At 37.4% G+C, this 143,550-nt stretch overlaps 14 protein-coding genes and 1 pseudogene across 19 annotated transcripts in view; 4 read left to right on the forward strand and 11 right to left on the reverse strand.

Moving 5' to 3' along the window:
* Window positions 1-1,773, reverse strand: part of LOC116209342 (PAP-specific phosphatase HAL2-like) — a 3,262-nt gene extending 1,489 nt beyond the window's left edge. Inside the window, exon 1 of the mRNA XM_031542952.1 lies at window positions 1,202-1,773. Within this exon, the coding sequence (XP_031398812.1) occupies window positions 1,202-1,607 (406 nt within the window). The 5' untranslated portion in view covers window positions 1,608-1,773. The remainder of the gene's footprint in view (window positions 1-1,201) is intronic.
* Window positions 1,774-37,686: 35,913 nt separating this feature from the next.
* On the forward strand, window positions 37,687-41,100 carry LOC116207264. The gene is made up of 11 exons (XM_031540168.1): window positions 37,687-37,997; window positions 38,096-38,151; window positions 38,229-38,315; window positions 38,642-38,775; window positions 38,867-38,925; window positions 39,005-39,059; window positions 39,164-39,214; window positions 39,566-39,676; window positions 40,255-40,302; window positions 40,577-40,715; window positions 40,823-41,100. Exons 1-10 carry the CDS (start codon window positions 37,894-37,896, stop codon window positions 40,649-40,651), a joined length of 780 nt encoding a protein of 259 aa, XP_031396028.1. The 5' UTR covers window positions 37,687-37,893; the 3' UTR covers window positions 40,652-40,715; window positions 40,823-41,100.
* Window positions 41,101-41,305: 205 nt separating this feature from the next.
* LOC116207123 (signal recognition particle 54 kDa protein 2-like) lies at window positions 41,306-46,227 on the reverse strand. Its single transcript, XM_031539984.1, has 9 exons — window positions 45,469-46,227; window positions 43,673-43,772; window positions 43,374-43,527; window positions 43,108-43,258; window positions 42,864-43,012; window positions 42,664-42,764; window positions 42,372-42,529; window positions 42,170-42,284; window positions 41,306-41,959 (listed from the first exon to the last, which is right to left on the reverse strand). The coding sequence occupies exons 1-9, from the start codon at window positions 45,697-45,699 to the stop codon at window positions 41,622-41,624; spliced, it is 1,497 nt and encodes a 498-aa protein (XP_031395844.1). The 5' UTR covers window positions 45,700-46,227; the 3' UTR covers window positions 41,306-41,621.
* A 1,404-nt stretch (window positions 46,228-47,631) lies between these two features.
* Window positions 47,632-51,617, reverse strand: LOC116208547 (endonuclease 1). Of its 2 annotated transcripts, none has more exons than XM_031542040.1 (9): window positions 51,192-51,617; window positions 49,950-50,130; window positions 49,726-49,833; window positions 49,353-49,408; window positions 49,047-49,130; window positions 48,441-48,536; window positions 48,239-48,303; window positions 48,051-48,124; window positions 47,632-47,941 (listed from the first exon to the last, which is right to left on the reverse strand). In XM_031542040.1, exons 1-9 carry the CDS (start codon window positions 51,591-51,593, stop codon window positions 47,817-47,819), a joined length of 1,191 nt encoding a protein of 396 aa, XP_031397900.1. In that variant the 5' UTR covers window positions 51,594-51,617; the 3' UTR covers window positions 47,632-47,816. The 2 variants fall into 2 exon arrangements, with proteins under 2 accessions (XP_031397900.1, XP_031397899.1); XM_031542039.1 differs by having other exon boundaries at window positions 47,735-47,941; window positions 50,544-51,210.
* On the reverse strand, window positions 51,382-54,711 carry LOC116208548 (endonuclease 4-like). The gene is made up of 9 exons (XM_031542041.1): window positions 54,366-54,711; window positions 53,846-54,026; window positions 53,583-53,693; window positions 53,420-53,475; window positions 52,947-53,030; window positions 52,740-52,832; window positions 52,468-52,535; window positions 52,217-52,290; window positions 51,382-51,858 (listed from the first exon to the last, which is right to left on the reverse strand). The coding sequence occupies exons 1-9, from the start codon at window positions 54,486-54,488 to the stop codon at window positions 51,740-51,742; spliced, it is 909 nt and encodes a 302-aa protein (XP_031397901.1). The 5' UTR covers window positions 54,489-54,711; the 3' UTR covers window positions 51,382-51,739.
* Window positions 54,712-59,079: 4,368 nt separating this feature from the next.
* On the reverse strand, window positions 59,080-64,918 carry LOC116208095 (TMV resistance protein N-like). 3 transcript variants are annotated; one of them, XM_031541329.1, is made up of 5 exons: window positions 64,634-64,918; window positions 63,964-64,493; window positions 62,587-63,712; window positions 62,100-62,378; window positions 59,080-62,014 (listed from the first exon to the last, which is right to left on the reverse strand). In XM_031541329.1, exons 1-5 carry the CDS (start codon window positions 64,802-64,804, stop codon window positions 59,342-59,344), a joined length of 4,779 nt encoding a protein of 1,592 aa, XP_031397189.1. In that variant the 5' UTR covers window positions 64,805-64,918; the 3' UTR covers window positions 59,080-59,341. The 3 variants fall into 3 exon arrangements, with proteins under 3 accessions (XP_031397189.1, XP_031397190.1, XP_031397188.1); XM_031541330.1 differs by having other exon boundaries at window positions 62,587-63,688; window positions 63,964-64,496; XM_031541328.1 differs by having other exon boundaries at window positions 63,964-64,496.
* A 605-nt stretch (window positions 64,919-65,523) lies between these two features.
* On the forward strand, window positions 65,524-70,114 carry LOC116207957 (quinone oxidoreductase PIG3). Of its 3 annotated transcripts, none has more exons than XM_031541103.1 (7): window positions 65,524-65,858; window positions 66,627-66,806; window positions 67,392-67,473; window positions 67,557-67,664; window positions 68,241-68,399; window positions 68,648-68,852; window positions 69,897-70,114. In XM_031541103.1, the coding sequence occupies exons 1-6, from the start codon at window positions 65,607-65,609 to the stop codon at window positions 68,842-68,844; spliced, it is 978 nt and encodes a 325-aa protein (XP_031396963.1). In that variant the 5' UTR covers window positions 65,524-65,606; the 3' UTR covers window positions 68,845-68,852; window positions 69,897-70,114. The 3 variants fall into 3 exon arrangements, with proteins under 3 accessions (XP_031396963.1, XP_031396964.1, XP_031396962.1); XM_031541104.1 differs by lacking the exon at window positions 69,897-70,114 and adding an exon at window positions 69,062-69,234; XM_031541102.1 differs by lacking the exon at window positions 69,897-70,114 and having other exon boundaries at window positions 68,648-68,993.
* Window positions 70,115-70,411: 297 nt separating this feature from the next.
* On the reverse strand, window positions 70,412-70,933 carry LOC116209117 (agamous-like MADS-box protein AGL61). Its single transcript, XM_031542674.1, has one exon. It carries the CDS (start codon window positions 70,931-70,933, stop codon window positions 70,412-70,414), a length of 522 nt encoding a protein of 173 aa, XP_031398534.1.
* A 3,861-nt stretch (window positions 70,934-74,794) lies between these two features.
* On the reverse strand, window positions 74,795-75,448 carry LOC116209118 (agamous-like MADS-box protein AGL61). The gene has a single exon (XM_031542676.1). It carries the CDS (start codon window positions 75,446-75,448, stop codon window positions 74,795-74,797), a length of 654 nt encoding a protein of 217 aa, XP_031398536.1.
* A 964-nt stretch (window positions 75,449-76,412) lies between these two features.
* Window positions 76,413-90,719, reverse strand: LOC116209119 (annotated as a pseudogene).
* Window positions 90,720-93,118: 2,399 nt separating this feature from the next.
* On the reverse strand, window positions 93,119-93,958 carry LOC116209120 (agamous-like MADS-box protein AGL61). Its single transcript, XM_031542677.1, has one exon. The coding sequence runs from the start codon at window positions 93,764-93,766 to the stop codon at window positions 93,119-93,121; it is 648 nt and encodes a 215-aa protein (XP_031398537.1). The 5' UTR covers window positions 93,767-93,958.
* A 1,610-nt stretch (window positions 93,959-95,568) lies between these two features.
* LOC116209644 (beta-galactosidase 8-like) lies at window positions 95,569-100,720 on the reverse strand. The gene is made up of 19 exons (XM_031543354.1): window positions 100,453-100,720; window positions 100,267-100,362; window positions 100,059-100,171; window positions 99,822-99,888; window positions 99,592-99,684; window positions 99,354-99,497; window positions 99,184-99,272; window positions 98,987-99,092; window positions 98,823-98,910; window positions 98,603-98,721; window positions 98,115-98,279; window positions 97,826-98,025; window positions 97,625-97,719; window positions 97,333-97,442; window positions 97,113-97,220; window positions 96,898-97,008; window positions 96,542-96,753; window positions 95,943-96,270; window positions 95,569-95,850 (listed from the first exon to the last, which is right to left on the reverse strand). The coding sequence occupies exons 1-19, from the start codon at window positions 100,639-100,641 to the stop codon at window positions 95,740-95,742; spliced, it is 2,544 nt and encodes an 847-aa protein (XP_031399214.1). The 5' UTR covers window positions 100,642-100,720; the 3' UTR covers window positions 95,569-95,739.
* Window positions 100,721-116,046: 15,326 nt separating this feature from the next.
* On the forward strand, window positions 116,047-117,660 carry LOC116206949. The gene is made up of 2 exons (XM_031539787.1): window positions 116,047-116,714; window positions 116,919-117,660. The coding sequence occupies exons 1-2, from the start codon at window positions 116,135-116,137 to the stop codon at window positions 117,338-117,340; spliced, it is 1,002 nt and encodes a 333-aa protein (XP_031395647.1). The 5' UTR covers window positions 116,047-116,134; the 3' UTR covers window positions 117,341-117,660.
* A 17,248-nt stretch (window positions 117,661-134,908) lies between these two features.
* LOC116207380 (syntaxin-124) lies at window positions 134,909-136,363 on the reverse strand. Its single transcript, XM_031540294.1, has one exon. It carries the CDS (start codon window positions 136,171-136,173, stop codon window positions 135,268-135,270), a length of 906 nt encoding a protein of 301 aa, XP_031396154.1. The 5' UTR covers window positions 136,174-136,363; the 3' UTR covers window positions 134,909-135,267.
* Window positions 136,364-137,590: 1,227 nt separating this feature from the next.
* Window positions 137,591-140,411, forward strand: LOC116206765 (ribosomal RNA-processing protein 17). Its single transcript, XM_031539569.1, has 4 exons — window positions 137,591-137,795; window positions 137,919-138,024; window positions 139,148-139,277; window positions 139,953-140,411. Exons 1-4 carry the CDS (start codon window positions 137,674-137,676, stop codon window positions 140,210-140,212), a joined length of 618 nt encoding a protein of 205 aa, XP_031395429.1. The 5' UTR covers window positions 137,591-137,673; the 3' UTR covers window positions 140,213-140,411.
* The last annotated feature ends 3,139 nt before the right edge of the window (window positions 140,412-143,550 follow it).

Raw genomic sequence — 143,550 nt, forward strand, 5'->3', positions numbered from 1 at the left:
AAGAAGAAAATGAAGACAATTCTACTCAAGTCCCCTACAGCATGTTGTAAGTCACCCTTCAAAGAATTATGCAGTTTCTCAAACATCTAACTTAACAAGCATATGAATGAAGGAATCATTAGTTCTCCAGTTCCAGAAAGGGAAAGTGGAATCGATACCATAAAGATTCAACTGCCATAAAAGTGTAGCTCATGGTACTTTTATTTTAATCAGATGCATCCTTCTTATAGTAGAGCTTTTAATGTTATCTACCTTACTATGCACCCCAAGGACGCATCCGAAAAATCATTTTATTGAGCTTTCGATATATTCTCTTTGCAATGATAGAACCATACGCACAGATATGTTTTTAAGCCCTGAAACCACCCCGAGACAGCTTATCACCTTCCTAAGTATAGAAATGGCCAGTCATAACCCCATCTTAAGACGCTTACAACCCAAAATGGATGTCATCTCAATTAAATGGCCACTAATAACCCAAAATGACAGAGACATAAGACGTTCCACACTGAGCATCGAAGATTCCCATAAAATCAACAGCATGCAATGGTACATGTATATAATTAAGTTCTCCTTTTTCCCAGTCACAACATAGCAATGTAGTCAACAACAAAAAATTCAAAATATAAACAATTATTAACTATTCTTGAATGCAACATGTAAAATTTAGCCTTTTGACCGACGATACGCCAGCGCGACAGGGCAAGTAACATATCAACCTCCCTCCAGTCAATTCATGAAATTTCAGAAACGATCAAGCAAACAAAGAATTCCACTGCGAACTCCGAAATGCCCTGAACTGAGATGCTTCAACCATTGATTGACCATAGATATATTTAGGCTTTGTTTGGGAGTGCAGTGGAGGTCGGAGATAAGTGTTTCTTTTAGTGATTTTCGGGAAGTTATTTCAGAATCATGTTAATTTTAGCTGTTGAAGTGCTTACAAAAACCGCTTTTGGTTATTCTCTCAAACATTTTTAACTTTTCCCTTTTCAGGGATTATATTTTAGCACTATTACATCAGCAACAACGGCTCCCGGACCAAGCCTTATTATCGTATTTGAGAGGATTGGACACAAATAGTAAACTATGAATCGACTATGTATGCATTTCTGAATAGGCAATAAAGGCAAGAACTTGACCGAAGGAACCGAAATTAGAAGTAAACCCTCAAACGGGCAATCGAATATTCGCCACTCACCAGCGACGGTGACGGGCGAATTGTCGTCCTTGGACTGAACATTAACGCTTTCCCCATCGTGGGTCTTTGAAATCAGGGACTCCTGCACTCTCTGGCACAGGGAGCAAGCCAGCTGGACGACCCTGACCGCGACCTCCAGCTCCTTGGAGTACTCCTCCGCTCTCGGAGCCGAAAGGTCGAGGCTTTCGTGGCGGCTCTCCATCAGAGGCTGAGTGGAAGAGGCCCTGAGGGTCTGAGGCTGCTCGGCGGAGCTCTGGCGATGGGGAGAGGAGGAAGAGGAAGAAGAGGAGGAGGAGGAGGAGGAGGAGAATCTGTCTACATGGGGTGGAGGGAATTGGAGGAATCGGGTCCTGTGGGGTTGGAATTGTGGGATTTTGGTGCCAATGCTCGCGCAATTTAAAGGCATGGCTTTGCTTGTCGTCAGTGAAGTGCTCAGAAGAAGGGAGGGACTCTTCCTTCTTTCTCTGATGTCTGCGAGGGAATGTGCAGACAGACAGTGGCTTTTCACGGTTGATTGTGGATTTGATTACGTGACGATGGACGCAGAGAGGAGACAGAGAGTGAGAGGGGAGAGGAGGGAGCTGCGAAGAGAAATATTTTAACATTTTCACTTTCGTCCTAAACCGTCATTTATTTCAATCTCATCATTATCGTTACACGATTTATTCAATTCAATCTTATTATCCACTAGATACATGCTCGCGTGTTGCGCAGATTTAAACTATGCAGGAGCATGTCGATCCTTAAAGAAATCGGTCGAGATAATGTGTAAGGAGAAACAAGAGTAGAAAGAAAAGTGGAGAGAATGAATTTTTCCTTGCTCTATATATAGGATATGCAGTATATTGAATTTAGACCAGCATTCCACGTTTCAAGAAAAACTTTTAGGTTATCGACAACATTTTAAATTTTTCAAACGGGATCTTTAATTATATCCCTAAATGCAGGGATAATGTAGACGCCTATCTAAAATTCGTTGAACCAATATGTATAGTATCAGGCAAAATTCATTTAACTCAAATTGATAGACTCAAGCATTTTTTTTTGAATTAATTAGGTTTATCACTTGAAAAGTCATTCAACGATGAGCTAAGAATTCTATATTTTGGGTTGTGTGGTGCAACTATGTCTCGTGGTCTAAGCTTTTATACATTATAATCGATTTTCCATTTTAAAAATAATTTTCATTTGAAAATCTATATATAGTAAAATTATCTCGAGAGATAATAAATGCATCCTAGTTAATGCAACAACAAAAGCACTTGATAATTAATCAAAATACAAAATAATAATTTTGTACAGTAATTAATTTTTTCAGTGTACAATAATAATATTTTTTATTTTTACACGGATGAGTCATGTGAGGTGCATTTTTAATTTCCTAATTTTTATCTGTATAAAATATTATAAAATTGAAAAAGTAATTGATATTTTGTAAATAAAATAACAAAAAGAAAAACCTAATAAATAGTAGAAATAAGAAAAAAATTATAATCATCTACGTGTATATATATATATATATATATCTATTACATATATAAAAGTGTGAAACTCAATATTGTGTTTCTCGATTTTTCATAATTCCCATTTTACTTTTCAATGTATGTAGACAATTATTATAATTTATATTTCGTCCATTTGATGTATTTGAACATCCCGGAAACTCTATCATTTCTTCTAATGTATTTAGACATATTTTCTATTAATATTTATGATAAAACAGGACTCTTTGTAATAGTATCTCTTAGGAAAAAAGTTATATCTTGGAATAATTAAAAATATGATGAATATATGTCTTTTTATTGTGTTGTGATTTGCCAATATACTTTATACATCATCAACCAAAATTAATCTATTATTATGATACCATAATAAAAGTTTAAAGCTAAATAAAGTATTTCTCAATTTTTCTTAATTTTAGTTTTACCCTTTCAATGAATCTAGACATATTTAATTTATGTTATATATATTCGATGAATCTAGCCACTTTTTACACATTTAATGTATCTAGACAAAATTTAATTCATTTATGTATCTTGCCACATAGAGTCACGCTTCTTCCAATCTATAGTGACTAAATATGTTGTTTCATACATCAATACACGCCCCTTCGCATATTGACTAAAGGATGTATACATGCCTCTTCCCTTCATCTAATTTATTAATCTTCGGTATGATATAATTATCTTCTTATGACGCATTTTCACTCATTCAATTAAAGAACTTTGAATGTTTTCTCATTCTTATTTGGGTTAAGTGCGTCAACAATCGTGAACCTTACTTGGTTTTTCAAATCTAGCATGATTTTTTACAGAAATATACAAATAATCATTTGAATTTTAAATCTAACATTCGTAAATTTTTATATGACATTGCAATCAGCTAGTAATATGGCACCAGAAAATATTAAAAGTAAAATAATAGATTGCATAAAAATAAAAAGGGAAAAACTCATAAAATTCAAAAAAATAAAATAAAATATAGAGAATTATAAAATTAAATTAAAAGTAAAAATTAGTATAATTCTAAATAAGTTTTAAAAGAGTTATGAAATTCAAAAATAAAGTTTGAATATAAAAGAAATTTAAAATCTACAAAAAGAAAAAATTCAAAATTTACACCCATAATAAAAAATGCGAAATAACTTGAAGTGTTTTTGTACTTGGAGATGTCAATTGTGCCCTTTCATAAATTCCTATTTTTTATCCTTAAATTGTATATGTTTCTCTTTAATACCTCTTCAAGGCTTCCACTACCAATTCCCTACTATTTTTCCATTCCCGTTATGGTCGGCAATGGTGATTGCTTTCTATCTATGTATACATCATTTCCCACAGTCATATCACCTAGCTCTATATTTCCCCCTTCCTTCTCTTGCACCCTCTTCTTATTTCTCTCTACTTTTCATCCCAAACTAGATAAAAACTTCTTGGTTTGCACAAATTACTCCCATAAATGGGCATTACTACGACTCCAGATTGTGGTGAATTAGTATATGATTAATCAACAAATTACAAAAAATAGGAGACTTTTCTTTTCTAGATCAACAAGCCATAAAACAAAAAAATCGAGGAAGAACTAGATAATTATCTGATTGATTTTATAAATGCAATTAATTTTCATTAACAAAATATTTATAATATAAGTAAATAAATATATGCTATGGAAATATATATACGTATATATGTATTGGAAATATATATACATATACTAAATATAAAGATATATGTTCACATTAACTAATTAAGAAAAATAAGAGGCTTTATATCCTATGCCCATCATTGATTAACCATAAATACGGTGTCTTTCGTTAATTCACAAAAGCTACTATTTCATTGCCCATAAATACCCCTTTCTTATTCTTTATCTATTTAATTCTCTCTTGCTAAATATATTACATTTCTACTACAAATAGAATAACACTAATTTTAATAGAAAAGGTAATCTTAGCATCATCTGATATACTTATAGAATTGAAGCTATTTTGCCGCAATTTTCTTTTGTAATTTGTTCATCCATATTAAAGGAATTCAATATATTATAAATGTTTTCAATTTTAAATTGAATTTTAATTAAATTTAAAAGAGAAAAAAAATCAGAATCGAAGAAGAAGGGAGGGGCAACCTCACCGGGAGCGATGGTGATCAGTGTCGTGCCCCCGCCGCCCCTTCCTTCTTTAACATGCCTCAGCCGAAAAAAAATTGTTCAATGGCATAATTTAAAAATTTGATAGAAAGTGAGGGGCATTTCCATCTTTTCAAAATAAACATATCCCCAATCCACCCTTAACACACCCACTCCTTGGGACTAGGTGCTTAATACTTTTGTCTAGGTATATCATAATCCCGATCTTAATCTGGTCGGCACCAAATGTAGGATTAGGATTTTAGAAATCCCATCTAGCCTCTAATTAACCTATCAAACTTTAGCGTTGTTGTTTCGTGTTTTAGGATTTATAATTTGGATGAGGAATTTAGGGTTTAAAATTTACGATTTTTGACTTTTTATGATTTTACTTTTATTTTTTTTCAGTGTGTACCCCGGTATTTGGAAGCCCAACGGCCCCGACTAATCCAATTTGAACCGAGTCTCTCCACTAAAGGGGTAAAACTTTCCCGACATAAATTTTATTAATTGACTTTTTTTATCTGTAGTATCTCTTTGATAACTTATTTTTAGGAAGAGGAAGTAAATTGGTTGGAGATTGTTTTCAAGAATGAAACAAAGGGGTACTTTTGGTCATTGAAAAATATGTGTTAGGGAATTAATGGTAATAAGGTTTTTCCTGATAATCAATGATTATATATCCCTTGCAGGATAGACAAACCCAAAGAATAAATAGACATGTTGTGGAAATATATGTGTATATATATATATTGTAGTATGATCATATACTTTAGATAGCATGATGCAGTATAATCATGTTGCTTTTACTTTCTCTAATTTTTCTCAGGATTTCTAATTTTTTGTAGTTATCCACTAAAAATATTTAAACTTTTAATTAAACTAGCATGGTCATAATTAAATTATTCACTTCCCGTAATTTACAGTTTTAATTTTATTTAACTTACAATTTCATTAATTAATATAACTAAGTCTCATAATAATAATCAGTCTCATACTAATTTCTAAAGCAATCAGTAGCAAATTTTAAAGTGTATCTACTTCTAAACTTTTACAAAACAAAAGATAGATTAAGTGAAACATATTTGATGAAATTTACCATCCGGTAGATGGTAAAAGTTAATTTAAGAAATAATATTTTATATAATGACTTTCTGCAAATATAAAACCGACTCATCAAATTAATTTTGAAATTTGATTGATAAACTTCATCATTGGTTTTATGACATTCATCCAAATTTAAACTTATGTTTACAAATTTAGCGTAGCGGCTGAAATGCATGTGTATAATTAATAATTGTTTAATTCGTACATTTACAACAAATATTTATTTCTTTTGGATCTGTAATTTGTGCAATATACTTTATTTGAAATTGAAAACTATTGTATTTGTTAAGGCTAAAAATCAAATCTTACTTTAGTATTTTAATAAATTTTCAGATAATAATTATCCATGCAACACACGGGTAAAGAAAACTAGCAAAATAAAAACCAATTGTCAACGTTGCCCATCTATATATATATATATATATATATAAAGTTATATCTCCCATAATAAATAGGGTTAGAAATATAATTTTACATTTAGTATAAGGTCGTAAAGGTAAACATCTAAATAAACAATTATAAATGTATATACAATTATGATTAAATTAGTAAATGCATATAAATATCATTGAATACTTAATAATTTTATTATACAAGTACATTGTTGATTTAATAAAATGTAGTCTCAAAATAAAATACAAAAATAACATCTATATAGATAAAGTTCTATCCCCCATAATAAAAAGGGTTAGAAAGCTAATTTTACATTTAATATAAAGTTATAAAGGTAAAATCTAAATAGACAATTGTAAAAAAAATTAGGATTAAATTAGTAACTGTATATACTTATAAATTTTACTATACCAGCACATTCTTGAATTTAAAAAATATAATCTAAAAATTCATTTACGAAAAAACGAAAATAACATATTTATAAAAAGTTTCTAACGTAATTAGTAACTAAAAGAAAAATATACTGAGATGCAATCAACATGTTTTAATATTGAATACTTTGAAAAAGTAAAAGATAAATCTATTTAAAATTTTTAGAAGTAAGAATTTGCAAGAAAAAAATTATGACAATAGATGATTTGCATTTCTCTTTTTACAAATACATGGAAGCCATCTATTACAATTTTAAAAATTTTGATATTTAAGAAAATGTAACACTGTTTCTATGTAATATCATTTTCTTCATCCATATTTGATATTATAATTCATTTTCAATTATCCTTAATTTGTTATTATGTTGTATGCCCTAATAATTGAATGGTTTTAATTTAAGAATATATATAACTTAATGAATAATTCAATTTTGAAGTCATTTTTAAAAATCCATCTAAAAATAACCGCTTTGATCAATAACACGTGCATCGCATGGGCAAAACAACTAGTATAATAAAAAGCCCATTACTATTCCCAATCCACTTCATGAAAATTTATTTTTGTGAGGAGATTTTTGTGAAAAAATTCCCCGTCAATTTGTCAAGCTTTGGGTTATTGTTATTTATACGAAATATGAACTTTCTTTGGCTTGTATTAGGATGCTATGATACAATGTGATGTTTGAATTTTAGGCTTCTCAGTATATTTTGTTATATTTTTATAGATTTTCATTTGATTTAATTGTAGTATTGTGCAGTGTGGATAACCACGGTTTTTATGCGATGTGGATATGTTTCACAATTTTCAACATCGCCATGGATGAGTTGCGAATATGGTGCGTGGTTCTAGACCACAACTCATGTGGTTCTCATAGAATTCACACTGTATCCGCACTAATGTCATTCCTAGTTATTAGTAATCGCTAAGGGCTTGCCAGCGACCAACTTCCCTTCTTGGCCAAATTATTATTATTATTATTATTATTATTATTATTATTATTATTATTATTATTATTATAAAATTTAGAAATAATTATACATGTAAGCGGAATATTTCACGTAATATTCTAATGGTGTTAGTGAATTATAATCAAATGGGGAAGTGTCAAATTTTCTTTAAAATGGGGTTAAGTGTCATTTGAGAAAACATCAAAAGAGGGGAGTGCCAATTTTTCCTAATAATGGAGTTAAGTGTTATTGGAGAAAATCACAAGGGAGGGGAGTGTAATTTACCCTTAATTAAAAAAAAAGTCGTTTATATATGTGTGTTACCTTATTGTTTTATCTCTTTTTGTTGCTCTTAAACAACTAGCTTGCCCAAGATTTTCTTTTTGGCACTCGGACGTAATGAGGATTTTATCATTACTTCAAAAATGAGTATAAGATAAAATACTCAAGAGAAAAATTATAAAATCAAAAATATTAGAGGGATTCTCTAGGCTAACTACGATAGAAAATCCATATGAAAATCACAGTAAGGCACAATACAATTACAGTTGGCTTGCCAATACCGAAATCCTAATCACAACCCACTATCGGTCTACATGAACCCCAGTGAAAATTGGGAAGGAGAGTCCTCCAGTCATAATTCATGAAGATCTCAGTCTTCTTACAAGGTAATTTGCTTTAAAGCAAAAGCACTATTGAAGGAGGTCTTGAGTCGGTCCAGGGCAGATGCTTCCACAAGTCCCAAAAAGAGCACCTTAACACGTCTATGCAAGGGCGGCTGATCAGAGCCCAAAAAAATATTAGATGAGGCTCCTATATTGAGATGTTATATGCAAATTCCAATCAAATATCAAGGATAACAAAAAAAAAAAAAGGTGATGTGGATACCACACGATAATGTGCTAGGCTTTAAGAGAAGAATTGCATACCACACTTTGTGTGTTTGTTTCACCTTATCCTTCTCTATTCTCATGTGGCAAGTATTTAATGAGCTAAGTACCAACCTTGTCACCTGTTTCTTTCCGTGCTTAGTTATTGGAGTTGGGGATTTATACCTGGGGCAGATGGTCTGGACATGAAGACGGAACCAAATTCAGATTCAGAGAAGATGAACTTTGGAGACGGTTGAAAAAGAAGATGTCGATCTCAAACTCAAAGTCAAAAGGACGACAAACACGATATTCGATATTGAATAATTGCTTCGAGGCATGGGCTAACGTTTTCAGAAAAGAGTTATTTACCCTCACACATTGCCATTGGGTTGCTGGCGAGTCTCTTCGAGGATACAATGAACCTTTTGTGAGTTCTACGATTAGCAAACTTGTAGAACACCTTACTCTCACACAATATTCTGGAACTATTCATTACAAATAATCTTGAATAATGAGTTTTGGCACTAGAGCCTCTATTTATATATTTTCAATGGGCACAAATGAATAGAAAAAACGTGTCTCTTATTAGGGTCGTATCCTATGAAAAAACAATTTTAATTAATTAATTAATTTCTTGTAACTTTTCGGTCATTGAACCAATGTACCATTGCATGGAATGACCGTTGAAATAACCGCCCCAATGATGCCTATTCACTTGGTCAAAGGATCGTTCACCTCTATGTGTAAATATATATATATTGATTTCAAACCGAAATTTCAATTTTGTCCACTTAGTACGAGAATTACGCTAAGTAATTTACTGAAAATATTAGCCCATTGAATTTGCAATATAATTTTTCAACAATCCTCCACTAGATAGCTAATTACAGAAAATAAAAGATTATGATCATGCATAAAGATTGGTATTGTTAGATTTAAACCCTCTCTTAGTGTAAACCCTCAAGGCACCAACAAAGTGATTGATAACTAGTCGCTTAAAACATCATTCTTAAAGTCGACACCGGAAAAGTCATATACACTACTATTAAACAATTTGAGTAAGAGTTTCTTTGCTTTAGCGCCATTATGGCCATGTGCTCATCCCGTTTTTATGAACATGTACAAGAGAGAAAACTTTGAGAAAAACTCTTGTTCGAAACGGCACCACTTCATGTCTATATAGGTGGATTACTCGATAACTAATACTGAGTACTGATCCATTAAGAGTTACAACTCATCCTACTATATTCGGGCACTAAATCCTCGTTCTTAGTGCACATTTGTTATTCAATAATTTGTTATTACCTTTTAAACCTCGAAACAAGTTTTTAGCTAGAATGAGGTGGGGTTCACATTATTAATGACGCGATTAATGGTTTTAGTTTATTTTAGCAACGGTACCTATACCCAATCCCACGATTAATCTTTCATCGATGAGAGCGCTAAATTCGCACATATCTTAACATTTCAAACTCATGTCGCAAATCAGTGTTTCTAGATCCTCAAAATACACTCAGTAATATACTTGAGACATGGTCATCACCCTTGTCACAATATACGGAGATAATAACTTACATTGTGGTCATAATTTTTACCTAACAAGAGATCCCTTTTACCATTCCGTGACATGATGACTTATGCAAGTTTCATGCATTTTTTGTTCATGGAAACACAAAAATTCCAATAAAAGATTTTTACATTTAATTGAGAAACTTAATAGTTTGCACACAGCAAACACAATATTTAGTTAGAACAACCTCATGTACATGACAAGAACTTGAATGCATTAGTATGCTTTAATGGCACTCATGCCTTATCATAGCCTTCACTTATCCTAACACATGGAACGTTCTAATCCTTGGTATTCAAGTGATTGAACTTTTCAAAACTTTTCCCAATTTGCTGGGCTCATGTATCGCCATACACCTTTTGTGCCTTTGCATATTTATTTATATCTAATAAATATCAATATCATTTTAATCTCAGTTCATCTTGAATCTTGATTCACCTTGAATCATGAGATTACATACCCTTTGATTTATTGAACACCTACTAATTTCTTCATTAAGATTTACAAGTCGTTCACTCAGGATTGACAGTACTTCCCAAGTATCGAATCCCTAGAAGCCATAACTTCACCCTGGTGTTGTGGATTACCTCCCGCATTCAGTTTACTTCATGGGAACTTTCCTTTACGCGGAATTCATATTTCTCTTAACAACGCATGCTTGGGGATTGGCATTTCCCTGATTTCGTAAAGAATTCGTCACTAAGATGTTTGCCGGTTCGATCACCAATGATCACCTCTTCAAATTCACTTCATCCTATTCCAACGAGTTGTTCGAGAACTTGTTTCCTATAAAAAAAAAATTTCTTGTCTCAACTATCATACTAGACACCAAGTCCAAGTAATTCGTGATTATTCTTTAATCGTAAACTCAATAATAGGCTGAGGACCCCTCACATTTGACGCAAGACATTTTCTCATATTGTTCTATACGCATTCGGAGATAAATAATCACTACCTTTATCATTACTTTATTCAATATGAAACACTTTGATTTCGTATCACAAAATTGAAAGAAGCTTAGAAAATGCAATAGTCTCTTGTGAGTAAAGTCAATTATCACCAATCAATTCAAAATATGCAAAATTTAAGGAAATAGGTGAGATCATATTTAACATTTTTCTAACAACCATAATCCTCCCACTAGACATATCAAAAGATAATAAAAAAAAATAACTTTCCATATAGACGGAAACTCATTCTCTGTCAATTTTGCTTACAAACACTCGAACTAAGTGTAAAAATATCGGACGAACGTGGCTGCAAATAAAATGGTTATAACACACACAAACACACACACATATATGTGTGTGTATATATATATATATATATATATAAAATAATCGCCAAGTCAAGGAACATCGTATCACAGAGTGGCGTCCATTGCACAGGCCCTCGAGGCCATGCGCCCCTCACCGATCTCAACCTCCATTATATTCCTTTAAATCTCGTTGCCACTCACATTGCTATTTTATCTTGCGTTCCCTACCCGTGCGGCCCTAGAATCGCTATTCTAGGCAGCCTTTCCCTTCACAGAACTTCTAGAGAGAGAAACTAGAGAGAGAAGCTCTGGAGAATGATACTTGTATTGCTTTTTCAAGTGTATCTACAATTGAGAAGGTGATGTCCTTATATAGGCACTCGGTATTTAATGTACATCCAACTACTTTTACCATCTACTAAATGCAATTATCCCAACTACTGACATTAATTACAGAAGGATAGAGAAACTTCTAGAAGGTTCGGGGACCGAGGCTCTCTAGAAGACTCCATCGCACGCATTCCCTAGCAAACCTCAACAACTTCGGGCTCTCTCGATCATCTTCGATGTTAGGAAGGTCCGTTCGTAACATTCTCCCCCACCTATTCTGGCGACGCCCTCGTCGCATCCTTTACATAAAAAGCCTCAATCTGCTTTGTGAACTGCCACAAGTCTTCGGTAGGTTCCCAACTTGCCTCACTCTCGGGTAACCCCTTCCATTTGATGAGGTACTCACGCTTCGGCTTGCACCAACGTTTCCTCACGACCCGATCAGCCAAGATTTGCTCGACATCCTGGTCGTATGCCGCCTTAGCCCCAATTGGTGCACACGATGACTCGACCCTGCTCGGATCTTCCTTGTCCTCTTGGAACGGCTTCAGCATACTCACGTGGAATACCGAGGGGAGTTTTAGCTTCTTAGGGAGTTCCACCTTGTACGCCACGTTACCTACGCGTTGGAGGACTTGGAATGGGCCCTTGTATCTCCGTGTAAGGCCCTTGTGCACGGCCTTGTGTCGGAGAATATTGTGTAGCTTCACCAACACAAGGTCGCCCACACTATACTCGACGAGGCGACGCTTCTTATCGGCCCACTTCTTCATTTGCTTCGTCACCCTATTGAGGCAAGACCGTGCCAAGTCCACCTCTTCTTGCCAACTCTCGGCGAGCTTATACGCCGCTGGGCTATTCCCCTTGTAGCCCGATGCCACTGTACTCGGGGTTGATGGCTACTGGCCCGTCACAATCTCGAAGGGACTTTTGCCGGTGGACTCGCTCCATTGTAGGTTATAGGAGAATTGGGCTGCATCGATCATCGTCCCCCAATCCTTTTGCGTTGTGCTCACGTAGTGTTGTAGGTACAACTCTAAGAGTGCATTCACCCTCTCCGTTTGGCCGTCGGTTTGAGGATGGAGACTTGTAAAGAAGTTCAAGCTCGTGCCCAAAAGTTTGAAGAGCTCAGTCCAGAATCGCCCCGTGAATCGAGGATCACAATCACTCACTATCGTGGTCGGCACGCCCCAGTACTTGATCACATGCTTCATGAAGAGTCGGGCTGCCTCTTCCGCTGGGCAGTCCTTCTTGGTCGGGATGAACGTCGCATACTTCGAGAATCGATCAACCATGACTATCAACGTTTGACATCCCTCCGACTTCGGAAGGTTGACTATGAAATCCATCGAAACATTCTCCCAAGGACGCTCTGGAATGGGGAGAGGCTCAAGGAGTCCTGCGGGCGACTTCTGCTCTGTCTTGTCCTGTTGGCACACAAGACAAGTCTTCACGAAAGTCTCCACATCATCCCCGCAGTTAGGGCCAATAGTACCGCTCTTCGACGAGTGCCAAAGTGCGGTGAATCCCTGGGTGACCAGCCCACTTCGAGTCATGACACTCCCGTAGAATCTCCCGCCTGAGGTTGTCATAGAGCGGCACGTAGACTCGACGACCCTTGGTGTAAACAAGGTCGTCCTCGCACCAAAATTGTCGTGACTTCCCTTCGCGAGTGAGCTTCAAGAGAATGCGGGCTTTAGCGTCATGTTGCAGCCCTTCCTTGATCCGACCCAACAATGGATTCTCAAGTTGGCTGATCGCGGCGAGTTCCACCCGTCGACTCAGTGCATCAGCCACGACATTGGTCCTCCCTGGCTTATACTCCATCACGAAATCGAACTCGGCCAGGAAATCTTGCCAACGAGCTTGCTTCGGGGATAACTTCTTTTGCGTCTGGAAGTAACTCGTGGCAATATTGTCCGTCCTCACAACAAACTTTGAGCCCAAGAGATAGTGCCTCCAAGTCCGGAGACAATGCACCACTGCCGTCATTTTTTTCTCTTGGACCGTATACCGCCGCTCAACGTCACTAAGCTTCCGGGACTCAAACGCGATGGGGTGGCCATCTTGCATCAGCACCCCGCCGATAGCGAAATCCGAGGCATCCGTCTCCACCTTGAACGGCTTCCTATAACAAGGCAACGCGAAAACGGGCTCATCAGTGACAACTTGCTTCAAGCGATCAAAAGCCGCTTGACATTCGTCTGTCTACTCCCAGGCTCGGGCCTTCTTCAAGAGGTCCGTGAGTGGCACGGTGATGCTTGAGTAGCCCTTGATGAACCGTCGATAATAATTGGCGAGACCAAGGAACGAACGCAACTCTGTCACCTTGGTTGGCGATTCCCACTCCATGATCGAGGCCACCTTCGATGGATCCATTCGGACCCGACCTTCACTAATGATGTGGCCGAGGAAAGGGACTTCCCTCTTAGTGAATGCACACTTCTCCCTCTCCATGTACAAGGAGTTCTCCCGAAGCACCTCGAACACCTTATTTATGAGGGTGCAAAAAGTGGCTGGTGCATTAGTCAGCCCAAAGGGCATGACAAGGAACTCGTAGGAACCGTATCGCGTTACGCATGCGGTCTTAGGCTTGTCCCCTTTCGCGATCCGCACTTGGTAGTACCCCGACCGCAGGTCCAACTTAGAGAACCACTGAGCTTCCCCAAGCTGGTCAAAGAGATTTGCAATCAACGATATAGGGTACTTGTTCTTGACCGTCAGCTTGTTCAGTGCCCGGTAGTCTATACACATCCGCAGCGATCCGTCGTGCTTCTTTTGGAATAGCACCGAGGCACCGAACGGGGCCTTCGAAGGGCGGACATAGCCAACATCAAACAACTCCTTGAGCTGCCTCCTCAACTCCGCCAACTCTGGCGGCGCCATCCGGTAAGGAGCCATGACGGGTGGCTTAGCATCGGGCACCAACTCGATCCGGTGATCCACCTCCCTCTTAGGTGGAAGCTTCTTTGGAAGTTCCGTCAGCATCACATCCTTGAAGGAATCGAGGACTTGGGCGACCTCCGCTGGTACGCCGTCTCCCGAGCCCGCATCCTCATCTACCTTCAAGGTCGCAAGGTACGTGACTTCTCCTTTCTGGATCCCTTACTTCAGTTGTATGGCCGACAAGGTCTTTTGCCCATTTCCCATCGACCGCTTGACCGGCACCACGCATTGGCACTTCGCATCCAACACACAGATGTAATCTGTGAATGGGACGAGTAGTGCATCGATCCTGTCGAGGAAATCCATCCCAATAACAAAGTCGTAGTCATCAAGAGGGATTACCTCAATAGTTTCCTTTCCGCTCCACTGCCCGATCCGGATATCCATGTCCTTAGCAACACCGCATGTCGGGACTTCTTTGGAATTCACCGTCTTGAGCCGCCCCCTTGTCCTTTCAATGCGAAGTCCCAGCTTCTTCGCGCCTTCTTCGGATATGAAGAGGTTAGAGAATCCTATGTCAACGAGAGCACTAAATTCCTTCCCAGCAATTTCAACATCCGCGAACATGACCCCCTTTGACCGATTGGCCTTCCTGGTCGTAATGGAGCTAAGGATACGTAGCGAGCCCAACCGCGTCTCCTCTTCTTTATCCTCATCGGCTTTCACCAACGCCGCGAGCTTGGCTTTGGTAGGGCATTCTCAGACCATGTGCGGACCGTCGCATAAGAAACACTTGAGCATCCGCTCATCCTTCCCCTTTGGCTTTCTCGACCCCGTCTTGTCCTTGAAAGTTGACTTGGCCGTCTTGCCGCCATTGAATCGATGGGACTTCTCTTGATCTCCCCCACCTTTGGGCTTGCCTTTCTCTTTCGAGTCGGACTTGCTTGATGAGCGAAATTCCACCAGCGACTCCGCCGTCGACATAGCCTTGTGCAGATCCTATACGCCGCAGCGTTGCAGCTCCTGCTTAGCCCACTGTTTCAGCCTATCCATGAACTGGAAGAAGGTTTCTTTGTCAGTCAGCGACGAAATCTGAGGCATGAGTTCCGTGAACTGCTGCACATACTCCTGAAGTTCACCCTTGTGGCGTTGAAGCTTGGCGCGAGCTTCATCCTCCGCATACTCAGGGTAGAACTGTTGGCGGAATTCAGCCTTGAACTCCTCCCAAGTGTTGACCGTGTTGCCACTTCGGTCGTCGCACCTCCGGCACCACCATAGCAAAGCAACATCCACAAGGTACATGGAGACCATCCCCACACGGACAGCATCATCCTTTACTCCCATCGCGCGGAAGTAAGTCTCCATACTCCATATGAAGTTGTCCACGTCCTTGGCCACCCTAGTTCCCTTGAACTCCTTGGGCCTGAGGACATTTGGACGTGCGCTAAGCTAACCCATGCCACCCCCGTCGACTTGAGTCCTCCGCACTTGCACGAGCTCGGCCCTGAGCTCATCAATCTTAGCACGCATGGCCGAGACAAGGGCTTCCAGCGTCTCGTCCTCGCTTGGCCAGCTCGTCCACTGCAATATTCAAGGCGCCCTGCATACCCTCTTAAAGCTCCTACAAGTCCGAGCGGAGCTCCTCCATGCCCTTGGACGCATCCTCGGTCTTGCCTTGGATGTCCACCATGACAATCTCCATCTTTGTCATGTGGCCCTCAAACGAACTTAGTGGATCCCTCGAGCTTTCCCGCTGCTTCTTGGACTTTGCCCTCGTCTCATCGATCACCACTTCCGATTGGTTAGTGGTTGCCATCGCTTAGACCTTCGCTCTGATACTACTTGTCACGGGCTTGCTATTTTATCTAGCGTTCCCTACCCGTGCGGCCCTAGAATCGCTATTCTAGGCAGCCTTTCCCTTCACAGAACTTCTAGAGAGAGAAACTAGAGAGAGAAGCTCTAGAGAATGATACTTGTATTGCTTTTTCAAGTGTATCTACAATTGAGAAGGTGATGCCCTTATATAGGCACTCGGTATTTAATGTACATCCAACTACTTCTACCATCTACTGGTATAAATGCAATCATCCCAATTACCGACATTAATTACAGAAGGATCGGGAAACTTCTAGAAGGTTCGGGGACCAAGGCTCTCTAGAAGACTCTATCGCACGCATTCCCTAGCAAACCTCAACAACTTCGGGCTTTCTCGATCATCTTCGATGTTAGGAAGGTCCGTTCGTAACGCATGCATGTAAATTACATCAGGTGATCAAACTAAATAGTCTAAATGAAAAGGATGGTATATACATTGGCGCACGCCTTCACCTGTTAACCTAGAGATCGCAGGTTCGATACCTAGTGTGACTACCCGTGCTCCTTTATTAGTTATTTATGATATATCTTTCATTGTGCAAGGACTTAAGCCTCTTTGTAACAAAAAAAAAACCCAAATGAAATTTGTAATCAACCAATCTCTAATTGATTATAACCACCAAAGTACAACTTTTTTCAATTAAATAGAAATTTCACAACTATCCCACAAATCACTATCATTTAGATTGATGTATCATTCATTTGCATGTATCGAAGAGATATAGATTTCAATGGGCAAATATTGCACTTCTCACAGGAACACCAATCAATGATATAAGCAAAGCACGAGATTTAACAGTTTTGTTATTTACCTTGAACTCAAAATTAACCTCTATAACCATCAACAATTACTCTTTTCGATTATTGGGGATTTATACTAGGGGCGGATGGCTCGGAGACGACGACGGAACTGAATTCGGATTCGGAGAAGATGAATTCAGAGACGGTCGAAGAAGAAGATGTTGATCTCGAACTAGAAGTTGAAAAGATGACAAACATGATCTTCGATGTTGGATAATTACTTCGAGGCACGGTGTCAGCATCCCGTTTTGGTCTACTGACGCTCGGGGACCATTAAGGAGAACCCGACCATATTCGTAATACATGGAGGAAGTCATGTCTGATTATTATTCGATACACTCACTTATTTTGAAATGGGGACATTTGTTTAATTTAACTCTAATTTTACATTTTCTAGAAAAAAAACTCCACAGGGCATTCTCGAGTTTTACGTGCATCAATTTCTATCTTTCAAAATTCAGAACAATATTCGGGACCAAAAAATATTTTTCTGCATAATATTAAAGCTCAAATTTTTTTGAGAATCATTTTTTGGATATTTGATTGAAAAGCTAAGAATTTGAGGCCCACGTGCTTTAATTTCGATTTTCAAATTCGGTACGACACTTGTGACCGAAAAGATCGACGGCGAACTTTAGGCAGCCCTTTGCTGCCCTCTGTTTTCCTTTAGCACTTGACCAGCTCTATGATCACCTGCTGATCACCATCTTTTGCTGATCACCATCACCATCAACATCATCCTATCTTTTGCTGCTTCCTATCCCCTGCAGTTTCTTGGTTGCAGCAACACGTCATAGATCATCATCTTCTGCGTTCATTTGATCTCTCTCTCTCTCTCTCTAGTTCAGGCAAGAAAAACAAACAACAGACAACGGACAGACATACTGGCCTATGCTTCTTCGATCCTCCTGACACGGCCATTGCCACTAGCCATCATCATTTGTAGCTCTCCTCTTCCTATAGTGATGCTTTTGGACACAACTCTGAGTTGACTCTCTGTTCTGCAGCGCAAACCAGAGGTTACATCCATTCCATCACCTTTCCTTCTCATGTCCCTCCTAAAATCATGACAGCCATCTCCACTTCATCACTGCTTCTATCTATTTCTCAGTCTCTCTCTGAACCACGTCACAGTTGGCCTTCACCATCCATCACCAACACACAGCACCCGGCTCTCTTCTCCATTTGGACACTAGCTCTCGCTCCCTCATCAATAACACACCCGCGGCACAGACACAACTAGTCGTTCCTCTCTCTCTCTCGCACCCTTTGACTTCTTCTCTCCATTCTTCATCTCTCGGCTAGCTTCCTCATTCCCCACCTTTTTCCCCTTGTCTTTAGCTGCTCCTAGATCCCTTTCAAAGCCCCCTTCATGATCTTTCAGTTGATTGTAGCATCATTCATCATCTCCAGCTTGTCATTACCCCATTTTGGTCCACAAGTTTAACAATGTCCATCAATAGCAAACAATGTCACGACTTGAGCGTTATCACAGAATAAGGCTCCATATAGCGAGAAATCACTATTCATTCTCAAGTCAGCAAAATCAAGTAGATGACATATACACACGACATAAGGACTCCAGAGGTCACCAAAGAGCAACATAGTGACTAGAGAGCTCAACAACGTCCAAAACCGGCATTTCCAGCATACCACGTGGACATCCTATTTTCCGATAGTTCGCTCGTCCATCGAAAGATAGCCAATATTGGACTTCAAAAATCCACATCAATGCCAAACGGATGAAAAGTGTCTTCAAACGCATTTCGCAAATCATCTGCTCTATACAGAACAACTTTCTGTGTACAGACAACTTTTCAGTGGAAGTCCAAAAATGCCGGTTTCTCGGAGAAAAGTTAATTCCAAATATCAGATGCGGCCATGCCCCACAATCATACAGAGCATGAGCGATACTTCAGATTATCTTCCGAAAGTCACACAGACTCCTCAAATGACTTCTGAACGACAGATCAAGCATACCTTTCAAAGGAAAACTATATCCGAAAACTGATCTGACGGAATATCGGCAAACGAAGTTAGCCATGCATTGCCCCGAAAACTACAGCGGACGTACGCAATTGGGCAAATCAGACTGCAGAAGCTCATTTGGTTTCCCGAGTGACCTCCGAAGAGCAGAAAAGATCATTTTTAACGGAAATTCATAACCGAAGGTCCTTTTTACGGAAACTTGACGCCAGATGGTTGGCAATTCTAGTGCCGCTTATCTCAACGCTCAATGTGAAATCCTCAGACTGAATCGCACAATCCATTTAAACCCTTAGAATAGCATTCCAAAGTTTCAGATGCAGTTTTTCAATCCTCCGAGCCCTATTCTCAACGAACAGAGGTTACAGCGATCTCCGGCTCGGCCAAGCAACTCATGAAGCATTATGAGAAATCCGGCTTCGGACTCTTAGGACGTCTCCGGCTTCACATTGATAATAACGGCTTAAGGGTCAATTATTCAGTCTGATCGACAATGCATGTCAAAACGACCGATTCGGAATGTAGACAAAAGATGTGCATTCCGAAATGGTTAACTTTGCTCTGAACGCATGAAATGAGCAAAAATTGGCTTCCGAGCCCAAAAATCACACGAGCAGTCCCTTGGGCAAAATGGATGATTTCGGGCTCATTTGAACCGTTTTCTCGCGCACATTGACAATTCGATGTTCGTTTTAGCAACGAGCCTCAAACTCGCGATCAATTGAGACCCGAACTTTGTCCCGAACTTCCTCTCAAACCCGTGGGGCCCACGGTCAGTCATGACCAGCCCTATCCCTTGCCATTGCCGCCCATTTCCTTGGCATCTTCTCCGTGCAACTTGCCTTATCCTTCTTCAAAATATCAAGCCTACCATTTCACTTCAACACTCCACCTTTTGGCTCTTCTTCATTAATGCATTTCAAGAAGTCTTCATCCCTATCTTCATTAAAAATTCGGATCTCCTAATCCATGCCCCTTAATTGCACTTTTCTTCACTAATCTTGCATTTAAGCTTTCCTATATATTGTCCAAATGTCATTAACTTAATGACTTACCTTCAAGCACTCTCTCTCTAGCATTTCTCACTCAAAAAAATGCTCTCAACCTCATAAGAACTTCAGCAAAATCGCAGCAAGCAAGAACCACCCAAAAACCAAGCAAAACACTCAAGACTTAAGTCGGAATCCATCCCAACTTAAATCCAAACTTCACCAAACTTCATATCCTACATGTTTTCGACCCCCTGTATCCATTTCCGAGCTTAGATTTCAAGTTTGAAGCCTCTAAGTTAGAGAATCAGCTCAGTACACAATCGAGCACAGTTTTGGCCCAGCCGGGTCAAAACTTCCAACCCTGTTTTCTCACCTTTTCGAGTCGGTCTGAACTTTCAAAACCATCAAACACCTCCGGGGGTTCGTTAGGAGTCGTTAGCCACCGACCTTGCTCAAATATTCCATCGGAATCCACCGTTATGAATTCCGACCCGAAAACTGCCCAGTCGGGCCGGCTTTTCTGACTATCTGTTCGGTTGTCTTGTAGATCGGGTCGATCCGTGACCCTTTTCGACAAACGACCACTTCTATCACCTCCAGGGGTCAGTTAGGAGTCAGGAGCCGTTGGCCTTGCTCAAAATTTCCATCGGAATCCACCGTTATGAATTCCGACCCGAAAACTGCCCAGTCGGGCCAGTTTCCAGACGTGCTCTGTTTTCGGTGATTTTTGCAGTACTGTACGGGTCGAACCGACACATCTGGAAACAAACGACCACCACGGTCACCTAGAGGGGTCCCTTGGCTACCCAGGGCCGCTGACCTTGCGTCAAACTTCCATCGGGAGCCTCCGTGACGACGTCCGACCCAACTTGTGCCAGACGGGTCCGTCCTCCCTTCCAGTCGGGTCTGTTGCTACCATTCGGGTCTGTTCAAGCCAAAACAGTCCAACCTGACTCTTGACGGTCCCATCCCGCCTCTCGGGTCTAGGTATGACCATTCCCGACTTAGAGGAGCTATGACTTTTATATAATTGTTGTGTTTATGGAGTTTTAAGGGGTTTTAAGCATAATTTTAATTCCGAACTTTAATTTTATGCAATTTCCTCATTACACCATGCATGTTTATCATCGTTTAACGTGCTAGTATGTCGGGAAATATTTAAATTGAAGTCGAGGAAACCATCCCGACCCGGAAAAGCCGAGATCGTTCGGGTTAACCTCTCCATGAGATAACCGAGAGCATTCTTGACCTTTTTGGGTCAAGACCGGATTCCTTTGCCCTAATTTAAATTGTTTCCCAAGTTTTATTGTTTTTCTCACATCCATGAAGTCGGTATTGTTTTATCGATTCCTTATTTAATATGTTTGTGCATGTTTGCATGTTTGAATGTGTTATTTAAATCATGATAATACCGACTTTCGTTTAATCGTGTTATTTAACATGTTTGATGTTTGAGTATGCGAGAAACGATTCAAAATAAGATGGGGAAAACTCGTGAAACCAAATACAAGCCATGAGACCTCTCGGCTTTCTCCAAGGAGAATAAGCCAAGAGTCTAATGGAGTTATTCGAGTTCCATGAGGCTTCCTCTTTCCGTTTTAAATCCGTTATCAGATTTCGTGTAATTTGAAAGTTCAATTACATCGAGAATCTCACATGAAATGTCTTTCCAAACCAAAATATGCATGGATTCGCAATTCGGAGACCCTTTAGGGCCTATTAGGACCAAAGGGTGTTTCGGTCTATCTTGACCGAATCATCCTCGATCTTTTTTGACCCGTCTTGGTCACCGAGTCACGAATCGTTTTTGTAATTAATGCATTTGGCACAACCCTTAAGCATTAATTTCACGAACGGGTTAATCGGGACGCTCACATGATTAAACCCACTTCACACTGATAAAGTTTACACGAATTTGCCATTAACTAATAACTCGCGTCGATGAGTTGCCAAATGACGTTGGTGCCCTTTTCAAACTTATCAATTTCAAAACCCGAAACGCGCTGTCCAATGTAGCGTGAACGTTTGAAAAGGGCTTCTGTGTCTAAACTTGAGTTTTTACCTAATTCCAGGTAACTCAGGTCAAGATACAGAAGATCTTTCTAGATCACTTTCGAGCAGATCAACCGGTTCTTTGGCTTTTTTGGGGTTCTTGCACAACCCTGGACGATACAAGGAATTGGTCGACACCGGCTACAGGCCGAGGTGGCCCGCACTACGATGTTTCCCCTTTTCTGAAAACAATTTTCAAATAAAGGGCAAAATCATCTTTTCACAATTCAGCGACACCCCTAGAGTTAGCATGACAGAAACACTACAGTACGAGATAAGAACGGGCTACCTTTTCAGGTGCAGGTTCATCTGCAAAGCCTTTTCTTATCTAACTGATGAGTTTATGTCATCCTAACATAGACTCGGGTTAACTAGAACGGTTATCTCTGTCAGAAAACGTGCAAAATGCTGATTAACCTTTCACTCCACCTAACCAAACACTAGATAAGGGTTATGAGGAATTCTAGATTCCAAATCTAGAGTCAAAACACGAGTTTGGTTAATTCAGTGGAAATTCAGTGTCACAATACAGACTAACTGTAAAAGCAATCCACACACAGGAAACTTGACTACGGACATCTGATATGTCAGGTTCTCAAACCAAAGCCGAATGCTAAAATATTAGCACGCGTTTGTTTGTCTAGGGTAGGATTTGCATGCCAAAGTACCCCAGATTAACAATTTGCTAAAACACGTACATTTGACAGTAACAAACACTTTGTCTGTTATTAACATGTTATGTGTTACATTTTTGCACCTGTTTGCCATGTGGGTCAAGCCTGATCCCTAGGCCGAATAATATTAGGGTTCAACACCCTGATCATCAATCACAGGGTCCAATACCCTAATCATCACTCACAAGGTCCAATGCCCTATTCAGTGAGAGCGTGCATCGAGTTCCATTTATTCGGTTTTTCCCTAAACTCACGGTGAGTTAGAGCGGAATAATAACTGAACGCGAATCGATTGGAATTCGATCATTTGTAATTTATATTTTATTGTATTTTTGAGAGCATTGTAAGGATTTTATTTTGTACATTCATTCTGTAAGAATTCCAGTCGGTGAGCGAACGGTCCAAGAGTCGAATTAATCGAATCGGTCTAATGCTTGCCTAGACACAGGTAAATCCAAGATCTCAAGGTTCTGGTTCACGCAGGGATTCAACCTCTATGGTTTGATGAACTGTAACGCGAGATTGTGAACCAATTCCCTAACACACAGATTTACTTCTCTCTCGGCTTCTCAACCGATATTGTTTGATTCATCGAACTTACGGTGTCAAAACGTGCGAACCGAGCGCAACTTAATCCATGCGGTAAATAACAAAACATGCAAGCATAGTAAACCAGAGTACTAAAATGGCGTACGGGATATAGGCCCGCACGTAATATGAACTTCCGAACCCGGACTTTCCGGTTCCGCACAGACCAATGCCTTAATAACAACTAGGTGTTCCGTAACCCTAGACCCAGGTAACTTATCTGCCCTCGACCTTCGGGTTGTAAAATGATAAGTGGCGACTCCTTCTCACGCGTGTCCGTCACGCGTCCCCACGGGAAGGTGGACACTCTCAAGCTGCGCGATCCAAAAGCGCGCAATGCGGGCACCGACGAGAGTCCACATTCGGGTTCGTACACAGCCCATCATTTCCTTATCCACAATCATCATCTTCTCCTTCCCGCTATCTTCTCAGCTCAAACCCTCAACACCTTCTGTTTCTCTCCCTCTTTTCCTCCTTCTCTGCCTTCAACTTCACCATCACCATTTCAGTTTTATCATCACCTTCTTGGCCTTTCCATCAGCTCATATCCTCGGATTCTCTTAGGTCCTATACACCACCATCAGCTCAACACACACAAAGGGCTCTCTCGCAGCCTTTCTCTCCTAGCATCTCTCTATCTCCCTCACGCCCTCCTCCTCCCAACTATAGCTCATGGTCTTAGCGCTGGACCTACTACTGGAGGAGCTCCTTGGTCCTGTCCATGCAGTTCCTCGATCCTTGCCTGGAGTCTGCCCATGGTCGTGCTTGCTAGGTGCTCCACGCCAATGCTAGCAGTTACTGCTTATTCCTCCTGTGTCATTGTTGTTACTCTCCCATGCTTTCTGTTCCACTTATTTCTCTTTTTCGATTTTCTTTCACAGGTTGTGGCCACTCTCATTATGCTATTCAGCTTGTTGTGACTCCTGCTCGAGGCTCCCTCGAGCTCTTTGAGCTGCTACTTCGTTTGTTTGGCTCCTCAAGCACGTTCGTGGCGCCTACAACACTGCTAGGCCTTGGTTCAATAGCTTTCCTCTCATGACCAGCTCAAGCAAGTTGCTGCTACCATCCAAGGTCTCACGAGCTGTTGTCCTGCCCATTTCCTGCTCGATCGTGCTATTGTTGCCCCTTTGTCGTGCCCCGTCATGTAGCTCCCTCCGACACTTGCTTGGGAAAGGTATGAAATCCCGACTTAGTGGCATGTTAGGGCTCTTTTATTGGTTGATTTGATGATCTTGTCAATGGTAGGTTGAAATATTGTTTTGGTCGATAGTAACACGAACCGGTGCAATGATTTAAGTAGATCTTTAAAATCGGATTGTGCAAGAAAAATCAATATGAGTATGAATTTGAATGTTTAGAGTATCAGTCTTAAAATCGGTTGAATGAAACGGAAATGAATCCACACGAAATGGAATTCATGTGCATTCGGCCTTAATGGAATAAATCGATTAAAAACATTAAACCGGCTCGACATGATTGTGTGTGACCATGTTCGCTCGCATGTTTGCGGTGCTCATTGTCATTTTTAATTAAAATCTCACATGAACTAGTTTAATCATGTGAATGCGGCTTAAAATCAGTTTTAAATTTGAAACGGTCGGGAATTAGAGTTCTTATTGAACGGTCCATCAATGAGCAACTCGACGACTCGAAACCCGCAAACCAAAGCATTCGGTAAATCTCCTAATTTAATTTAATCTCACACACGTAGTAAATCAGAATGACTCACTCGGTTAATTAATTCACTCGACTCTTAAATGAATTGCACGAGCCGGCTAATAATTTATAATTGAGTCGATAAATCACGAACCGATAGTCATGCCTTTTTCCAAACTCACTTTTCTTTACAAATACTCAGGCATGTGGTCCGTGTTGCATGGATATCTAGAAAGGACTTGCGTGTCCTGACTCGAGTCTGAGCCTAATTTGAGGTGGCTCAAATCGGAATATGGAAGTTATTCCTAGACCACTTTCGGGGAAACCTACCGGTCTTCCGACTCCTTCACGGTTTACATATGACCTTGGTGGATCTAGGGAATCGGTCAACACCGGCTACCGGCCAAGATGGCTCATATCACGCATTCTCATTTTTCCAAAAACAATTTTTCCAGCTCAATGGCAAAATTATCAATTTATGATTTACTAACAACCCTAGGGTTAGAGTGATAAAAAAAATACCGATTCATTAGTAAAGACGGGCAACCCGTGCAGGCACAAGTCTTATCTGCGTAGCCCTCTTTACCTGATCGAAGTGTTTCTGTCATTCTGACATAGATTCAGACTTATGAACGTGGATCAAAGGTGCGAGTGGGGAAGGCCCATGAAAGGTTGTCCGGTCCTTCATAGGACATGAGTAGAGACCTTGGCACCCCTGTGGTGTTTCGCGTCCCCATTTTCCTAAGTTTGGGCTTATATGAGGTTTATTTATCATAAAACATAAAATCGGACTAATCACACACTTAATATAATCGAGCATGGGAAAATGGGCGGAGAAAAACCATAGGTTTAAGACTCAGGCATAATACAATTCTGTCATAATCTATTTAAGTCCTCAGCGCCACAAAATAGATAAACAAAAAACCAACTCATAGATTTAGGACTCAACATAGACATCATATCTGTCAAGTCCTTTATTCAAACAATGCATAATGCTACATACCCTCTCAAGGCGGCCTTTGGCCGATTCTCACCTTACACCCTTCTATTTTTGTCTGTTTACGGTAGAAACGTGATTGTTGAGCAACCCTGGTTCAGAACTTAATACTTACATAAACATGGCAATTAACATATAACATGTCTGTTTTATCTGTTTTCATCTGTTATTGTCTGTTTTCTTGCGGGTCGAACCCGATTTCATAGGATATGATTCACACGGGGTCCAACGCCCCAACCATCGATCACGGGGGCCAATGCCTCCCTAGACATTGAGTGCGCGCAACCCGAGCGCGGTATGAGATCTAGTATCGAGTCACCGTTTCGACCATAGTCGTATCCAATGAAGAATGACTCGAGTAAGGATGCGCGAAACAAAGTTAGACAATCACCCGGGAGCTCGACCTATCTCAAGGCTATCTTGAGGACCATTCGGTCCTCTTGGGATCCTCTGGTCCTGTCGGACCCAACTCTCGGCTCTGAAGAGCCCACGTCGCATTAATTTCAATTTCGGTCTTCCGAGCATACGATGAGCGTGAGTGGAATATTGGCTGAACGCAAATCAACTGGGATCCATTTTGTTGTAATCTGTATTTATTTGATAGTACAGTGTAAGGACATTTATTTGTATATTTTATTCATGTAAGGATCCCGGTCGGCGAGCGTGAGGTCCGAGAGTCGAAACTAATCGAGTTGGTTTACAGGTCCCTAAGACGAGCAAGACCATACGAGTCGATCTCGGTCTCCGTGGTGAGCCGGCCATTCCGATTTGGTTGGCCTAGACGCGAGGACGATGGATCGATCCCCTGACCCAGGGATCTGCTCCTCTTACAGTCTCCTAACTCGAATCAGTTGCTTCCACAAATTTACGGCGTCGAACCGAGCAAGATGAGTGAAACCTAAATCAAGCGGTAAACAAATTAAAAACGGCAAACCCTAGACAAATTAGAGTACCGTTAGGCGTGCAGGATACAGGCCCGTACGTAATAGAACTCCCGAATTCGGAACTTCTAGTTCCACAAGACCATATACCTTTGCAACTAAGCGTATCCATTACCCCTAGATTCGGGCAACTCATCGACCCTCGATCTCCAGGTAGTAAACAAGTAGTGGCAACTCCTTCTCACGCGTGTCCGTCATGCGTCCCAAGGAAGGTGGATATTCCCAAGCCATGTGATCAGCGCGCATCCATACGGACCTCGACGAGACGAAATTCGGGTCCACATACATGGGCCAACGCTTTCCGAAAGGAGTTATTCACCCCCACACAAAGTTGCCTTCAGGTTTCTGGCGAGTCTCTCCGATGATACAATGAAACCTTTGCGAGTTCTACGATTAGCAAACTCATAGAATACCCTACTCTCACCCAATATTTTGAAATTATTACGGATAATGATTTTTGACACTAGAGCATCTATTTATATATTTTCAATGGGCACAAATGAATAGAAAAGAGTCTCTTATTTGACCGTTAAAATAACCGCCCCGTTAATGCCTATTCTCTTGGTCAAAGGACCGTGATTTCAAACCAAAATTTCAATTTCGTCCACTTAGTATGAGAATTACACTAAGTAATTTACTGAAAATATAAACCCAGTAAATTTGCAATCTAATTTTTCAACAATTATCACTATGAGATCATTCCTACGTTATGCTAAAAGTGCTTAATTATTGGAAGTAAGATCACTATGAGATCATTCCTACGTTATGCTAAAAGTGCTTAATTATCGGAAGTAAGATCATTATGAGATCATTCCTACGTTATGATAAAAAAAAAGATATGTGACGGTGAACAGAAGCAAATAATTAAGATCAGCGGTTCCATTTTTTAGGCGAAGAAAAAAAAGAGAGAAAGAAAAGGATCGGCACTTGGATAAGAATTTGATGAGTGTGGATAAAGTATGCGGATTTGATTTGGATTCAAATCGTCGACTCTTCTAAATGATGTCTATATTGAAATTATATATATATATATATTATAACTAATAGAAACTTATTTTAATAGAGACACGAATCATTTCCAGCCAAAACTAAGCTGGTGCTTTGTAATTGTTTAATTAAATAAGTGTTTAACAGTTTTTTTTTTCCATATGAACCATTGTTATCAAAATCGGACCGGACTGGCTGGTTCGACCGATGGGATCGGATTGGCCGGTTGGACCGGCTGGACCGGTCAGACCAAAAATTAGTACCATGTTCGGTCCAACCTACCTAAAAACCCAAATGGCGGAGTTGAACCCTCAGACCCATTGAACCGGTTGATTTTTGAGTAAAATTCCATTGAACCGGCCGATTCTATGGGTTTTCCATTTATTATAAAAATTACTAGGTTTGTAAGGATTTGAACCCATGATCTCTTGTTTTCCATACTAGCATACTATCAACTAAGCCACCACTATTTCTTGTTCTTTTAACTCTACTTTTAAGTACTCATTAAAATCCAATATTTATTTTGAAGTAAGAAATATTAAATATGGATATTTTCTTACACTGTCCTAATATTTCTTTGAAATTATTATACTTCTATTTTAATTATCATATTTTTTTAATAGTATGAATATTTATTTTAATTTTATTTAATGTGTGGTCCGACCTATCGAACCGCCGATTTGACCCATAAACTCATGAGCCCATACCCCTTCAATTCACCATTAGGTCCAGTTTTGATAATAACTTTTTTATCCGAAAACTTCAATTAGACTCCGACTAATCTAATCGATCCGCATCGATCCACTAAAACTCTCCCACCATAGATTTTCTGCATTCACAAGGACTCGAACCCGAGACCTTACTTAAGCGGAATAAGTACCGAACCGCTTGAACTAATCCACATTGGTAATAAGTGGTTAACAGTTATTTAGACATTTATGCAATTTACTTAATGAAAGAAAAGAACGGGGAAGAAGTGGAGGAGCGATGATGAGATTTCATGGTTGTTAGATGAACAAAAAAAACCTTATTTCCATTAGATGAATAAAAAAACTTATTTCCATTAAATTAAATTTACCTTTTACCGAAAAAAGAAACCTACTCACTAAATGAGTATTCACTAAAATTTTTAAGTTAAAACCATGTAATGAGTAGATAAATAAAAGTTAATTAAATGAAATCAATCATTTTTTTAACTTAGACCCTCTAGAGTCTCCTATAAAATATATATTTTCCTCCTCACTCTTTCTCCCCTCTCATTTATTTTATATTGTTAATGAACATGTAACAAACTCCTGATTATAGCCACTATCATTAAGTTTAATTAGATGCTATTGTAGATTAAAGAACGATGGCATAACCAAAGTTGTTTGGTTCAACTGATTTGACGTTTATTTCCCTTAAAAAAAGTTTTAAGTTTGAATATTGTGAATGGAGAAAATTCACGCTATGAGAACTTTAACTTTTAGTGGGCCGACTTGGTTCGCTTGAAAAAAGAATGATGGCATAAAGGAAAAAACTAGAAAAAAAATTATAGATGAGAAGTTATTGAGTGATGCTATCTCGCCACTATATCACACATCTCTTAAAGATGAAAAGTTATTGGGTGATCTTATCTCGCCACATGGCGTGAGGAAACACCAATCAAATTGCATGGAACTAGGGACTTGGTGCTAATCACTCTAATAATGCCATAATTATTATTTATTAAAGAATTCTTATTACTTCTTCCTCACTACGTCATTTGAGGTAGAAACTTTCAAAATTTTCTCCTTAAAGACAGACTTTTGCTTATAAAAACTAGGTAAATTCACTTTATAAAGAAAAAAATAGAGAAAATTAAAAGAAAAAAAATAATTTTCTCACCGTGAAAAAAAGAGTAATTTTCTTGAAATAGTCGAATTTATCTGAAACCTTTCTACTCCATATTAATAATTGGATGCTCGTGACATCCCGATCCCATCACCGAAAAGCTGGGCCAAGCACTTCACCATAGGCTTCAAAAGGATATCATTATATCTTGAAATTATTGTATATATGTTAAAGGTTCCCTCAAATTCATCTTCCCTTCCATCCTTTTCTCCCAATTTTTTCCTAAATGAGGGCTCAACTCGAAAGATGCGAATGTCAATAGTTTTAACTTTGACGCCAACTTTTGCAGTTCAAATAATCATTACCATTCGTAATTCACAAGCGTGGAAAATAATGGCAATCATATAAGACACAAATGTGGGTATGGATAACATCGAGCACTGTTCCGTTGGTGGCGTTACGTGAGTAACAATATTGTCGATTGTTCTTTAAAAGCAATTATTATGAGGGAAGACCGCATCAATTTGTCGGCATTTCTCTGAATGAGATTATTTAATTAACAAGTTTCACGCGAAAAAGGGGCTTCGGCCCTCGAGTTCACCAAAGAAAAAAAAAATTCAAGCAAAAGAGAATTAGGAGAATTTCTGAATTTACTAGTTGTCCAACCACATGACTCTTGCCATGCTCAGGCATGGTCCGGGGAAGGAGACCTATTATTAGTGAACATAAATAAATAAATCACCCCTAATCTAACAATGTTAACATATTGGATTAGACAGTTATGAAATCCCAAAATGTCATATAAGATTAGAGCGCATATTTGACACAATGTGCATGCATTTATCTCTTATTTTAAAATTCTCATTTCGGCTTACACGGATTTGAACCCACAATCCAAAAGTTTAAGCTGATAGGTTACTGGACTCAAACATTATATATTCTTGTGATTTCTTTTTCAATTTTTTTCGTATAGGACAACATATGTCAATACCCGCTCTCACGTGGTAATATATAGCACAACATGTACCACGTGTCCTTTAAACACCCATCCTCAACAACTGACCACAAGCCGGACATCTCATTTCGTGCTCGGGTGAGGAGGACAAACACCAAACTAGCCTCGACCTCTACACTCGGGCCTAACTAGAGGTACACTTTTAGCTACTTTAGAACTGGATCGGGCCACTCTCAGGCCTAACTAACATGATGAGCACTCTTGACTACGTAAAAACTGAATCTGGCGTGGTGTGAGCTTACACATGCGTGTGACAGCGTAACCTACTCTACTACCATATCAAATTTCGCTTGGGCCTGCATGCACTTGAGCCTATTTGCAACCCAAAAGTTTTTAATATTGTATCAGGGCCCAAGTAACGCGTATGCACACCCACGCACATGTGCGCACCCACACCACGCAAAGTCCAATATGTTTGAGTGCAGCTAAGAGTGCGCCTCATGTTAGTACCCCCTCGCCCAAACATAGAAGATGAGTCCGGCTCAAGGTCAATTATTGAGAGCGGTTGTTTAAGTGCACATGATAACGAATAGTAAAAAATAGACCACATGTTGCATATGAGGGCGAACGTTAAAAATATTAATCTCACATGAAAAAGATGAATCAATATCCATGGATTTATTTGAGACATGGGTTTCAACAATTATTAACTTGAGCTTTTAAGTGAAAATGAGTCCAAACTCGTATAAGCCCAATAGATTTCCAATATCATTCAACGAATTTCTATGACCTTCTAGATTAAATGCATGGTTGTGGCATTTCAAAATCTCACATAGTGTTAAACCGCATGTTCGAGACACTATGCACGCGTTTACTTCCCATTTAATGAAATTTCACATGATAAGTCTTCAAAAACTGTTCTAATCCATGCTTGAGGAGAATATTAGTGAATAAATAAATAAATCATATCGAATCTAATAAGGTTAAGCTTTTAAATTAGCTGGCCATGGCTTCTTAAAATCTCACAAGACTAAAACCCAGGACACTTAGGCTAGGTATGCGATGTTGTTGCTGAAATAGAAGTACTAAAGTATAATTGCTAAAAAATAAGTGCTGATTCTAGAATAAGCAAAAGTATTTTGGAAGTAACAATTGAAAATGCAGAAAGTAAAAAAGATAATTATTAATACTTAAAACAAAATAGGCAAAAGTAGATTTCATAAGTACCAATTAACTTGTTTGAAAAAATCACACTTGCAATCGCAATTTTGATCTAAACCATAATTTCAAAATTTCTTACCAAACACCAAATCTACTTAAAATTATAAAGAAAAGTGATTATGAAATCTCCCATCGCACTCCCAAATGAACTCTTAGTATAGTTCGTACCGACTTAACATAAGGCCACGATGGCAGAAACAACAAACTAGAAAAACGTAGTGTTTGAAAAAGACAAACATCAAAGGAAAGAGGGTGACTATGCATTTGAGAGATCTATTGGAACCTTCTAAACTGGGAAAGAAATGCGAGTGTAGACGTCACATACAAATCAAAAGGTTACAGTTTTGATTCTTATTATTAGGTTCTGTGCAGCTTTATTCCCTCGATCTTTTACTCTCTCTTTTTTTTCTTTTATCTTTTCATCTTTACATTCCAAAGATGGTAACTAGTTAATTCTTTACGCACTTAATTTATTTCGTTAACTCCCTTGTAATCGGAAGAAAAAAATTTATTTTCTTTTAATTGCGAAATCATTCAGCCGTGAATGGACTTATATTGATAGGTGATGATAGCTGAGTGTGCTAGTTAAAGATTCAATGACGAATACAAATTGGACACAATTGTGCATGCATTTTGAGCCACCAGTTCACCATATCCCAAGTCCTAGTACATGTATTAACAAAAGAATCCCATCCATTTGCACCAATTGGAATAATTTGACAATATCACATCAAACTGATATATACTTTCCATTGGGCAACCCTTCAGCCTCTGTTAATTAAAGGTTGCTTCCTTCAGCTCTCAGTCAGCATGACATATACGTGTATGTATGCATACATATGGAGGAGCAGTTTAAGTTTTGTTGATTTTCACACATTTTCGATAAAGCCTCTGAAAACTAAAGCAATTCAATGTTTCACACAACAGGTCGTCTGATCTCGGTCGTCACAGATACTAGAGAGTCGGTTTCATGCTTCCTGGAAGGTAAAAAATTGTAGTCTAAGGTCTCTATATATTTTGCCCTTAATTAGAAGTTTTATTTCTCGATCTAAGTATACAAATAACTTATTAAGGGCAATGAATGTACGTATGTATTATCCTTTTACTGATATCACGGTTTAGAAGATTTGTTCGTATATATACTGTGTCTATGTTTGTATTACTGATATTAGGACTCAACCTTTAGCTGATTTTTCCTTTTCTTCTTAAACTTTTTTCTTAACCTTGTCCTCCACGTGAAAATATAAAAATTAAACTTTAAGAGCACCACCAATGCTTGTCCCATTTTTAGTCCCAATTTTGGCCCTACTTTGTACCACATTAACGCTACCTAATCGGTGCGTCATAAAAATTGAAATTCTTTCGAAATTGGTATTCTTCTATCCAATTGGAAGGATCCATCCCACGTGACAAACACGTGTCGATTCATTGGCCTCCTTGCTCCCTAGACATGTGTCAAATTCTTATGGGCACAAAAAAATTGGGACCCGGTTCCTCTAAGTGGGACCTCTCCCAATTTGCTCAAGCTCTTCAATGGGGACCTAAAAATTGGGCAGTCCCATTTAGTGGGAACCGCTCAAAATTGGGACTCAAAACTTCCCCATAGGAAATGCTCCGATGGTTCATTGACTTTAATTATTTTTGGACGGGAAAGCAGACGGCACCCTAAACTGAATATAGTGTGTAACATTAGGGAAGATGTGAAATTAAAAATAAATCAGGACGAAAGGGAAAGAAGGTTAAAGAACGAAAGTGGATTTTCGAAAGAAAAAAATGATAATTGGCAGGTTAAAAGCCGTTCCAATATTTTGCAGTCTGTGTGATTTGATTCAGAGATGTTCAGAGATGATATAATGAGGTAGACGGCCCCCATTTTTGACTTCATAGTTTACGTACAAAGTAAGAAGTGGCGGAAACCTCCGCAATAAGATGCTTTACAATCCCATATGATTTTGTTAATGATGCTTGTTACATTCTCATTTTTTGATTAGGTATGAGTATCTCCTGCAGCTGTGCAGTGAGCGTAGAGCCAACTATTATTTCGCATTTTACTAACACCATGTTTGGATTGAGGTGAAAGGAGGGGAAGAGAGAAGGGAAGAAATTTTTCTTCCGTGTTTGGATATTTAATTTTAAAGGAGAGTAAGGAGAAAGGAAATAAAAGTTTCTCGGTTTCACCTCCTTTTACCTCCATAACCTTTATTTTCTTTCACCCCAATCTGGACGAATTCGAAAAGAAAAAATAATCCAATTTTTTTTATTTGCTAAAAAGGTCCATATATAAGGATAATATAGTAATTATACTTAATATTATTTTCCTTCCCCTCCATTTCCCTTATTAACATATATCCAAACATGGTCAATACTTCCCTTCCCTTCCCCTCCCCTTACTAAGCATATCCAAACACAGTTAAAAATTCCCCTCTATAGTAATTACACTTGATGTTCTTTCCCTTCCCCTCCATTTCCCTTATTAACATATATTCAAACAGGGTCAATACTTCCCTTCCCTTCCCCTCTCCTTACTAAGCATATCCAAACACAGACAAAACTTCCCCTCCTCCCGTTCCCTTCTCTTCTCCTTAGTGAGTCATATTTAAACAAATTGTAAAAGTACCAATACCTCCTGATTCAAGTACACTTGCACTCTTGTAAATCTATTATCTATTTATATAGAATTATAAAAGCTAAGTCAACACATAAAAAGCGCCACGTAGGACTAAGCTCTCCTGCCATTCAGTGACTCTTGGATTAACAATCAATAAAAATGGAACAAATTGTGGAACATTATAGTGCCACATCATCGTATAAGTCCAAGAGTCTACCTCATTAACCTACATTAATTATACCCACTTTTTGAATGCATCTATCATTATTTATAGAAAAAAAAAAGCAGTTTGCCCCCTGACATTAGGGGGCAAGTTAGCTCTACCCTTTACCTTTACATTTTTGCGCATGACCCCCAAGCTCATTGAAAAATAAGCAAAATGCCCATTTGGTGAAATTTTGGTAATTTTCCCGGCCAATTCGGGCCATGTGCCCCTCACATGCCTCTTTGAAGGGGCAAAATAGTTTTCCAAACTCATCTTTTTCTTTCCACATAAAAAGAAAAAAAATTAAATTACGGGAAAATTTGGCCCCAAATTGAGCTCACGACAAACCAGTGTCCCCTCATCTCTCCTCTCGACGGTGACGGCAAGGCTCAATCTCAAATTGAGCTCACGACTAAACCCTTGCGGGGCCTGAGAGTCCATGACTGTGCGATCTAAGCACAGCTGGTGCAAGGTCGTCCTCATTGGCACCGGCATCACCGTCCTCACCCTTCCTACTCAGTAAACCGCGAACCCCTCCCTCCTCCTCTCTACCCTCCACTGACTGCAGACCCCCCACCACATCTTCTGTTCAAAGCACCACATCGACGGACCCCTCCCTCCTTTAGACAAGGACACTGTCGGACAAGAACAGGGAGACCTCCCTCAAGATCTTCCGTTGCTGTGCTTTCTAATGTCTTCGTCAAGCGGAAGTATACTCTGTGAGGCATTGTTGACTGAATTATGACTTGATTGCTTGCACTTCCTCTGAATGAAGAGATTGATTATGAGGGAGGGTACTGGCATGATGAAGTTTGGGGACAAAATCCCTAATCATAAATTTCATTAGAATCTAAACACTTAACGTGAGAAAGAAGACATGCCTTCTTTTGTTGAGTTTACTCTTAACTCTACCGATAAAATAAACTACAAAACCACCATTCGTCCCCAAATTTATTTCTTTTTATTTTTCTTTGGAAGGACGAAGATGATATTGGAAGACCATTTTGCCCTTTCAAAGAGGCATATGAGGGCACATGACCTGAATTGGCTGGAAAAATGACAAGAATTTCACTGAATGGGCACTTTGCTTATTTTTTAATGAGCTTAGGAGGTAAAGCGCAAAAATTTAAAGGTCAAGAGTAGAGCTAATTTGCCTCCCTAAGGTAAGGAGGAAACTGCTTTTTCCTCTTATTTATATCAGTTTTTCAAGTATCTTGAAATTTCATAACTTAAATATCTTTATTCATCTTCTAGCTTCCTATTCTATTTCCTTATGTAGAATTGAGTAAGAGGAGATACAAAGAGGAGAAACGTTCACATAAAACATTAGCCGAGTCAATAACGACTATGACTTATATTTTTTCACATGATGTATTATGCTTAATATTATGGTGGATTGATTATATTAACAGTGATGTCACACTTCAATAGAAAGGCATTCTAATATTTTCAATCACGAACATTTCGAACAAAATTTTGACTTTTTAATAATATCACAGCTCGTTATAATATTATTTTTAATGCACGAGCTGATAGAAATGTTTGTGAGTTTAAAATAAGAATAAAAATTAAATAAAGGGCACATGAAGTTCTACTAATAAGAATCGAACTTGGAACATTTTGGTTCATATGCGAGAGCGTGTGCCACTACACAACATCCTCTTTTCCTATTATATATTTTTTTTAGTGTGTATTCCAGTATCCAGAAGTCCAACGGGTCCTAACTAATCTAGTTCAAGTAGGGTCTCTGGCAGGGGAGCTCGAGTGGGGCTGCCCCGCCCGATGTAAGATTTTCTCTTCAGTTAACATCGTTAGACTAATTTTGACGGAAGGACCCAATTGATGTGCCAAAATGACACATTTGATGTATTTTGCGTCAAAAAGGACCCAACTAATGTAGCGATGGACCTAATTGATGTAATTCTCTTCAATGGATGATGTAATCAATCTAACTAGGGACCTGAATGATTTAACAAGGGCCTATTTGATGTAAATAAAAAAACTCGAGACCAAATTGATGTAAAAAAAGTCAGGGACTTAGTTGATGCAACATTGAAAAGTCAGGGACCTCATTGTGTATTTTCTCTAAAGTTATATATAGGACGGATAGAGATTTAGTGGTAAGGACTAAAATTGTAGGGGGAGGAAGAGGAAAACCATGAGGCCAATTGCCCGGTAAGCTGACTTCATGAAAGAAGAAAATACTCGAAGTCGACCTGCTATATAAAATAGTTTATAACTTTATCCAATTTTAAGGAGACAAAATATTTTACTTAGATATGACTTAACAAAATAAAAAAGGACAAAATCAGAAAAAGTAAGGAAAGATCAAGAATCAAAGACTAATAAATTCAATTATAATATATAAAAGTCCAAATACGAGAATGTACCATGACTTATTTCTTTAAAATTCTCAACTTGTGATTGATCGTTGTTTTAACCGTTCAGAGAATCTAATTCTTGGTTGGAGGTTCATGAATTTTTCATTTCTATCACTATCCCTTCACATTTTTCTACATCCTATATATTTAGAATATTGAGAAGACATTTTCTATATTCTATGTGTATAGGATATTCAGAAGATATTAAATATCTTCTTAAAAATAAAAAATTTTATCTATTGCAAATAAAATATTAAAACAATTTCAAAAAAGCTCTCTAAATAAATTAAAACATTTATTCATGAAAAATTAAATAAATACTTTTATTAATTTTCTTATACACCTGCGCAATGCACGTATTTGCATCTAGGAGTAGATAATTTCATGGAAACAGAAAAGTACTCTGTGAAACAACCAAACAAACAAAGAAAAGAACAGGTAAAAGCTAAAATGGAAAATAAGTGAAAGTATAGGATGAAAATGAAAACAGAAAAAGAAAAAGGGTAACACTGAAAATAATGTAAAGTTGGAGGACCAAATGTATGTTTGCAAAAATAATCTGCCGTCTCCCGCTTCTTCTACAGTGGCATCACCTTCTCCCTCCCAGTCCCAACGGTTCATTCAATCCACAGCAGAGGAATTGCAGGTCCTCACTTCTCTCTCTCTCTCTCTCTCTCTCTCTCTCTCTTCGTGCATGTGTGAATGCGATTCATCATTCTCTGTTGCTGTGGATGGAAGATGCAGATCGAAGATGGAGGAGTACTTGCAGTACATGAAGACTCTGCGCTGTCAAATGAACGGTACCTTTCCCTTTCCTCGATTGCATTACCTAATCCGAACTGCTTCCGCTGAACTTTCCGCCGTCGCTGCTCAAAAGATGTGGAGGATCACGCGGCGAAGATCTCGTTCGAGGAGCAAATGCTCATCACTGGCATTCAAGCCCTCGAAGATGACCTCAGCTCAGGTTTCACTTCTCTCTACTTGTAATGCCTTCGCCGTAGTGTTTACAGGAGTCTGCAATTGCTGTACGTACAATATTACATCTATGATTGATGATTTTTGAGGCTGCAATTGGAATGATCGGTCCTGACATGCAATGGAGCTTTTGTAATTCTGCAATTTACTTCTCAATTTAACCATAACATGGGGTTTCAGGCTGGCTAGGTTGCTGGAATTTCGCCTTTTGCGGTATTCTTTGGTTTCGGAATCGAGAACTGAGAGTTTTGAAGAGAACTGTAGGGATGATTGATGCTCAGTCTGTGCTTTTCCTTTTTACTGCTTTTACTACAGTGAAGCTAGAAATGCAGAAACTCAGTGATGGATCGGAGCATATAGCCAAGGCAAAAGGACAGACATGCTTCCAACTGTTGGAGGTGCAGAGAAAAGTTTCTGCTTTGGAGTCTGACTCTTGCATGCTTATCCAGGTGAGCCCACCTCATATATCTCCATAGTTTTCGTTAGAGAGTTCCTCATTTAAGTTTCCATAAGTTTTAACGGAGCTGCTCTAATTGACAGAGTTTGGAGCTCATGCAACAAGAAAGAGCCGGTTTATCTGCAAAATTACTAGAACAAAGGTTATTTAGAGCTCAAGTTAGACTACTTGACGTATTTGGTGTTGGTTAATGAGCAACACTAATATCTGTGCATTGCCAGTGCTTTCTATACCAAAGTTGCAGAGGAACTCAATGCCAAATTTCAGGACCAGCTGGTAGGAGCATCAAATCTTTCATCCTCTTGTTTTCTCTCTTACATTTCCAATTTCTAGCTCTAAATCGTTATGAATGAGGTCTTTCTTTTTTTGGTTTCCTGCAGGAACACTTTCATTCTCATAGATGCACTATTGGGCAAAGAAAGCATTCCATGGTGCTTCATCTACTGCTATCTGATATTATTCTAGTAAAAACCTAGGATAAGCCTTAAGATGCACACTGAATTTTATCAGGGCCAAGGCGACAAAAAAGCATCTTCTCCGAAGAATCAAATGATACTTTTCTCATAGTGCTGTGTTGATAAAAAATCATTGGCAAATGGTCATTATTTTAGTATGTCAATCAGATAAGATGAAAATCTGACGTCTAGGTTGACTAATTAATCAATTAGATTGTCATCTTGGGAGAGGAGTACAGATAGAACATCTTCCAGTTTATTTTCTTTGTTGTTGTTGAATATGTAAATGATTAGCTGTGTAATTCTGCTCATGATTTACGGATGAAGGGACAGGGCAATGAAAAAGTGAAGAGGCACAAGTTGAATCTTCGTACTGCCATTACCAGGTTCAATGAAATCAGAGGATTAAATGCTCAGATTGTAGCAGAAAATGCTGAGGTTGTCTAAGTTATTATTATTATTGTTTAATTTGATCAGATATATCATCTGAACTGCTGTGCTAGCTTGTTGCAGTTGTTCCGATATCTTCTCTCTTAACAAATTGCAATAGCGCACAAAATTTTAATGATAGATTCAGTCTATTGAGTATTGTTGGGAAAGTCTCTTCTTAGGACTACAAATACTTGCTCAAAATGATAATTATGTCTCCACTACTGGGTACTCGCTCCTAAGTGTGAGACTGCTGGTGGCTTACATGTTTGGACTGGTAGATTTGAGCCTTGTAAGTCTTTATTTCCTTTTCTTTTTATCTGTAAGAAAAGGATAAAAGCCCTTGGAAGTTTGATATATCCTATTATGTAATCTCTATGTCAAGAGCGTATTTTCCACTTGAGCTCTAAGGGCGGGAACATGAGATGTTATTTTAGCCGAGAAAAAACCTCCTGAGAGATAACTGAACCGTCAACTTGTTAATGTTCATTGAACCGTATCTTGGTAGCACTTCTGGAGTAGTCTGTGTAAGGCTTCTTGTTTTTATAATTGCAAAGCTTTTAAACTGCTGCTTGGTTATGTTGCAGATGAAGGAATATATCATGCAAATGAAGTGCAGGGCTAGTGATTTTAAGGTCGGTGGTGGGCGACCCCCAGTATATCTATATATTCATTTAACTGCGCATTCTGCAACAGAGGCATAGGCACTGGGTTAATATATTGACAGACTTCATAAAGGTGCTAGATAGAGACGCTTGCAGGGGCCTTGCAGTTATTGCCATATTAAGTGAAAAGCATCAAGAAATGCATTGATATTTTTCGAACTGCAGAGTGCTGGTACATAAGAAATATCTTGGTGGAGATAGTAATGGCTCCTGATGTTCTATCCGTTGAGTTCCTGTGATACAGCAAGAGCTGAGAGAAATGGATATTGAGACCCTGGAGAAAGGCCCTGCGACTATCTCTTCAGACAAGGTTGGATAAACCAAATGGACAAGGTGTGGGGAGATGTCCTCATGCTTTGACAGGATCGACTCATCACCATTTGGTACAGAGGCAAACGTTACCTTCTTTTGGTGTAATGGTTTCCAAATTAGAGTTGTAAGAGATGGTACTTTTTTCACTAGATAACCTTTACATGCATCACTCTGACAGGGAGCATCGCATGATGTCAAGTAATGCCTGTCGAGAAGAATACAAGATCGAGCCAGACAGGGGGAGCATAGGAGAGGGAACCACTGGGAAAAAAGGTATTACAGAAGAAATGAGGCCAATAACTTCGAGAAGTCAAGGAACATAACGACTAACAAGTGCATTATATTTTGTTTGATGAGAAATTGTACATTCTATATCCTTGGTTGATGGATGGGTTGATAGAACCTGGTTCACATTCTTTTGCCATGTGCTATATAAAATCGACGATGTGCTCCCCATTAGAGTAGGCAATCCTTGTTTTTCTTCATGCAAGATTCGTCTCTTTTAGCGGTTTCCAATACGTGGTCAATCCTTGTTTCCCTTCGTACAAGATTAGTCTTTTTCAGGTGAAGCGAGGACGGGGAAATTGCACAGAATTGACCAAGATAATCAAAACCAAAATAGAAACAAGAGAAAATCATGGTCGAACGAAACGGATGGACATGGTGAGAAACGATAACAACACTGCCTCTAATGATTAGTATCAAGACTGTACATGCTAGGGTTAGACCCGAATGATCCAAAGCCTAATCTACTAAACTTCAAAGTCTGAGTTTGCTCGCATACAATAGGCCTTCTTGACCTTAGAAAAAAAAATTGTTCTTCGTCTTTCTCTGTGACCTATCCCTTGTCGATGAACCTGAGCTATTGGAATGAATTCATACTGTTGCACTCTTTCGCCCAATGCCTCCCAGATGCAAAGTTATGGTCAAGATGAACCCGAGCTCTTCACAACCATTCAGAGTCCAAAGCAGCTGTCTCAGGTTTTCTTCTTACGAGTCTTCTCTGCTTTGCCTCCGAACATCCCCATCGAGTCCTTAGCCGAACTCATCTGCTTCATCAAGCTCTGCAAGCCTCCCATCCCACCTATCTGCTTCAGCATCTGTGGCGGAAGGACTCGGCTCATCTGCTGCGCGTTCATGTTCTGAGACAACAAGTTCTTATTGCCCTTATTCGGAATCACACTCTTCATATTCTTGGCCAGCTTCTTGTATTCTTCCATCATCTCCATTACTTCTTTAACCTGCCGACCTGATCCTCTCGCTATCCTCAATATCCTCGACTCATTCATTAGCTTGGGGTTTGTACTGTCAAGCTCTGCAAAGTGAAGGAGCTCAAATGAGTGCTAATATATCACAACAGCAAGTGCAACATCTATCGAGCATTCGATTTTGAACTTATTCAAATCTCCACGTTCCTACAAGTGAGGCCATCGACTCCACATCCAGATGCTTATCAACGCTAACACATTGGAGGAATACGCATAGTAATAGACAGGCATCGGTTATTTATTATGAAGAGACTCGCCTTGGTTTGTCATGGAGTCCATTATTGTCATACAACGCTTGATTTTTGCTTGGCTTTCTTTCTCCTGGCCCTTGGGGATCATCTGTTCGCGGTATCCTGGCATCATGGAGAAGACCTACATGGAGACCACGGTTGAATAGCTCGCATAAAGTAAATTGCACGGGACGAAAGGAAATATAACGAACTAGAAAGAAAGTTCAACCTGGCTCAGCGGACCCATGTTAAGTATGCTCTGATATAGCTCATACATAGTCCTCAGGGTGAAGTTCCCTCCCATAAACTTTTCCACAAGATCTGTCTGTTGATCCTCGGGAACTGCGTCTTGGAGTTTGTCCATTAATCCAGTCCAGTCGCCCATACCTTAAAGGAAAAAACGTAAGTGCTTCCTCATAGCCAACTACACCATCGACGTGAAGTCAAAAGATGAGAAGCTAAACGAGCTGCTGGAGGCGGGAATCTGTAGCATACAGCAGCTAGGCTAATGAACGCCATACCTAAAAGACGGCTGACGAAAGGTTTAACATCAAAGACCTCAAACTCATCCATATGCTCGCCAGTACCCATGAAGATAACTGGACTCTTTGTTGCTGCAACACTGCAAATCGGAAAGTGAGATTGCGATAAGACCCTGCAGAATACATACAAAATGATGCATATAGTGGTTAACCGACGATGTCATTCTGATGATACTCACGCACTAAGAGCACCACCTCCCTTTGCATGACCATCCATTTTCGTAATGATAACAGCTCCGACAGGAACACTCAGCTTGAATGCCTGAGCTTGATCAAATGCAGCTTGCCCCATACTGCCATCCATGACGAATATAACGAGATCCGGATTCTGGAATGGAAAGCCAAATGCATATTAGATCTCGAAATTATTGTCAAGAGTCTGTAAATAAGTAAATCTCATTGAACCAAGAACCAACACATTACCGTTGCCTCAGAAACTTGCCGCATTTCTTCAAAAAGGGCGGCTTCCTGTTTGTGACGCCCACTAGTGTCCACTATGATCAGATCGCAGTATTCCTTCTTGAATGTCTCGACGCCTTCCACAGCAATTTTCACCGGATCCGACTCTGTATAACTGTACATCGCCAGAATGAAAAAAATATTACTCCGACTCAGAACAGAAAAATGAAATGCTTCAAAATATTCTTCTCGAATCGAATGCTCTGCGTGTCGGGAAGTGGCATCCTTACCTTCCATAGAATGGAATTCTAGCCTTGGTGGCATTCTGTTTCAATTGATCAAAAGCACCTGCTCTGAAAGTATCAGAGCAAACAAGAGCTGGCTTCCAACCTTTCTTCTGATGATAATGAGCATACTTGGTACATGTCGTAGTCTTTCCCGACCCTGATATTTTGACAAACAGATGCATATCAATATCCTCTTAGGCAACATTAGACATGCGATTTTTTTTTTCCCCTTTCTAAAAGACCAAACAAGATACGGTATATTTTAGAAGAACAATAATCCAACAAGTTAGAAATTCATGTACCTTGCAAACCAACAAACATGACGATGCTTGGTTTTCCCTTTTTTGGAGTAAAAGAAGGCTTCCCGGGATCCAACATCTTGCAAAGCTCATTGAATATAGCCTAAAACCAAATCGTAACTTCTCATGCGGTACAAGATACAATTATCCAAAGAAAGAAGGTAAAATCAAGATATAACCACTTGGCAATGCACAACGGCATAGAGTCTGAACACAGATTAAATAGCGACAGCTAAAATTCAGCAGTGGCACCAAAAGTTCACGATTATAACAAGTTCGGCACATACCCAGTTCAGGTGGGATTTTACTGCACATTTTATGGATGATAACATAATACTGGCAACTCCACAAAAAATCCTATTCCCAAATTCCATCAGCATAATCAAGCTTATCAGTTCCTAGACGGTAATCGATCTGTAGACAGCAAGCTAAATAGTCACTACATGAACTATCAACTCCTTACCGTCTTATCTTTTTGGACTCCCTGCATGAAGGCTAGGAACTGATAGAAGTTTATGGGACCTAAAGATGCACAGGTTCTATTCTTATGATTGGAATAGACTGCTGCACAGCTCAGAGCGAAAGCATATCCTTTTGTCAAGAATGTTCTGGGAATTGGACAAAATGTCCCATTCTGGTTTGATAACTGTGATGTTCAGCAAGCCCTTTGCTGCAAGATTCATAGATGGAAGGTCTGGAGTTCCTTCATATGCTTTAGTGACTTGCACTCTCGGAGACTCAAGGTGGCTTTAGAGACAAAACGGATCAGAGAATACAGGACGTTATAAGAGCAGTAGCAGCAGGTATACAGCTCACTTAAAGGGAGGATTAATCAGGGAGACATGAAATGCCTTGACAAAGAAAAAGAGGGCAGTGGCTTGGTACAAATTGGTCTGATATCGCCCCGGCATTCCCAGGCATAAGCGGTTAGCTGTCACCAACAATCTAGCCATTCTTGACAGAGTTGCCACTTACTAGAATGTTGGGATTGACACCACTTGCTGTTTCTGCCGTGAAGAAGAATGAAGCCAGAAATCATACATTCCTCTCTTTCCCCATTACTAATTGAACGTGGAAGAGTCTTGCAGCTCAGTCGAATAGTTGGTAGCTGGGAACTTGATTAGGCTATCCAGGCACTAAAAAAAAAAGGCCATTCAAGGCCCTAACTTGAGGCTCCCTTGACATGCCTATTTGTAACTTTTTACTAGAAACAAGCGTCTCTTCATGAGCATTATAATGCAGTTCAAAGAGACGACTTCCAATATTAACAAATGCATTCCAGAGAATACTGCTGTTTGAAGGAGATATAAAGCCATTTACGGAGTGAGGTTGAGATTGTCCCTGATGGGAAGCTGCTCTACTTATTCATGCTTGGTCATCTGAGCCTGTCTGCTCTATGTCTTGTTTATGGACCTACTGCTTGTATGAAAAGACTGATCTATGGGGGTCCATGATGTTCTGGGCACTTTTATCTCGAAGTTCAAACAACTAATAAGGAGCACCGCTTTTATCGTCGGAATCCCATAAAAATGCAATGCGAGAAGGATATAAATTCACCCAGAATAAGAGATTCTGAATTCGGGATCTCTCCTATCCTTTATTTTACCTCTACTAGTGGTCTATTATCTACAAACTCCATGGACGGACGTCCTTTGTAGCCTAATGAAACAGAAAACAAGAATGTCCTTATCATCAAAATTTTAACTTTGAAGTGCAGTCAGATTATCCAATGAAACAGTAACCAAAACTCAGCAGCCGAGGACGTACCAGCTGGATATATATAAATGTAAAAGACGTACCTGCTGGATGATCCTGCGCTTGTTGTGGCCGGCGGCGAGCTCGTCGAGGTTGACGATGGCCTTGATGTTCTTCTGCATGTCACGGACGAGCTGGAACTGAACGTCGGAGCTGAGGAGGGCACGGGTGATCTCATTGAGGCAGTCGTTGAGGACCTTCTCGTCGATGACCGTGGCATTGGTCATCTGCTGTATCGCGTGGGAGATTCTCCCTCCTAAATCCGCCAACACCATCTTCACCGATTGCAGAGAAGCACCAAACAATCAAAGCAACAGCTGAAATGGATCGATCTATATATCTCCGATTGATTGACAGCACAGGTTGAATCAATACATAGAGCAGTGCATACAAATATATGTATATATCATATTACACGGAACCAAGACTTCTGCATTGTATCGGCGATGAATCATCTCTACCTTGGGCTAAAAGTAAAAATTTGTGAATTTTATTCACCGAAAAGAATTATATTTTAATAGGAGTCATTTTTAAAAAAAACAATGTAAATTTTTTTAAAAAAATTATTATGAGATAATTTAAGGAGAAAAAATAGGAGTGGATTTTATGCTTCTTAAAGTCTCAGCTAATAAAATGAGAATTAACTCGTAAATTTAACGGTTGATTTCAACCGGGAAACGTATGAATTACTTGTGAGATCCCACGACTTAGGCCAGCGTAGCCTCTACTGGAATTTTCCTTTAATTTCAAGATTAAATAAAAATAAATAAAGAAACAAAGAAAGATTGAATCACAAGTTGTCTATATAGAAAGTTATCTAATTAATATTATCCAAATCTTCTATATATATATATATAAATATATATAGTTATAAACCTCAAAACAATACAATGAATACATCAAATGGTTTTCATATATAAAATTCATAAACAAATATAAAAAAATAAATTATATAAATTAAATATGATGTAAAAAAAATTTATTAAATATCATCATGTAGATAATAAAATTTTATTAATAATTCAAAAATATTATGTTGTCGGCATCTTATCAGAATATATTTATTAATTTTAAAGCTTAAAAATTCATTATTTAATTAATATTCCGTAAAATTAACATCTCATTATAATTTCTTTCAAAAATATATGTTTTATTCTGATTTTATCATTATATTTTTTATATTTAAAAGTTAAGAAATTTGTGACTCAATAAAAATTATTATAAAAATTAATAAAACTCTAGATTGAGAAAATCATATATAGTGATCTAGACGTCCTTAGGCCATAAAATCGGGCCCATCTCAGCTCCAATTTCATATATTCTATCCTACTATTTTAAAGGAAATTTTCATCTTGTGACCACCGCTATTTTCTTTAAAGTTAAACTTGATTATATACATACAAAACTATTAAAATTTCTCTTATTTTCAAGAAAAATTTTGGAAAAAAAAATTTCACTACTCTATCACCTCAAAAATCTCCTCCATCATCTTCTCTATTATTTATTTTGAAAACTCAACAAATTTTATGAGGGTTAAAAATCATGACAAATTTTTAAAATAAGAACTTTTGAGTTTGCGCAAAAACATGATAGCAATATTGCACGCACTAGTGTGTGCACATATATAATTCTTTAAAACCCGATGGATCACGGGCCTTATGTCTAGTCTAAGGAAACTCAAATCTATAAAAGATGGAAAAGAAAGCAACCTAATAAGTTTCATTCCATGATCATAAATTCGCCTATACTTTTTGTAGGACAAAAGGAGAAGGTGGGATTGGATTTCACCACTTTTTTTTTTTTGAGCTCATGATATATTAGTGAATTTAGGATGCTCAATTATTTCACATGTTAAACTGCTTATTAGGCCAAACTACTGATGGGATGAGATTTCATTTCTCACTTTATTAGCTATCTTGATTATATCATATACTTGTCGTTTCCAATAACAATAATCGATAATTTTGTTATCCCAACAGCTCTAATCCACATGTACATGCAAATTTTCCGTTTTGGTCAAGAGGGCTAGTTCTTAAGGGGCGGACAAGAAGGTCAATCTTCAAAGATGGATGACGTATATAGGTATTTTTATCAAAAATTCAAGTAAAATATATCTTTATAATGTCAAAATTTGAGGAGGTCGACCGTCCCCAGCCCTCTCGGTCCATCCTTGCTTTAGTCTTATAACAATCAATAAATTTTCATGCCGGCACAATCTGCCTGCCTCGGATGATAATATTATTGAACTGGGAGAATGTACGGATGTTGAAATTGTTGGGGGCGAAGATGTACGCATATTTACGGCAAGGATTAAATAGGAAATAATGCGCTGCTAATTAGATTAGTCAGACATCTATTCGTAACATATAAAATGAAGCAACGGATACGTCTTTTAAGTTGGTGATACAAATCCTTCTTGGTCGTCGCTGAAGACATGGTTCAAAATCATAGCAAGTCGGACCCCACCTTGCGCAATTCTTTTCATCACGATCGGCATCCTCGAATTGAAGTAATCATCTGGATACAGACAGCACAGCATATGCGAACATAGTCATTGCTTGTTGCAGAACAATCAAATCTGGACATTGTGTACAACTCGTCCATCGGGCATGCCGAGTTCGATTACCTGCTAGAGTTGCCCCGTTCTCCACACCTTTGTAGCCCCATTTGCAGGCTATCTTTATGCTCTCAGTTGCATATCTGAAAAGAATTTGCAGCAAATTAATAGATAAAGTTCTCAAGTTTACATCATAATCGGAAGAAGAAACATCAAGCAAAATATCGATCGGAAACACGAAAGGTTCATATTCTCACTTGATCGGACATGAAAGGATATCTTTACAGTCTCTCCAAGAAGAAGTATCATCGGACCAAACTCCCTGAAATAACATATACAATCTCAGGAGAGTGAACTCAAAGGACTCGGAGGCTGATTGGTCGAGCAGAACATTTCTCATTACTTGACATGACCCTGTACGTGAATGAAATGATGTGAAATAGTAACAAAAACGCTTACATCGGTGAAGTTTCCTTCGATGTCTTCAAGGAGGAGGTCCATGTCCTTCTCGTAGTAATCTTTCGCAGCCGTTAAGATGATCTCTCGATCCCAGACCTATATTATTTCCGGGAGAGAACAAAAATGAGTTGTTAGTCATGGTACTGTGTAACACTCAGTACAATAATTATCGCCATTTCCATGGGAAATTTCCGAGGGAATTATCGCCATTTTCATGACATATTTTTTTAAAAATTTTTATTTTCCTTCTTTTCTCTCTTTACATATAATTCAGCAATATATATATAGTAATTTAAAGTACTTGCAACAAAAACCTCCGATTCATTTATTGAGAAGCTTCTACATAAGCGTTCTCGGTAATTAAGGAACTAAGGGTTGTTCCCTGCATTACCCTTATCTCTTCCTTTCTCAAGAAAGCACTCTTCAGTAACATAGTAAATAAATTTTGAATTTCCTGAAAGATTTATCCAATAAATTTATAACCTGTTTACGCGTCTCCCAAAAATACAAGTACTCGCATAATGTGCGGGCCGAAGGACTAGTCCGTCCTTCCTGTGTGCCTTGTCTTTAATGCTAAGTTTTTTGGATGAATCTAATCATACTTACATGGTGAAGGTTTGATTTGTGCCTGAACCAGCGTAGCTCTATGGTGTTTCCTCCTTCATCGCTTGTGAACGCGCAATGCATTGGCTGTAAAATAATGAAATAAGCATGAGTAGCCTGAAACCCGACCACACTGATTGTAGATATATAGGACGGATCAACTGGAAAAGAGTTCTGAATAGATATATATAATTGAGGAATGGTTTCTGAATTTGGGCTATCTGATGAATGTCACCCATGAAGTGTGATAGGAACAACAAAGAGTTCTGAATATATATAATTGAGGAATGGTTTCTGAATTTGTGCTACCTGATGAATGTCACCCATGAAGTGCGATAGGAACAACAGAGCCTCAGTTAGGTTGTCTGGGAAGCAAAGGAAACGGAAAATCAGCAAGATAAGATTTCAAAGCTGAAGCAAATAATAGAAAGGAAAATATTAAGAATTAAACGAGTCTCGATCAATAAATTGATGGGTGATATAATAAAAACTTTTAACACAAGGTGTGTTCAATTGTGAAGTGTTTCAATTGACGAATTTTTCCTATAAATCAAGAATTTGAAACTCGCTGAAAGTATCTCTTAGCCAGATAAATTAACACCCAAATTTTAAACAACAAATTGGGAATACCTCGTATTTCTTATATATATATATATATGAAATATAAGAAACTTTTGCTTACATCTGCGATCTGAAGTTCCTTCCTTGTAGTGGAGAAGTTGAGAGGTGAAATTTTGAATGGCACCAGCAACACACATGTTCTCCTGCCCATGCTGGTCATGGCAATCCCCTGCATCCGACATTTCCCTTGCATTATTAACTCTCTTTTTTCCGGGTCGGTGTAAACCTATATGAGAAGCACCTGACTAGATCTCGACTAGTATATTCAGTGCTATATCTACTTACTAGCATAATCGAAGGAGCACTCATTGTCGGGGGTGTCGATGAAGTGAAGGGAGCTAGTCCAACGGTACTTGTACCAGTGCCGTATTTGGTCTGGCCATGTGCACAGGGAAGAGAGATCCCCGTTCGCATACTCCGGCAACAAATGCTTAACCACATGCGCCGCATCCGGCTTGAGCAACGACTGCGAATTGGGCAGACAACAACAAAAATAGACAATGAGATGGGTGGAAAACAAAGAAGCGTCACTTGACCCTTTAGCCTCGCTGATGTCACCGTGACATGATCGTTCATTTAACTAAACACTGTTATAGTTAGGCCTCTTCTCGTGCCTCGAGTAGTTCAGAATAGACCGATAAAGAGCACGAACGACAGTTATAGAAATACTATCAGAAAAGGCATATAATCTAATGTAATTCATTGCAGCAATCTGCAGAGGATCTTTGAATCGTTGATAAAACTCACATGACAAGATTACGATAGAAAAGAAAGATGAACCAGCAAGAAACAGTATTAACTCATTCTCTGGAAGATAGTTATCGCACGAACCTCCCGTGTTGCGCTTTCCTGGAAACTAACAACAGGCACTTTGCATACCTGCGCGATACGGCATGTGAAGACATGCCCTTCTTTACTCCATCCTTCAGCTCCAGGAACAAAAATGAGAACAAACCCAACCCACAAGACAAGCCCGAGAGCACGCGCTCTCTTCGAGTCCTTACGACCCTCCATCTCTGAATTGACTCTCGACAAACCGATGATGTTTGTGTCCAATTAATAAACAACTAAAGGGAGAATGCACGTCCATGCAACTTTTGAGAGGTCCCCCGTTGACATTTATTGGTGAAGCCAAAAGTGTTGACTATCAGTACAATATGAAGCCATGTAATTATTCCGAAACATTAGGCAGCATCAGCAATATTATATGAACGTCTGCCAACTAACGAGTTTCATTCTAAACTATAGTTATTGGTCATCATTCTAAATTACTCGAGACACGTCATGGAACCAAAAGGTTATGGGCATTCTAAACTAGCTGTCGGAATGTAACCCTTGGCCAACTTGTTCAGCTTGCTTGGTTAGGTGAGCCAACTTGCTCATAGCAATATCGGAAAAAGGCATCGTAATATATAGCAATCTTGAGAGGATACAAGAACGGTAAAGTTGTTCTCTCCTAGATAGTAATCGAAATAACTTCCCCGGTCGCATTCTTGGGAACTGCCTTAGCCACTTAGCATTCATTACCTGTGCGATACGACAAGTCATAATGTGCCCTTCTTTGCTCCATCCTTCAGCTCCAGAAACAAAGATGAGAAGAAACCCAACCCACAAGACAAACCCGAGAGCAAGCGCTCTCTTCGAGTACTTACAACCCTCCATTGCTGAATCGATTCTCGAGAAATTAATGAACCAGAAAAAGTACACACTTTTGCCACTTTTTGGGAGGTTTCCCAAATTTGATTCCACATACATTAACAAACACAAATATATATACAAGGGGTGCAGTGTAAGGATCAGGTGAAGGGTAAGGGTTTCCATTGCTTGCAAGCAAGGCCACCCCCCTAACTGTTTGTGTGACCCCGAAGTTGACAATTTACACAAGGAAAGGCAGGTGGTAGGGGCATATTCTGGAATATTTGACAGCATCAGCCATAAAATATGAACATCTCCCTACCCATAAACTGCATTAATTAGTATTTCTTCCTTGCACTTCAAGAGTACAACACGAAGATGATGACCATCGATGAACTCGGGATCTTCTATATAGTTACCTTATCCTTCTCTTGAGAATTTCATGCAGCCGCAACTCTATCGCCAGAAGCAAAGATGCGATTGAGTGTAGCGGCTAAGCGGACCCCACCTTGGGCTAGCCTTTGCTCCACCACAGGTAACCGTGAGAGGAAGTAGTCGTCTACAAGAAAGAGATCAATGTGTAATCATCATCAGATCTGTTTTATCATGTGTTTTTTGTGTAAGAGAAGAGATGCGAACGAGAGCGGATTTCCTTGAAGTGCATCAATAATTGCACAAGTTCAGGAGACATAATTCTTGAGTTTCAGCATTAATTACGATCCCAAGAGGTTAGCTTCTCTTTGCAACATAGATTTAAAAGTGAAAGTCACTGAGAACTCGCTTTAGACAGCTGTTTGTTCTTTAAGCACCCAGTTCAGAACTCAATATTTGAGGGAATGGTATAAAAAATTGACTTGCAGTCTCTTGCAAGAACAGTGAAACACTATCATCAGGTTATCGAGAAGAATTTAAGGTACCTTCCAAAGTGCTTCCCGGGGTGGCACTTCTGTATGCGAATTTGCAGGCTAACTTGATACTTTCAGCAGCATAACTGCAAAACAAGCAATGGCAGCCTGAATCAATAATAACCATGAGATAGAGCTCCAATTATTTGCCTTTGAAAAATATCTTTTATTATAACTAAGCTGTACGATCATTAGTATATTTTTTCAAAAAGTTAATATATAACAGCCTTCAGAAATATGCCTGTTAAGGTACATGTACTTACGGGTCTGGGCAAGCTGTTTGATTAGATGCACAGTTCCCCCAAGACGATGCATCGTTAGACCATCCATCCTAGAGACAGTGCAAAGGATAGATAAATATATGGAAAAAAGAAAGGGGGGAATGATACACAAAGGAATCAGAAGAATAAACTCCTTATGAATTATAGGCCAAGTTAACAAGAGTCCAAATTTCTTCAACAAGAGCTCATCATGTTAAGTCTGCAGGATATTTTTATGGCAATTTCTAGAACACAAAATTGAGGAGAAGACATACCGTGATGTTCCTCTGGATGGCTTCAATCATGTTAGTGAGATCAGACTGGTAGAATGTTTTCAAGGCGGAATCTATGATCATATTGTCCCAGACCTAGAAGAAAATGCTTTGCCAAGTTAGTGACATTCCTCATATTTTCTGTCTCTTTTTCTTAGTAAACATTCATTGTGATTCTATGCAGAGAATAATGCTTGAAATAGCACTTACATGGTGAAGATTTGTTTTCCTGCGGTACCAACGGACAATTATTGTGTTTCCGCCTTCATCTCCTGTGAAACCGACATGCAGGGGCTGCCATAATGAAGCAGAATATCGTGTCAATAAAGAATATGCAAAATCAAGTAAGCTTTTGTGCCAAACATCATCCCTAGTTTAAATGGATTACTAAAATCAGTTAATAAATGAAATCCAATTTGTTGACTATTATTCATCGGACCTTGCGCTATAGTTTGACTTGATCATGAATCTTTCACTCATTGCAGCATCATTAATTTCTCACAAATAATTGTAAGAATTCAAAACCATGGAAGATGTTTATTATGTTCTTGATAGTGATAAATTTACAGTTTGAGAAGTCATATAAGTCATATCTGAAGTTGTAATACTGATCTTGGATGTGGCTGCAGAGCTCATCTAAAACACGTTCTAAGATGTCAAAGTTGAAAGGGGAAAGAGCATACCTGATGAACATCCCCAACAAAATGGGACAAGAACATTAGCGCCTCAGTCAAGTTATCTGGAATCATGGCAAGAAGTATCTGATTCAATTCCATAACAAACTTGTTCCACGAAACTCCACTGACGAGTTATTCATGTCAAACCTTTGATATATACAGTTCTTACATGTTGCAGCAGAATAACTGCCGCGATCGAATTCCATAAGCTGTTTTGTGTAGTTGTAGATTGCTCCAGTCACACACCGATCCTTGTTTCCAGCAAGATCGTGGCAATCCCCTGCAAGAAAATTGAATATAATGCAAGTGCAGAAGCATTGATTACTTCCATTACCATTCATAACCTAAGCACATCAAGGCCCAAACTGTCAAACTGCAAGGTTGCGCTCAGTACAGTGGAAGTAAAACACGGAATAGGAGGGCACTACTTACTGCAGTAATCGTAATTGCACTTGAAATCAGGCGTGTCAACATAGTGCAATGGACCAGTCCAGTGCCAGTGGTAGCTATGACGAATTTCATCAGCCCACGAGCAGACGGAAGCGAGATCGCCCCCAGCTGAATTGGGGAGCAATTCTTTCACCGCAGCCTTCGCTTCTTTAGTGAGATACTCCTGAAAGCGTGTAAGAGTACAAAATTAGACTTCTTTCAAGTACAGAAACCATTCAAGAAGAACCTGGTTTCGTCTCTTAGAGCACAATTTTAAGTTAAGACTAAATCCTCCACTTAGCAAACTATGATTGAGCGGGTTTTCGTTGCTCTGTCGAAATAAAACACCAAAGAGCCTGCCGAAATCTGAAGACCCTCTGGTGTCATCACCCATCTGATGAGTGCTACTGGTAGTAAAACAGCACTAATCAAGCCATACAAGCAGAGCAAGAATTAACAATCAAACAAAAGGGAAAGCAAGAAACAAGCAAAGATGACAACTTTAAACCAATAAGGGACTGACCTCTGCTATCCTGCAAGTAGCATAGTGGCCTTCTCTTCCCCAACCAAGGATCCCACTTGACAATTGCAGAAGAACAAGAATCCTCCATACCCAGAGAAACCCAACAGTCCCAATTCTCAGCATTTCTGCTCCCGATTATTGAAATTGACAGATACCCAGTTGAGCTCAACTGAAGAGGTATCAATCTTGGGTGGGTCGCGATTTGGGGCAACCCACATCCAAGAACAATGCGTGAAAGATTGGCAATCAAAATTGATTGGATTTTTTTTTTTTAAGGTATCATTTTCCTTCACGACAATCGACAGAGAGTCAATTATTGGGAAGCAGACGAACCCATCAAAGAATTTGCAGGGTGCTGAAATTGGTGACCTATCAAAACGATGTTAAATTTTTATTTTAATCGGATAATAATGATTGGATTGTTGAATTATGAGAAAAAAATGTGAAAATATAATAAATAGTTGAGTGAAAGTAATGGTTGTGTTGTTGAATTTTAAAAAAAAAGTAATGATTAGTTGAAAGAAAGTAATGATTGTGTGGTTGGATTATGGAAAAAGTAATGAATAGTTAAGAAAAAGTAATGATTGTATTATTGAATCGAAGATAAGTGAGGTAGAGTTAAAATTAAAGTTAATATTGGTTTATGAAAACCAAATAAATAATTAATTGGTGTTTTTGCAGTTTTTAATTAATTCCCGACAAAATTCATCGGGTTCGATTCTATCGGTAGTTTCTTTCTTCAATGGGCCAAATTGCGGCCCAACGTTGTCTTCCGAGCCCATGGGCTCGAAATATTAAACCTATCAGCACTTGGATTGAATCAACTTGGAGATGAATCACAGATTTGCTTCGTCTGACGTCTCCCCTCGAGAATGAGGCGCTATATGCGGAACTCAATATAATTTTCAGTTGTGAGATCGTAAGAACATGGAAGACGTTGTTCTTTAATTTTTCAAAAAATACCAATGTTCTCATCAAATATAATTCCGAGCTTTGTGTAAAATTAACATAGCGATTTCATAGTTTTTATTTGGAGCTTTTTCGATGTAAGCCCTGATATCTAGAAGTTCAATTGTGCTCTGACTAATCAAATCGAATCAGGTCGGTCCACTAGGAAATAAAGTTCTCACAAGATGAATTTTTTGAATTCAGAAGGACTCGAACCTTGTTATTTTAAGCTTTTTCTGATAACTTATTAATGTATAATTTATTTGGCAAAAAGAAAATAATCAAATATAATTAGAAAAAAAGACATTTTTGATCCTATAAGTTTGACATTCAATGAATTTTAATCCTATAAGTTTCAAAATTGCCGAATCAGTCATATATATTTGTTCCGTATGACAGTTTTAATCCGTTTCATAACCGACCGTAACGGAGCTGCTAATGTGGACTTGACGCTATTAACTTTGCCCACATGGCAATTTCTAGTTGGCTGAAAAAATTAAAAAAAATTAAAAAAATATAAATAAATAATAAAATAATTTTAGGAAAAGGGAAGGGACCAGATTGGAGGCTCCTCTTCTGGCTATCGCTATCGCTCGTCGACCTCATCGGCTGGAAGGGGAGTCTCCGATATGATCCTTTTCCCTTTTCTTTAAAAGAAAAATTATGTCATTATTTTTTTTTATTTTTTTATTTTTTAGCCAATTAGAAATTGACACATGTACACATTGAACGTCATCAAGTTTACAGCAGCAGCCTCGCGACAGCCTGCCATGGAACGGACCAAAAGTATCTTACAGAGCAAATATATATGATTGATTCGACACTATTAAAATTTATAATATTAAAATTGATTGAATGTCAAAGTTATAGAATTAAAAATGTCTTTTTCCCTATAAACTTCATGATAGAGGTTATAGTTGTGGATGCAAAAAAATTTTACATTAATTATGAATTGTAAAAAAATTTGGAGTAGATGTTGAACAAGAAAATGCCACGTTGACGCATTAATATAGGGCATATGTCATCAAATAAAAAATTCGGTAGGTCACCACTAATAAAGTGGTTAGCCAAATTAAATTGATATATAACTGAAAATAAAGAAGGGTGTAACGCAGTGATGCACATTCTCGAATTATAATTAAAAAGTTCCATTTTCGATGCTCAAGTGGGACTACTGTGCCTCTTAATTAGGTATTTAGGATTTTTATTTCATTTAACTAGGTCCATGTGACTCTATTGTAATCGAAAATTAATAACTTAAGTAATTAAATATAATTTCAAATAATTATTTTTTGCGAATAATATCTGAAATCAATATTTACATCTATATATCTAGACTATTATATATATATATATATATATATTATATAAAGTCAGAAATCCTCTCTTTCATCTCTCGCTCCTCTTCCTAAAATACCGTTTCCATTTATTTTTTAAATTACAAGACCCACTAAATTAAAGATAAAATAGTAAATTTAAAAGTAATCACCTATCCCCTAACAACACCACTCTCTTCCTTATTTTTCGCTTCTGTCACTATATATATATATATTTATATATATATAATATAAAGTCAGAAATCCTCTCTTTCATCTCACTCTCCTCTTCCTAAAATACCGTTTCCATTTATTTTTTAAATTACAAGACCCACTAAATTAAAGATAAAATAGTAAATTTAAAAGTAATCACCTATCCACTAACAACACCACTCTCTTCCTTATTTTTCGCTTCCGTCACTTCACTGAGTTCTCTCCCTTACTTCTCTACTTCTCTCCATCTCTTTCCAAATCAACTTGAGTTCTCTCTCTTTTCCTGTATCGAGTCTATCCCACTTCTCTTCTCTTTTCCAACTTCCAACTCACTCCATTTTTTTTTTTGCTTTTTTTTTTAAAAAAATTTTATATATTATAAACTTTCCCAAAAAACAAAATACAATCAGATAATTTCTCAAATTTATTAAGTCCATATCAATCTGGTCAAATTTTTTGATATAGACTCAGTCATATATATGTGTAGATACTATATATAATAGATTTTAACTATATAGATAATTGAACAACACTCAAAATGAAAATTTTGTGTTTTTCCATTATTTATTTTATGTCATTCTCGTGCATAACACATGTCTACCTCTAGTATTCTCTAACAGACAAATCAAGGAAGCTACCAGTATATCTATTTTTATAGATATTTATCTAAATAAAATGATAATTATCTTTGATTCTCAATCGTCCCCTTCCTTTATCGGTTTATCCCTATTTTTTTGGTGGATTATCGGTTTATCCCTTACTAATTACATATATAAATCTTATGTATAATCGGAAAAATGAAAAGAACAAAAACAACGTTATTGCGTATCATTGCAACATTGCTACATTAATTTAGCTTAAATTAATCCACCAAGTTAATACAATATTCATGCAAATTCGACTTTTTACTTTTTGTACAATGAGACTTGCATGTAATCAACAGTCGACATTCTTCAGAACAACAAAAATCCCTTTATAGTTGGAAAAAGAAACAAAACATAAAACTGTCACCACCTAGGAAGGTTATAAGAAGGATTATGATATGTGATTGATCACTTCCGGCAAACCATTCCATAGCCGCGGTCCAGTCCACTGGCACAACACACCGTACGGGCATCTAATGTCTGTAGAATTGCTGTGCCTTGTTCGATGTCATTATCGGTATGGAAGATGCAGGAAGTGCAGTCCAGCGAGAGGAGAGAGCTAGTCCGGTACCTATTCTCCCCTCCAACAACGGCCATTTCCACTCCAGCTTTGGCTGGATTTTCGAAATCCGGCCGGTAAGTCCGAGCCAGAACTCCCTCGACCTTGGATGAGAGGGCAAAGAACCTGAACTGCACCTCAAGATGGGCAAAGCTGTCGTTCTAGGAATCCAGTAGTTGTGGACCCTGTTTTCTTGCTCGCTTATGGGGACCACGTTAACATATATCTCTACGACATCTTCGACCAATCCGGATACTGTTCTTGTTCGCGGTTCTCTCGACCCTAATAGTGTCTTCTGGTGGGATCCATTCCGAGTAATGGCCTTCTAGTAATTCTGAAGCCTTGCCGTCATAGGAGAACTGGATGTCGTCTCGTCCTCCCATGTTTTGGCTCGTGTGGCTTCGAGAGTGAGGTGTGTGAGCTGAACATGAGGCCCAAGGCTTGGATCGATGTATAGTCTCGAATTCTTCCAGCAGGTCAAAGATCGATGAAACGTGCATTGATCTGGAGATTGGAGTCAGAGATCAGGGCAAAGTGCTCGTCACTCTTTCCGTGGAAGTAGAAGACGACGCTATCCCCGCCAATGAAGTGCGGGTCGTAACATGCCCCTCCCATCCCATCACAATTCGGCTTACGTCCTACCAGATAAAAAGTTCACTAAGACAAGACAATTTGCGACACTCACATAATACGTAATGTCACTGTAACAACATGAAATCGGCCAATTTTAGAAAATTTTGAATCTTACTTCTGCACACAGCCTGCTTTTGGGCGAGTAGCAATCAAGGTAGCATGCCTTGGCATTTGGGTCTTTGGGCTTGAGGCTCGGGCATTCGATGGGGCACGTCACGTACTTTAAGAAGCATCTGCTTCGGCGATTTTGACATGTCACGTGCTGCTGTTTTACATTCGTAGTAGCAGCGCGTGCTAATTTGCCCTCTAACTCTAGGGAGGCATAGATCAGGAGGAGCACCACGAGTATCGTTAGATACCGTAAGCTCATTGACAGAACCATCTTTAACGATCTTTCAGGAGGCAGAAATTGAAGTATGAAATTGAATTATGCAATGATTTAAGGAAACTAAAAACTGCAAATTTTTTTTTCAAACCGTCATTTAAGCTGAACCGTAAAATACGAGAAGCAGTCTCCATAAGGGGAAGCCAAAAATTTCATCCTAGCCAAGGCTGTCCGCAGCTGAATCAGTTCGCTTCCCTAAGTAAGTGCTCAAACCTCCATGGAATTGAGACCATAACGTCCTGCAAGCTAAATAGTCACTACATGAACTAAATAGTCTCTCATCCTTCTGTTTTCAACTCTAGTCTCTGCAACCTTGACAGATCTGGTAGACTCTCAATTGCTTTGCACCCTCTTATGTCTAGCACTCGCAATGACTCCAGTTCTTCCAGTCCATCAAGTTGGCGCAACTTCTCGCATCCTTCCATTTTCAACTTTCTTAGCTTCTGCAACCTTGACAGATCCGGTAGACTCTCGATTGCTTTGCACCCTCTTATGTCCAATTCTTCCAGCGACTCCAGTTCTTCCAGTCCATCAAGTCGGAGCAACTTCTTGCATGCTACTGTGCTCAGAAACATTAAACTCTGCAACCTTGATAGATTAGGTAGGCATTCAATTGCTTTGCACCCTCTTATGTCCAGCACTTGCAGTAACTCCAGTTCTTCCAGTCCATCAAGTTGGCACAACTTCTCACATCCTTTCATTTTCAACCATTCTAGCCTCTGGAACCTTGACAGATCCGGTAGACTCTCGATTGCCTTGCCCCCCCTTATGACCAGTTCTACCAGGGACTCCAATTGTCCTAGTCCTTCAAGTTGGCGAACCTTCTCGCATGCTTTCAGTTCCAACTTTTCGAGCTTCTGCAACCTTGATAGATCATGTAGGCATTCAATTGCCTTGCACTCTCTTATGAGCAGCACTCGCAGTGACTGCAATTCTTCTAGTCCATTAAGTCGGTGCAACTTCTCGCATGCTTCTATTCTTAGAAAAGTTAACCCTTGCAACCTTGATAGATCAGGTAGGCTTTCAATTGCATTGCACCCTATTATGTACAGGCATTTCAGGGACTTCAATTCTTCCAGTCCATCAAGTTGGCACAACTTCTCGCATGCTTCTATTCTTAGATCAATTAACCCTTGCAACCTCGATAGATCAGGTAGCCTTTCAATTGCATTGCAACCCTTTACGACCAGTTCTTCCAGGGACTCCAATTGTCCCAGTCCATCAAGTTGGCGCAACCTCTCGCATGATTTCAGTTTCAACCTTCTTAGTCTCTGCAACCTTGACAGATCTCGTAGTAAACTCTCAATTGCTTTGCAACCACTCAAATTTAATACTTCTAGTGACTCCAATCCAAGCACCTCGAGTAGGCACAACTTCTCGCACACTTCTATCTCCAGACTTTTCAATCTTCGTAGCTTTGACAGATCAGGTAGCCTCTCAATTGATATGCACCGCCTTATGTCCAATACCTCCAGCGATTCCAATTCCCCAAGCCCCGAAAGTTGGCTCAACTTCTCACATGATTCCATTACCAACATCTTTAACCTCTGCAACCTTGGCAGATCAGGAATGCTTTCAATTGCTTTGCAATTGCTGATGTCCAATTTCTCCAATGACTCCAGCTCATATAATTTCGGTAATCGCCCTAGCGATATGCAGTTGGAGAAGTCTAGAGTTTTTACCTTGCACAAATTGTTAAGGCCTTGAATCTTGACTAGCTGTCTGTTATCCGAAGCATCTATGCTCCACAAATTCTTCGACCTGGACAATTCTGGTAGTCTTACAACATTGCAGGATCTAACAGACAATATAATTAAAGATTCAAGTTTTTCAAGACCATCAAGCATAGCTATAGGGCAGTCGTGTATCTTCAGAGAATACAGGGAGATCAGATTTGCAAGGCCGGAGATTTCCCTGAGGACGGAGCAGGAATGCACATGTAATTCCATCAGTTTCTTCAGGTTGGAAACATTCGGAAACCTCTCGAGTGATGGACACTGAATAACTTTGAGCGAATACAGACTTGCAGGAAGGGTAGGAAGGCATTTGAGTTCTCTGCAAGCAGATATATTAATTATTTCCAGCGAAGAAAAGGCGTCAATCTCTTTAGGAACAATGCTGATGTTTACTGATATCAAAGCCAATATCTCCAATTTGCATAGCTTAGCCAGGCATCCTTCCTTAAGACAATCCCCACATAGATACAATTCTTTTAAGTCAACCAATCCCGAGAGATCTAGGAACGTGAGCGTCGAGGAGCCCAAGGACTTTACACGATATGGGACAAAAAAATGATCAACACCATTCTGAGGATGAGAAAATCTACTAATGTATGCAGGAGGGCTCTTAACCCTTCTCAAGTGTAATCTCTCCATTCTTAGAAGGGAGAGGCCCCTGAGATCGACTGCAACTTCCTCCATCAAAGGACAGGCACCGGCTAGAACTTCAAGTTTCTCTAAATTTCCAAGAGTCCTCGGTAAACGAGTTATTCCAGATCTCTCCAAGTTCAGTTCTACTAAGGAGCTTAACTGGCCAACGGAGTTCGGGAGTTTAGTTAAAGCACGACACTCTGCCAGTGACAGCCGCTTTAGCTTTATCAGGGATCCAACTGACTCTGGAATTCCATTAAGACGGGGGCAACCATTGGCAGATAAAATCTCAAGCTTCTTCATACTTTTTGATATTGGTATTTCATCTATAGAAGTACAATCAATGAGAAGCTCAGTCAATGCCTCCAAAGAACCCAACTGCTCCGGCAGCTTCCTTAGTCCCCGGCAATAACTCATATCTACATGTTTCAAAGATTTGAGAAGCCCTATTGATGAGTCAACCCATTCCAGATCATCACAGAATTGAACAATCAATCTCTCCAAGGCTGGAAAGGCAGAAAAATCAGGACTTCTTTTGAGTTTCCTGCAGCTTGTGAGTTTAAGAATTTTTAACTTCCCCATCTGAAGAACAAAAAGAAAGCGTGTAAGAAATACTTTTAATTGCTAGAAAGATACAACCAACAGAGCAAAAGGTAATCAATGAGACCTTGATTGAACTCCAACTGATCAAGTCCCCATCAATTTCGCTGTTTGATAGGTCAAGGAAAGTTAAATAACTTAGATGCAAATTAGCCGGCAGAGACGCGCTCTTCGTCGGCCATCTGAGCCATCTCAGCTTTGGCAGAAAATGTAGAAAGGTTCCGTCAAGTTCAACACCATCCAGCAGAAGAACCCTTAGCTTAGATAGATTCTTAAAACACTCATTCGTGAAAATAACTCTTCCTTTATCTGCCCAAATTGCAGCAGCTTCAACTTTTGAGCTTCCCTACTCAAAAAAATAAAATAAATAAATAAATAAATAAAAGAAAAATATAAGGTGGAAATGGTCATGCCGTAGGATTACGCTTGTCTAATGTAATGCAGATAAATAAAGGTTACCATAGTTTGATGAAGCTGACAACTGGTCTAACACGAGGAGTAATTTTGAAATTGCAAAACGAATACGGAACCTACTATTCATGGAAGCGTCCTACCTGCTCTCCCATTAATACATCAATAGCTTCTATACTTCTCCACAACCTACTTCGTAGCTCCGGTTCTTTGTAGTTTTCTTGTTCCACAATAAGCCTCCCAAGGTCTACAAGCTGATCGTGCATCCAAAGAGTCTTGTCATCTCGGATTCTAATCAGAGACTTTAGCTGGAGAATTTCAATCGCAACTGTTGGAAAAAAGTCACAGTCATCCCACATGGGAATCAGATCTCTAACATTTGCTCTGGAGAAAAAACATGCAATATCTAGAAATATCTCCTTTTGCTGATAATCTAACGACTCATAACTGATCATCAATTTATCTTGCACAAGCATATGAGGCTTTCTCTTCAACTGCTCCATTGTACCCTCCCACACGTCCTTGCGTCCACGATAGGCAGATAAAAATGAACCTATGACCTCAAGCGCTAGGGGAAGCCTTCCCGTTCTCTTTACGATATTGCAGGATAGATTGTAAAATTCAGTCGAGGGCAAGGAATCTCCAAACACATGCTTAGAGAAGAGTTCTAAAGCTTGATCTTTACTTAATAGTTCGGCTTCATAAATAGAGCAGTTCTGAAATAGATTAAGAACTTCCCTTTCTCTAGTTGTGATAATAATCCGACTTCCTGGACCAAACCAGCCAAGATCTGATGCTAGCACTTTAAGTTGGCTAATGTCATCAACGTCATCAAGAAGAATGAGGGCCTTCCTGTCGTGAAGCCTATTCTTAAGTACATTGATTCCTTCCTCAACATTAGCAAAATCTTTATGCTCACGCCTTAAGATGTCCGAGGCCAGTTTTGTTTGCAAGGACGGGAGACCCTTCTCTTGGGAAATTGCTCGAACATCATTGAGGAAGCAATAACACTCAAACTGATCCAGAAGTTTGTTGTAGATGACCTTGGCAAGAGTCGTCTTTCCGATGCCGCCCATGCCCCAGATGCCCACAGCGCGAACATCTTTTAAGCCAACCTCCAATAGTTGTATAACTTCTTCCACGTGATCGTCGATTCCAACTAAGATCTCACTCACATTCAAGTTGGCTTGCTTCAGTTCTCTCAGAACCCTTGCAACCACCAACTTAATGAATTCTCCTTGATTTCTGGAAAAGCATAGGTGTGTCACACTACATTAGGAAAACAAATCAGAGAATGCAAATTGAGAATAACTAAATAAATAAAGGATGAGGTTTATGTTTCACTTGATTCAAACACAAGAATGCATGCTGGATTAGGTTGGAAGCTAGACAAAAAGAAAGGTGCAGGGAACCACTTTCTCTACCAAGATCTCCAAAGAACATAGCACACCAAAAACAAGATTACCATAGAATAAATGAACAAATTATGGAGAACAATGAGAGCCTATCTGATGGCTTACCCGTTTGCCACTACGCTGAGTTCCAGACCCTTCAATTTGACATTCTCTTTGAGGGCATCCCTCCACCCCTGCACTGTTTCAAGGCCATTCTTCTTCTCATGCCTGCAGAATGCTTCAGCATAGCATCCGGTTTGGTGTTGGACCTCATCAGGCGTGACATCTAGGAAGATCGGCATGATCAGATGTTCAGGAGCCTCCTTCATGCACTTCACCATCTCAGTCACCTCCTTAAGGCACCACTTGCTCGAAGCATAACCTCTAGAGAAAATGGGTATGCAGATCTTCGACTGCTTAATCGATCTCATGAGTTTGGGGCCGATCTCATCCCCAACATGGAGCTCTTCATTGTCCCTGAAGGCACGGATCCCTGCTTCTGTCAGGCTGTGGTATAGGCAGTCGGTGAACGTTTTGCGGTTGTCCTCTCCCCTAAAGCTCAAGAAAACTTCAAACTCCTGTCCAGGCTTAGCCGGGATTGAGCTGGAAGGAGATGACTGCGCTGTCACTTGCCCCAACTGGGGACCTGCCGACTCCTGCTATAAGTTCTATTGTCAATACAGTGCCATTTCACATAGATAACTGACTGTGTCAACAAGCATGTTGAGTTCCCGGCAACTTTCAACTATGAAAGATTACATCAGTCAAATCAAATCAAGAAGATATTGAAATGTACCTGCAAATTTGCGTCATCCACATGGATAGAACCAGCAACCGGTGAGGGTTTCTTCCTCCTGAGGAAAAGGGTACGCAGTCGGTAAACAGATGAAAGCAGCACTGATCCTATGGCAGTAAGTACTACTGCCCAAGAAGCCACTGGCAGTGTTTGAAGGATAAATCTTGTCATAGCGAATAGCTGAATGGATACCACAGTTCACAGAAAAGGAAATTAGGAGTAGTTTCTTCCTATCTTGGCAAAGAAGATGATGATCTTTGATCTTTCTGTTTTGGTTTGGTTGAACGAATAAGGGAAGAAAGAGTAAATAGACAATTTCGTCAGTGAGATTGGCAGGTTGCATCAATTTTGTACCTGACTTATTTTTTGCATCAATCTCATTCCTGATTTTGTAATTTTGCATCAATTTCATCCCTGACTTTTCAGTTACATCAAAATCGTCCCTGACTTTGCACGATTACATCAATTTAGTCTCTGACTTTGTACGATTACATCAATTTGATCCCTGACCTTTACAACACAAGTTCCTGAGTTTTGACGTTACATCAGATCGATCTCCGGTTACATCAATTTAGTCCTAAAACCGAACAATATCTCATGACAAGTCTCTCTGTGGAGAGAATCTTGGGCCGCATCCTCATCATAATTGTTGGGACACGCACAATAAAATTTGGACCAAGCAAGAAAGAAAATTGAGGCCACGATTAAGTTTTAGGTGGGGAAAGGAAAGAAAGTAAAAGTGCGGGTATTTAAAAGAAAAATGACGGGCTCCCTTATCAGGCCTGAGAGGCCCATTAATCTTGGGCCCAAAGTTCAGGCCCATCCATGAAGACCCCGACAAAAGGATCTTCCTCTTTTCTTGTCCTTTTCTTCTGTCGTTCGCCAGAAAACAGAGCTCAGCTCACAGAGTTCCACTCCGGCTCGCAAGCAAGCATACTCTGAGAAGGTCCACCGATCATCTTGGACGGCGGCAATGAAAGCGGTGGTGATCACATCCCCGGGAGGCCCAGAGGTCCTGCAGCTGCAGGAAGTGGACGACCCGGTAATCGGAGACGATGAGGTGCTCGTCAGAGTGGAGGCCACTGCCCTGAACAGAGCCGACACCCTTCAGAGGAAGGGCATGTACCCTCCACCCAAGGGCTCCAGCGAGCTCCTGGGTCTCGAGTGCTCCGGCACAATCGAGGCCGTTGGAAAGAACGTTTCCCGGTGGAAAGTCGGGGATCAGGTGATTCTTGATTCCTTTTTCTGCTTGGAATTGATCTTGAATAATACCCTGTGATGATTTCTGGGGCGAATTAAGGTTACTCTGTTGTATTGAGCTGATTGGGATGGGCCGAGGTGCGCGTTCAAGCATACTGCAAGTGTAGTTTTACGGATTACGACTCATTACTGAAGTGATTGTTGATAGGATTGATGAAGAGCGTCGGCCGTTCTTGCAGTTCTAATTTCTCGATTTTCCCGAAAAATCACTCTCTGGTGTTTTATGCCTGTGAGGTCCAACAGAACTTTTAGTATTTCTATCATTTGGCATTTCGACTCGCAAGGTGTTCTTGGTAAGCAACATGTGTCCGTGAGTGTAGTTTTACCGATTACGAGTCATTACCCAAGTAATTGTTAATAGGATTGATGAGGAGCACCGGCCCTGCTCTCAGATTTTCCCTAAATATCAATCTCTGGTGTTTTATGCGTGAGGTCCAACAGAACTTTCAGTATTTCTGTCATTTGGACCGACAAGTTTGTACGGTGTTCTTGGTAAGCAACATGTGGTCGGTCATTTTTTTGTGGTTTTATCATGCTTCGCATCGAGATATGTATTGGATTGTCCTTGTGAATTAGTACATGTCCTGGGAGGTTTTATCCATACAGTTGTAGACTGCTTGACTTTGGGAGTATTATACAATTTTGTTTCTCTATATTAGGATATCTTCCTATGGCACTTTCTTGATGCTCTTTTAATGGTAATCTTCATAGTCATATTCTTGTTTTCTTAAAGGTTTGTGCTCTTATTGGTGGTGGAGGTTACGCGGAGAAAGTGGCAGTTCCAGCAGGGCAAGTGCTACCAGTTCCCTCTGGTATTTCACTCAAGGACGCTGCGAGTTTCCCAGAGGTGGCTTGCACTGTTTGGTCTACTGTCTTTATGATGAGTCGCCACTCGGCTGGGGAAACTTTCCTGGTAACCAAACTCGATAGGCTATTGATCTATGTATTGTCTGCTTGTTTACTGTTGCATGTTTTTGCTTACATATTTATTTTGGCAAATGGTTCCAGTTTGCGTTTTCCCCGTGTTATGAGTGCGGGAGGATTCTTGTTTTCTTCAATCTTTCATGTTCTGTTCTTTTATAAGTATATCTCTTCTATCCTTTCAGATGACAGACAAAGTATTCAACTTTCTTGGAAAATTATGTCTTCTAATGTGGAACAGGAGATTCATTATCTTTTTCTTTCAAGTTTTTCATAAAAAGAAAAATGGTCCATTTCTCCTAAAACCAAACACGCTGAGATTTTAATGTTGTTGCAAAAATGCATGCATCAGGAGGGCATCAGGTAGTAGTCTTAGCATATTTTGACTCTTAACATCCCTGCAGTTGATCATTAAGACACTATATATTTGACAGAAATAAATTCTCAAGTGGTTCTCCAAATTCTGCTATTGCCATATTTTATGTTTACTCCTCCCTTTTCCCATAATCTTTTGGCTACCCATTTCTGTGAATTTTGAGAGATGAAGTTTCTCAATGTCTACTGGACAATATTACAGGTTCACGGTGGCTCCAGTGGAATCGGTACATTTGCTATTCAAATAGCAAAATTCTATGGGGCTCGGGTTTTTGTTACTGCAGGTACTTCTGAACTTGTGTTGCCCTTACCTTATGGATTCATCTTTCACGGATTTTCTTTGCAATGTGTAATGATGACTTTTTAGGGAGTGAGGAGAAGCTAGCTTTCTGCAAAGATCTTGGGGCCGATGTTTGCATTAACTACAAGTCAGAAGATTTTGTTGCTCGGGTTAAGGAAGAAACAGGAGGAAAAGGTTATTATATTTTTTCATTTTCATCTACAGATGATTCATTCTTGATGAATATGTTACCTGATAGACGCCGGCTCATGGATAATGCTTGGCAATGTAAGCTTGAGACAGCTCCAATGGCAGTTTTGATAGTTGGACTGACCGTTATATATATCTCAACCTTGTTGACTAGACTTTTGGCATATTTTCCTACTAGAGTTTTCCCTTCTCACTATATTTAAACTTAATGCATAAACCAAACTTTTTAATGGTCCGGGAACTGAGATAAGTCTTGCCCAACTCCTAAGTGGGAGTTGGCTTCTTGGCTGTCCACCCTCATCCATGATCTATCCCGAATGGTGCCGTGAAAATCAGATCTTTATGCACCCCTAGATCTTAATTGGCCTTTGTGGGTGAGGCCTGGGTGGTGTCTATATGAATTCTCTTTCATTGTGTTGTGCTCAGTATTAGAGTCAGAAGCAAATATTTTTCCCCTCGTGTTGATGTAATGTGGTGGCATTTCTCCTGGAAAATGAAATTGTTACAAGCTATAAGAGTCGCTAATGAAGAGAATTACTGAGGAAGCATCTCATGTTGCAGGTGTCGATGTTATTCTGGACTGTGTTGGAGCATCTTACTTCCAGAGAAATCTCGACAGTTTAAATTTCGATGGGAGGCTTTTTATAATCGGGTTCCAGAGTGGATCAGTGACACAAGTGAATCTGCAAGGTCTGCTTGCCAGGCGGCTTACAGTTCAAGGTATGATCTATGTGCTCCCTCTTCGCTCAATTATTGTCTGTTCAGGTGAAGAAGTTGCCTATGATGTTTTTTGTGTTGCTCGATATTCTTTCTCCTAAGCAAATTTTGTGGTTAAGTTCGATAACATTAGCTTCGTTGACATGACAGACACCACATCGATGGGGTTTAGCTCTTTATTAGTTCATGCTGAAGGTGATCTAAATGTCTGTTGCGCTTCTAATGTTTCGAGCATTGAATGGTTCATGCAGCGGCAGGATTGCGGTACAGAAGTCTAGAGAACAAGGCAGAGATCGTGAGTGAGGTCGAGAAGAAAGTTTGGCCTGCAATTGAGGCCGGGAAAGTGAAGCCTGTGGTGTATAAGTACTTTCCCTTAGCTGAAGCAGCTGAAGCTCACCGACTTATGGAGAGCAGCCTACATATCGGGAAGATACTGCTAGTTGCGTGATGTTCAAGGTGAGTTAGTCTCGGGCTGTTGCAACCGAACTAAGTTTATTATTGTACGGAAAAAATGCTGTTTATGTTACCCTGTTATATGTAACCATCTTTGCAGTAAAAGGAAGTTCTATAATCATTGTAGTTCATTAGGCTTTGCCATTGATTGTACATTTACCATAGTTAGACCTTGGTCATATATAATGGTCTAAAAACAGTTCAATGGCCAGGATAATCTGTGACCATCTAAAGCACAGAGACACGAGGATGTTCTCGGGAAAAAGCTTCTAACATGATTTTGGGAGAAGACATGATAAGGACAGATTGATCTTTCCTTAGAAAGTATTCAGTTACCTGTAATGGTGCCTTGATCAATTATCACGTCGCCCTGGCTCAAATTGAACTCCTCCAGTGGGGGTTCAAAGTCATCGAACCATTATTTCGATGTCTGATTACGAAATTATATGCTTTCAGAGTTTGTGATCGGATAAAACTTGAAGTTTTGAATTTCTGCGATTAAGAACAGCAAGAACAGTAACTCATGCACGCGGGGGTACCGTGATGGGAAAAATCCGAGTCTTCATCCTGAGAACAAATATAATTCGTTCTATCAATTAGCGCACAGGGCATGCTTAAGTAGTGCTTCAATCACGTCAAATATATGCTATGTTTGTTTACAAAATCAAATTAAACTTAATTTTAACTTTACTTTTTTTCTCAGTTTAATAATACAATCATTATTTTTTTATTTTATTTTTCAAATTCTCTCTCATACATTTTCTTATCTATTATTATAATTAATTTTTTAATACTAAATTCTCTAAACTATTCAACACTTTTTTTCTCAATTTTAACATTTTTTCTCAATAATACAATTAGTATTTTTGTTATTTTCATTTTCAAATTCTCTCACATACTTTTTTCTAACTACTTTTGTCTTTATCTTCTTAAATCAAACTAGATCAAATTAAATATATGTTGTTTGATTTGTTCTTTGTTCTTGTGCAGTTTAATATGTTGTTTTCATTGATTAAATTTGTTTAGTTCTTTTCGATGATTTTGCAGGAAAAAGGCAATCGCTATTGAGCATCCCACCTTTCCGATGCAAGCCTGAGCATGATAAGATGCCAATAGTTAGATAAAAGTTGTTCATCATGAAATCAAAGTTAATGGAGAGTGTATTTTAATTTCATAAACTTGTAAGAGTTTAAGAATAAACTTGAGAGTACTTTAACAAAGCCATATTGGTTTTATACATAATGTTATAGATTACTTTGCCCTAATGTGTATAAAGGCATATCCTTGTTTATCTGGGGCTTTAATAGGTATTTAATTCTAGATATCATTTAGATAATTATGAACCCCAAGCAATGTAATCATATAATATAATTTACAACATTTGTACAAAAACCGTACAAAATCATAAACATAAATAATAAAATTCAAAATATCAAAATCAGATCTTGCAATAAGATTTCATTTAGAGATATACAAGTATTAGCTCTTCCTAAAAATAAGGATCTTAATTCTGAACATCCTCCCCATAAGGCCCAGCTCCAGCTCCTAGCCTGGTAGGTGGATCATTCACTGCCAAGGGCATTTAGATCGACAGGGTGGTTTAGGTAGTTGCATATGTCCCTATGTAATGCCTCTAGAAACAAGGCCTCTTCCTTGAGCTCATCAAATGAGCGCTCTTCAGGGGACTTCTCCCACCACCTGCGCGCCCAGTTTGAGGAATTCCCTTCGCTCGTAGCACGGGTAATCCTCGAAAGATCCTTTCCCCTCTCCTTTGCATCATCGAGTCGAGCAAGGAGCTGATTAACATAATCATTGTATCCATCTCTCCTCATTCTTATATTGGCATCGATGAATGGTTGCAACCTATTATCTGTGGGTGGAGGAGCGTTCCTATTTAGGAACTTGTTTAATACGGCCCGGACAGAGGGGTGCCCGAATGAGTAGGGCTTCCCTGTCGGAGAGAAAACAACAACTCCGACTTCCACACCGCACATGGCCACGAGTTCACTGGCCTTCTTATATATGCCAGACCGACGCTTTGAGAACGTAACCATTCTGTCATCATCGTCCTCTATCCTCTTCATATCAATTTTTTGTCGACCGCGAGTCTGCTTACTTGAACTTTCCATCATTATATTTGAAAAATGAAAGTAGTGATTTTTTTTTCCCTATGAGAGAAGGTGATGATGCTTGCTCATTGTTTTACTTGGAGTATTTATAAGACTAATGAGAGATATACATAGCAAGTAGAATATGAACACATATGTCATGTTAACAACTAGCTCTTTCATTTTTACTATTTTCGTTCACTTCCAAAGATTTCAACGTTTATTTCCATAACAAAATTTTCATGGTGGCAAAATTTTTATAGATATACCAAAATATAAGAAATGTCAAAATGCAATGTCATAAACACTTTTTGGTAAATATATAATTATTTTATTACTAAATAAATACGATGTATGAAATTTCATACCATCTATACAATATTCTTGTTATAATTTTATCATTACACCAATAAACAAATTTTAGTAAATAACTTATTATTACCAAATAAATAAGGGAAGTCTGAAATTTCATGCCATATACCAATCATGCTGGAGGCATTTTTGTGAATACACCAAAAAAAAAAGTGAAAATGCATTGTCATAAGTAAGTTTTACTAAATAAGCGAATTATTACTAAATATTTAACGAAGTATGAAATTTGACACTATATATATTAATATACGGAATCTGAAATTTCTCATTGGTACTTTGTGACACCACATGGCGGATAGGATCACCTAAAAATTTCTTCCTAGGCTTCAAAATTGTGTTTCGGGAAAAAGGAAAAAAAAACCATAGAGAAATGCATTCTTGTAGAGATTTGACATTCGTATACATTGCGGTAGATATTGATAATGATTGATCATCATATCATTTTCTCTTGCTTCTCTTCATACATGCTCCATTATTATTGCATGTATAAATTTTATAATAACAATGCATTCATCGATGGCCATTTGAATATTCTTCCGTCCACAAAGAAGTATAATTTGAACATCTTAAATGCAAGAAATAAAGTAATCTTCTTGAACTCGGTTTCGTTAAAACTTTTTGAAAATTTTCCATCGCTATGGCCCTACAATGGCCAAATAAAATGAACAAAGAAATATCAAAAGAATAGAATCTTAAATCTATAAAATCAAGACAGAACTCACCTAGAATTTGTATTGTGATCATGAAGACGATCTATATATGCCGCTCAAATAATCATAAAAAATTCTTCCAAAACTGCTAAATGGGGAGCCTCGACAATCGTATCAATTCATAATTTTTAGCATTTTAGATTTATAGAAAGAATGAGATACCTTAATATATATCGAGCTTTATATAATACGAGGCCGCGAGAGACAAGTATGGAAAATTACATAAGTCAGAATAACATGTCCCTTCCAAAATTTGCATCGTTCTGAATTTAAAATTTCTTTCCTAATTAAGCTATCCAGCGGAGTATCATATTTATGTATATATGCTAATAACTATAGTTACCGCTGTTGAGCATCCCTTATTTCTGTTGCAAGTCTAAACATAACATAAGATGTCATTACTTAGATGAAGGTTTATCATTATGAAATCAAAGTGAATGCGGATTTGTATTTTAATTTCTCTCTCTCTCTCTCTCTCTCTCTCGGCCTTCCTTACTATCTTTAATATGTCAATCTGAAAAAAAATGCACAACTTCCTTGGGCATTTCTGAAGTACCGAAGCTAACTGAGGTAACAAGACAACCTTTTTCACAAGAAAGTCGATGCATCAGAGGGCCATGATGGCCAAGCTTGGAGTTGAGTTTCTACAAATCGGGTGGAGGAGAACTGGTCTTTGATATGAAAGCAGATATCTCATATAGCCCGTTTCATATTAGGATTGAAATCTCATAAAATCTGACATCTTCAAAATCTGACAGTATGGGATTTGAACCTTAGTGATTTCTAATGACACTTATTAAGTATGATCACGCCCATCCCTTATGGAGTTTTCTTAGAAAAGCTTGATAATATTAAATGGTCCTCAGGTAATCCAAAAGGCCTTCAAGCGCGACATACCGATTGAGATTAGCGACACCAACCATTTATTTTGTGTATGCATGTTGTAGAAATTCCTATATATAGAAGTATTCTGTCAAGAAAGTTATTATGTGCATATTCCGAATCTCCCAATACCGAGAACAAATATAATTAGTTTGTTAATTAGACATACAACATATTTACAAATTGATTCAATTACGCGGCAAAAACTCAATTAGATTGGAGAGAGAAGCATTGTAACTGAAGTAAGTGAATGTGGGGGGTAGTTTGTCTCGCTTTCGTTTTCCAAGCACATTGTCACTATGCTATTAACCTTTGAAAAATGCTTAGAGAAGTTATTGTAATTTACTACTATTTGCCGTTAAAATATCTGCCTAATAATGATTAAGGTACAATACACAATTCATTCATCAAAAGTACTCTTTTAGACAGCCTAATAAATGAATTGTTATATTGATCCTTGTTTTTATGTTGAGCATTACATACACCAGAATTCATGTCGGGTTACACGCGACGATAAACGTGCTTTTCATATTTTTTAATACTTTGCATTTTTAAGATACCAACAGACACAATTAGAAGTAATGATACAATTAAGAAGCTTAATAATTTAATAAAAATTGAATGAGAAGGATTAAAAATAAAAAATAAACGTAGGTGACTCTCATATGTATGACAGTGAGACAAGATAGGGAGGGATGAGGGTAGTGGCCTAGCGGGAAGACAGAGAGGATGAGGGTAGTGAGATTTGGTGGTTATTTGCTATTTAATTATCACTAAATGTGCACAACTGCGCTGCGCATAAGAATACACATAAGAAAAATTAATTAAAAATTCAATATGTTAATCGATATAGGTGACACACCTATATTATATACGAGAATATACATAAGTAAAAAAAAATCAACTTACAATAGGCATTTTTGTTACTTTCGATTAACTTACAATTTCAATTATTATTTGAAAATAATAAAATTATTATTATATATATAAAAAAAAACAAAAGTTGTTCTTGCAATTTAGGAGATAAGCAACGTTGAAAAGGAGGAGAAAAGAGAGGAGAGAGGAAACATGAGAGAAAAAGTAGGAGTAGAAAGAGAAGTGGGTAGTTATTGTGAGTATTTAGAAGGTAGATTTCCAATCAATAACCCATCAAATTCACGATCCAAATAGAAGGGTAAAGTAGAAGTCAGAAGTTTCGTAGGAAAAGACATGGAGAAGACAAAAGAACGAGTTGGCTAAACGAGAAAATAGTATCCTAAAATTTAGAAGGTTTTCCATGATTTCAATGGAAAATAAATTGAAATACTAGAATTTATTTTTACTTAGATAAGGCATGGCTTAGTCAGTAGTCTAAATTTGTAAGATGGGTCTTTTTTTCTTAGAAATTAGCAAAACAAACCAATATGCGACGACTCGGTAAAATCGATTGTACGACTAAAAAGCGTAAACTCATAAAAGTTTAAAATTAAGTTGAACTTAAGAGTCCGCCGAGTTTATAGTAGTTTCAAAATCCATAGAGAATTGACTCAATCGCATGATCAAAAGGGGTAAACTTGCAAGAGCTTAAGAACAAACTTGAGAGGACTTTAACAAAGCCAAATTGGCTTTACAAATAATTGTACCGATTACTTTGCCCTAATGTGTGTAAAGGCATCTTTGTATTTCTGGGGCTCTGTAGGTACTCAATTTTCGATATCATTTAGATAATTATGAACACCAAGCATTGCAATCATATAAAACTAATTTACGACAATTGTACACCAACTGTACAAGATCATAAACATAAATAATAAAATTCAAAATAACAAAATCAGATCTTTCAATAAAATTTTATTTAGAGATACAAATATTAGCTCTTCCTAAAATAAGGACCTTAATCCTGAACATCCTCCCCAGAAGGACTAGCACCATCTTCTACCCCAGTAGGTGGATCATTCACTGCCCTAGGATCGGGTACTGGATCTACAAGGCCAAGGGCATTTAGATCGGCAGGGTAGTTTAGGAAGTTGCATATCTCCCGGTGTAATGCCTCTAGAAACAAGGCCTCTTTCTTGAGCTCATCGAATGAGAGCTCTTGAGGGGGCTTCTCCCACCACCCGCGCTCCCAGTTCGAGGAATTCCCTTCGCTCGTAGCATGGGTAATCCTCGACAGATTCTTTCCTCTCTCCTTTGCATCATCCAGTCGAGCGAGGAGCTGATTGAAAAAGTCATTGTAACTTTCTCTCCTCATTCTTATATCGGCATCGATGAGTGGTTGCAACTTGTCGTCCGCAGGCGGAGGAACATTCCTATTTAGGAACTTGTTTAATACGGTCTGGACAGAGGGATGGCCGAATGAGTAGGGTTTCCCCGTTGGAGAGAAGACAACAACTCCAACTTCTATGCCACACATGGCCACGAGCTCACTCGCCTTCTTATATATGCCAGATCGACGTTTTGAGAACGTAATCATTCGATCGTCATCATTCTCTATCCTCTTCATCTCAATCTTTTGTTTTCCGCGAGTCTGCTTGCTTGAACTCGCCATTGGTAATTTTGAAAAATGAAAATGATGATTTTTTTTTATAAGAGAAGGTAATGATGCTTGCTCATTGTTTTACTTGTGGTATTTATAGGACTAACAGGAGATATATACATAGTAAGTAGAATATGAACCCATATGGCATGTTAGCGCTAGCTGTTTCATTTTTACTATTTTCGTTCTCTTCCAACGATTTGAACATTCATTTCTATACCAAAAATTTCTTGCTGATAAAATTTTTATGAATATACCAAAACATTAGAAATGTCAAAATGCAATGCCATAAATAGTTTTATTTAAATATATATTATTTATTACAAAATAAATTGGAGGTATGAACTTTCATACCATCTATACAATTTTCTTGGCTTCTTTTTTTATTACACCAAAATACAAGTTTCAGTAAGTATACATACTTTTACCAAATAACGAAGGGAAATCTGAAAATTTCAGACCACGTAACGATCATGCTGGAGGCATTTTTATGAATACACCCAAAAAAAAATGTGAAAATGCAATGTCAAAAACAAATTTTACTAAATACAAAAATTATTATTACTAAATAAAAAAATCAACTATGAAATTTGATATCGCGGTAGATAGTGATAATGAGAAAAATTCTAGTATGACTCCGTGCCACCGTGATACGCTTAGTACTTTAATTTAATTGTTGAGTATTTTAATTAAATGATTGATCATCATGGAAAAGCGAGTTCCCTAGTATTATCATGAACAAATTGTTATCACTTTCTGTTGCTTCTCTTCATTTGTCTCCTTATAATCTACTCATATGGGCTTAGATATTATTTTCCGTATGAACTTTGTAAAAGCAACGAACTGATCGATGGTCAATATTTCCCCATTCTTCCCTCCACAAAGAAGTAAAATTTAAACATCATAAATTTCACAATCCGAAATTTCAACAGAGTTTCCCATATATTTCCTCAAATCTATTATCACATAAAAACTATTTACATAAAAACCTACTTCCCATAAATTCCCAAAATATATAAAATCAGTCCAGCACATTCTAATATGTATATATGTTTCTCCGGATATTATTTTTTTCGCACCCACATCAGTGATACAACTAAACAAAATTTTCAGGTCGTAACAGTTTCAAATTCATTCTATACAAAAAGAATATCTATCAGATAACTAAAGTCCCTACCTCGCTCTCCGAGCTGATCCCCAATATCAAAAATAGTTCTCCCACGCAGCTAGAAGCTTATCTAGAAAAATATATGCAGGGCGTGAATTGCATTTCAGTGAGCACAAAATTCCAAAGTGAAATAAACTATTATTAACTAAAAATATATTTTTAAATAAACAAAGATAATACTAGCATATCCAAGTCCGTCATTCAATTCGCCAACATGGCATATTATACAATACATGCAAATAATTACTAAATTCATTCGTAAACAATCAATTATATTTATAACCATATAATAACATTATAATTAACAATTAACTCAACACCACCAACCACTCACACATTGACTAAGTCAAGCTTCAACAAACAAGACGACTTTCACAGAACAACTTTAAACAATCTCAAAATCATCACAATTATAGCAATCTCAATAATCATCATATCTCCAACCATCATACCAGACAAGCAATATACAACACAACCAATCAATATAGCCATAGGGTTGTATTTCCTCGTAACAGAGTTGTGACAGCACTGTGACCCTGCATATTTTACTCATGTCATCCTCAACTCCCAATACTCATATCTCATAAACGGGAGCCGCCTATTAACCTCTGACTGTAAGAGTTGACCTCAATTTATATTCCGTCGGGTCAAGTGGCCGATCGGGCCCCTATTTATATTTCGCCGGTCCAGCGGCCGATCTGGCCCATATTTATATTCCGTCGGGTCTAGCGGTCGATCATGCTCCTATTTATATTCCACCAGGTAAGCGGCCAATCTGGCTCATATTTATATTCCGCCGGGTCCAGCGGCCGATTATGCCCATTTTATAATCCGCCGGGTCTAGCGGTCTCATGGCTATAGTCAAACAATATCAGTATACACAAGCACAATCACAATCACATTACAATGAAGTCACATTATCATCACATATCTTATACACAATCAACATACACAATCACATTGCATATCTCAAGTCAAAGTGAAACATAAAAGGCAATATCTTCTGAAGTACTTTCACACAACATAGCAAGACTAATTCCTTAATTTAACTATCTCAATATTCTTCTTAAATAATTTATATAACTGTAATACATCATTTTATAGGAGAATATAGTATTCACGTAACATATATATATATATATATCATTTCACAATGAAATGAAATACTCACCGATAACTCCCAAAAATAAATCACCAAGTTCAAGTCTTTGAGATACATAGCTTTGGTATACTCCATCCTTGACAGATATTAAATTTAACAAAAAACCAATTTATAAGCATATATAACACCATGAAGTAACTAATCGTACTCTTTCACAGTACGTTTATTCCCCTAAAAATTATAGATTATATAGCAAGCTAGTTCTCCATTTCAATATGACTTAGAAATTTTTTTCATGAAAAAGTAATCCCATATTAATCTCTAGTATGCTTATCTAGCACTAAAAGTAATGAAAGTAGCACCTCATTAACGCCCATGATCTCTTTATAATTTTATCTTAGATAAATCTACGAAATAATGGTTCATGGAATGATACAAGTTAGTACGCAACCTTTCCTATTACTCAATTCACCATTTGATGTCCTCACAATTAATTCAAAAATCTGAAAATATTCCCAAACAAAACCAGTTAATCCCATAACACTTTAACAGTAAAATGAGCAAATTCATAACTAAAATATTTATAATCATTTTCACCGCTCACTTAATCTCCATTAAAAACCCATTATCAAGTATAAATAAGTATATGCTTATATATTTCTAACTTAATCTATTCATGGATTTCTCATGATGAGTTTCAACTTAACAAAGATCATTTATACCAAAACAGAAAATCTCAACCCAATCAAGATTAGTGCAAGGCAGCAAATCGACTCTTTAAATCGAAGTTCCCCCTCCAGCCATCTCCATTTTTTCATGAATAAATTCTATACTCAAGCTACCTTAAACATTTCTTTGTATAATTCTTCATTTTAACTAATTGATTTCAGCTAGTGACAGGGCAATTCAATGATTCTAATAGGAAATAAAACTAATACCAACCACTATAAGCAAATGACAAGTGTTCTTAATTACTTCATGAACATAACTCCAAATTTTAACTTAATAAAATAACTATAAAACACTCAAGCAAACAGCAACGGCAAGCCAAATGCCTCGACAAAGCTCAGCTCCTAAAATGCTAAATCGAATTATCAATCCAACTTATTCAACTTACTACTCAAAAACAGATTTCTACTTCCTAATCTTTTAAAGAAACAGTTAACGTTAAGTGAATTGAAGACATAATCAAACTGGAGAAAAAGGTTTAGCTATACGTACCCAACTTTATCAATAAGCAACCAAAAATGCAAGATTAAACTCTTTCTTACGAGATGACTTCCTATCTCGATAGTTCTCCCTCTCTTTGTCTTGTTCTTCTTTGTTCTCTCTCTCTGTTTTTTTTTTTTTTTTTTCTGTTTCTCGTTTCTTCCTTCCACTACCCCCAGCATAAAAAACAGAGCAAAGGAAAAGAAGGGAGAAAGAAACAAAAATGAAATGGAATAAGGAATGGCGGTGGAAATGGGTTGCTTGGGGAGGAAGAGGGCCACGTGGGGCCCTTCTTTTTTTTTTTTCAGCCACGTATAATATATATATAATAGCATATGTATGTATAGGTATGTATGCTGTATGTATGTTTGAAACAGTGCCGGGTCTTACAATAAGTACAAGAACCAAAGTAATCTTCTGGAACTTGTTTTCCATAAAACTTTTTTGAAAAATTTCCCTCGCCACGGCCCAATAATGGACCAAATAGAACGAACAAATTATATACATATCAAAAGAATAGAATCAATCAATCCGTAATATCAAGACATAGACGTTGTACTGTGATCATGAAGAAGATGCAAATATGCCACTTAGATAATCTTCAATAATTCTTCCAAAACGGCTAAACAGAGAGCCTCGACAATCATATCAATTCGCAATTTTTAGCATCTTCGATCGATGGAAAGAATGAGAATTTAATATATATTGAGCTTTATACAATACCAAGCCGCAAGAGATAAGTACGGCCAAATTATATACACGTGTCCCTTCCAAAACTTGCATCTTTCCGAATTTAAAATTGTTTTCCTTATTAAACTGTCCGGCGGAGTATCATATTTACGAGTATAATATGCTAATAACTATATATTTTTTTTGGGTGAACTAATAACTATATAACTTAAACTAATAAATCCAGTACATATCTCATGGATCATCCATATCATGAACCGCTATGTTATTTCATTGCGAAAATAATTAGCAACTGTAGCCAAGATCATTAATCAAGCAAGGGATAATTAGCAATTCCAGCGACAATAATTAATCAAGGGAAGATCGAATAATTGGCATGGGAACTTGAACCGCTACAAAGAGCTTTGACTGAAGGTTTTCAGCACTTTGGGGCACGGGTCACCCAAATTATTCGTAGTTACTGCTATTGAGCATCCCTCCTTTCCGATGCAAGCCTAAACATGATAAGATGCGATAAAAGTCGTTCATCATGAATCAAAGTTAATGAAGATCGCATGTTGATTTCTTTTTGTTTACCTTCCTCATTGTCTATAACATGTCAACATGACAAGATCCAGGACTAAAAGTCCCGCGACTTCCTTTGGGAGTTCCGAAGCTAGCAGAGCTGACCAAGGTAATCGGCTGAGGGCTCTGAGGATGAAGCTCAGAGTTGGGTTTCCATGAATCGGGTGGAGGAGGATCGCTCAGCGATATGAAAGCACATATCTCGGCCTGTTCTTGTTAGGATTGAAATCTGCAAAGGGTCGCCTTCGATTTCCTCATGAAGTACAAGAAAGTTGTCCCCATGATGAACCCAGGAGTGCGGAGTATGGTATCTGGGAAGTAGCCCGATATGTTGTTCATGTTGAGTCACCTGTATCGACTTAACAAGAATAATAAATGTAAGCCTTTCAGCAAGAACAAGGCATTAGGCTCCATTTCAATTTCGTTTAGGGAAAGGTTTCTGGTTCTACACAGTAAAATAGAATGGTTAAACTCCTTTTTCTTCCATCATTTCCGAAAAAACCAAGACAAGTATTCGCATTTGCATCGAAATAGCTTATATTTTCCATGTTTTTTTTGAAAATAGAGTAAGAATGTTTCTTTTTTACAGCGTTTGGGAAGATTGCCCACAGTTCTTGTCATGATCCGAAATTTCAACAGAATCTCTCCTAAATGTTCTCGATATCCATTATCACATAGCGATTCATATAAAAGAAAACTCACTTTCCATAAACTCTCAAAACATATATATTACCAAACCAGTAAACTCTAATATGTATACATATACTTCTCAATAAATTTTTTTTTTCACTCACATCAGTAATCCAACTAAACACAAATTTTAGATCGTAACATATTCAAATACATTCTATACAAAAAGAGTCTCTATCAAATAATTAAGGTCCTTATCTAGTTCTTCAAGCTGATCCCTGATATCAAAAATGGTTCTCCTACACAGCTAGAAGCTTATCTGGAAAAATATATGCAGGATGTGAACTGCATCTCAGTAAGTACAAAATTTCAGAGTAAAATTAATTTAATATTAAGAAATAAATATATTTTAAACAACTAAGAGTTTATATAGATACTACTAGCATATCCAAATCCGTCATTTAATTCTCAAACACAGAATATTATACAATACATACAAATAATTACTAAATTCATTATTAACCAATCAATTATCTTTAATTATAATATTATAATTAACCATTAACTTAGCATCGCCTAACAGTCACACCCTGACTAAATCAAGCATCAGCAAACAACACGATTTTCACATAACAACGTCAGACAATCTCAACAATCATCATATCTCTAGTAATCAAACAAGACAAACAATATATAACAAAACCAATCAATATAGCCATAGGGTCGCATTTCCTTACATCAATTTAAGACGGTACCGTGACCCCACACATCTCATCCAAGCCCCTTTTCTTCTATTCCGCCGAGTCCAGCGGCCATTCAGACCCCATTTTCTATTTCGCCGAGTCCAATGGCCATTTGTGCTCCACTTTCTATTCCACCGGGTCCAGCAGCCTCATGGCTATAATCAAGCAATATCAATATACGCAAGCACAATCCAAATCACATTACAATGGTATCACATTATCATCACATATGTCATACACAATCACACCGCATATATCAAGTCAAAATGAAACATAAAAGGGCAATGCCTCTTAAATTATTTCACACCACATAGCAAAACCGATCATTTAATCTACCTATCACAGTATTCTTCTTAAATAATTTATATAATTATAATACATCATTTTACAAGAGAATAGAGTACTCACCGAACTTCCAATATAATATTTAAGAAAGACAAGCCTTCAAAATGCAAAGTTCCAGTTTCCTCAGCTCCTATAAATCATAAGCATAATAAGAAAACAATTATAAAATATATTCGTTTTCTTCATGTACTCCTTATAACAATCAAGACCACATTTGAACCCAAAAGAAAGAATTTATCCAGACTTAACTGCCCTTGAGAACCTCAAAACCTAACTGGCTTTAACTGTTATTAATATGCAATTATTAAATTATTCAAGTTAAAAATGATCTTAGGGCAATAGCTAGCTTTTTCTCAACAAATAACTAACCTTATCTAGCTAATACAAATTAAACAACAATCATTATTCTTCATCTACTTCACCAACTCACTGCTAGCTAGCTCCTAACTTCCTCAAATTTCCACATCAACTAACCGTCATTCTAAAACTCAATTTTAATCCATTTCATCTAATTCCCCATATTCATTATTTCATTCAAATAATAACGCTCAAGCAAATGAAAAGTGTTCTTAATTACTTCACAAACACAACTTCAATTTTAACTTAATAAACTAACTATAGAACACTAAAGCTGCAGCTAGCAACAAAGGAAAACCCAATGCCTCAAAGGTCCTAAGACCTTAATCAACTATAAATCCGACTTATTAACTAACCACTTGAATAGATTTTTACTTCATAGCCCACAGAAACAATTAAGTAAAATGAAGATCTGACCAAACGAAAGAAAACGAGAATTCAGCTAAATACATACCCAAACTCTGTCAATATCCAACCGAAATGCAATACCCACCCTTACTTGTGAGATGACTTCTATCTTGGTAGTTCTCTCTCCCTCACTATTTTCCATCTCAATAAAACTAAAAAAAAATACTTCCATGAAAAAGTCCATTGCCAATCTCTACTATGCTTCTATAAGAACACAAATGATAAGAATGAAACTCCCTACCTTCCACTAATCTATTTACAATACTTTGTCTCAAACAAATCTAAAAATATTTCTTGCAATAACCAACCAAATTAATATCTAACTCACAAATTTCAGCATCATCAATGTGGCCTAGCTTAGTTCACTAAACGTTCGAATATACTAGTCTAAGTTATTCCATCAGTTTCTCTAATTTACTCATCCAACTAACTTGTTTCTAAATCCATAGCAAGGACACAATCAATTAAATAAGGCTCAATCAAGAAGAATCGGCCACATGCCTAAGCTAGCCTGTAACAAACTCAACCTAGAATGCATGCTTGGAGAAAGACGAATTCGAACAGAGAGAAAAGAAGGGTCACTGACAGAGATGGGGCAGAGGACAACGTAAGACCATCGCCATCACCCTCACCGTCATCGTCCCTCTGATCTCCCTTCTTCCCGAATCTCCATCTCCAGCTCTCTGTTCCTCTATTTCTCGCGCTCTCTCTCTCTCTCTCTCCCCCCCCCCCCCCCTCTGTTCTTCGATTTCGTCAGCCCTCCGAAAACAGAGCCAAAACGAAAGGAAGGGACAAAAGAAAAAGGAAGAAATGTATGGTGGTGGAAATGAATTTGCAGGGGAAATGAGGCCACGTGGGCCCTAGCCACCTTTCTTTTCTTTTTTTTCTTTTTTTTTCCAGCCACATATAAGTATAAGATATATATATATATAAGCATGTGTAAGTATATATATATATATAGATATACATGTTTGAAAAATCCCGGTTCTTACAGTTCCTTTGGCATTTCGAAGCATCGTAAGCTCCCCTGTAGTCACAGTTATCAGTGTAACCCGTATTAGGAGATAGATAGGCTGGCCAATACCTCCCGATACTTTGGCCGTTGATCCATGCCTGTCCCTTCTCCATGTTACCGAGATCCAAGGCCAATGGGCCCGAACCTTCAGGAGCCGAAAATGTCACCTGAGATGAAAATTTGTAACTGCAGAGCTTGAACATACTCCATATTGTAGCGAGAATGGTATGAATTCTTGCAGGAAATAAATTCGTTTCAGTTGATAACTTCGTCCAAAGTCTTAACAGGAAGGAAGAGTCTGCATTTTCCGACCTTGTACCATGTCAAACTTTGGTTAATTGGTGGAGATGCTCCGTTTTTCCATAACGAACTATTTGCAAGGCTTATGTTGTCAAGTCCGAGGTAAACATAGAATGTAAAAATAGTCTTAAGCTTTGTTGTTTACCAAAAAAAAAAAATTGGAAAGAAGTACTATGGGAGGACGTATGGCTAAGCAAATCCGATACCTGACATGTCCAGTTTCCGAGGGTCAGATCCAGTTTCCTATTCCCAAATCCATCGACAATGACAGAACACACTTCTGCTTCATCAATATCGAACCAAGGACCATAGTTCTACCAAAAATTATTATTTAAAGATGACAAACCTGAAATAATACAGAGGTTACAGGAAAATGCAGTTCCGGATCAAATACATGATAAATTACATTGATGATCTAAAAAGTTTTAATAATGTATTAGGTTGGTCTAAAAAATTTGTTTTGCTACTTGATGGTACAAAATGTTTCAAAGTTGTAACATGATAGTACAAACTATTATCTCGTCATTGACGTCGTCATCTCGCCATTGACACGGGTGAACCTTTAAGTTAATTAAAGAAATATTTTGTACCATTATGTTACATTTGTAAAACATTTTGGACCATTAAGTGACAACTTCAAAAGAGTTTGAACCATCATGCAACGTTCCATCAACTCCTAAAAACATATCAGAGCCACGTGTCGGCCACGTTTCGGGCACGTCAGTTTCGCTTGATGGCGTCAATGGTGAGATAACAGTTTGTACTATCATGTTACAATTTTGAAACATTTTGTACCATCAAGTAGCAAAAAAAAACTTTTTGGACCAACCTGATACATTATTAAAACTTTTTGGACCACCAGTGTAATTTACCCTAAAATACAAATAAAAAACCTACGTGTATACCTGTAGGCCGATCATCGTACTAAGGCTATCAAGCGAATTATTCCAAGGTGGGAGACTAATTTTCTGCGATAGGTTAAAACTCGTTTCATCGTGATTGCCTTATCTGAACCCTATAAAATGCGTGATAAAGAAATTTAGGTCAAAACTCACGTGGAGAGGCCATCTGAAAGTGACGATAAATTTATTAAGGTCTGAGAATCAAGAAATAACGCTAGATTATATTTTTTCTTTAAAATTTATTATGGTATGAGAATTAAGAAATATCAGAAAGTATATATATTTTTTCCTTACCCACGCTTCCTCTGTTGACAAATACATGTGTAGCGTGTCCTAAACTGAAAATATGCAGAAAAGCTTCTTCTGCAGCATTCTCATCCACAGAAAAGCTGCAAATATCGGGAGAAAACGGCCATCAAAATGCGACTAGTAAAGAAAAATTGATTGCTAGCAACAATCTCATCAGAATTGCTATAGCTTTGGATTATCACTTACATTGTTGAATACCCAAGAAAGTCGCTTGCATCTTTTGTTCTATTTATTTGCTCCAGTAGACCCGGGTAAGCGAACAAAGTGTTGTCGCATACACCCAGTGGCTCCTTGTACCAACTCCACCCCAATGGTCCAACTGAAAATCAACGTGGAGTGATGCTGCTGGCAAATGAATTGTCCCCGATGCGCCTTTGAGAGACGACCCAGGCTCATTTCATAAGTACATGACATAAAATCATCGATGGTTTCTATTCCTAAATGTTAGATAAACTTCACCTTCAGTATCTATACCTTTGCTTTGCTAGAGGCAACGTTTTTCCAGTCGGGCAGGATACTAACTGACTGTGAGACCTGACATTTTAATTTCAAATGGAGAACATATATATATACTTACATGCTTATATATATATATATATATATCATACACATTGCTGGAGCCGAAAAAAAAAAAGAAAGAAGAAAAGGTTGAATGGGCTCCATGTGGTCTTGAAGACCACCCCATTTTTCCACCGCCATTCCTTTCTTTCTTTTTTCCTTCTTGTTCTGCTCTGTTTCAACTGAGGAGGGGGAAACGAAAAAAAAAAAAAAAGGGAAGCAGAGCAATAGATATAGAGAGAGAGAGTTGAGTTAAGAGGATACAATGGAGAAGAAGAAGAGGAAGGATAAGTTTGGGGGAGTTCTTGATTGTAAGTTGATTCTCCATACTTTAGACATTCTCATTGCGAAGTATAGAGGTTGATTAGTTTATATTCAGTTCATTTCAGCTCAGGTTAAGGTTTGGTGTACTGGGGGAAACGTGTTTGGTTTGCTGTAGATTTGTTATTAGTGAATTGGGTAACCTTATGCACTGAGTTTACATGTAGATTAGGGTCTTACCTCAGTTCATTTCAGCTCATCTCAATCTATGTCTGATTTGTTTTCGAGTTTAGTTGATGAAGAGCTAGCTGAAATCAATTAGTTGTCTGTACTGCAAGTTTGCATTCATGGCATAAGCATTCTTATTTGTCGAGTTTAGAGGCTGATTAGGTCATATTTCCTTTCGTTTAGCTGAGCTTATGGTTCCATGTGTTACAAAAAAAAATAAAAAAAAATGAATTAGTTTATGCTCCAAAAATGTTCTTCATGGCTTGGGCGTCATTGGACATTAGGCTCACCTATAATTAGGGGTTTAATTTAGTTCAATTCAGCTTAGTTTAAGAAGTGTATTGCTGCTGGAATTTGCTTAAGGAAGTGGGCTGTTCATGGTTTGCTTGGGTAAATTCAAAATGTTGCCGTAATGAAAAGATGATATATATATATATATATGTACATGTTGCTAAGTTGAGTTGACATTTGTGTGAATTGGTTATGTAAAAGTTGAGTGAGATTGGTTCTAATTACTACAAAAGTCATGGTAAGTAATATGATGGATACAAACGTGTATATTTTGGTGTGAATTATCCTTGTTGAGTTGAATTTCATCACAAGAAGTCCATGGACAGATTAAGTTGGAAATAATAAGCATATGTATATTTATTTATGCGGGATGTTCTAACTATGTTTATAATTTATAGGAGCTTAAGAGACCGAGTCTATACAACCTGAGGCTCTTCTCGTTGAATAAATTTTTGGGAGCACTGTGAGTACTTTATTCCATTGTGAAATGATATATATATATATATATGTATATATAAATATATATTACGTTAAGTGAATGGTAATGTTGGTGGGATTAATAGGATTGATTATAATAAGAGGATTTAACAGATGTTTTATGTTTGTGTTGTAGTCGTCTGTTTGAGGTTATGTGATTATTATAATTATTGCAAGAGCCTTAGCTGGTAATAATTGTATGGAGTGCATGAATTGATTTATGCGAATATAGAATAAGTGATGGATTCTGACGTCATTTATGAGACATGAATTGTATGGATGTTATTATTATAGGAAATATTGTAATAATTTGGGAATAAGAATTTGGTGTGGGTTTATGATGTGAGATGCCATGGTTGCAGTTGATTGTGCTTGTGATTGTTGTTTGACTATAACCATAGGACCGCTGGACCCGACGGATTACAAAATGGGCCAGATCGGCCACTGGACCCAGCGGAATACAAATAGGGCCTGATCGATCGCTGGACCCAGCGGAATATAAATAGGGGCATGATTGGCCGCTGGACCCGACGGAATAGAAAACGGGGCCCGATCGACCGCTTGACTGGCGGAATATAAATTGAGGTCAACTCTTACCGCTAAAGGTTAATAGGTGGCCGCCGCTTATGAGATATGGATATTGGGAGTTGAGGATGATATGAATGAGATGTGCGGGGTCACGATACCGTCATAACTTGTTGCGAGAAAATGCAATCCTATGGCTATATTAATTGGTTGTGTTGTATATGGTTTGTCTAGTATGATTGTTGAGATTTCTGTAAATGTGATGATTTTGAGATTGTTTAAAGTTATTCTGTGAAAGTCGTATTGTTTGTTAAAGCTTGACTTAGTCAGTGTGTGAGTGTTAGGTAGTGCTGAGTTAATAGTTAATTCTAATATTATTATATTGTTACAAAGATAATTGATTGTTTACCAATGAATTTAGTAATTATTGTATATATTGTATAATATGCAGTGTCGATGAATTAAATGACGGACTTGGATATGCTAGTATTATCTTTGTTTATTTAAAAATATATTTTTAGTTAATAATAGTTCATTTCACTTTGGAATTTTGTGCTCGCTGAGATCCAGCTCACACCCTGCATCTGTTTTTCTAAATAAGCTTTTAGCTGCGCGAGAGAACCATTTTTGATATCGGGCATAAGCTCGGAGAACTAGGTAGGGAGTTTAGTTATTTGATAAGTAATCTTTTTGTATAGAATGTATTTGAAAATGTTACGAGTTGAAATTTTTATCTAGTTGGTTCAGTGATGTAGCTTTGCTGGAATTATATTTATATAAATATATATGTGAGAGCTTGTTGGATTAGTTACATGTATTTTTGGGAGTTATGGAAAGCATGTTTTATATGAATAGTTATGGGATAAGGGATATCAAGGAAATATAGGAAAAATTTTGCCGAAATTTCGGGTCGTGACACTGACCAAGCAAGGAGGGAGTATGAATTCCGGTTGAATTTAACCATCGCATCTTTGCTGCTATCATAATTTGCGAGAAACGCCGCACATTCGTTGGATGGTTTATAATAGACATGTGCCTAAGAAAAAGATCAAGCAGTGTTGCTAATAACTCAATAGAATTCAGATATATGGGAAAACGAGCAGTTGATCATCAGAAATGAGATTTGACTACGACCTTCTTCGCTAATATATCTTAATGCTGCTGGCAGCTGCTAATACCACGATGGTGAAGATTTCTATTTTCGTGTGTCAAAAATGCGCCTAAACTTCTATTCATCAAGGAAATTTTTTCATGCCCTCATCAAGAAGTTCATTTGCTGCAAGTTGAAAATTTTCATGCTATTTCTCTGCATTTTTCAAGGAAACGAAAACTGGAACAAGTTAAGTATCTAATGTTCGGAAGCACACTTCCAAGTTGAGACCAAGTTGTATCTGGGTCAGCTCTGAGCTGATCAAGTAATCTTCGCACAGCTTAATTGCCTTATGCAGATAACGCAAATGGCCCCACTTCAGCTGTCTAATAAAACCTGCAATACACTTCGCCAGTAAGATATGACATCTTGAAGATATTCCTGGGTGAATGCTAAAAGAAGTCTTCGGATTTGTAGAGTTCAGAAGATTTTGATACCATATTCATCCAAAGGAGCATCATAGTCATAACTCGAAGCAACCAAAGGTCCTCCAGCCATCTTGCCAAGGTTGGTCCCTCTGAAATACTGCAATACAATGGTAGGCACTCGAATTAGACTGTATACTAAAAAATATGCTGAAATGAAATATTTACAGTCTCACCATGTAATAGTTTTGAAATGTGCTGCCCGTTTCATAGAACCGTGCAACTGCAAAGGCCAAGTCCTCGACAGGCTGATAAGGGAGAGGTTAGCCAAATGATGTGAACCTTCAATGCAAGTTTAAAGAGGCAAAAGCGACATCATAAGTAATATTAGTTCATAATTAAACGAGACTGCTAAATGAACCTGAGGCTGACCATCCAGTAGTTCTCAGTCCACATTTTCAGTTTTGATGGAGAATTTGGAGTAAATTGATCGCAGTAAAATCCATTGCAAGTATTGATCTGCATATAGTTCCCCACCAAAGAGATCAAATTAATAACCCAAGAACAATTATCGTTTGTCTTGCTTGAAGAAATGCTTACAATCGGATCGGGAGCATCATCTCGCATGCACATGACCCAAGGGATGGTCGTGTTCATACTGATGGCAGTTTTCGCTGGCCATTTGACTTATAACTGCCCAGAGGTCCCATGGGCCCATTGATCATTCCGGTATTCATTTTCACCTATTAATGCGCCTAAGAATGAGCTACGAGACCAAGAGAAGCTCAGCTTGCACAGAAGTCGGACTACATTGAGCTTATTATCATCGATCACAACCTGCGCAAGAATGATAGGTCCTGCTGGAGTTGCAAAGAGATTCTCTTCTTTCATTAGAGAAACAGTTTTCGCAAGAAAGCCTTCCATTTCTATCTGCACCAATGAACACATGGGAGACATAGAAAAGACAAGCCAAAGTCATTGCAACTATATTTGCACACAAGTGAGCAAGTTGCACACAATTGAGGGAACCTTGAAGGGAAGCATGCTGTTTATGGAATTATTGTTACCTTAAAAGGTTCATTAGTTGTCTGGAACTGAATTCCGGGAATGAAGTATAACCACATGGGGAAGCCTGCCACAAGAAAAAAAAATGGTGTATTTTCTCTTGGTGAATAAAAAAAAAGGTGCATTTATGCTGCTCCAATAATCGCTAATAATTCATTTAAAGTCATGGTGTTTAGCATCTTTGATCGACAGAGGAAGAAAATGAAAAACTAAATATATATTGAGCTATACACATAGCAAGCAGCAAGAGATAAAGTACGGCTGAATTACACATTTTTTCCTTACAAAACATTAATCTTTTCGAATTTTAGATTTCTCTCTTTAGTAAGTTGTCCCGCGGAATCATATTTTTCTAAATAAGTTAAAAAATATATAACTTTGATTAATAGTTTTAGACTAATTTTTGGGGAAGAATGATCTGAACATCATCTCCATATCTCAAACCTAACCTTCCACGTTACCTCACGGAATTAGCATGAGAAGATAATTAGCAATTCCAGCCACGATAATTATTCAAGCAAGGATAACTAGCTATTCCAGCGGATACCATCAACCGAGCAAGGGAGATGAGAAAAAAATGGGACATTCCAAAGATTTTCAATTGTTACCGCTGTCGAGCATCCCTTCTTTCTGATGGAAGTGTAAACATAACATAAGATGTCATTACTTTGATAAAAGTTTGTCATTAGGAATTCAAAGTGAATGCATATTTGTATTTTAATTTCTCTCTCTCTCTTTCTCTCTCGGCATTCCTCATTATCACTAATATGTCAACCTGAAATGCACAATTTCCTTGGGGATTTCTGATGTTACCGAAGCTAACCGAGGTAACAAGACAGCCTTTTTCACAAGAAAGTTGATGCATCAGAGGGCTATGAGGGCCAAGCTTGGAGTTGGGTTTCTACAAATCGGGTGGAGGATCGGTTTTTTTATAAGAAAGCACATAGCTCATATAGCCCCTTTTTTTGTTAGGATTGAAATCTTGTAAAACCTGACGTCTTCAAAGCTCGACAGTGCGGGATTTGAACCTAAGTGATTTCTAATGACACTTAGTAAGTATGATCACGTCCTTCCCTTATGGAGTTTTCTCAGAAAAGCTTGATAATATTAAATGGCCCTCAGGTAATCCAGAAGGCCTTCAAGCGCAACATACCAATTGAGATTAGCGACACCAACCTTTTATTTTGTGTATGTATGTTGTAGAAATTCCTATATATAGAAGTATTACGGCAAGAAACTTATTATGTGCATATTCGGAATCTCCTAATACTGAGAACAAATATAATTAGTTTGTTAATTAGACGCGCAACATATTTACGAAATGATTCGATTACGTGTGAAAAACTCAATTAGATCGGAGAGAGAAGCATTGTCAGCAGGCACATGGGTAAAACAAACTGAAGTGAATGTAGGTGGTAGTTTGTCTCGCTTTCGTTTTCCAAGCACATTGTCGCTATGCTATTAACCTTTGAAAAATGCTTAGAGAAGTTATTGTAATTTACTACTATTTGCCGTTAAAATATCTGCGTAATAATGATAAAGGTACAATACACAATTCATTCATCAAAACTACTCTTTTAGACGACCAAATAAATAAATTGTTACATCGATCCTTGTTTTGTGTTGAGTATTATATACACCAGAATTCATGTCGGGTTACACTCGGTGGTAAACGTGCTTTTCAAATTTTTTGATACTTTGCAGTTTTAAGATACCAACACACACAGTTATAAGTAATGATACAATTAAGAAGCTTAATAATTTAATAAAAATTGAATGAGAAGAATTGAAAAAAAAAATGGTAGATGGTTCTCATATGTATGACATGGGACAAGAAAGGGAGGGATGAGGGTAGCGGCCTAGTGGGAAGACACGGAGGATGAGGTAGTGAGATTGGGTGATTATTTGCTATTTAATTATCACTAAAGATGATACAACTGCGCTGCGCACGAAAATACACATAAAATAAAGTAATTACAAATTCAATATGTTAATTGACATAGGTGACACACCCGTTGTACCCACGAAAATATGCATAAGAAAAAATAAAAAAATATATATATGTCAACTTACAATAGGCATTTTTGTTACTTTCGATTAGCTTACAATTTCAATTCTAATTTGAAAACAATAAAATTATTATTATATAAAAAAAAATTGTTCTTGGAATTTGGGAGATAAGCAACGTTGGAAAGGAGGAGAAAAGAGAGAAGAGAGAGGAAAGATGAGAGAAAAAGTAAGAGTAGAAAGAGATGTGGGTAGTTTTGGTGAGTAATTTAGATGGTAGATTTCCAATCAATAAGACCCATCAAATTCACGACCCAAATAGAAGGAGAAAGTAGAAGTTAGAAGTTTCATAGGTAAAAGACATGGAGAAGACAAAAGAACGAGTCGGCTAAACGAGAAAATAGTATCCTAAAATTTAGAAGGTTTTCCATGATTTCAATGGAGAATAAATTGAAATATTATAATTTATTTTTACTTCGATAAGGCATGGGTTAGCCAGTAGTCTAAATTTGTAAGATGGGTCTTTTTTTCTTACAAATTAACAAAACAAACCAATATGCAGTGACTCGATAAAATCAATTTACAAGTAAAAAGCGTAAACTCATAAAAGTTTAAAATTAAATTAACTCGAGAGTTCTCCGAGTTTATAGTAGTTTCAAAATCCATAGAGAATTGACTCAATCGCATGATCAAAAGGGGTAAACTTGCAAGAGCTTAAGAACGAACTTGAGAGTACTTTAACTAAGCCAAATTGGCTCTACAAATAATTGTATAGATTACTTTGCCCTAATGTGTATAAAGGCATATCTTTGTATTTCTGGGGCTCTGATAGGTACTTAATTTTCGATATCATTTAGATAATTATGAACACTAAGCATTGCAATGATATAAAAATAATTTACGACAATTGTATAGCAACTGTACAAGATCATAAACATAAATAATAATATTCATAATAATAAAATCAGATCTTGCAATATAATTTTATTTAGAGATACAAATATTAGCTCTTCCTAAACATCCTCCCCAGAAGGACCAGCACCACCTTCTACCCCAGTAGGTGGATCATTCACTGCCCTTGGATCGAGTGCTGGATCTACAACGCCAAGGGCATTTAGATCGGAAGGGTAGTTTAGGTAGTTGCATATGTCCCTGTGTAATGCCTCTAGAAACAAGGCCTCTTCCTTGAGCTCATCGAATGAGAGCTCTTGAAGGGGCTTCTCCCACCACCCGCGCTCCCAGTTTGAGGAATTCCCTTCGCTCGTAGCATGGGTAATCCTCGACAGATCCTTTCCTCTCTCCTTTGCATTATCCAGTCGTGCGAGGAGCTGATTGAAAAAGTCATTGTATCTTTCTCTCCTCATTCTTATATTTGCATCGATGAGTGGTTGCAACCTGTCGTCCGCGGGCGGAGGGACATTCCTATTTAGGAACTTGTTTAATACGGCCTGGACAGAGGGATGACCGAATGAGTAGGGCTTCCCCGTTGGAGAAAAGACAACAATTCCGACTTCTGTGCCACACATGGTCACAAGCTCACTTGCCTTCTTATATATGCCAGACCGACGCTTTGAAAACGTAATCATTCGATCGTCATCATCATCTATCCTCTTCATCTCAATCTTTTGTTTTCCGCGAGTCTGCTTGCTTGAACTCGCCATTGGTAATTTTGACAAATTAAAATGGTGATTTTTTTTTTTGTAAGAGAAGGTAATGATGCTTGCTCATTGTTTTACTCGTGGTATTTATAGGACTAACAAGAGATATAGATGGTAAGTAGAATATGAACACGTATGGCATGTTAGCAATAGCTATTTCATTTTTACTATTTTCGCTCTTCCAAAGATTTGAACGTTCATTTCTATACCAAAAATTTCTTGGTGATAATTTTTTTATGAATATACCAAAACAGCAGAAATGTCAAAATGCAATGTCATAAATATTTTTTAGTAAATATATATTATTTACTACAAAATAAATTGGAGGTATTAACTTTCATACCATCTATACTATTTTCTTGGCTTCTTTTTTATTACACCAAAATACAAGTTTTAGTAAGTATACATACTTTTACCAAATAAAGAAGGGAAATCTGAAAATTTCAGACCAAGTAACAATCATGCTGGAGGCATTTTAATGAATACACCAAAAAAAAAAGATATGTGAAAATGCAATGTCACGAACAAATTTTACTAAATAGACATATTATTATTACTAAATAAAAAATGAAGTATGAACTTTGATACCAAATATGTTAATATGTGGAATCTGAAATTTTTCATTGATATTTCGTCCGCAACAAGTTAGGATCACTAAAGAATTTCTCTTTTTATGGTTTTTGGTTTTAGAGTTAAAGTAATTTTGATTTTGATTGTGGAAAAGGACAAATGATTGTGTAGTATGTTAAGTTAAAGTTAAAGTTAAAATTTTTGACTTGGGAAATGTGTATTTTTATTGTGTAGTGTGTTGAGTTACAGTTAAATTTAAAATTTTTGTGATTTTAACTGCGAAACCAAACGGAGCACTAGGATTTAACATTGGGCTTTGCCATAGGCAAAAAGGAAAAGGGTAAGAAGAGAGAGAGAGAGAAAAATGCATCCTTGCATACATTTGACATCCGCACATATCGCGGTAGACATTGATAATAAGGGAAATTCTAATATGATTCCATGTCACTGTGACACACTTAGTACTTTAATTTAATTATTTAGTATTTTAGTTAAATGATTGATCATCATGGAAAAGCGAGTTGTATTATCATGAACAAATTGTTATCACTTTTTGTTGCTTCTCTTCATTTGTATCCTTATAATCTACTCATATGGGCTCAATTATTATTTTCCTTATGAACTTTGTAACAGCACTGATCGATGGCCAATATTTCACTATTCTTTCCTCCACAAAGAAGTAAAATTTAAACATCAAAAGTACAAGAACTAAAGTAATCTTCTGGAACTTGTTTTCCATAAAACTTTTTTGAAAAATTTCCCTCGCCGCGGCCCAATAATGGACCAAATAAAACAAACAAATTATATACATATCAAAAGAATAGAATCAATCAATCTGTAATATCAAGACAGAACTCACATAGATGTTGTACAGTGATCATGAAGAAGATGCAAGTGTGCCACTCAGATAATCTTCATCAATTCTTCCAAAAGGGCTGCACAGAGAGCCTCGACAATCATATCAATTCGCAATTTTTAGCATCTTAGATCGATAGAAAGAATGAGACCTTAATATATACAGAGCTTTATATAATATCAAGCCGCAAGAGATAAGTACAGCCAAATTACATACGTCAGACTAACGTGTCCCTTCCAAAACTTGCGTCTTTTCCGAATTTAAAATTGTTTTCCCTATTAAGCTGATCGGCGGAGTATCATATTTATGTGTATAATATGCTAATAACTTTATAATTTTTTTTGGGTGAATTAATAACTATATAACTTGAACTAATAAATTGAGCACATTTCTCATGGATCATCCATATCATAAACCACTATGTGATTACATTGCGAAAATAATTAGCAACTGTAGCCAAGATCATTAATCAAGCAAGGGATAATTAGCAATTCCGGCTACAATAATTAGTCAAGCATGGGAAGATCGAATAATTGGCATGGGAACTTGATCACTCGCTACAAAGAGCTTCGACTGCCAAGGTTTTCAGCACTTTGGGGCACGGGTCACCCAAATTATTCGTAGTTACTGCTATTGAGCATCCCTCCTTTCCGATGCAAGCCTAAACATGATAAGATGCCAATATTTAGATAAAAGTCGTTCATCATGAAATCAAAGTTAATGAAGATCGCAAGTTACTTTTTTTTTGTTTACCTTCCTTATTGTTTCTAACATGTCAACATGACAAGATCCAGGACTAAAACTCCCGCAACTTCCATGGGGAGTTCCGAAGCTAGCAAAGCTGACCGAGGTAATAAGCCACCCTTTATCACAGGAGAGCCGAAGCTGAGGGCTCTGAGGATGAAGCTCGGAGTTGGGTTTCCATGAATCAGGTGGAGGAGGATCGCTCTCCGATATGAAAGCACATATCTCTTGTCCGGTTCTTGTTAGGATTGAAATCTTCAAAGGGTCGCCTCCGATTTCCTCATGAAGTACAAGCAAGTTGCTCCCATGATGAACCCAGGAGCGCGGAATATGGTACCTGAGAAGTAGATATGTTGTTCATGTTGAGTCACCTGTATCAACTTAACAAGAATAATAAATGTAACCCTTTCAGCAAGAACAAGGCATCAGGCTCCATTTCGATTTTGATTAGGGAAAGGTTTCTGGATCTATGCAGTAAAATAGAATGGTTAAACTCCTTTTTCTTCAATCATTTCCAAACTAACCAAGACAAGTATTCGTATTTGCATCGAAATAGCTTATATTTTCCCTCTTTTTTGAGAAAGAAGAGTAAGAATGTTTCTTCTTACAGTGTTTGGGAAGGTTGCCCACAGTTCCTTTGGCATTTTGAAGCATCATAAGCTCCCCTGTAGTCACAGTTATCAGGGCAGCCCGTATTAGGAGATAGATAGGCTGGCCAATACCTCCCGATACTTTGGCCGTTGATCCATGCCTGTCCCTTCCCCATGCTACTGAGATCCAAGGCCAATGGGCCCGAACCTTCAGGAGCTGAAAATGTCACCTGAGATGAAAATGTGTAACCACGAGCTTGAACATATTCTATATTGTAGCGAGAATGGTATGAATTCTTGCAGGAAATAAATACGTTTCAATTGATAACTTCGTCCAAAGCCTTAACAGCAAGGAAGAGTCTACATTTCCCGACCTTGTACCATATCAAACTTTGGTTAATTGGTGTAGATGCTCCGTTTTTCCATAACGAACTATTTGCAAGGCTTATGTTGTCAAGTCCGAGGTGTTCTCCTTCAACTCCTACCTGAAACATGGAATGTAAAAATAGTCTTAAGCTTTGTTCTTTACCAAAAAAAAAAATCAGAAAGAAGTACTATGAGAAGACGTATGGCTAAGCAAATCGAATACCTGATGGGTCCAGTCTCCGAGGGTCAGATCCAGTTTCCTATTCCCAAATCCATCGACAATGACAGAATACACTCCTGCTCCATCAATATCGAACCAAGGACCATAGTTCTACCAAAAGGTATTATTTATAGAAGATAAAGCCGAAATAAGACAGAGGTTCCAGGAAAATGCAGTTCCGGATCAAATACATCAAATACAAAGAAAGAACCTATGTGTATACCTGTAGGCCGATCATCATACTAAGGATATCAAGCGAATTATTCCCAGGTCGGAGACTAATTTTCTGCGATAGGTTAAAGCTTGGTTCATCATGATTACCGTATCCAAACCCTATAAAATGCGCGATAAAGAAATTCAGGTCAAAGTTCACATAGAAAGGCCATCTGAAAGTGATGAGAAATTTATTAAGGTCTGAGAATCAAGAAATATCGCTAGAGTATATATTTTTCTGACAAATTTATTAAGGTCTGAGAATCAAGAAATATTGGAGAGTATATATATTTTTTCCTTACCCACGCTTACTCTGTTGACAAATACGAGTGCGGCGTGTCCTAAACTGAAAATATGCAGAAAAGCTTCTTCTGCAGCATTCTCATCCACAGCAAGGCTGCAAACATCAGGAGAAAACGGCTATCAAAATGCGACTAGTAAAGAAAAATTGATTGATAGCGACAATCCTATCAGAATTGCTATAGTTTTGGATTATCACTTACATTGTTGAATACCATAGAAAGTCGCTTGCATCTTTTGTTGTATTTATTTGCTCCAGTAGACCCGGGTAAGTGAACGAAGTGTTGTCCCATACACCCACTGGCTCCTTGTACCAACTCCACCCCGATGGTCCAACTGAAAATCGATGTGTAGTGGTTCTGCTGGCAAATGAATTGTCCCCGATGTGCCTTTGAGAGACAACCTGCACTCATTTCATAAGTACATGACATAAAATAAATCGATGGTTTCTATTCCTGAATGTTAGTTAAACTTCACCATCAGTATCTATACCCTTGCTGTGCTGTAGGCAACATTTTTACAGTCGGGCAGGATACTAACTGACCAAGCAGGGAGGGAGTACGAATTCCCGTTGAATTCAACCATCGCATCTTTGCTGCTATCATAATTTGCGAGAAATGCCGCACATTCATTGGATGGTTTATAATAGACATGTGCCTACGAAAAAGATCAAGCAGTGTAGCTAATAACTCAATAGAATTCAAATATATGGGAAAACGAGCAGCTGACCATCAGAAATGAGATTTGACTACGGCCTTCTTCGCTAATATATCTTAATGCTGCTGGCAGCTGCTAATACCGGGACGGTGAAGATTTCTATTTCATGTGTCAAAAATATGTCTAAACTTCTATACATCAAGGAAAATTTTCATGCCCTCATCAAGAAGTTCATTGGCTGCATGTTGAAATTTTTTGTGCTATATCTCTGCATTTTTCAATAAAACTGGAACAAGTTCAGTATCTAATGTACGTAAACACACTTCCAAGTTGAGGCCAAGCTGTATCTGGGTCGGCTCTGAGCTGATCAAGTAATCTTCGCACAGCTTAATTGCCTTATGCAGATCACGCAAATGGCCCCACTTCGGCTGTCTAATAAAACCTGCAATACACTTCGCCAGTAAGATATAACATCTTGAAGAAATTCCTGGGTGAATGCTAAAAGAAGTCTTAGGATTTGTAGAGTTCAGAAGATTTTGATACCATATTCATCCAAAGGAGCATCATAGTCATAACTCGAAGCAACCAAAGGTCCTCCAGCCGTCCTGCCAAAGTTGGTCCCTCCAAAATACTGCAATACAATGGTAGGCACTCGAATTAGACTGTATAGTGAAAAATATGCTCAAATGAAATATTTATGATATCACCATGTAATAGTTTTGAAATGTGCCGCCCATTTCAAAGAACCGCGCAACTGCAAAGGCCAGGTCCTCGACAAGCCGATGAGGGAGAGGGTAGCCAAACGATGTGAACCTTCAGCGCAAGTTTAAAGAGGCAAAAGCGACATCATAAGTCATATTAGTTCATAATAAAACGAGACTGCTAAATGAACCTGATGGCTTACCATCCACAGTAGTTCTCAGTCCACATTTTCGGTTTTGATGGAGAATTTGGAGTAAATTGATCACAGTAAAACCCATTGCAAGTGTTGATCTGCATATAGTTCCCCACCAAAGAGATCAAATTAATGACCCAAGAACAATTATCGTTTGTCTTGCTTGAAGAAATGCTTACAATCGGATCGGGAGCATCATCTTGCACGCACATGACCCAAGGGATGGTCGTGTTCATACTGATGGCAGTTTCTGCTGCCCATTTGACGTATAACTGCCCAGAGGTCCCGTAGGCCCATTTAACATTCCCGTATTCATTTTCAACCTGTTAATGCGCGTAATAATGAGATACGAGACCAAGAGAAGCTCGGCTTCCCCAGCAGTCGAACTACATTGAGCTTATTATCATCGATCATAACCTGTGCAAGAATGATAGGTCCTCCTTGTGTTGCAAAGAGATTCTCTTCTTTCATTAGAGAAACGATTTTTGCAAGAAAGCCTTCCATTTCTATCTGCACCAATGAACCCATGGGAGACGTAGAAAAGACAAGCCAAAGTCATTGCAACTATATTTGCACAAAAGTGAGCAAGTTGGACACAATTGAGGGAACCGTGAAGGGAAGCTTGCTGTTTGAGGAAATATAGTTACCTTAAAAGGTTCATTATTTGTTCGGAACTGAATTCCGGGAATGAAGTGTAACCACATGGGGAAGCCCCTGCCACAGGCAATTTTTGTCAAAAGTCCATACTTTAGGGGATGCAAACCGGCAAAATAAAAATCATAGGCTCGGGGGAAGCACTGATATTCCAAGAACTGAACGTATTTAGGAGAAGCAATAAATGCAACCCGCCACTTTATTAAAAGAGAAAGAACAGTTGGATGCACCCGTAGTTCCACTCAGCACAGGCATATGGACCGATCCTCAGGTGGACGAAGAGACCAGCTTCCTTCACCATTTTCACGAACCTCACCAAATCAAATCTTCCTTCAAAATAGTACTGCAACAAAAAAGAGAGCCAGATACAGAGCTTATGGCAAGATACAGTTGATTATTCTATTTCACGATAGTACATGGAATTATTAGCCCATGTACCTGTCCCCTGACCGGCTCATGGTAGTTCCAGAAGACGTAGGACTCAATCACGTCCAATCCCCCCTCCTTGGCCTTCCTAATAAGCTCTGGCCAAACCTAAATTTACACCGAGAAACCGAAAGAAAAACTCCATTAAATCATGTAAACCCAAATTTTGAACAAGTACGAATTTTGCTGCAGACCCACCTCGGGCGTGCTCCGAGGGTAGTGAATGGAACCCGACTGCAGCACGCGGCGCTTCCCATCGATAACTAATGCCCTGCTATCGTAAGTGACGGTGGTTCCAAGGGCTTTCCCTATGCAAGAGCCTTCGAGAACTAAGCTAAGAGCAACAACCCACAGTGAGAACAGAGCTACTGAACTGTTGATTCCCATCTTCTCCACAAATCGACGAGTACAGAGCCCATTGGTGACATGTATAGGCCTTAAGAATGGAAGGCTTGTTGCATGTGGGAGGCGTGACATGAAGGGTCATTGTCATGTTTCCCCGTGTTCAGATTGACGTGTCGGATGAAATAGGTACAAGTTCATAGCGGGAATCTGTTCAGACGAAGATTACGAAGAGATCAACCTCGGGATGATTCTTGGGGGCAATGGTTTCAAGAGGAAGGGGACAAGGGAGAAAGGGACGCCAAATTCTGGCGGGTTTTGGCGAAACGGGGCCGTTTGACGAGATTTCCAACGGTCACCTCGTCAACGAAATTGCATGTCTGGGCCCCTTAAAATGCTGGGCGCAATTAGAAGGCCCGTTGTTCTTGGCCCAATGGTGGCCCAATTTGGTGATTATTTTTTTGGGTAGAAACCCAATTGGAGATCGAGTCTGCAATGATTTCCGAGCAAAGATAACCTATCTCGTGGAATGATGCAGTCGAATATATTGCTGCAGGAGAAAGCCTTGTGCGTAACGGGTCTATCACGGCATGTGTCACCGGAGTCTTGCTTTTTATGTGTGAAATTGGGTTCGATAGATGACATGCATTGATAAGACTCGCTTCACTTTTCATCGGACCGGACTTCTCTTAAGAGCACTCTTCAAATAACATAATAAGACGGCATTTGGTTGTGTTATTTCTCCGGTGTAAATCCATCTTTAGCTAACCACTGAGGTTGAGGGTAGGGGAAGCATCGTTCTTGGTTCAATTTAGACCGGATGCCAGCCGAAACTCACAAGCAAGTCGCCCCCCGGTTGTTGACAGCAATCATTTTGGGCCTTTCGGCCAATATTGTTACAAACAAATCATTCACAATCAAGTAATGCTAAAGCAGGAGCTCACTAATTAATCCGGTTTTTTGGCCGTGGATGTTGGCATCGATCCGCTTAGTAGTTCAGTCTTGCCTGAAAGTTGAATCGAACCTCCCATCGCTTGGCTTAATTAACTTTCTATAACTAGAATCAAACCAGATTTATGATAACTTTGTCCAAATCAAGTATGTATGTATCAAGAACTTGGAAGCTTCCCAAAACCCGAATCCATACTCCGAAAAACCGGGATCGAGTAACGTGACAGTCGATGTCTGTGAGAACCTACTGTGATATTTTGGTCGTCCCTTATGGCTAATGAAATATTTGGTGAACTTCCCACCAGAACCAGTACCCCACGCAAGGAGTCGCCATTTGTCTGCTGCCGAGGTTCTGGACGGTGGTGGCTTCGGGAGACTTTTGACTTCTCCAGCTCTCTAATGTGAACACCCTCCTTCCTCACAAGTCATAGTCTCACTATAGATATAGATTAAGAAGTTATTGGGTGATCTTATTTCGTCACATGATGTGAGGAAACACCAATTAAATTTCATGAAATAGAGAAATTAAGTTAATCATTCGAATAATCGTCATAATTATTTTTTATTAAATAATTCTTATTGATTTTTTCTCGCCGCATCAGTATGAAATAGAAACACTTAAAATTTTCTCCTATAGATTAATGACATATACTCAGTTTTGAACTCTTTTTTTTTTTTTTGCGTCAAGGTCCCTCTCTGTTTTTCCTTTAAAAAAATATGAGAATCCCATGAACAAGGTGGCCAAAATCGAGAATATTGGTAGAAATAGTAGAGGATCCATAAAATCGAAACATAAAATCAAATTGTACAATGTAAATTTTCATGAAAACTAAAATATAGTGTTCCGAGAAATAATTATACCTATATTTCTATTGAGATCCTAAAATCCTAAAATTAAAATTAAGGTCCGAAATAAAATATAACTAGTATTTTCTCTTTCTGATATCTATTAACTAAAATTAATTAAGTCTCCAAATAAAATATAATAGGTATCTTTCTATTTTTGATATTTTTCATACATCAATTTGCAGAGTTACGGATTAATTTTCATATTATTCACGTTACGTGCACTATAATTTTGAGCCAATTATGGGATTCGATTGATTGCTCTTACATTGGATTAAAAATCGAAAGTAGTTAAATTATTAATGAACTCAAGTTGCCACCATTTTTACTGTTTGAACTCAAGTTTATCCGTTAAGTTTTCTATTGTTTATAGTAAATTATAACTGGATGAAAAGTAAACTTAAGATAAGGATTTATAAAATCAAGTTTTTGACAACCATGTCCATAATCATAGTAAAATATAAGTGAAATGAGGTATAAAAAGCTACGGAAGTCCCCCCCTTAAGAAAGACTGAAACGAAATTATTTTTTAACCTTCTTTCAGTTTTCAAATTTACCTACAAATTTTTATTGTTTTGAACTTATACAAGTCCATTAAAATAAGAGCAGGCCACGTGCCCCTCATATATTTTTTTTTATTTTCTAAACTTTATTTTCAAATTTCAAGTTTACTTATAAATTTTGATTCGTTTTCATTTTATCCCTTTTAATTTCTTCTTACATTCTCCAAAAGAATTTTATATTATCAGGTTTTAACTTTTTATCCAATGGTCCATGAAAAATGTCAGGTTGCTAAGAGCCCCTATGTTTTCCCTTAAATTTTAACCCTTTTCCCATTTTTAAAATTTACCTACAAATTTTGATTTTTTTCATTTTCGTCTCTTCCATTCGTGTCTTCTTACATCCTATAAAAAGAATTTTCATATTAGCATGTCGTAGCTATTTACAGGGGTCATTAAAATGAGAAGAGGCAATTTGTATCCAGCAAAAAAAAAAAACAGAGAGAGAGAAGAAGCCATGTGCCCGTCATTTCTCTTCCTTCTTCTTTTTTTTTTTTTAGGATTTCTGTCTAACCTTTTTTCCTTTTTTTTTTTAAGTTTACCTGCAAATTTGATTGTTTTTCATTTTTTATTCTTCTTACATTATCGAACAGAATTTCCACATTATCATCTTTTAACTATTTATACAATGGTCCACGGAAATGACAAGTTGCAGCGAGCCCCTCTTTTATTTATTTTTTGAGATTTTAATCCTTTGTCTATTTTTTAAGTTTACCTATAAATTTTGATTGTTTTTCTTTTTTATCTCTTCCTTTAATGTCTTCTTACATCCTCTAAAAAGAATTTCCATATTAGCATATACCTTAGCTATTTATACGGGGAGAAAATCTTGTATGTAACAGTGGTACCATGTGGCAATACCACCAGCTAATAAGGGTTTACCATTTTTGTTTTTTGTATGTAAACAAAAATTGAAAAAAATCTATTGTTGATAAAAATAATTTGTTGTTGGTAAAAATATTTTTTTTATATGTCTTGTAACGTAATCCTACGTAGTACTATCGTTGCACACAAGACCTTCTCTTATACGGGTCCATGGAAATGTGAAGAGGCTAGAGGCCCCTCATTTCTCATTTATGTTTAACCTTCTTTGTTTGCTCTCTCTTTTTCTTTTTATGTTTACCTTCAAATTTGATTGTTTATCATTTTTATTCCTTCTTTTCATTTCCTTTTACATCCTTCAAAAGAATTTTCATATTAGCATGTTTTGACTATTTATACAATGGGCCCATCAAAATGACATGTTGCCATGAGTCCCTCATTTTTTTAAAACTTTTTTCTATTTTTTAAAGTTACCTACAAGCTTGGATTGTATTTCGCTTTGTCCCTTTCTTGATTTCTTCTTATTTCTTACATCCTCCAAAAGAATTTCCATACGAGCATGTCTTAGACATCTTCTATACTTTCAATTAAAATAGGTCACTAACTACAAAAGTGGAGCAAAATATCATTTGATACTAATTTTTTTCTCAGAATAATACCATGTGAAATTGTCATTAATACAAAATTAATAGGTGCTATTAGAGTGTTAAAATATTTCTTTATTACAGTGTCTCAGTTCGTATTTATCCATGAATTTTTAATTATGTCTTTTCTTTTTTTCGATTTAGCAAAAAATTGTTGTTACTTGCATTTTTTTCTTTCAACCGCGTAGGCCCGCAACAAAGAGCGGGCTTTTTGCACTAGTTAAAGGTAAAAACAGAAAAAGACATGAGAAAAGGGCATTTTGTTTTTCTTCGGATAAGTTAAAAAAAAGGGCAAATTTTAAGGATAAAGGACGCCGAAAAGAATGAATATTGGGAGGCCGGGTGGGTGGGGGACCAGTGGCGTCTGGCGGCACTTTGGGCCGGAGGAATATTCTACAGGGGAGTAGAGTAGATGGGGCCCGGCCAGGCTCTGTGTCTGTCTATCTTGACCACCGCCCGCCCCACCCAACGTCTGTAACTGTTCTGGCATGACCGTTAGCCCCTTCTTACCTTCCTTGCCTGCTAAGCTTTCCCTATCCCCGACGGTTTTTTGACAGTTAACCGCTTGTTCTGCTGACTGGCGAGAGAGCACTAACACAAATGACTTTCTAGGAAGGGCCATGGCTCGATTCACCCTCTTATGAAGTGCCAAAATGTATCTACATTTCTAGGATGGATCTGGATCTCGAGAATTAATGTACGTTGATCGATTAGTGCAGTTATCCACCTGAGCATATGTAGTTGTCGCATCTTATGGTTTGTCGAGCCACGATTGGTTGTCATTGAATGCACCATAGAGATGAATATATGGAACTACCGATGAAATGGTTGAATCTCGTCCTTCTTGTTGCACATAATTCGCTAATAAAAGGAAATCTCCTTAATTTATGGATTATATAAGTAATATCTTAATATATGAATAAATTTAGCTGTTTTATATGTCGTTACGATTAATAATGAAGTATGACATTATGAAACTTCTCGACACCGTCACCATGAAAAATTTAGTATTAAAAGAGTGACCTCAACAAAGATATACATAAAAGTAGTCGATCAAATCTTTGAGAAAACTTTTGCCAGAATTGTTCAACTTAATTTATGGTTAAAAGTCATATATATATATATATATATATATGTATGTTCCTCATCTCCTATGAATATTGATCAGGGGAGTATTTGAAACCTTCATAATCTCATTTTCCTTCAAGTTATGGTTGCCACCGATGTTTCACATGTCCGTCCCTGCAGAGCTGAATGGACCACGACAATTAATAAAACAAGTACATAAATGTAATGTTGGGTCTCTTTTCAATAATTTATCCAGTACTCGGGCAATGAAATTTCTTGTTAGATTTGAAATTGATTACTCGATTTGGTACGGTTTCACGCATTTACTGGTGCAGGCACTTGGGCCCATGCTCACAAAGAACCCAAGTCCTGATCTCACACAGATTGTGCATACGACGACTGAGGGGCGCATATGCATCAGTCAATATCCATTTGATAAATTGGCACGTGAGATGATCCAGTCCATATGAAGTAGACTAAATACGTGTAATTTTCTTTCCTTTATTTTTTTTTGGCAAAAAATTCACCCAATTGTTTGCATGCAAATGTTGCGAGGGGATAAGCTTTTTGTGTCAGTTACGGGGAGGGGACTGAGAAAAGTCTTCGACTGCCAATCCCTTTCGCGGGGCCCACTCTCCTGTCCTTACACTACAACTGCAAGTTATCTCGCCACGACCAACTGCTTCACCATTGACTTTTGCCAATGAAAACATTAAATTCTCCTAATTGACTTGCTCTAAAATTCTTGTAATTTAAAATCTCATTCACATTTATTAAATAATTTTTAGATATTGTGTAATTACAACTCATCATTTCATATCATCGTGTGTGAACTATTGAATTTCATATCATCGTGTGTGAACTATTGAATTGAAAGAATTTATAGGTTCGACACTTTTTACGAATTTTCTTTTAAAATTTATACTTGTTTAATATTTTTTCTTGAAAGAGATAATGCAGTATCATACTCACTCATCAGAAAATCATAAAGTTTTAAATTTGATTCTCATCAACAAAATTAACTTATATTCTTTATTTAGATTTTCTTTTTATTTATTTGGACTAGACTTTTAGACCTTTCTATAACAAAAAAAAATAATTTTCTTCTTTGGATGGATAATTAATAATATTTTATGCATGAAAGTGCAAAGTAATTTCACGCCAACTTAGGGAACTAATGGTTAACAATTGAAACTTCACAATTATTCAAGGGCATGCCTTTTTTCTTACTTTCTTGAGAGTAATCGATATATTCCATACACAATATATATACAGAAAAAGGGCCAACCTCAGATGGTATCATGCAAGACTGAGGCTCCAAGGTAAATTGAAACAAAAAGAAAAAAGAAAATTATTGATTAAATTAGAAAGAAGAAAACCACCATGTCTTCTCTTTCGGCAAGAAGGAACGTCTCGATACTCAGGTCGCCTCCATGAGTGTGTGAGCTCACACGAGGGATTCATGGAGCAGCATGTGTTGTTTACAATTATTTATCCACTATTTTTCGCCCTTCTTTTCTCTCTCACTCTCTCTCATGACATTCCTCTCCCTAATATTGTTTGAAAGATCGTGTAATACCGACCGTAGCGTGAATAATAACCTAGTGATATATATTTTATGTTCTTAATGGTGATCACCTGCCATAAAACACATTCTATAACCAAAAGGTCATTTTGTTATTACATTTCATTTTCACAATAAATCTAATCGCATGGCCATATTTTAAAGACAAGAGTTGGAATGCATTTTGGGAAACTTAACGATTAGGGTGTTAATTAGCTAGAAACCAATTAGAGAGAAAAAGCATAGGAAGAAGAGGCGAAAAGATCGATGAATAGGGAACAATGCGTACTCAATTAGATATATACTTTCATTACCCAAAAGAAAAATAAAAGATACTTTCTTTCGGTGAACTATATGAAAGACTTTCTTTCGGTGAACTATATAAAAGATACTTCATGAGTGAGTAAATTTAAATCGTCTTCCCGAAATAAGTTTACATAAATTATTGACAAATAATCGATTGATTGCTAATTAAAAAAACTGAAATTAGAACTTCATAGGGCTTGGTCGGTGATTAAGTGGGCACTGGGGCACGCAATAGTCCATAAATGCCATCGAGGTCCACTCGATCTGGGACAAGGTCTCATTTGATATGCGACAATAGAATAAAATAGGGTAGAATAAAAATTTCATTGGTGTCACTTACGTGAGTTGAAAAGAGGATTTCTTAATAACAAATATATATATATATATATATTTGTATATTTCAATTTGATGGAATGACCTTGAAAAAGATAATAAATAATGGTTATTTTCTCATCTCAACTCTTTTGTATTAATATCATATATCTTATATCTTATACTATTATTTAAGCGAAAGTTCGATTTTCTAACTATCATCTTATTTATCATCTTTGTTTAAATACGATATAATTCAAAATAAAATAAAGGAGATAAAGGATCATTACAAAAATAACGGGTATTAGCGAGGGCCAAATCCCTCGCTAATCCCCCACTCTTAAGGTTTAGCGAGGGATTTTCATCCCTCGCTAATTACAGCCTCGCTAAACCTTGCAAGGGATATTTCCCACGCTAAATATATGAACAATTTAATAGATTTCTCATAACCTTTTTGTCTTCCATGACTGCATTTAATTTCAGTTTCATGAAGTGACGTGACATCATAATATTGTGCCACTTATGATATGGCTATTGATGGTCAGACGAAGGGTCACACGAGGAGAAACCTCATTTTTCCTACGTGGTGCTTCGCAATGTTTTGACCCCACTTTTAGTATAGTATATAGATATAGATTATAGGTGCTTATTATTAACTAACTAGATGCAAGGCTCGTGCACGCGCAATGGTCGGCCTATTAAAAAAAAATAACGAACACTATTGGAATTGATATATAGGTAAGACAATTTCGTTTGTGACTAAGATTTGTGACCTAACTCTTTGTAAAAACAATAGAAGCACAATCTTACAGAATAATCGATTCAATAGATGAACAATACTCTATAATCCATAGGACTTAGGACAAAATTCTTCCCATAAATGTGAAAAATTTATCTCGCGCTCAAGTTAAAATTATAGTGCAATGCCAATCTGGAAGAATCTCACTGTCAATATGAAAAAATTTAAAACTGTGATGCAAATTTATAAGAAGTAAGTGATCAACGTCTCAAGTAAAATGTTATCAAAAGTAAGTTGCTACCTTCTAAGAAGAGTCCCGAGAAAAATGTGAAGAATCACTCTGCAATTTAATAGATTGATCATAAATTCGTCCTTTCATTATCAAATGCAGGTCATTTCAGTTTCAAAAGGTGAGGTGACATCATATTATTGTATCATCTGTAATGTATTATTGGTGATTATACGAAAAGTCACGCAAGGAGAACTCTCCTCCGTCTTACGTAATGCTTATCAATACGTCATCCCAACTTTTAGTATTTTATATAGATATAGATTCTCAACAATAACTCCGGAGGAAATCGTGAAAGGTAAGCAGACCAACCGTCACACCTCTGCATGAATTAGTTGCACTAAATAAAGGGAGACTCATCCAAGTCAAGTGGAAGACCCTACATAATTGATGCGGCTCTTAACTGCTGTTCTACTAACGTATAGACACCAGGACGACACTTATTGGACATATATTTTCTTCGTCAGACATATAAATTATTTAAGACATATGTACTGATCTGAATACCTTAAATCTAGTTACCTTATTAAACGATTGATAAGGTGGCCGGCGAGACTCCCCTTCCCCCTCTTTTAAAAAAAATAGAGTTCTTTTTTTTTCTGATTTTATAAATTTTTTAATAAAGAAAAATTTTAATAGACTAATCAGGAATTGCCACATTGACTGTTTAACGACATTAATTTTTCGTTACGGTTTAGGACTATTTGAGCCAAACTGATATATTTAAGACTCAAATTTAACTTTTCACATAATTTTAGAACCTTCGCGTTCATTTACCCTATCTAATTATATTTTATCAAAATTATAGGTGCTCGTTAACTTATTTTGAACCCCAATTCCAGATGAAATCGTGAAAGGTAAGCAGACGAACCATCTCATCTCTACTTTGATTTGTTGCACTAAATAAAGGGAGACTCATCCAAGTCAAGCGGAAGACCACACATAATTGATGCGGCTCTTAACTGCTGTTCCAGTAAAGTATAGACACCAGGCCGACAACATATGTTTTCTTCATCAATACCGACATTATGGCTCGGTTCAAGTGGCACGGGAGAGGCAATTTATTTCATCATCTTAAGTCTCGAACAAGATAATCCTGCTAGTATACTTGGACGCTAGTATACCTGGATGCTAGATGAAGTAAATTCATCTAATACGTTATATTCGACTTAAGTAGCATGCTTAAGATTGATCTGGCACCGTCCAAACCTCTTACTCCCTTTTCTCAAGTGACCAAGTTCCAATCATTATTGTTTGAAAAGGATGATAATATGGGTAATTAGACACACAAACAGGATGAGTTAGTCTGTGTTTCGTGTAAAATTCATTATACTTTATCCTAACCTTTCACGAGTCGGTTGCAAACCTAGCTAGGAATTGAACCTGTGTACCTTGCCAAGTAGGTATCTGAAATATGCGTTATACTATTGGTTAAGTTGCGTGAGGCAACTAACTCCAAGGAGTTTGACCTAGTAGTAAGGAGGAGTTTAAATATCCACATGATCTCGAATTCGAAACTCCTTGGAGCCACCGGAGCGCCTTTGGCGTGATTACCCGTTCCGTGCGCCGTCGGAGGTTCACGGAGCCTCGGGAATTAATCGGGCAAAGCCTTGACACCCCGGGTTAGCAAAAAAAAAAAAAGTTGTGCGAGGGAACTACCTGGAACCTTTAATTTTTCTATTAATTAGTAAAAGAAAATTAATTAATGATATACGATTCAATGCAGTTCTCGAAATCGTCCATTGCTCCAATTCCTTTTTCCCCTAAAAATTAACACCCTAAGTCGGTTTTATCACTATCGCACGTAGCCCACTTTATAAGCTTAGGAAGAACAATCCAAAGACTTTTGGTATCGTGTCGGTATCACAGATAGAATTGGTTGTATCGTGCACCCTTTCATAACTCAATCTTAGCGATGATCTCCAGTTATTATTCTTATTCTTAATGTACAAGTTAAAAACACATCAATCACGGTGGAAATCATTCAAAGAGAAGAAGCAAAATACAAAATACAAAAACAATAAAATGCTGTAGAGATTTCTAATTTCAAGTTTCAAAATTTTATTAATAATTTATTAGGAAAAGGTATATATATATATATATATATATATATAGTTTTGAATCACCGTTATATCCTGAACGGGGACGCGGAATGGGCGGTCTTCTGAGCTTTCGTCCGTTTAATTAAATTAAATTAAATGGACACTTCTCCTTTTCTTGGGTTTCAAATCGACCGACAACTTTATCCATCTACCCATCTTCTCTAACGACCAATTGGTTCGGACGTTATCCGTTAAATATCATGTGTGCCAAGTCCATGTGCACTAGACCATCAATTCTTGTCGGCGGGCTCCACACACTTCTCTCGAGTCTAGAAACCCCATGCGTGCTTAACCGATAATCCATTACATCGATTATTGTTTCCTTAGATAAGATTTCCGTTTCGAATTTTATAAATAAAATATATATATAACTGGGAGAAATTTCAATTACATGTACTAATCAAAATCTGTTAAATTTTCGGATAGCAGGTGATGCACTCATAAAAAATGAGAAAGTAATAATCTGACTTTGTTTGGTTTTCAGATAAAAAATTTTACTTTACTAAACTCAACTTTATTTATCCTCAAATTCAACCCTATAATCATTACTGTTTTGTCTTTTTTTCATTTAATAATAATTTTTCATTCATATTCTTTTTTAATCATTAATTAATTTTTTAATATAAATTTTTTATTTACTTTGACATCGATATAGATATATATTTATATATATTTTACTTATTCATATATTTGTCAACACTTATTATCATTACATAAAATTAAATTGAGTTGGATCATGATCCAACTCGAGAACCAATCGCTAGCTTACACACGAAGAGATGACCCTTTTTGGCCAAAAACGTGTATTTCCTCTGATCAACTTTCCCTCGAGGGACTATGTCCAACCCATTCCCGCCTTTGATTCATCCGTGATTATCACTTTATTAAGACAGCGCGCTTGACTATTAGCTTCACTGTTTCACAATGATTTCAGACTTGAACCGACAACCTTTGAAACACCTTGCAGAAGCCGTCGAAATCGGATAGCTCCCAAATAAATAATTAAAGACCATGAAGGACCATAAGAATTAACTCTGAAATCGAAATAGCTGGGATAGTAATCTCTATGGAATATGAAAATAGAGTTTAAAGAATATTTTATCTATATTCTTTTAGATGATAGCGCTAAAATTAACATTCGTGCTTTTCTATAAACATCCCGCAAAGCAAAATAAACATTTTCCTTTTCTCTTTGAAGTCTTATGAAGTTAGTAATTAGTTTCACTTTTTTTTAGCCAAACACTTTGCAATTTTTTTAGAACTATAACTTTTCAGTTAGTTTCCATTAGCTTGGATTCCAATTGACAACAAAGTATTTTAATTTTTTATTTGATAGATTCGAATCATCAGCATCATCGAAATAATTTCATTTTTAATGCAAATTTATAAAATTAAGTTGTTAAATTGAATTAACTCCTCAAAAGAAGTAATACGTAAAAACATAAAATTCTAAGTATTAGAGTTGGCAATCAAAATTGCAATTACAAGAAATCGGAGAAGTAAGCTATACCTACGTACGTGGTTATAGAATTAATAATCGTGCTTCACTTGATATTTAATTGGCATTACCACAAGGTGCATGATCTATTATGTTAGGTTGATTCGCGTTCAGTTTTGGCTTCTCTTTAGTCTTGAGGTACTTTTAGTACATTAAAAACTTTTTATTTCAAATTAAGTCCATCCACATGTCGCATTTTAATTATTAACTGAACCGTGCCTCGTGGTTTGTTCTAAATTCACAACAATAAAAAAAAAGTCAAGAAGTGGGAAGAGAATGTGCCATAAATCAAATTATGAAACCCTTAATTCCACTTTTAATTGATCTTCCAATTCTAGGTAAATGAATCGATGCGTTTGTTATTGGGTGAACATTTTCGCAATATTTTGTTTGTGCGATATCTAATGTGCTTTGATATGTAATAATATATGACTAAGATTTTTGTTGGAAAACTCAATGATTTCTTAATAATTGAAAAGATCTCTTGAAAAACATATATTTTTTTAAAATTTAATATACCAAATGACTTCTACATACAACTCATGAAAATTCATTTTTTCCATCATCTTTTTCCTCACGATAGTTTTTTCACCACCCGAACTCCTACTCCACTAAAGAAGATGTAACTCACAATTTGTAGTGTTTATTATGTCTACTTGATTAAATATATAGTTTTGAACATATCTTTTCTTTCTATATGTCAATATTTATTTTGTATAATGTATGTATTCATTATCTACTTTGGCTATACATAAATTGATAAAAAAAATTACCATGTAACATGCGGATATAAGCTAGATTTAATAAATAAAAATGAATAAAGTATAACCCAATAGGATTAACTTTGTGATCTAAAGGTGCAACTTCCTCAAAAGAGACGAAAAGAATAAAGTAAATGCAACACGCTCAGATATATTTTGGGGTTCACCAATGTAAGGTATTATTTACAGATTTTTTTTCTCCTATAACTCGTTGGTATTAAAAAAAATGTAGATTCTTGCGTTCATCGAAATCTCAATCCCTTGTCTAAAGCTTTTCTTCTAAATTTTTAAGACAAAATATACCGTACAACACAACGTTTGACATTATTTCCAAATATACCTCATTCTTTATAAATTATATCTAAAAATGTCTGATGTTTTTTTTTTGTCCCAATATAATCGCCGTCCAATTTTTTTGTCCAAAATCGACAAAAAAACTGCTATAGCATGTCACCTGTTAAGGTGGTTATAAATGATTTGTCTCTTTTTGAAATATAATAGATATAAGATATAAAATATGCAATGATTTTTTTTTGTGTGAATTACGCAATGAATATTTAGCTCTACTAATTCCGTAACTACCAGTTTCTCTTTACACAGACACGAACACGTATTATATTATATTTCTGAAATTCATTAGGTTTCTCGTCCTCGTACAACGTACTTAATTAATAGGTAATTTCCATTATGATACACAAACGTGTGACTGAATTATGTCTTAGTTGACCGCTCACAATTTTGACGACCAATTGAAATTGTACATGTATATAATTAGGGGTCACAGTCAGAGTATTTTTTTTTCTTCTGAAATAATAAAAATTATAAAAATTAACTACCCTTTCAGTTAATTAAGTTAGCATGACAATATAGTATCATACAGGCTCGATGTAATCTGGTACGCTTTTAAGATCAGCAAATTGATAATCCCAAAAAGTAATCATCTTCATGACATCTTTAACCTGGCAAGAGTGACATGATATGCAATTCAAGTAAAGATGAACAGATTGACTTTTTCTTTTTTTTGGTGAACTATACTATTTTTTCGGTAAACAAATGGATTGACTTTTGGATTACACGAACAGATTAACTTTTTGATCAACCAAGTCTTTAATTAAATCAAACTTTCTTTTGTCTGATTTGACAAAAATTAGCAACCCCCAGTAAAGGATAACGCATTACGTATCTACATTAATTTATTCCATTTTCTACTTATTCTAACAGGAGCAGATATGGATAAAACTCACAACGGTCCTGGTATTTGGAGGTTTGGATCCTTCCTTTCCCCTCCCTTCCTTTCCTCTCCGATCATATCTACGTAATAATGCCTGGATCCATCACGATCCCTCCCAGGTGATACTCCAACCACTCGATGAATTGGTGTAGGGATCCCATCTATCATATCAGTGGATCATATCACTGCCCTCAATGGATACATATAAGTCGATTGAAACTAAGGTTCTATCCATGTAAAGAGCTGTTGCGAATAACGAATAAACTAATTTTTTTTTGGATGAATACAAATAAACTTATTGATTTATACGAAGTATGTAACGTAAATAAACCGTACTTGATGCTTGAAAATTGGGATATAAGTAGGGCTTTCTCATAGTTCCACAGTCACTTAATATTTTTCTTTACTAATTAGCATGAAAGATGAAAAGAAAAAGGCATGTCAGCCTACAAATTAGAGTCGGTGTTACTCTAATTAACTCAAAGAAGGCGCGTGTGGAAGAGAGGGCGGGGTTTCAAGAAGCTTTGAAATATCACGACATTATTCAACATAATACAAACAAAGTATAATATGTCTTGCTTCACTGGTTTAATAACTTTTTTTTTTTTAGTAAAATTTCTGAATTTGAGTTTTTTTAACTGAGGAAATTCACGATTAACAGTTTTGTCTTCTGATAGACTGACTTCGTTCAAATCTATATTAGTAAGAAGTTATTAGATTTTTGGATATTAAATGCACTGAAAAGCACAATATATACATACATATTAATATAAGATGGCCTGACATATATCCTAAATGTAGTTTTTGCACGGGCATAATCCAAAAACCTTTTACCTAAAATAAAGACTAAAAAAAATGCTTCAAATACTCTCAATCAATTGAATTTTTTTTATTATAAGAAATATTCGTATAATATAATAAAATAAAATTTTTAATAATTAATAAAAAAATATTAATAATCTCAATATATATCAAATTTATAATCTCTTAATTATCGAGAGAACGTATGCATCACCACCGGACTATTTCCTTATCATCAGTCAATTACCAAGTCTTCATCCTTATCGGGGGATTTGTGAATTATTTAATGCAACTTTCTTGGAAGATGCATTGTTCTTATAAGACATGTAAGTTCGGCCCCCACACATCGATCTCCCAGTGTGGCATATTTTCTTGCATAAATTTAAGATTTTTTTTAAAATTTTAAATCAAATAAAAATGTTCAAAAAACCTTTTCTGAAATATAATATAATTAAATAATTAATGCTTAGTGAGATTGATTTATTAAATAAGGTATATTAATTAGTTATTTTCCATATGCTTCCTCATATTCAGAAGTTTAATGATTCTGATTAATTCAGTTTGAATTTTGTCGACTTAACGAGGATAAATCTCTCGTAGTTTAAATTTTTTGATCCGCAATGCTAAAATCTTGACTTCGTTTAAGAACGGGAGTCAAGCAAGAATCACTTGAACCGACACGCTTTTTATTAATTAAGTATTTAAAAAAGAATTAAAAACTCTCGACGCTCTGACAAGTGACATCGAGTGCAGCACTTTCCCCACACCACATCCACACACTCCATCCATGTCCACCGTATCCAACGGCCAAGAGCTGACAAACCTAAGGAATCCCTTGAGTTCCTTCTGAATAAAAATATACATCATCCTCCACCGTCCGATCCAATCCAACGGCCAAGAATCAAACAATACCCCCGGAATCTTTTGATCTACACTCTCTATAAATATACGTCTTCCTCCATAACCAAACTCGTTCTGCATCCCCACCTCTCAACCTCCACTGACTGTACAGAATCTCACCCGAAAGCGAACGAACGATCGACAATGGTGTCCAGTACCGCTTGGAATTGGCTCGTCTCTGTTCAAGTTCTGCTAATCTCTGCCGGTGTAGTCTCCATAGCCACGGCGTTGAAGTTCTCCGTGATTCCGCTGATTTCAGAGCTCTCGAGCTCTTACCTCCCGCCACTGCGGACCTCGATCGTCGCCTGGCTTAAGCCGCCGTTCCTGTTCCTGATCATCAACGGCATCATCATCACCATTGCCGCCTCCTACAGGTTCCAGTACCAGAGCAGCCGCGAAGTCTCTCCCCAGCCGATTCCTGATCCGCCGGAGAGAGTAGTGGAGGTCAGGCAAGTCACGGTGGTTGCTTCGGGAGGCGACATGCACGAGGTTTACGAAGACAAGCGGGTGGTGGCTGAGGAGAGCAACAAGGATAATTGCTTGGCGATTGAAGGTGGCGCCAGCGACAGATATGATGAGGCGGAGGTGCTCGTGGACTCGAGGTCGCCGGTAGTGGAAATGTACTCGACGGAGGTGGTTCGGCCGGCGACCCACTCACTGGCGAAAAAGCCTAAGCCTTCCCCTAGATTCTTCCACCGGAAATCGCTTAGCGGAATCTCCGGAGGTATTAACTCTCCCTCCGGTTAAAATAATTCAGCATAATTAATTTCCCCATTCGCCGGCGACCGTGACTGACGGTGGCGTATCCGAGTTCCTGCTGGCGAGCTTTTTCCATTTTCAGCTGAGAATTATCTAAAAATTTTAGTAAAAATAAGAAATTGTAATTAAATATTAATTTAAATTATTTATTGTTATCCATTTGTTTCAGGTGGCAGAGCTCCGAGAGCCGGAGATTTCGAGCGGCACGAGACGATGGAGGCGACGTGGAAGGCGATCACAGAGGGGCGGGTGACGACGCCGACGACGGTGATGAGGCACTTGAGCAGGAGCGGCTCGTGGGATGATCGGGAGGGTCCGCAGATCAGCCCACTGGAGTTGGGGCCGCCACCACCTCCTCCTTCTGCTGCTGCTCCACCGACGGTGAAAAAATCGGAGACTTTTAAAGACCGGAGCAATCGGCTGCAGCTTCCGCCTCTGTCGCCGGTGAAGCTGAGGAAGGAGCCGTCACTGAGCCCAGAGGAGCTGAACCGTCGGGTGGAGGCGTTCATAGAGAAGTTCAACGAGGAGATGCGGCTGCAGAGGCAGGCGTCGTTGGAACAGTTGAAGGAGACGATGGGCCGTGGGCTCTAACATGCTTTTTTTTGCCCCAAAACATTTTAGTATAAATATATAGAATTAATTAATATGGACAAAAACTCTAATACATAGATAGATAGATAGATTCATAGATAATAGAAACATATTTAGGAAGTTGGAAAAAAGTATAGGTTTTTTTTTCCTGCTAGCATTCATGGGTAGATATTATCCAAGAAAAAAAAATATATGATGGTTAGGTGATTTTTCCTTTTTTATTTTTAATTTTTTGCGAAGAGAAAAAAAGAAAATTGACCTTTGTTCTTTTATTTGTAATGTTTGTATATGAACGAAAAGAATATATTTTTCTTTTTGTATAAATTCATTGAGATGTGTTATACTTTCTTTTTTTCATTTTAGTTGATTCAAAACTCGAAATTTATTGACTTTTTGACTTCTAATAGTATGTTTTCTGCACACTTCTCGTCGAGGTGGGTGGAAGGGGAAGTTTAGCCAAAGCCAAGACGCAGTGTGTAATTCTTGTCTTGTCTAACTATGCTAGGGTCCACGACTCAAGTGCCCTTGATGGATAAGCAATAAGCAATAAGGATAGTATTATCCGGCTCGAGTGTTGTTATGATTGTTTCACTGCACCTTTCACAGGATAAAAGGTATGGTTTATTTTTGGCCTTATATTTTCATTTATTAAATTTATGGACTTCTTTTGTGATTCAAAAATGAAAAGTTTGGAAGCTAATATTTGTTTATGAACCTTAAATCCAATCATAATCGCAAATAATCTCGGCAAGGCACTGTCCCGCTGCCAAGATTATTGGCATGAAAAAATAGATATGTGGTTCACATGAAGTTCTCCATTGAATTAGTCGACGGAGTTAGGGGTCATGGGGGTAAGGATGAATGCAAGGACAAAGTGCAAGGTGTATTTAGGTGCAATGTAAAACTAGGAGTGTGAAATGGTTATTTTCAAAGTTCGTTGACCAAAAGGGAATTTCCGCGAAGCTTTTCCCGTTCTAATACGCGAGGCCTGGAAGCCCACGTGGAACCAATCTCGGTTTAGGAAAGCGCCCTTTTTTTGTGCATATTCCCTTTTTTATAATTTTTTTCAAGTTTCTCATATTTTTATTTTCAAAGAGTTCTATAAACTTTTGCTATTTTATAGTCTTACCCTCCTAAATAGTTTGGGTTACAAACCTCGTTTACTTTTGCTATTGATAATTGTCTCAACATATGATTATTTTAGTATATTTAAAAAGTTAGAAATATTATAGATTCTATTTGAATGTATCAAAATAATCCTAAAATGAACATGTATAATTAAATGGGGTGTACAGTAACAGTGCTCGCTTCATCTAATTGCCAATAGATTTCAGAGTCAAAATTCGTAGTGGAACTACATGTATCTTTTCTTAGCTACTTACACTACACTTATGGGTCTCCTTTGTAATCGAAATAAAATTATTATGTTGACTACTTTAAATAAAAATGTATAGTGTATAGTGTATAAAGTTTTTTTTCACTTACCAAAAAGATAAATATATTGTATAATGATAAGGCTTGAACATTTCTAACTTGTAATAATTCTTCATACTTTGGTATATTCGAAAAGATAAATTTAGAAAACTACAAGTGAAAATATAAAGGAATTTTGTGAAAAAAAAATTAACATATGATCAGTGGATGATGTGCTTCTTTACCTTGATCTAGATATAAAGTATTGAACATATTATTGTACCCCGCAAAAGATCCAATTTGAGACAATGTCTTAAATCATTAAGAGAGCAATGTAATAGAAATAACATAAAAAAAATATAGTTAAAGTTATTAATTAAATTAAGTTTGAGCGTTCAATCAGCAAATACACGATGCAAACCTTAGAATGCATAACACATCATTTGATTTTTCTTAGTTGATTCGCTACTTGCGATTCATGTCTTTATAAAATTCCATAATATGTATATATCTAAAAGTAGGATTCCCATATATTATATTTTTGTGATAAAAGTGAGCGAAATATAGTTATAATTTAACTTGGTTCTTGACTCTACGTCTTTATTTAGCACCAATTGATTATCGTGATGTTGACTCTGCGACGTCAGACGGGCATCACATCATGTTTTTTTTTTTTTTAATTTCCTGCGACTGTTATTGATTCAACTGATCGGCAATGTTCTGGAGGACTTTTGCTTCGGCCAAAAAATCTCTATTTTCGTGTTATTTTTGTTATTCTTGTTGGGTCCATATATAGTTGCATACTTCATACTAATTACGAATGTTGTGGTTGTCCAAATCTGGTTCGTTAGTTCCAAATAAGATATATCATTGTTAATACCAAAAGTGTTGTTTCAAACAATCGGTAGTTAGATGTCGTTGCGAACCTTGATCATTTCGGGCTTGCTAACTAAACTTGTGTGCAATCTATATATGCCAATGGAAATATCCTGTAATGTTCATATATACCAATCAAGACATGTCTATCGCATAATCGTTTACAAAGCATGCCTTTTTCTTCATTATTCGGTCAACAATATGTCTTGTACGTGACCTGTTGAATGCGGTTACAGATGCAAATGGTCCGATAGAGGATGGTGATATAGCAACAGGGATTTCTCTATTGCCTGGCGACATTTTAGTCGAGATTCTACTTTTGTTCTCTGTCAAAAGTCTCATTCAACTTAAGCATTTCCCGGTGTTGGCTTAGATTAATAACTACCAAGGATTTCGCAAGATGGCATCCGAAAAGGTGGAGATCTCAAAAAGAGGTCATGTGCAGAACGATCCCCAACAGTAAGACCAATCTAGTCTCTGATTATGATTTTGAGTACTTGTCTAATGACTCATGTTTATCTTTCGAGTTAAATGATGAGTCTGCAAAAGTTCACCGCTGCGATCTAGTACTAGAAAGTTGTCTTCAATCCCTTGCCAATGAGTATCATATATAGAAACATAACATGAATCTTGTGGTGTTAGATTCTTGTGACGGACTGCTTTTACTAGAAATTCAAGGGCGCTCGAGTATCTTCATAAAGACTACACTACTTGATGTTAGGGAAGTAAATCAGGAAGATAATCACAAAGATATGAAAGGACAAGAAGGCATATCAGTTCCTGATCCTGATTCACCAAATCTCACCCAATTAGACAGTTCATGTGTAGAATATTTTCTCTTTAATACTTCCTTATTCTTTAATACTTTCCTATCGTACACTGTCTGCTCTGTATATGTACCTCTCAAGTACAATAATGAAGTTAAGCTTAATACATTCACAAACGTTCATTTCTTCTCACGTTTGTTTTGGTATCAGAGCCATAGGAGGAGATATCTTCTTCCTTTTCACTTATATAATGGCCAATGCCAACAGCCTTTACTTGTTCCCCTCAAATCTTAACGCGGCGAATTTTGTCACCATTAAGCTTACTGAAGACAATTATCTGTTATGGGAAACACAAATTGTGTCTCTAATTGAAAGTCAAGACCTTCTTGGTTTTCTCATCGTCGAGACAACAACACTAGCATAGACTATTTATGAAGCTGATGAAGGAGCTACTGATGCACATCCAGATTTCTCTGCCTGGGTTTATATAGATAGACTTGTAAAGTTGTGGCTTGTGGGGACTCTGTTTGAAGAAGTGTTGAGCTTGCAATTAGGTTAAAGACCATTGCAGAGGTATGGAAGGCTCTAACTGAGCATTTTGCTCAGCACTCTATTGCATGAGAATTTGATTTGCTTAGTCAACTCTAGCATATTGAGAAAGGAGATCTTACACTTAGCAAATATCTCAGCAATTTTAAGTCTATCTGTGATCAACTCTCTGCTATTGGAAAACCTGTTTCAGATGTCAATAAGGTATTCATGCTATTGGAAGGGCTCATAGAAAAATACGAGTGTTTCAATACCACCATGCTTCATCCGCCACTGCCAAACTATGCTAATCTTGTCTCACAGCTCAAGGGTTATGAGTTGCGCAATAGGAATCTACTCCATGCCACTCCTTTGCACTCTGCTGCCTTTGTAGCTCAAACTCACGGTGATTATCGCAACTCTAGCAAAGGCAAGGGCTACTCTTGTGGAAAGAGTTCTTTCAACCGTATGAGCCACTCTCAGCAGACTTAGCAAAAGAATCAGAGAGGCTCGAATCAGGGAGGCTCTCACAAGCCCAAGATTCCTACTTGTCAACTCTGCAGAAGAGAGGGCATACTGCTTCAAAGTGTTATCACAAGTTTGACAATATCTATCAAGCTAATGACATCCCTCAAGCCTTGGTTGCCCTGCAGATTTCTAATGTTGCTGATGAGAACTGGCACCCGGATACTGGAGCCAATGTTCATGTCACTAATGATCCGGGTAAACTCCACGATCTTGTTTCTTATTGTGGCTCGAATCACTTGATGGTTGGAAACGGTGCTGCTTTCTCTATTACACATACTGGAACAAGTCATATTGGACAACTATCGTGTCAGCTCAAATTGAAAATGTTCTGGTGGTACCCAAGATTAAGAAGAATTTGCTGTCAATCTCTCAATTAACACATGATTATCCTTGTTACTTTATCTTTAATAATGCTGGATTTTGTATCAAGGATTTGAAGACAAATCAGGTCCTAGTCACGGGAACTAAAGATCATGGGCTCTACACAGACAAGGGCAATAGATGGGTAGCTTTCTTTTCGCATTGGAATAAGTCTGCATCCAGTGATGTATGGCACCGATGCTTGGGACATTCCCATGACCGTGTTCTGCAACATCTATGGAAGCTGGGAAAAATTTCTATTTTGTCAAATAAAACTAATCACGGTTTGTGTGATAGCTATCAAATAAGCAAGAGCTCTAAGTTTTTCCATTACAAAACTTCACTGTGATTTATGGGGGCCTGCCCCTATTTCATCTACACAAGGGTTTCGATATTATGCTATTATTGTTGATGATTTTTTACATTATTGTTGGCTTTATACCTTGAAGAAGAAGTCTGACTTTTTTTAGACATTTAACTCCTTTCAAAAGTTGGTTGAATATCAATTTGATGGTAAAATTAAAAATTTTCAATCTGATGGTGGCGGAGAATTTGTCAGATCAGATTTTCAGTCACATTTAACCAACTGTGGTATTCAAAATTACTTCTTGTTTATTGAATAGCCGAGTGAACATCCACATGGCAGAGAAGGGCGGGGAAGAGCTTAGCTATTGCTATAGCTAGCCCCCTGCGGCACAATCCATACCAATTAAATAAAAAGCTTACTAACTTCTTTTCCACATTTTATCTCATGTCAGAATACACCATAACAGAATGGCATAGCTGAATAAAGACATCGTCAAATTGTTGAACTTGGTCTTGCAATGATGTATGATTCCTCTATGCCACTAAGTTATTGGGTTGAGGCTTTCACCATAGTTGCATTCATTATTAATTGGCTCCCTTCTACCTCCTTGATGATGAAGAGTCCATACACGATTTTATTCAACAAAAATCCCGATTATTTCGTGCTTCGAGTATTTGGCTCTCAGTGTTATCCATATCTGACATTACTCGAAAAATAAATTTGAGCAGCGGTCTTTTCCTTGTGTGTTTTGTGGCGTATAGTGAGAAGCACAAAGGCTATAGGTGCTTGCATATTTCTAGTGGTCGAGTCTATATCTGTCATGTTATATTTGACGAATGTTATTTCCCTTGCAAGCATCTCTCACAGAAGGAGAAAGCTTCTGCTTAGGAGGAGTCTTCTATATGGCCAACAACACAAGAATGGGCTCGACGTTTTAGTTCAGCAGACTCCTCCCCTATTGCAGCTCCAACTGGGCCGTCTTCTTTTAGCTTACTTCCTGGTGGCCAGCCTGCTATGCCAGCATTCTCTAATGAAGAACAAGCTCCAGCTTCCCTCGAATCAGCCTCTTCTGATGACTCCATTGTTGCCATTGCTGATCATTGCATACCCGAGTCATCCATTGAGTTGTAGGCTACTCAGCGTTCTCTTCCACTTACTGCAAGTTTGCACCGATGATCACTCGTGCCAAGGTTAGTATATCCAAACCTAATTCCAAGTATGCTCATTTTTCTCTCTTAGATATTCTAGCAAAACCACGGAGTGTCAAAGATGCTCTCAAACATCTTGATTGGAAGGAGGCAATGCTTGAAGAATTGAGTGCTCTTCATCAAAATGACACTTGGGAACTCGTTCCTCGCACTGATTGGATGAATGTTGTTGGATGCAAATGGGTATTCATCAAAATCACACTTTGGATTGCCTACAAGAACGACTAGTGGCTAAGGGATTTCATCAACAAGAGGGGGTCGATTATTTTGACACCTTTACTCCGGTTGTTAAACCATGTACAATTCGCATTGTTCTCACTCTAGCTGTTGTTTGACATTGGCCCATTCAACAACTTGATGTTAAGAAATCATTCTTGCATGGAAATCTGGATGTAACTATCTATATGGAGCAACACCTCGGCTTTCGTGATGATAAACGTCCTGAAAATTTTTATATTCTACACCGAGCACTTTATGGGTTTAAACGAGCTCCGAGGGCTTGGTTTGAATGATTCAGGGACTTTATTCTTCAATATGATTTCCAATGTAGTATGGCCGACCCCTCTCTATTCGTGTATCATCGTGATCAACACATTTATTCTTCTTTTATATGTTGATGATGTCAGCATCACTAGGGACTTTGATTCATTAATACAGGATTTAATTGTCTCTCTTGGCCATGTCTTCTCCATGAAGGATCTCGGCTCCTTACATTACTTCTTGGGGATTGAGATCATTCGAACTCTTAATGGCTCGCAAAGGAAGTATGCATGTGATATTCTTGACCGTGCTCTCATGGTATAATGCAAAGTTATTGCAACTCCGATAGCACTCAAATAGTCTCTCGGGAAGTGTAATGACCAGCCTTATTCAGAGGCTTCTTCCTATAGAAGTCTTGTTGGAGCTCTACAATATTTCACTCTTACCTCACCAGACATAACTTATTCTGTCAACATTATCTCTCAAAAAATGCATTCCACGACTTTGGCTGACTTCCAGCTTATCAAACGTATATTGCATTATATTCGAGGTTCATTTTCTCTTTGCCTTCGCATTCTGTCGACCAGCAGTCTTGATCTTCATGCATTGGCCGATGCGTATTGGGCTGGTTGCAAGGAAACCCGAAGATTAACCACTGGGTTTTGTGCATTTCTAGGCGCCAATTGCATTTCCTGGGGAGTCAAGAGACAACTAACTGTTGCTTGTTCTACAACTGAAGCTGAATATCGGGCTCTTGCAGTAGCTACTGCGAAACTCACGTGAATCTCCTATATACTTTGGGACCTTGGAGTGTATCAACCGCGACCCTTATTGCTCTTCACAGATAACATTTCAACTCTCCATCTCACATCGAGTCTTGTATTCCATGCTCGTACGAAACATGTGGAAATCGACTATCATTTTGTGCGAGAGAAAGTAGCTCTTGAGTCCATCGTCACGTAGTTTGTTTCGACATCGCTTCAGGTCGCATATATCTTCACTAAACCGCTAGTTCGGGCTAGTTTCCTTGATATTCGCAGCAAACTTGGTCTTTGGGAGTTAGTCGCGACCGGTTTGAAGGGGTGTGAGGGAAATAAATCAAGTAGAGAATCACGAAGATACGAAAGCACAAAAAGTCATATCAGTTCCTGATCTCGATTCACCAAATCTCATCTAATTAGACAGTTCATGTGTAGAATATATGTATAGAATATTTTCTCTTTAATACTTCCTTATTCTTTAATCCTTTCTATTGTACACAGTCTGCTCTGTGTATGTACCTCTCAAGTATAGTAATGAAGTTAAGCCGAATACATTCACAAACGTTCATTTCTTCTCACGTTCGTTTCTCGTCTGTAATCCTATCATGAGATCCTATAGGCTGCTCCAAACCCCTAACATGTTCATATATCTTGTGAATGATTTCTACTGGAGGATAATATAAGATTCTTCTGTGAGAAAATATAAGATTGTTGGGGTACTATACAAAAAAAATGGTGGATCACGTACAACTACAATATGTTGTATTATTGAGTTAGGTAAGCGACAACAGGCCTCATGGAAGGAGTTACGCACACCAGTGCCAACCAATCATCAGAAAGAGATCGATGACGAGTCTCTTAGTGGAAGGGAAATTATATTTCATGTTGAATCGATATAATGATGTGCTTGGCAGGAGTATGATGCCACCAAGCATTCTTTCTATCGATATCGTGACGGAAGAGTTCGCTCATACTTGCTCGAACCTTCCAGGTCCCATTAGAATTTGGTTCAATATTCAGTTCGGCTCAAGCAACAATTTGTACTAGATATATCATCTGGATGAAGAAGGAAAAAACAAATGGAGGGTTCTAGAAGATTTCGATAAGTTGGTCTGGTCCAAGCAAAAAGTTGAGAGGATCGTGTATTTTATGAACTCGGTAATGAGTTTTGAAGAGGATGGCAAACTGATCATGACTAAGGGGAAATATGAGATGCATGTGTATGATAAGAGTTCTGGAAAGTGTGAAAGACTAGCAGCAGATTTATCAGAGTTTGCTCCGATGAAAAGTAACCGAATGATGGCAGGCGTTATGGTCCTTATATTACTCATGTCAATAGCCTCATCACTTGGAATAATGCTGATTGAGATCACTTTTCCATTTTGAGTTTGAATTTAGATTAATATCGAGTTAATATTTAGTAATGTATTAGGTTAGCATTTGGCAATTTCTCTTGCCGCAAGTTTCTTGTAATTTTTTCATAGTCCTACAGAAAATTTTGATGTTGTGGAGTATTATTACTCATGGTACAGTTAAAGACTTATGCTCAATTTAGTTTTCCCGATTACAAGGGAAGTCATAAACCTAACACAATAGCATACAAATCTTAATAACTAATTAAGGGGTACGTATAATCATATACAAATATGGAACTTGGAACTTCTTGATTACCAGACGAGAGTGTGCGACATTACGCTATACCTCTTTGATATTTATGCTCAAGATTTTAGAATGTTACTCATGCTCTTTTATTAATTATGAGCATTTCTATTTCATTATACTACGTTCATATGTCTCTCTTATGACTTAAAAAAAATGTTATTCCCTCCTATCGCATTTGCCAAATCTCTCTCAGGTGGTAATTTTGTAAATACATGGAATATAAGTGGCATCTGCCGGATCTCTCTCAGGGGGGCAGTTTTGTATTTTCATGCTCTTTCATAAAGTGTCCAGAGAAAAAATAATTTCTCGCACAATTTCACTTTGAAAAAACAATTTCTGTGAACATTTTTTGCTCCTCATACAACTTGAAATATCTAATAAACATACTTGCTTTTTCTTTTTTCTGTACCTTTTTTTTAATCTAATGTAACCTTGATGCAAGTTGCGCAGAATTCACGAACAAAATCACTAATTATAGAAACGAGGAAAAGAAAAAAAAATTTGGCTCCTTCTTGTCCTCAACGTGTCGCATCTCTGTCGTTTTGATCCTATCGTCCATCTCTCCATTAAAAAAAAACAGTTTACATTGAAAAATATTTTTTAATGAATTATATAATTCTGAAATATTTAAAATTTTAAAAATAAGAAATCAGGCATGGGAGGAAGACGGGGACGGGAACCGATGGGGAAGCTCGTCGGCTGAAAAATGTTATAGGTTCTTTTTTTATTATTGAATGGCATTCATGTGTAGATATTATCCAAGAAAAAATTATATGACAATTAGGGGATTTTTCTTCTTTTTATTGGTAGTTTTCAATTTTTTTTGCCCAGTAAAAGTATAGAATTTACCTTTGCTCTTTTATTTTTAATGTATGTATATGAATAAAAATAATCTACTTTTCCTTTTGTGTTAAATTCATTGAGGTGTTAGCCTTTTTTTTTTCCCTAAGTTTTTTCGAACACGAAATGTTTTGATATTTTGACTTTTGATAGTTTGTCTTCTGCCACACCACTAATCGAGGTGGATGGAAGGGGAAGTTTAGCCAAGCCAAGATGCAGTATATAATTCTTTTTGGATGATTTATTTATTTTTATATGCGGTATATGATTATTGTTTTTTTTAACTATGCCTCACAACTCATGCCCCTATAATGGATAGGTAATAAGCATAAGGATAATATTGTACGACCTAAATATTACCTTTCCACTTGTTTCACTGCACCTTTCACATGACAAAAAGTACGATTCCTTTCAAGTTTTGATTTTCTTCCCTTTTTATTTTTTATCTCAGTAGTAATGAGATTTCGTTCATTATTTAGAAAGGTACACGGGAAAATGTTTAAGCAAGATTACAAGCCAAAGACAATAGATGAACCTTCTAGGACAATTGCAAAGAAAAATACAATGTGAAAAAGCACCAGCAAATTAGCATAATACAATTGCATTTAAGCCCTCTAAAGCCTCAAATTAAACCTCCTACTGAGCAGAAGGATCCCTAGTGAAAACTGGGCGAATATCTCAAGTCCATAAATCTTATTCAGTCTCAAGAATCTGCTCCAAATCTTTGCAAGAATTTCCATAACAAAGCTAAACAGCAGGGCATTGAGCGTACCTCAGCACTATCGAGCTTACCACACCATCACGGGAAGACAACAACAAATGTGCCTTGAGTTCCTGCACCCTTGCCACCAAAAGGGTCGATGATAGTAGACTTCATAAGAGGTGGTCTCTTGCAGGCGGATTTCGGCCTAAATGGGCTGCAAAAGCTCATATGACGGTAGATCAAGGCCTGCAACGGTCTAATAACAAGTGAATCTAACAAGATATGGCCTTGATCTTAAAAAATTCCGGTTTGTTTCATGAAAATCAGCCTTAAGATTCGAAGATTTGGGTCAGATCTTGGTAGATCCACCCGAGATCTTTCAACTTTTGATTTTCATTCATTAGATTTATGGACATTCTTTGTGATGAAAACAAAAAGGAGAAAAACTAAGTCAGTAGCTAATATATAGCTAGTTTGGAATTGCTTAAATACAATCATAATTGTAAATAATCTTAGCAATGAACTATCCCTCTACCAAGATTGACATCTATAAATATATGAAGTTGTATTTCACTCTATTAAATAGAGGTAGAATAGTAAATGTTTTTATTAAGTAGTGATAGGATAGTTAATGTATTTATAAATTAGTATGTTATATATAAATTGAGTAATTGTAATTAAAGAAAATATATCCAAAACAATAAAAAGAATTCTCATAACTTATTATTATTTTACAAACAATTGCTATTTTGTTATTAAATAAATATACATGATTTTATAGATATGAAGAATTATTAAAATTTACTTAATTAATTTTAATAATCAATATTAGCATTATTAAAATAAAATTAAATAAATCTCTCATCGAATTGATTAGTCATTTTATCTAAAATTATTAAATTTGTAAAACTTCATATATGAAATATTAAAGAAGCACTACAACAAATTGGGTGTTTACCAACGTTTTCATCCCGATGTTATGAAAAATGCCGGAAAAAATTGGCGGATATTGGTCAGTCCCGTCGTCTAGAAAAACGCTTGGATTGGCTAGTTTTAGCTAGCTTTTTTCAAAATGTCGGCTTTTGTTAACCTTATGCCGACGTTTTTTCAACTCTAGCCTACGAAAAAATATCGTCTATGTTTATCCTATGCCGATGCTTTTCATCAATGCCGACCTTAGCAAACATCGATCTTTGTTTTTAAATTTCAAAATTTTTGTCAGCAAATTGTCATTTCGCCACTAAATATTGTCAAATGTGTTGTCAAAGTGCAAATATGCGAGATGAAACATGATGTCACTGTATGACAATATGTTTTCATTGGTATTCATAACACAAAAAAAAGGACAATGTTTTATCTTCTTATGAAATTATGTTTTCATAAAACACAAAATATTATCGAGGATGATATTGATGAAATAATTCTTCCGAGACTAAACTTAAGATGATCTTCAATAGTTATTAATCATCAACCCAAATTCTCAATGGCTCTTCATCAAAAGATTGATTGACTTATAAAAAATCTTGCTAATAAACTATGGATATACTTTACCGAGAAAACTACATGTTTTTTAAAGTACAGTTCTTAGGACAATACTATGGTGATTTTTCAAAGTAATATGCATTTGAACATATATACTACCTATTGGTAGACCAGTTTGTTCTATTTTATACCGAGTGTCACACTAACAAAATACTATAATTGCATAAATCCAACACTATCAATTATAAGGGTCAGTATAATAATTTTTAAAATTTTTTGAAAATAATGAACATCCAAAAATAATAAAAGATATGCATTTCAAATCCACGTTTGATACAAAACCTCTAAACTAATTTAGTTGTACGTATCACCAAATTAAACATTTTGTAGACACAAGCGGCGAAGGATATTCCGAGGAGATCGAATTATAGGAAATAAAACATCAAGGACATAATTTAGATGAAAACCTTAACTGATAACTGAAGAGTTTAGTGTTGTTAATAACGAGGGATATTCACAACACATCAATTGTTAAAGAACGCTTTTCATCGAGAAGGAAAAGGAAGAGGAGCAGCTACGATTTTTACTCCTTGTTGATGTCAAGAAAGACGTGGCAAAAAGTTTAAAGATGCTTCAAAAATGTTGGCAAATACCTTGGCTACGTTGGGCAACAATAAAGAGAAGTTTATGCTAGTTACAAATTATATTGGTGACATCAGAGCATCGATGGTTTGGTTAAGGATGAGAAGTTTCAAGCTTCTCATAAGTTCTTCACAAATCTGTATGACATAGTTCTGTTCTTTGGGGCTAAATTTGAGAAGCTTTTTTAATGGGTGAAGCATCCTTCTATACAATTTGAAAGTATTTTGATGCTATCTTTCTTGCTTTTGGGGAAAAGTAGCAAACTTCATTAATCACCAAAAATAGTTTAACATCATGTAAACACAAAATAAACTATCAACAGAAATCAAGTTTATCGTTAATAAAGTGTGAATCATTAGTTTCTCAATTCATTTATTCCCGTTGAACTTATGGGGACAATTGATACTTATTGGATTTGATTTCATTAGTTGCTTATAAACTTTGTAATTATTTTGGTATGAATATAAGTTCGCGATACTTATTAGACTTAGATTTGATTTCACAAAATACTTATAAGATATCCTTATGTTCTTGTGTTCATAGAGTCTTGCAATTGTTCATTTCATCAATTTCATAGCCAGTCAGTTTTGGTTTCATCTCCATTAATCTAAGGAATATATCAATTATTTCATAATTTACTCTTTTTTATTTTACTACATTGGTATTAACTATTAAGTACTTTTTGGTTTTGAATTTATTGTGTTTTAGTACCATCAATTAATATTCTTGTTAAAATTTCAAATAAATTAAAATAAGAGAAAACAATACATTTGGTTCTCTAAATTTAGTTGCATTGTTGTTTTCATCCTTCCATCAAATTTTTTATTAGAGAAAATTTAAATTTTGATCCTCAACTTTTTTTTAGTTGCTTTTAAAAATATTTTTTTTTTATTTTTTTCTAGATTTTTACAATTTTTTCGTATTTTTTTATTCTCTGTATTTTTATTGAACTTTTTCAAATTTTATTTTCTCTTAAATGACATGACGCATTATGATTGGTTACACGTAAAAAAAGTGACACATAGGACGCGCCATGTCAGCAAAATGTTAACGACGTCAGGGGCAATTGACGGAATGTACTACATTGAAACGGTTTTGAAACTTTTTATACCAACAAGTTACCAAAAAAATATTTTGGACCAACTTGAAACATTTATGAAACTTTTTGGACTATCTATGCAATTAACCCTAATTTTTTTAATATTAAACATTTTGTTTATGTATTGGGAGCAATAACACTCGAATTTGCGAGCAAAAAAATGAAAAAATAGAAGCGATTGTAGCTCGATAGCCACCCACTACGCTTGTGAGGTTAACTAAGCAAGGAGATAGTGAGTCTTGATGCAATGAATGATGTCGTAAAGTATTTTTAATAAAAAATTGAATTAAATTTATATTATCTTGATGTGAAACTTTTAATCATATGATTAAAATATATAAGATCTAGAAATCGAATTGACCTTTACAATTTTGATGTTAAAATTTTTTAAAATAAAAAAATCTAATTAGTTATTTAATTTTGATGAATTCCGAAAATCTAAAATCGTAACTTCTCGTTCGTTGATTTTTCGTTCAATGTATAATTTTAGCATAAATACCAGAAAACAGTCCATCATAACCGATATGAAATCAAATCATATTGGATTTTTCCAAGCCAAAAAGGAAGTATTGGTTTATTCCCCCAACTCAGCTAATTTTCATTAGCTCCAAAAAGGAAGGAAAATGAGCTCACACCAAATATAAGATCTACAAATTTTGAGTAAAAAAGTTGAATTTGTTACATTAGTTTTGATTAAAATAAATTTGTTAATTAGATTATACAAATTTTATTTAAAAATATATAGTTGTAGTACTTTTATGTAAATAAAGTAAGAGCTAATTCGCAATGTATTTAGTAAAAATCTTATTTTTATCATTGACTTGAAAATTATCAAAATTAAATTAAAATCCAATTACAAATAGTTAATATAAAATTTTTTATGATCCTATTAATATTTCAATTGTACAATTAAAATTAAAAAACTCAACATTCAAAAACCATGAAGCTTGAAACAATTTATAGTTATATACTTTTCTATTTATGTATGTATAAATATTTTGAACTTTAATTTTGTATATTATAAGAAATAACATATTTAAGTTAAGATTGAAATTAGGTTTCTCAAGACTAATTACTACCTTAAAAAATGTAGAGAGTTTTGGGTTATTTTATAACGTTTCCAATTTCCACGTGAAAAGTAAATACATTTAGAAATTAAAAAATCTCATTATTTAAATTCTGAGTAATTTTAATAATAATCCAGAGTAATTTGATATTATTTATTTTAAAATTTTGACATTATGTGATCGGTTTATTATTACTTGGAAGATATAAGATCTATAAATCGAAGTGACTTTTACAATTTTTATGTAAAAATTTTAAAATCTTTTTAGAAAATGAAAATTCTAATTTAGTTATGTTAATTTTGATTAAAGTAATTTTATTAAAAAGATTATACTAATTTTATTTAGAAAATATATAATTTTGTGCTTTTATGTAAATAAAGTATCTTAATAAAGCTAATTTAATATGATGCATTTAATAAATACTTCATGTTCATTATATTTAAAAGTTATCAAAATGCAAATTTTATAATCATAAACTGATTAGAAATTTAAAGACAAATTAAATAATTTAATATACAAAAATATGTCATCAATAACAATCTTGCGCAACGGCTTGTTTTGATTAAAGCAAGATTGTTGAAGAAGTGATTCCAGTGCTTACATGTAGCGATACTACACTAGAATTCTAATTTGGGAGCGAGAGACCACGATTACGGGAAGAATCACAAACTTCATATGCCAAGGTCGTCTCAACACTTCCATTATGTAGATACTGGAAATGCTTGTTAAAATTTTCATTGATGTTGGAAACACGTGTTCATTCATCAAAATATGATTTCGGATGCATGTTCTTTCGAGCCACCACCAATTTTCAAAGATGTGATAAATGATGCAAAACACTTGGCCATCTCGCTTAGTTTGATTCTAGGTAAGACATGAGAGATTAGTTGAGAAATCCGAACAACGGAGCCATGTTAAAGCAGTTGTCTGTAATCAGGTTGATCTTTTCAGTAACTTACGGTAGCTATTACATATGCGCATTATTAGTACACCTTAAAGTTCTCACATATTTTACAATATTCTACGCATTTCGGTTGTTCTTGGAAGGCCGACCCATACCAGTAATTCAAAGAACTAGAGTAAAAGTTTATTCATGATTTAGATTAATCTTATGATAATATTTTTGTAATTATTTGGTATTGCAAAAATATAAATATGATTTACATAATTCAAACAAAGGTTAATTTACTTCTTGACATATAAGTACATTTAAATTTTTATTGGGTGCAATAATTCTTTTTTTTTTTGGGTAAATTGGGTTCAATAATTCTTAAAGTTAGTGATTTTGTAGTTTCCCGATTTTCTTCCATGTTTCATTCTTTTTTCTGCCCCTCAAAGATCACAAGAGATATATCCTCTATTGAATATTATTTTATCAATTCATTATCTATTAATGATTTTTCATATTTATGGTTCCCAATACCGATCAATAATTATTTACTTAATTCAATAGTTTTAGCCCGAATTTTTGCGCGAGCCTTTCATCTAACTCAATATAACTTCTTCGTATCTAAGGGCATTTAGTTATGCACTAAAAACTCTATTTCCGAGGGAGAATTTCCGAAGGAATCTTTCCCTGAAAAACTACCCTAAAAAATTTCCAGTGGACTTTTCCCTCAGTATTCTCTATTCCTGACTTGTTCTTATCAATTCCACATGCTAATCTTGCATACCAAATCATAGAATACCAACTTCTGTTTTTTTTTTTTTTTTTTTTTTTCGGTTACAATAGGAGGCTCATGGCCTAGTACAAGAAATGGAAATGAAATCTAAATAAAGGGGCACATGTAGTCCCACTGATGAGAATCGAACTCGGAACCTCTAGGTTACCAGGTGAGGGTGTTAGTCACTGCATTACATCCCCTTTCTCATACCAACTTCTGTTTTAATACCATTCTACACTAACAAATGCTCTTAATACCCTGTATATCCAATTATTTCCTTTTTCGGTATCCCCTATCAGGCCTGAACAACTCTCTTGTAACCTAAAATGTCAACTTAGTTCGAATCGAATTTGAGAACCTATCAATACCTTTATAGTGGTTAAATTCAACATCCAAGTCCCCACCACCATACCGGTGGCCATTACCTAAGCCCAACTGCTACACGTTGTTGTCGTAAGCAGCCATGATGCCCCCCATCTCATGTCCATATTCAATCCAATCTCCCCCCCCCCCCCCCCCCCAACAAACCACAATTCACAAAACACACACAAAACAAAGCAACAAAGTATAATATAATCTCCCCTATAATGTCTCACATATCATTCAAACCCCCGTCCCCATCTTTTCTCTCCAGTAAGTTCATCATCCTCCTCTTCATTAATCTACTACTTAGTCACGTTTATGCAACCAAACAACCCCCTTTTTTTTTGGTAATTAATAATTTTTTTTTCTGTAAATTCTACTTGTATTCTTGAAGGCCAAAGTGAGCAGAATTGCTGGTTTCCAGCATAGATGTTTGCTTAACAGATTCATGCTTCCTTTCGGTTATTCAGGATCCACTGGTTAATTACTTTTGTTCATATACGTTCAGATCTGAGTCTCTTGAAGGGAAAAAAGCCTAAAACGATAACCATCCGGTGAAGAAAGATGATTTTGCTTCTGCTTATGCGCGTGACCCGCTCTCTTCTCCAGTCTTTGTGCAAATGCGACGTCGGTGTTTGATATTGTTTCACAGCTATGTTTTTCTATATAGTCTCATTTATATTGGACTAGAAAAATAGCTTTTTTTATCATTTTGTTGAAGTTTGTACATAGGGTTTGCAATTCTCTTTGATATACATTTTATCTATAGATGTCATGCATGATTCTCATGCTTGTGATCATGAACCCAAAAAATAAAATCGAACGAAATAAAAGTTTCTCTTCTGTTAATTCCTTCTTCTTCCCCTCGCCTCTATCTTCGGGAGGATCGGGGATAGAAAAGGTGAAAAGTCGGAGAAATTACATCATTTCATCATGTACACAGCTTACGCTTCTTTTCCGTCATCCCTCTTCATATAATCCAATTGATGTTGGAAGTCAAGTGAAAAAATTTGTGTACTACGGGAGGCTGCACTTACAAATTAACAGGATTGCCAGGCTTCCCTTTCGCTCAGTCCGAGTTTGTTTGGAACATAAAAAGGATGATCCGCTCGAAACTGAAAGGGACTGTCCAAAATTTTTCTGATAGCGGAATGGTCTCTCTTGATCTCCCTTAAGGCTAAAATGGCATGAATGCCCTGACAAGAGGGAAGACGATGATGAAGATGACAAGGGCGCCGAGGAGGATGGCAATGCAAGTCCACTTCCTCGAACTCTTCTGGTACTCCCTCGCCGTCTGGAGCTGGTCAGTCCCACGCCTCACGAACGAGTTGGCGTGTGAAACATGTGCCTCAATGTCGTTCAACTGCTGGCCCTGGGACTCAACGAGGGCGGCCATGTCAAGGAAGACCTGGTGGAGCTCGATGAGGTTCTTCTCTATCTCCTTCACCGCATCGTGCCGTTCCTGAATCTCTGAGATTGTGTCAAGGATCTGGCCCCTCCCCTGATCTTGGATCGCCTTCTGGAGGAAGCTCTCGCTTTCACCGCTCGAGATCAAGTTCTCAATCGTGTCCTCGTCGGGCTTCTGCCCCGTGATCGTGAAATACCTCCGTTCCACGGTCTCCTTATACTCAGCGTTCATCCTCGCCCTCAGGTTCTGGAAATCGTCCATGAGGTCTTTGAGCTTCTTCCCGAGCCCACCCACCACCGACGTCCGGGTCCTGTCTGCCGATGACCCAGGGCCGCAGCCCGGGAGGCTCCGGTGGGCTGCATTGGATCGTTCTAGGGCCTCGAGCTTGCCCTTGATGATCTTGACCCGCTTCAGGACTTGCTCCACGTCCGAGTCCATCCGGGTCCGGAGCTGCTTCATCGTCTTTGCATTGTGGACCGTCTTGCTCTCCTCATTAGCCTCCTGAAGCTTCTTGTAAAGCCGCTCCACTAGGTTCATATCCTCCTTCACATTCTCGACATCCTCGAAGAACTTGTCGAGGTTGACCGTCTCCTTCCCTGACTCCATATCGTCCATGTAGGCCTGCTGCTTCAGGTCCGTGTATTTCTTGAACGAGCTCGAGAACAGGTCGTTCATCTTGACTATCTATATGTAGTTTATCCTCCGTTTATGGTGCAATTTTCTCTACAAACACCCTTTTTAAGATAACTTCTCAATAGAGATCTCGCAATACGAGAATAGCGCCGTTACCGATGGAGAACTCGGGTTTCATCCTCCTCTCTCCAGGAAAACCTTTTGATCAATGTGATGCAACTGAGGGGGAGGATGGGAGGTGGCAAAGGGTAAAACCATCACACAAGAAAGTAAAAATTGGGGCAATGTGTAGGGGTCCTTATTTCTTGGTGCTCGCCAATTGTGCAAATTTAGGCTTGAGGTTATTTTAGGTACGACCAACCAAAACTTAACAAGAAAAATGAACATACCATGAATTGACATGTGGCATTTCTTGTCTCGTTGACAAAAGAAGAAAAGAGCAACAATGGTCGTTTTCGTTGACTTGGTCTTTTCCTCTCCTATTCTTTCTTCCCACCCCTACCAAAGGATGTCATGTCAACTAATGTAGAGTCTTTCGAAGTTTTACCACAGGGTATAACCCCACGCGAAGGAGGATATTGCAGGAGAAGAAAAGCCAAAAGGAATAAAATCCGATAAAAGTTTTGCCACGTGATTGTAACTTGAACATATATTGTATGTATTGATTATTTTACGTGTTCATGCTTATCGGCCTCTAATAACACCATGTATAACTTATTTGACTTATTTGATTCGTCGAAAACAATTTATCTATTTTTGTGTAATTGTTTCTTCTTTATCTCTTATAGATTCATGAGTCTCTCTTAATATCGAAAAAATTATCTCATTTCTCTCTTTCTTTTATGATAGATCTTTTACTTCTTGAATTATCGATGAAGTACATGAGACCTACTCTTTTGACATCTGATTGGAACTTCCACCTTATCACTTTGGTATGTTAGTTTTCTCAAGTCAATAACCTTGAGGTTATCATTCAAATCTGTCTCGTGACTAATAGTACTTCTCAATTGCCATTGTACGATCTTAGATACACTTATTTTTTTTTTATTTTTTTTGGCGTGAACCCTAGCATCTAGAATCTCAATTAGGCCTCGACTAATCCAGTCGAGCCAGATCAGTCCACCAACGGGTAAAGTTCTCCGAGCATAGATTTTCTGCATTCACAAGAACTCGAACTCGAAACCTTACTTAAGCGAAACAAGTACCAAACCGCTTGAACAAATCCATATTAATACTTATTCTATTTTATTTTTACAGTAAATGAGCCACATATCCAGGGCTTCGACTCCGTTTCGTAATTAAAAAAATTTCCCACTTATGCCGTTACATTTAATTTTGGATGCGAATAATCACGTGAATTATTTTTTTTTTTAAAAGAGGAATTTTCTGGTGGGCTGAAATTTGGCTGGGCCGGCCTGGTTTACTTAAACCGCCCTAATCTGGCCTACTAACTGACGTGCCCAAAAGTCGTCTTCTCCTCCTCCTCTCCGCCAACCGTACTGTAACACAACAGAGAAACCGCAGAATTGGAGCTTTCCGGCAATGGAAGACCCCATTGAAGTGGGAGGAAAGTCAGGGCTCCCGCGTCTCCAAGGCCGCCATATCAAGAAAAGGGCACTCAAGAACAAAGCGCTCTCCGTCACCTTCAACGAAAAGGATCTCAGGTACCCTGCTCGCGAGGGAGAGGATACGCTGTTGGATTTCTTGTTCTGGGTGACTCTGAAACTTCGACTGTCTTATGTTTTCTTTGCTGGGTGTATCAATTTGTGGGTTATTTTTTCTTGAAGGGACTATGTGAGCGGGTTTCACAAGAGGAAGAAGAAGAGGAGAAAGGAAGCCCAGAAGAAGCAGGAAGAGGCCCTCCGCCGCAAGCGAATTGGGGAACGCAAAAAGGTTCGAACTTCATTCCATCCCTTTGGCTTTTGGTTGTTTTACATGAATAACGGCTTATGAATTAACTCTCTCCGAAAAGTGGAATGCGATCGATGTTCCTTATTATCAGTATAATGATCCTTCATGAGCTCCTATATGGCTGCGAAGTCCTGACATTGTCCAGTAGCCGACATAGTCGCAGCTTTTTGCATCTATATCGGTTATATATTGAGACCGAGCCCACGAGAGTTGTGTTAGAAGAACATTGCCAAGCCGTTATTTAGTTCCAAAACATGTTTGAAAATGGAGTATTGTGCGAGGATTAGGTTCAATCTAAAGCTGCTTCTTTGTTCCTACAAACTGGATCGATTTTCTCTGCCAGTTTAGCCACAGGGGCTTAAAACTTTCAAGATTTAGATACTCATTGGGTCGCATCTTACTAGCTGTTCCTGTTGTGTAGTCAACACAGGACTGAAATAAGTACTTGATGGCGATGCTTTGTTCTCGACTCTTCCAGGAAATGATTACTTTAGATAACCTGAATCCTGGACGACCTGTGATTAGTATATCCTAAACACTCTCGAAAATTGTGATTTTTCTTCTCTTGGTGAGCACGAGGTGTCCTCAGCCTATTTACGAATGCTAATTCCCGCTGGTGCATTGGCTTGCCCTAGTTGCGAAGTGCTTTTAGTGGGTTTAAATTCTGTTATCTTTTGTTATTGCTTGTATGAGCGAGATGTTATGTTTGTCTGTCGTTTAAGTAGTTTAAGATCATTAGATTTGTCATTGATTGGAGATTCACCAACTGTGTGCTTATAATAAAGTAAGAAACCCGGTGATTGTGCAGTTGTTAGGAGAATATACTCTTAAACAATTACGGTTGAAAATGTGTTTTCTTGCCTTATTTCAAAACCTGTCTGAGCACTACGCGTAATTGAATACCGAGCACAAGATCTAAGCTACTTCTGAATTTTACGGTCTCTCGTTGATATCTTTAGAGCTTCTAGTAATCCCATGTTTAGTTTTTACTTGTGCCATTTAACACTCATTATAAAGTACTTGGCAGTTTCTCTATGATGTAATTTTAATCTCACCTTCGTTAGTCATCATTAAGACTCTACCTTGTGGCTTATGTTGTGTGCAGAGGAAACTAGAGAAAGAATTAGCTCTATTTGGAGGAGCTCCACCACCAGAAAATACTGAACCTGATGAAGATGATGCTGATGACTTCCATGAGACGGATGAGGAGATTGAACCCCATGAATTGACATCTGGTAAGTCTCAATCTTGAAATTTGAACATGTCACTTGTGGAAAAATATGGTGGTATGTAATTATTGTTGACTTACACCACAGTGCTTATTTCCGGTTGGCTAAGTTTTGGAACTATAACTCCTGGTCTATGCCTTTTATATGGATAGTTTTTTATCTGTGCAAAAGGTTTTATGCAATGATGAAGAGAAATAAGCATTTTCTATTTGCATTAAGACTTGCAGACTTCAGAAGGTTTTCCCCAATCGCCTTCTTTTAGAATTAGAAAATTTATGATGGCTCACTGGATTTTGTGCAATGGACCATTCATCGAACCGGGAAAGTGTCTGCTTAAGTGTTTTGCTGGCTGGTCTGTGGCTGGAGACAATCGTTGATGTTATCTCATTATAAAATTTAGTTTCATTGCATTGCACAGCATGCTAAGCAGGGATGTCCGATTTCTTGACCCAGGATCCATCCTGCCCACTTGCAACTGATATTTTCTTTTATATGGAATGACCGGCTTTCTAAAGCAGTTCTGATGTGTGAAAGTTTGAAGTAGACAGTGTTAAATGTACTATCCTGCTGAAAGTAGTTCGGGCCATGCAATCAATCGTGTGTATATATATATATATATATATATATATATTATTTTAATTGCTGCGGATTTGCTGATATTCGGCTTTTGTATTGTGAAAGGGATGATGATTTATGACAATGGTCACATGAAAGTCACTGTGACAACTAGTGACATATCTCGTGAAGATGAGAGCATTTCTGCAGAGCACAATGCACAAGCAATGCTGCAGAATAGACCCAGTGGAATGGCAAAGACGAATAGCCTGTCGGTGAGTAAGAAGAAATCTTTCAAGAGAGTCGCGAAGCAGAAACCGAGAAGAAGTTCTCACAAGAAGAGGGACCGCAACAAGGGAAAGAAGAAGCACAAGAAGAAGCACTGATCTTGGCTTTTATCCTTTTGACCGCTGAATATCTGTTTGTGTTGATATTATTCTTAGATTTTGAGGTTGCCCTGAAATAGTTTTACAAGGTTTTGATTTATGATATCCATCTGACCATGTATTTGGATTTAAGCATGAAATTGCACGTAAGATATATATCTATATATATATATATATAAACCTATCAGATTTCATGTTTGCCCCTAATCTATACAATACCAAGCCAACTTTTGGCCTCCCGGTGACTTTGATATTATATTAGAGGCCCGCAAGCTAATAAATCGTCCTTTCGATACCTCCTGGACCCATAATAGTTTTAACACTTTTTATTCGTTAAAGTCTTGTTATTTATTCCTAGGATCAGGTTTATATTTGTGAATGTACAAAGAAATTAGAAACAATAATAATTTACAGATTTCGCATGATATTCGCACTTATGTAATTATACACTTCGACTCTTGAATAATGAGCCATACATTCAGGCTAAAAAAGATAAAACGGGCCATACATTCAGGCTAAAAAAGATAAAACGGGCCATACCTTCAAGTCGAAGTAAATGGGCCTCGGGCCAACATACATACATGGTCATATAATCAGGTCAATATTCACACGATAAATCAAGTGGGCTTACAAATGGACCTAAGACCCAAAAAAGAAAAATGAGCATAGAGCCCCTAATATAGAAAAATCTAAGTTTGTCCCCTACATTTACAAATTTTATTCATGGTTTTTCAATTTTATCCGATTTTATTTTACAAGGACATGTTTACGTGAATTAGTTGATTAATTCTCAAAATTCTATAAAGGAGTGATTTTAATCCTTCAAGGTCAATTTGATCTTCAATTTGAATTATAAGACTCAATCAATAGGTTAATCACCCTTAATCCACATGACATGTGTCGATATACATGATTATCCATTTTAACCAATTTACACACAAGAAATCGAATTATGAATCTAATTAAGCCAAGTGATGGACTTTAATCCTGTTTAGGGAACCCGGGTCCTAGTGACTCGTCCTAAAGTTCACAAAGACCTTCATAAGAATCTAAGACACCCTAATTGTATCTAATTACCCCAAGGCCCGTGTGGTAAGTCAAATATATATGATTATTACAAGTTAACATGTCAATTTCACGATTTGATCGATTTTGACTCGATTAGACACATATGAGTTCGGCCGACACTCATAAAAGTGGTTATCCACATTAACCAAGCCTAAAGACATTCAGTTAGACTCGATTGGATTCCAATTACTAAGGTCGAAACACTAAGCAAGTCAATTTCACCTAAATTGGTCTAATTACTCTTAATTAGACTCTAATTAAGTCAAATCGGACTCAATTGGACCCTAATAAACTCAGCCCTACATATCATTCATTCATCTTCATACATCAATTGAAGCACAAATTGAAAGAAATGGCCACAATTAGGCTTTATTACACACAAGGAATGGTAATCAACATAATTAACACCTAATTAGGTCCAATTGACCCCTAATTCAATCAAATAGGACTCGAATCAATTCATCAAAAAATTTCCAACATGCTTAAAAGGTCAATTTTGAGCTAGTTAAAGCTAATTAGACCTAATTAAGCAAGGTTCCGAGCAATGGGAAGCTAATTACACACAATTAGTCCCAATCAAACAACAAATCATTAAAAAGACCCATCTAAGCCTATTTTACAGAAAAATCCAGAATGTTGCAAAGCCTACTTTCATGCTAATTTCACCTAATTAAGCTAATTCAAGCATAATCACACATAGTCAAGTTCGTGATTAGTCCGATTATACACAAATCCCCAAATTGGACCTATTTACTACACGAACAGAATTAACATGGGCGATTAAACAAGATTAAACCCAATTAGAACGTAATTAGCACATAGATAGACAAATTACAACCAATTATGCACAATTTGACTCAATTAACACCGAATTGAATTCAATTAACATGCAATTAGTACTTTTCCGAGTACAATCAAGATTAAGTAGCCAATTTTAATCATAATTAAGCAAGATAATACTCAATTAATCGTAAATGAGCTCTAATTCATCCAATTTACCAACCTAGTCATCTAATCTACACATCTTTAGGCTAATTAAGCACAAAATGACCAAGATATAACTAAAGAGCTCCTCCAGGTCCTCGACAGAGGCGAAAGGTCGACCTTTTCACCTTAGTTCGGCACGATTCGGACTCATGAGCTGAGAATCAATGGAAATCACTCTCAAGCTCAGGAAATCCTACCATATATGTAAGAACTGAGGAGTATTTAGTGATTTCTATGGTTAGTTTGGCAGAGTTTTAGCACATGAATTGCCAAAAGTCCTCTCTTGTTGAAAATGAACCCCCATTTATAGGCATATAGGAGTCAAGGGTAGTTTTGCAAAAATTGATTGTTTAGGAACCAAAAGGCAATTTAATTTTTACAATTTGAGAGTTTCAGACGAGTCCGAACTTATTCCATGGGACAGCTGGCCCGCGAGTATGGTAACCAACCTCTAATCGCACCTCCGTACAAGGGCGTGGGAACTAACCGCACCCCTGTCCTAAAATTTCACCTCCATGGGGGCTGACTTGAACTAGTTGAACTGAACTGGTTTGGTGGGCATAAATTATATATCTGCCCTCAAACTTTCAAAAATATTCAATTTTTACCCTTTTTAGGATTTTAAAACATATTTGAGTGGAGAAAATTATCAGAAAATATCCTCAGGCTTAATAAACATCTTCTAAGTAGAAACCCCCACACAAATATTTTCACTACGTGATAATATCATTTTTCTCCGTTTCAAACTTTTGTCATGTTGGATAAAATATATGAATCAAAGTGTTTTAATCAGAGAAAATTTATCGTGCCTTTTTACAAGAAAAATGCATGCAATTGGATTTAAAACAAGGTCTCCGGAGAGTAAGCGTCACGTTCTTGAAGCCCATTTTACACGTGCGTCTCAAGAGAAAAAAATATTGCCAATTAACTTGTACGAGTTTTCAAAGGTAGGCATGAGTAATCAAAATTTAGTACTCGTCACTTAAGGACTTATCTGTTTATTCTTGAAAGTTCGTCTTCATACAGGGCAATCCTAAGGTGCTTTCATCCAGGCTTTGAATAAATGTACTTCCAGAATGATAGAACTAACCGGGCCGGAACCCTTCTTTGGCTCACTGTTTGTAGGGCGATGGGTTGAAGACAAAAAGGACCTATTCTAGGATCAGGCTTGGTTGTTATTTGCCCAATACTGCCATGTCCCTTTCTTTTAATGGAGATGTTATTCCTTAAGGACTTTTTGAAAAAAGAATAAATCAAATTAGATGATTCACATGCACGAACGA

The sequence above is a fragment of the Punica granatum genome, chromosome 5 (genome assembly GCF_007655135.1).
Source record: "Punica granatum isolate Tunisia-2019 chromosome 5, ASM765513v2, whole genome shotgun sequence".
NCBI classification, from domain to species: domain Eukaryota; kingdom Viridiplantae; phylum Streptophyta; class Magnoliopsida; order Myrtales; family Lythraceae; genus Punica; species Punica granatum.

Coding starts and splice junctions, on each gene's coding strand:
- LOC116209118 (XM_031542676.1), bottom strand. CDS start 75,448: ATGGCGAGTTCAAGCAAGCAGACTCGCGGAAAACAAAAGATTGAGATG.
- LOC116207957 (XM_031541103.1), top strand. CDS start 65,607: ATGAAAGCGGTGGTGATCACATCCCCGGGAGGCCCAGAGGTCCTGCAG. Junction 66,807..67,391: donor CGGCTGGGGAAACTTTCCTG/GTAACCAAACTC, acceptor ACAATATTACAG/GTTCACGGTGGCTCCAGTGG. Junction 67,474..67,556: donor TCGGGTTTTTGTTACTGCAG/GTACTTCTGAAC, acceptor ATGACTTTTTAG/GGAGTGAGGAGAAGCTAGCT.
- LOC116208095 (XM_031541328.1), bottom strand. CDS start 64,804: ATGACAAGATTTATCCTTCAAACACTGCCAGTGGCTTCTTGGGCAGTA. Junction 64,497..64,633: donor TGGATGACGCAAATTTGCAG/GTACATTTCAAT, acceptor TAGAACTTATAG/CAGGAGTCGGCAGGTCCCCA. Junction 62,015..62,099: donor TCAGTTGGAGTTCAATCAAG/GTCTCATTGATT, acceptor TTTGTTCTTCAG/ATGGGGAAGTTAAAAATTCT.
- LOC116208547 (XM_031542040.1), bottom strand. CDS start 51,593: ATGCTGTCAAATATTCCAGAATATGCCCCTACCACCTGCCTTTCCTTG. Junction 48,125..48,238: donor ATCCTTTCATGTCCGATCAA/GTGAGAATATGA, acceptor AATTCTTTTCAG/ATATGCAACTGAGAGCATAA. Junction 47,942..48,050: donor GAACGGGGCAACTCTAGCAG/GTAATCGAACTC, acceptor GTCTGTATCCAG/ATGATTACTTCAATTCGAGG.
- LOC116207123 (XM_031539984.1), bottom strand. CDS start 45,699: ATGGTGTTGGCGGATTTAGGAGGGAGAATCTCCCACGCGATACAGCAG. Junction 43,528..43,672: donor CATGTTTGTTGGTTTGCAAG/GTACATGAATTT, acceptor TCAAAATATCAG/GGTCGGGAAAGACTACGACA. Junction 41,960..42,169: donor GGACTCCATGACAAACCAAG/GCGAGTCTCTTC, acceptor TTCACTTTGCAG/AGCTTGACAGTACAAACCCC.
- LOC116209117 (XM_031542674.1), bottom strand. CDS start 70,933: ATGAAGAGGATAGAGGACGATGATGACAGAATGGTTACGTTCTCAAAG.
- LOC116209644 (XM_031543354.1), bottom strand. CDS start 100,641: ATGGGAATCAACAGTTCAGTAGCTCTGTTCTCACTGTGGGTTGTTGCT. Junction 99,498..99,591: donor GACCTATCATTCTTGCACAG/GTTATGATCGAT, acceptor GCGCATTAACAG/GTTGAAAATGAATACGGGAA. Junction 97,720..97,825: donor TTTCTATGGTATTCAACAAT/GTAAGTGATAAT, acceptor TGATGTTTGCAG/CCTTGCTGTGGATGAGAATG.
- LOC116207264 (XM_031540168.1), top strand. CDS start 37,894: ATGTTTGCAAAAATAATCTGCCGTCTCCCGCTTCTTCTACAGTGGCAT. Junction 38,926..39,004: donor GCAAAATTACTAGAACAAAG/GTTATTTAGAGC, acceptor GTGCATTGCCAG/TGCTTTCTATACCAAAGTTG. Junction 39,060..39,163: donor CCAAATTTCAGGACCAGCTG/GTAGGAGCATCA, acceptor GGTTTCCTGCAG/GAACACTTTCATTCTCATAG.
- LOC116206765 (XM_031539569.1), top strand. CDS start 137,674: ATGGAAGACCCCATTGAAGTGGGAGGAAAGTCAGGGCTCCCGCGTCTC. Junction 137,796..137,918: donor TTCAACGAAAAGGATCTCAG/GTACCCTGCTCG, acceptor TTTTTCTTGAAG/GGACTATGTGAGCGGGTTTC. Junction 138,025..139,147: donor GAATTGGGGAACGCAAAAAG/GTTCGAACTTCA, acceptor TGTTGTGTGCAG/AGGAAACTAGAGAAAGAATT.
- LOC116208548 (XM_031542041.1), bottom strand. CDS start 54,488: ATGCTGAGAATTGGGACTGTTGGGTTTCTCTGGGTATGGAGGATTCTT. Junction 54,027..54,365: donor CTACTTGCAGGATAGCAGAG/GTCAGTCCCTTA, acceptor ACACGCTTTCAG/GAGTATCTCACTAAAGAAGC. Junction 53,031..53,419: donor TTGTTGGGGATGTTCATCAG/GTATGCTCTTTC, acceptor TCATTATGGCAG/CCCCTGCATGTCGGTTTCAC.
- LOC116206949 (XM_031539787.1), top strand. CDS start 116,135: ATGGTGTCCAGTACCGCTTGGAATTGGCTCGTCTCTGTTCAAGTTCTG. Junction 116,715..116,918: donor GCTTAGCGGAATCTCCGGAG/GTATTAACTCTC, acceptor CATTTGTTTCAG/GTGGCAGAGCTCCGAGAGCC.
- LOC116207380 (XM_031540294.1), bottom strand. CDS start 136,173: ATGAACGACCTGTTCTCGAGCTCGTTCAAGAAATACACGGACCTGAAG.
- LOC116209120 (XM_031542677.1), bottom strand. CDS start 93,766: ATGGCGAGTTCAAGCAAGCAGACTCGCGGAAAACAAAAGATTGAGATG.